Genomic DNA, 118,853 nt, shown 5'->3' on the forward strand with positions numbered 1-118,853 from the left:
TAATTTCTTGCTTTTTATTTTTTGTGTATCCATTGTAAGTTTTTTTGATTCGAGATTACTATGAAACTTGCCAATACTATCTTATAACCCATTATTTTAAACTAATGGAAACTTAACACCAATTGCATAAACAAAGAAACAAATAAACAAAAAGGAAAATAATAAAAACTCTACACTTTAACTTCCTTCATCTCCCTGCTTTTTATCTTTTTTTCCTCTATATTTATGTCTTATTGTATTGTCTATGCCTTTTAAAGTTGTTTTAATTATTATTTTTGACTGGCTCATCATTTAGTCTTTGTACTTAAGAGAAGAGTAGGTTATACACCACAATTACAGTGTTACAATATTCCATGTCTTTCTCTGTGCTTACTATTACCAGTGAGTTTTGTACCTTCGGATTACTGCTTTTCTTTTCCTTTATTATTTTTTTTCAAGACAAGGTCTTCCTCTGTCACCCAGGCTGGAGTGTGGTTTGATCATGGCTCACTGCAGCCATGCCCTTCTGGGCTCAAGTGATCCTCCTGGTTCAGCCTCCCAACTAACTAAAACTATAGGCATGTGCCCATATACCTGCCTAATTTTAAAATTTTTTGTAGAGATGGGGTCTTGCTATGTTGCACAAGCTGTTCTCGAGTTCCTGGGCTCAAACAATTCTCCTGCCTTGGCCTTCCAAAGTGCTGGGATTACAGGTGTGAGCCACTGCACCCAACCCAGATTATTTTTTATTGCTTGTTAATATCCCTTTCTTTCAGATTAAAGAACTCCCTTTAGCATTTCTTGTAGAACAGGTCTAGTGTTGGTGACATCCCTCAGCTTTGGATTGTCTGGGAAAGTCTTTATTTCTCCTTCATGCTTGAAGGATATTTTTGCCGAATATACTATTCTAGAGTAAAAAGGTTTTTCCTTCAGCACTTTAAGTATGTTATGCATCTCTCCTGGCCTGTAAGGTTTCCACTGAAAAGTCTGGTGCCAGATGTATAGAAGCTCCATTGGATGTTATTTGTTTCTTTTCTCTTGCTACTTTTAAAATCCTTTCTTTATCCTTGACATTTGGGAGTTTGATTATCAAATGCCTTGAAGTCGTCATCTTTAGGTTAAATCTGATTGGTGTTCTACAGCCTTCTTGTACTTGAATGTTAATATCTTTCTCTAGGTTTGGGATGTTATCTGTTATTATCCCTTTGAATAAACTTTCTACCCCTATCTCTTTCTCTACCTCCTCTTTAGGGCCAATAACTCTTAGATTTGCCATTTTGAGGGCAAATTTCTATTTTCTAGATCTTGAAGGCATTCTTCATTCTTTTAAATTCTTTTTTCTTTTGTCTCTCTGTGTATTTTCAAATAGCCTGTACTGAAGCTCACTAATTCTTTCTTCTGCTTGATCAATTCTGCTATTAAATACTCTGATGCATTCTTCAATATGTTAATTGCATTTTAAACTCTAGAATGTCTGCTTTATTCTTTTAAATTATTTTAGTGTCTTTGTTAAATGTATGTGATAGAATTCTGAATTCTTTCTCTGTGTTATCTTGAATTTTTTGAGTTTCCTGAATACAGCTATTTTGAATTCTCTTTCTGAGAGGTCACATATCTCTGTTTCTCCAGGATTGGTCCTTGGTGCCGTATTTAGTTGGGCGAGGTCATTTTTTCCTGGATGGTCTTGGTGCTTGTGGTTGTTTGGTGATGTCTGGGAATCATAGAGATAGGTTTTTGCTGTAGTCTTCACAGTCTGGGCTTGTTTGTACCTGTCTTTCTTGGGAAGGCTTTCCAGGTATTTGAAGGGACTTGGGCCCCAAGCCCAATAATGTTGTGGCTTTTGCAGACTTTTACAGGTATTACCTTGGTGAACTTGGATAAGATCTGGAAGAATTCTCTGGATTACTATGCCGAGGCTCTTGTTCTTTTCCCTTACTTTGCCCCAAACAAACAGAGTCTTTCTCTTTGTGCTGATCCACCTAGAGCTGGGGGTGGGGTGATACATGCTCCCCTGTAACCACCACCACTGGGACTGTGCTGGGTCAGACCTGAAGCACTGGGTCTCACTGAAGGCCCATTGTGATCACTACCTGGCTATAGCCTATGTTTACTCAAGGCCTTAGGGATCTACAATCAACAGGTGAAGAGTCCAGCCAAGTTTGTGTCCTTCCCTTCAGGGTGACGAGTTCCCCCAGGCCCCAAGCAGGTCCAGAGATGATGTCTGGGAGCCGGGGATTAGAGTAAAAAACCTTAGGAATTTACCTGGTGTTCTATTCTACTGTGGGTAAGCCTGCCTTCAAACCACAAGACAAAGTCCATACCACTCTTCTCTCCCCTTTCTGCAGCTAAAGGACCCTCTCCCAGTGGCCACCAGCACCACCAGCCCATGGGAAATTCTGCTAGACCACCACCAATGTTCACTTAGAGTTCAAGGACTCTTCATTTAGCTTCTGGTGAATGCTGCCAGGTCTATGATTCACCCTTCAGGGCAGTACGCTCCACTCTGGCCCAGGGCAGGTCCATAAATGCTGTCCCAAGAGCCTAGGCCTGGACTTGGGGACCCTAAGAGCCTGCTTTGTGCTCTATCCCATTGTGGCCGAGTTTGTATCTAAGGTGCAAAGCAAAGTCCTGTTTACATTTCCCTCTGCTTTTCTGAAGCAGAAGGAGTCTTTCATGGTAGCCACCACAGCTTGGAATGTGCTGAATCTCATTTGAGACCGGCACATCTGAGTCTCACCCAAGACCCACAGCATACAACCTGGGTATCACTGTTGGTTATTAAGGGCCCAAGGGCTCTTTAGTCAGCAGGTGATGGATTCTGCCAGGACTGGGCCCTTCCCTTCAAGGCAGCAGTTTCTTTTATGGCCAAGGATATGTCTAGAAATGTCATTTGGGAGCTAGGGCATGAAATAGGTGCCTCATGACTCTGTCCAGTGCCCCATCCTATTGTGACTGAGCTGGTATCCAATGTGGAAGACAACGTCTTCTTTACTTTTCATTCTCTTTTACTCAAACAGAAAAGAAGGAGTCACTTTCGTTGCTGCAAGCTGAGCTACCTGAGGTAGGGGAGGGGTGGTGCAAACACTCCCTTAGCTGCTCCGGCTGGTATCTCCTTAGGGCTTATGTTGCCCTGGTCCACTGGCTGTAAGCCCAGTGCAGCATTAGGACTTGTCTAGAAATTGTAATCCTTGTGTCCTAGACTGCCTTTCAAATTTACCTAGGACCTTAGAGCACTTTAGCCCAAGGTGGTGAGGCTTGCCAAAACTTCAGTTCTGACTGCTAGGATAGATGATTACCCTCTGGCTAGCACTGGTCCAAATGCTACCTCTGTGTGCAGATGCCAGCTGAGCCCTGTACTGCTTTGCTCTCTGCAAACTGCCTCTTCTTTTTTCCTTAAAAATCTTCTTGTCATTCCTGTTAATTGAAGTGTATATTCAGGACAGCAGAGATGATAGATATTCACATCTTGTGCCCTCAACAAAAGGCAATCGTAATGATTTCTCATATATCTACTGAAGTATGGCAGGTTAGGAGAGACACAAAGGCCAACTGCAAGGTAAGAGTACTTGTTCTGTAGAAACCTCTGGGAATCTCACCATTCCTGAGTATCTGCCATGTGCTGCACATGGGGACAGCTGCTTTATGTGGGCTGGCTGGCTAACCTTTATGCCCCCTCACCAGTGTGTGAGGTAGGGATTGTTACCAGGTAAATAGGAATTTGGAGAAGATAATGTCTAGTGTGGACTGGAGTTATTAGAGAAAAATTCAAAGAACAGACTGGGTGTGGTGGCTCACGTCTGTGGTCTGTAATCCCAGCACTTTGGGAAGCCAAGGCCAGCAGATCACTTGAGTCCAGGAATTTGAGATCAGCCTGGGCTACATGGTGAAATTCCATCTCTACAAAAAATACAAAAATTAGCTGGGCATGGTGGCACGTGCTTGTAGTTCCAGCTACTCAAGAGGATGATTGAGCCTGAGAGGTCAAGGCTGCAGTGAACCATGATCATACCACTGCACTCCAGTCTGGGTGACAGAATAACACCCTGTCTCAACAACAACAAAAAAATCAAAGAACAAGTAAATGACCAAATTAGTCTGCTTTATTTTCTGATTTTGCCTTGTCATTCTCCTGTTCTCAAAGGCCCTGGCATTTAGGGCTCTTCAGAATCCAGCCTGAATCACAGATTCTAAGCTTTGTCTTTCAATTTTCCTCTGCTTCAGCTAAAAGAGACCCCCGTCATCATTGTGACTCAAACATACTTTACACCTACTTCTGTGCCCTTGCTGTGCCATTCTCCTAGAATGAGTAATTCTGCTAGGCCTGCTAGCATAAAGGTCTATATCACATAAAGGCTTTGCTCCTTGGGATATTCCAGGAGCATGAAAATAGACCACAATTTCTAAGAACCATTAGTAGCCAGCCCTACGACAGCACAGGCTTTACATCATCATGTTTCTGGAGAAAACCAGCTAGTACAGCTCAGGCTAGTGAAAAAGGGATGCTTGCAGAACATTATGGACCCATTTGTTTGTAGTTTGTGTCTGGTTTCATCACTTGATATGGTACATACAGATCTCCTTCACTTTGAATATCTTTGACCTCTTCTTCTATCCTTCCTTACACATCCTCTTATGCTATAAGTTCCTCAATTTCTTTTCATTTGTTCTTTGGATAAATACATGAGGACTTTTCTTCTGCCAAACTGAGCATAGGTAGAAAAATGTCCTTCCTACTGAAGAAGATCATAGCCAGCCTTGTCCACAAAAGGCTCCTAAGTTGACATGCATTAAAAAATGTCTCCCCTGAAGAAAAAACACAGAGGAGAGACATTCCCAGTCCTGTCACAGAAAGAATGTTAAGACCATAATGACATACAAGATACACAATGAATTGCTGCATTCAATCACCTGCACCATCATCTCTTATATATTCTTTGCATTGCATATTTGCCACTTATTTTTATTTATTTATTTATTTTTGAGACAAAGTCTGTCTCTACTGCCCAGGCTGGAGTGCAGTGGTGTGATTTTGACTCACTGCAACCTCCGCCTCCCTTGCTCAAGCCCTCCTCCCACCTCAGCCTCCTGAGTAGCTGGGACTACAGGCGCACACCACCACGCCCGGCTAATTTTTGTATTTTTAGTAGAGATAGGGTTTCGCCATGTTACCCAGGCTGGTCTCAAACTCGTGTGCTCAAGCGATCCACCTGCCTCGGCCTCCCAAAGTGCTGGGATTACAGGTGTGAGCCACCACACCCAGCCACATATATGCCGCCTTAGTAATAACCAACCTAACACCTGTTTGAACGAAGTCAAATTGTCATTTTTGCACATCCCTGAATTCAGAATGGATTTTGAAAATTTACAAATATATGTTTATAAGTGCTACAAGGATACAATTCTATAAATCTACTGTTGAACTCATTTATAGATGAGAAAACAGAAACAAAGAGAGATGAAATAAACTGCTAAATTCATCTAGCAAGAAAAAAGGCCACAAAAGAGGTTGGCCTTGGAACCCACATCTATGGATTCTCAGCTGTTCTTATTATACTCCATAATGAGCCTGTACAATTTGGGAGGGCCTTGCTCTCAATGTTGCACCTTCTAAAGTTATTCAGAATGTATTTCAAGGTTCGGCCCCTGTTGAAAGCTGCTCCCGGGAAAGTGAGCTCCAGCCACGTTTGCATACAGCCAGGGTGGGCAGCACAGATCTTTTCAGGAAGCAGGAGCTGAAAGTATCAGAAGGCAGGCGGGACAGCCATGCAGGAAAGGGAGAAGGGAGTTAGCACTGGGCAGTTGCTGCCATGACAACAGTATCCAGGGGGTGTGGCCTTTCTCTGGGGGATCTGAGAAAGCCCAGGGTGGGTTTCTCCTCCAGGGATTCCTGTTGCTGGGGAGGCTGCACTTCTGTGGCAGGAACAGAGCCCTTCTTCTTTGCGAGTCCCCTTGGTTTCACTTTACAGGGCCTGTCTGCCTGGACTTGAGGAGTTCTGCCCTCTCCAGCCCAGAGGCTCCCTCTGTGGCTGCTGCCTCTGCATTCTTTCCTAATGGCACTAATGGCAGTACCTGCTCTCAGACTTGCAGCTGTTGACTGCCGCAGGCCCTGTCCAGCCTGTGGCTCTCATGGGCTCCTCCCCTTCCCCAGGGGAAATACCCAAGCAGGAAAAGCAATGACAGAAACCTCCTGTTTTCTGTTTCTGCTTGTGGCCTCATCCTAATTGGGGCCTAAAGACACGCGCATACACACACACACACCCTGTATATGCTCAGAGAAACAAGGAAGGGGCTCTGAGGAAAGGCCAGGTAGCAACTCAGGCTGTTGGAAATGCACAGGGACAGGGAAGGTGGGTCCAGACCTGGGCTGAAGGGAGACAGTACCAGGCTTGGGTCTGGGCAAGACTTATGCTGTCATTCACTCCCTGGAGGCTCTGGAGATGTGGCAGCCTCCTACCCCTCTCCTTGCCTCTATTTGTATCATTTTTTCTCCCTAAATGGTGGGGGCGAGGGCTGTGGTAGAACCATGAATGAGGTCCCTTTCAGCTCTAGGAAGCTATGATTCCATCCTGCCCACCATGCTGAGGAGGGAGGAACACCTTTTGGCCTGAGTGGGGACCACCTGCAGACTCTGGCTGCTGCTGCATTTCCCGGAATCCAGACAAGCTCAGAGCACAGAACTCATTCTATTTTGGCCTTCCATGCTGTGCTCTAACACAGTCATAGCTTACTCCTCACTTCAGGTACTCTTTTTTTTTTTGAGACATTGTCTCGCTCTGTCGCCCAGGCTGGAGTGCAGTGGCTCGATCTCAGCTCACTGCAAGCTCCGCCTCCTGGGTTTACACCATTCTCCTGACTCAGCCTCCCGAGTAGCTGGGACTACAGGCGCCTGCCACCTCGCCCGGCTAGTTTTTTGTATTTTTTAGTAGAGACGGGGTTTCACCGTGTTAGCCAGAATGGTCTCGATCTTCTGACCTCGTGATCCGCCCGTCTCAGCCTCCCAAAGAGCTGGGATTACAGGCTTGAGCCACCACGCCCGGCCAACTTCAGGTACTCTTTAAAGGGCCAAAAACAACCTCAGTCTGAGGTGTGGGTGACAGAGGTTGGAACAGAGGAGATGAGTCAGTCCTGGATATTTGGTTCAACAAGCATATATTGAATGAGTGTTCTGTCCTTTGTCCTGTATATGCTAATGAGTAAGCCACAAATGTCCTTGAGCAGTTCATTAACTTATAAAGGATATATGTGCTTAAACATGGTTTTAGTACATAATAATGAAGTCTAAGTCACCGGATACTTCAGGCAAGAACACCTAACTCATCTGAGCGTAAGTGGTACTTTAGTTGAGTTTTAATGATTTAATAGAATTTTGCTGAACAGAGAATGGAAGGGCAGTCTAGACTGAAGTAGCAGCATCAGCAAAGGCATGGAGGTCTAGCCTCAAAGGCTTTACTAGACCAGACCAGTCAAAGTCTCACAAGAATTCAGATGACAAATGTCCATTACAGAAGCCAGTTTGGCAGTGCCCCCTAAATGCACCTTATGACCCAACAATTCCACTTCTAGTCACCAATCCTAAGAAATGCAGAGATATACAAGGAGGCATGAACAAGAAAGGCCATTGCAGCGTGTTTGTAATAGTAAAGCACTGGAAACATAAATCTCTATAATTAGGGAATACATTGCAGTATGTTCAGAGTCTGCAATGGGTGCAGCAGCTACATATGAACTAGATCTATAGGTAATAATATGGATAGATTTCCAGGATATACTATTGAATGAAAAAAAGAACATTTTGCTGAATGAAACGTAGGATAGGATGCCATTTATGTAATGTCATTTCAAGCCTATGAATATATATGTATTTATATTCATATATGTGTAAGTATATTATATATGTATACATGGCATCTATTAATATGTTTTTTATAACATATAGTACATAGGTGTGTGTGTGTGTATATATATATAGTTTCTTTTTTTTTTTTTGAGACAGAGTCTCGCTCTGTCACCCAGGCTGGAGTGCAGTGGCCGGATCTCAACTCACTGCAAGCTCCGCCTCCCGGGTTCACGCCATTCTCCTGCCTCAGCCTCCTAAGTAGCTGGGACTACAGGCGCTGCCACCTCGCCCAGTTAGTTTTTTTGCATTTTTTTAGTAGAGACGGGGTTTCACCGTGTTAGCCAGGATGGTCTCGATCTCCTGACCTCATGATCCACCCGTCTCAGCCTCCCAAAGTGCTGGGATAACAGGCTTGAGCCACCGCACCCAGCTTATATATATAGTTTCTTATGTGAGTTACTGCTCCATGTACTTTGCCCATTTTCTATTGGGTGAGCAGTTTTTTACTTTTAAAAGATATTATGTCTAAATCTATATGTTTAAATATTTCATTACAGTTTCTCATGTGCCATTTAACATTCTTTGAGATACATTTTTTACTTTAAATATTTTGAAAGAGATAATTCTTTTTTTTTTTTTTTTTTTTTTTTGAGACAGAGTCTCGCTCTGTCACCCAGGCTGGAGTGCAGTGGCGGAATCTCAGCTCACTGCAAGCTCCGCCTCCCAGGTTCACGCTATTCTCCTGCCTCAGCCTCCCGTGTAGCTGGGACTACAGGCACCCGCCACCTCGCCCGGCTAGTTTTTTGTATTTTTTAGTAGAGACGGGGTTTCACCGTGTTAGCCAGGATGGTCTCGATCTTCTGACCTCGTGATCCGCCCGTCTCGGTCTCTCAAGGTGCTGGGATTACAGGCTTGAGCCACCGCGCCCGGCCGAAAGAGATAATTCTTCATTAATTTTTCTGATTGTAGAAGCATGCTTGTAGCATAAAAATTCAAACCCTGTAACAGTGGGGCATGAGAGTAGCAGAGTGTTCTCAAATTTTCTGACATCTAAAAGACGAATGCCACTAGACTCGGCAATGAGAAAGAAAGTGTGAAATTTTAGGAGCAAACAAAGCATAATGGTCTGACTTAAGAGTCAGACAAATTTGAATTCGAATACAGGTCCACTGACTGGCTGTGTGACCCTGTGTAAGCCACCTTAACTTTTCTGGGCTTCAGTTTTCTCATCTATAATAAGCAATAACTTCCTAAAAGTGTTAAAAGGATTAAAGGAAACTCCAAGTATGAAGTGTCTGTCCCAAAGCAGGTGCTTGACCATTTTAAATTTCTTTCCTCAACTCCAAACAAAGCCAGTGATCTTTCCCTCGCCTTATGCTTTTTGGGGAGCCGGTCCGTACATGTGGCCCTCAGACATAGGTCTCTGAGACCAAAGAGCACAATTTTATTTTCATCACTGACATCACCATCAAGGAGTGTGGTTGATGGAATACTCATACAGATGAATGTCATGGCACATATGTAAGTAAAAGTAAGAGAATAAAGAAAATAGGCCAGGCGCGGTGGCTCACGCCTGTAATTCCAGCACTTTGGGAGGCTGAGGTGGGTGGATCACAAGGTCAGGAGATCAAGACCATCCTGGCTAACACAGTGAAACCCCATCTCTACTAAAAATACAAAAAAAAAAAAAAAAAAAAGACGCATGGTGGCACGCGTCTGTAGTCCCAGCTACTCTGGCTGAGGCAGGAGAATCACTTGCACCCAGGAGGTGGAGGTCGCAGTGAGCCGAGATTGTGCCACTGCACTCCAGCCTGGGTGACAGAGTGGAAAAAAAAAAAAGAAAATATATGCTCTGTAAAATATAATTACATGTATAAAAATGAATACATAAAGGCATTTAAATGTATTTTTATATAATATAATACACATATATACTTTATAACAAAGTAAATGGATCGAATACAAAAAAGGAGATATACACACAATGTAAGTACATGCTCCTCAATATTAATAATTCTCTTCTCTGGGTAGAGGAAGTATAGGCATCTTCTTCTTACACTTTTCTGCATTTCCATATATTTTCTAGTAGAAACATATAACTTCTACAATCAGAGAAAAAGTGAAAATAGTATAAGACAATTCAGTTAAAACACACGTACATGCACACGCTTATCTTGACTTGAGACAAGGAAAAACCACCTAACTATATGTTGCTTCTTGGGTCACCTCAATCCCCAAGAAGAGCCTGATACTTGTGTGGGTCCAGTGTGAGTTGGGGTTGAGACATTCCCTTCCCAAATATCAAGCCTCTCCACCAGCTCTCCTATCAGTTTCTCTCCTCCCTGCTCTCCTTTGTTAGCCATGTTCGACCCACAATTCTGACTCTGGTCACCGGGTGGCACTTACTTCTATTTGTAAACATTCTCCTGAAACAGGTATTGTCTTGGTAAAAAGAAAGTTTAAAGAAAAAGTTTATTTTTTTTACGCACAAGATATGAACCAGTGTGTTCAGTAGAATCCCACTTCTGTTTGAAAAATACGTATTCATGGAAAAGGATAGAAGAGCATACAGTTGCATTCTTCATTCATTCATTTAATTCAAAAAATACTCCTGGGCCACTTGCTATGTTCCTGGTATCATAAGCCAAAATTGATATTTCCATTCTAATCTCTTTTCTAAACTTCAAACACATATCTAACTGCCTGCTAGACATTTCTACCTGGAGTGAGATAAAAATGCGAAAACTCACCCAAATCCACAAACCAACAAGAATATCATACTCAGTAAGTCTAAATCAATGATTCCCTCAGCCCTAAAAAGCTACCATCTAAATTGGTGGTCGTGTGGTAGAGTGGGAAGAACACAGAATTTGATGCAAACAAATCTGAGCTAGAAGACAGGATCTGCCTCCTATTTATCTGTAAAATATTATCCCTCATTTGTAAAATAATTATTTGTTTAGATTAGTATTTCCCAATGGGGGAAGGAGTTGTCTCTGGTCCTTTTCTAGGGAACCTGAGCCTGATCCTTTCTATGCTGCTTCACCACTCCAGGGAGTTCCCAGTCATATGCATTGTTTCCTAAGAGCAGGGGGACCCTGGTTAGTAGAGGACTCTCTCTCCATGATCCTGGACCCTCAATGCTTTCTGCTCTGGAGTTGGCCAGGCAAGTTGCTGCTTGGACATGTGATAGAGATACCAGCCCTCTGTGTGGGCAGGAAGGTGGCGAGAGGCTGTCTTAGTCCATTTTCTGCTGTTATAACAGAATACCTGAGACTGGATTTTTTTTTTGTTTTGAGACAGGGTCTCCATTGCTCAGGCTGGAGTGCAGTGGCACCATCATGGCTCACTGCAGCCTTGACTTCCTGGGCTCAAGCAATCCTCCCACTTCAGCCTCCCAAGTGACTGGGACTATAGGCACACACCACCATGCCCAGCTATTTTTTTTTCTGCTTTTTGTAGAGACGGCATCTTACTATGTTGCCTAGGCTGGTATTGAAATCCTGGGCTCAAGCGATCCTCCTGCCTTGGCCTCCTAAAGTGTTGGGATTACAGGCATGAGCAACCGTGACCAGCTCTAGGACAATTGATTAAGAATAGAAACTTATTATCTTACAGTTTTGGAGGCTGGGAAGTCCAAGATCAAGACACTGGCATCTGGGATGGGCCTTCCTGTTGCATTCTTACATGCAGGAAGGCAGAGGGCAAGAAAGAGGAACTCTGTGTTTTCATGTGGCAGAAGAATGGGAGAGAACCCATTCCTGCAAGCCCTTTTTATGATGGCATTAATCCATTCATGAGGGTACAGCCCTCATGACCTAAAAACCTCCCATTAAGCCCCATATCCCACATCCGTGTTTCACTGAGGATTAAATTTCCAGCAAATGAATTGTGGGAAACACATTCAAATCATAGCAGAGGCCTAGGGTCTCTGGATGCTGCTGACCCTCCACCACTAATGCCTTAAAAAGCATCTTCACACCAATTCACAGCTTGACTGTCCTGGCTCCCAAGTCGTGAGCTGGGCCTGCAGTGCATGGAGGTTTTCAGATAGGAGGTGACACCCCTTTTCTCCTGACTTGTAGGACCACGTCTTTGCAAATTCCCTTTATCTGGGGTCTTCAGTACTTCAGGGTCTGTACTGACTCAAACATCAGATGTACTGCACCAGGCAGACACATAGCTAAAGTCTTTGCAGAACCAACCAAACAGGCCAGGACACATCAAGGCCCTTCTGGGAGCCTGAGCAAGGTGGGTGGGAGAGGGATGGGTGAGGTTTTGTGTGCTGTCTAACCCCATTTTTGCCCCAGTCTTTTGGGGCTACTTCACTGGACTCTGAGAGATGGGTCAGCCTCTTCTGCTTCAACCCCAAGTTACCTGGTCAGATCTGTTCAGACATCTGTTTGCTCAAAGACTATCCCAATGAATGTTTCCTGCCAGGATGCTTTGGGGCTTTATCTCCTCCCCTGCAAAATGTTCCCCAAAAGAGAAAGGGAAAGGGAGGGAGAGGCAAAGTGCTCTGACCTGCAATGGGGCAGTCAGTTCTCCTCCCCCAGGTATGCCTGTGCAGGGCAGCTTGGCCATTAGCCTAAGAGGGCCCTGTGCCTGCTGTAGGCTGGAGCAGAGAAACAACAGTCAGACCCACCCCAGAGTGGAATGTGGCCTGAGTGAGCCCTTCCACCTCCTGCCTAAGCACCACCACTCTTAGCGTTAGGGGGATGGATTTATCCTTTCTTATAAAACTAATTCCAGTGAGCCTGGAACCTGATCTCACTCCAGCCAGAATTCCAGTTTGACTATTACCCATCAGGCTGCCATTGGCCTTGAAGAGTGTTCTGGGGACATGAGGAACTCCCCCAATGGCATTGTATGGTAAAAATATAAAAACAAAAGAAAGCCAAGGGTACAGGGCTGGCTCAACCGTTTTTTTTGAGATTATTACTAAAGGAGAACTTTGAATTTACTTCTGATGCATTTTACTCATATTGAAAGTATGGAATGTAAGGCATAATATAACATTAGTCATGAAAATACATTTCTATTAAGTTGTCTCTTAGGTTTTAATTTTGTGTAAGGTCTTGCTTTACTGTAAGAAATCTAAATTTTATGTTATAAAATTGGTAAGACTATCGTTAGTTGCTTACTTAAAAATATGCTTGGATGCGTCTTTTGCCCTTTTAATTCTGACACAATTATTTATATTTTCTTCCATTTACATCATAGTTTATTATCAGTAAAATCAGAAGCATACCATATATGCCAGTGACTATCCAACTTTTAGTGTGCTAATTTATAAAAAAGCAGATTTACTGGGTCTGGTGTAGAAAATAGGTTTCTGCATTTTTTGTAAGAGAAACACTGATATATAAAATATTTAAATAATTTTAATGTTGAATTTCGGTTAACAATCCCTCCTTCACCATGTTCCTTTTGGAATTGCAAATCATAGCTCTAGAGAAGTCAACACAGTAAAGCTTATATAGTCAATCAAAGGGAATCTCAGAGTTCATGACTGGGTCATAATTTTTAATCATTATTAACCACTCTCTGTATTTCTAGCACTAACAGGATCAATAAAACAAAATCTTAGGATTTATAAAGGTAGCTTAATAGAGAAATCATATCTATGTTTATATACATATACATATATAGTACTTTAATGTTGTAGAAAGTAGTTTTGCATGTGTCTTGGTGATATGGAGCAGTGTAGAAGGGGAATGTCCTAGTTTGAGCCTAAGCATTATCTTCATCTTCAATTTATACAACTTGAGCAAGTCAGCTGAATTGGCAAGGCAAGTTTGCCAGAAGCCCCTGAGAGAGAACTCACCCTAAGGCCAGTTAGACAATTAAAATGATAGTTATCCTTGGACGTTTGGGAGGGAAGTTCCAATTCTGAGTACATAGCATGGTGTCTGGCTCATTAATTTTGTCTCCTAGCCCAGGACCTAGTGGAATCATGTTTGAGTCAGGTGGAGAAAAGGTGGACTCATGTTTGAGTCCAATGGAGAAGAGGAAGGTTCTAAATGGAAAAAAAAAAAAAAAAAAAAAGGAAGAACTATTTTACTAAGCATTTTTTAAAGACATTGAGGTCTAAGCAGCATTGGGATGGTAGCCTCCTAGCTAAGTGCAATATCAAAGCTGGAAAAAGGGCATTCATATATCTGCAGGAGATACAATTCAGCTTGGGCCCAACAGGGACTCCAGAGCAATCAGTGAGGCTTTGTACCTTAAGCACTCCAGCATGTCAGCAAGGATGAGAGCCAGTGGAAAGATCAGGACCCAGGAGAAGGAGCAGCGGTGCCTAGCAGATACTGTAAGAATCTGAGAGTACAGCAGGACATGAATAGAATGTGGCACTCACTTGGAATCTCACCGGAATTGTTTGTGAGCACAAGTGAGATCTCCTTTGGGTACCCTGCCTATGTCTGCAGGGAATCTATAGGGGTCGGGGTCCTGTCTGTGCAGGTAGAATAAAGACCCCAAACACAGCTCACATAATCTTTTTCTCATCCGGTCCCACAGCAGCACTGTAAAGCAAGTATTATTCCTATTTAAATGAGAACAAAATGACTATTAAATATAATCAATATCTGGCTTATATGTGTGCCTAAGAGATTCAGAAAAAAACATAGGATTCACTTTTTTTTTAAGTTCTGACAAGTATTTATTAAGTGCCACATTGTCTTTATAAGATGATTGACGGTTTTTTTCAAAATTGGGTGATTTTTTCATTATATATTTTTGCAACACAAGTAAAATGTTTGTCTTGAAAAAATGAGAAATTCAGATAAAGCAAAATTTTAAAAAATCACCTATTATCTTACCACACAACCACTGTTATGCCTTTGAAGTATATACTTTGTTTTTTCTTTGCATATTAATATATAAATATACATTTTTTTACAAAAATGGGATACAATATATACCATTTGAAAATTGCTTTTTTCGTTTCACAATATATAATGTACATCTTTCATGCAAATGTATAGGACTTATGATTGAAAGAGGGAAACTTGTAAATTTTAGGGGGAAACCCCAACTTTAAGCGAGTTACAAGCTAAACATCTAAAATAAATCCTCACAAAAAGTTAAAATTCAGAATATGGGAAAAGGCATTAAGAAAACGCACAGAAAGTCCAGGTGGCAATGGCAATACTATTAGCAGGCAAAACAGAATTAAAGGGCGAACACATTAAATAGGATAAGGACGGCTCCGTTTTGCCTTCCAATGCATTATCATCAGTTTGTTTCTTACTCTTTTCATCTCTTCTAGCTCATCTGCTGCCTGTATCATCTCCTCATTGCTTAAATTTCTGCCATGTATGTCCCCTCTAAATTGCGGGCGAGAACGAGCCAACCTTTCTTTAAAGCTTCCTTCTTCAAGCTTATGTTTTCCTACTCCACAAGGAGGCTGCTCCATGGGAGGGCGCCCCTCAAACAGGTCCTTCCTGGAAAGGCCCTCCTGCGGAGGGCGCTCCTCCGAGAGAAGCATCTCAGGCAGGAGCTCAGGCAGGAGCTCCTCAGGAAAGAACTCCTCCTCCGAGGACTGCTCCTCCGAAGACTGCTCCTCGAGGGACTGCTTTTCGGGAGAGTGCTCCACCGGAGGCCTCTCCTCATCGGTCTTGGGCGCGCTCTGCGGCTCTTCTTCATTTTCTTTGCGTGGTTTGTCCATGTTGGGAATTTTCTTCTTCAAGCACAGTTATTCTTAGGAGACAAGAAAGGCAGAATAGAATCAGAATACTAAGTGACTGGACTAACACCCAAACCGTGGGTTCCAATACCTGCCTTTTCCTGATTCGGGGCCCAGGCCCTCAACCTTGCGTTTTCCCAGAGGCTCTCCGGCTCTCCCGACTCCGCCGCTTTCCGGTCGCCCCCTCCTTCCCGAAAGCCCACCATTTTCCCAGCAGGCTTTGCTACAGGCCTCGCCCGCAGTGACTGGCGGGACAGTGCGGCCTGCAGACTCCATGCCTTTCGGCGTCCACCCTCGCGCCCCAGTCCTGGTCCACTGCGTACCCCTTCCCTGACCTGGACCTTTCCGGGCCGTGTGCTTCTAGTCGTCCTCTCCTCGAGGTGCCCCGCTGTGACCAGCAGACCTGCACACAGACGCAAGACAGGGTAGGGGGCGGGGAGTGGGGAGGAGGGACGGACTGACTGACACCCCCCATCCCCCACTTTCTGGGCACCAGCCACTGCCTGCACGCCCCCCACCCCTCGGGTTCTCCTCTAGTCTCAGATCCTGCTTCAAGTTTCGTCCTCTGTGCCCCCACCTCCCCACCCCGCAAAGCTTGCCATTTCTTTTCAGATGGGAAGTGGAAGCGAAGCATTCTTAGAAACTATTTCCAAGTGTCTGTACCTCCCTCCCGGGGGACGGGGTAAGCACTCGCCTTCCCACCCCGCCCCCAAGACCACCATATTTTGCACAGAAATATGGGCGCGGGAGGCGGGGCTGGAGCGTAGGAAAAGGCCTGGACTCCGCCATCCCGATTCTGTCAACCCCATTCCCCGGGTTACTAGGCAGCGCCGACACTCACACCGATTTAAGAGGGTAGAGGGAACTTACTTCCTTCTGCTTTCCCTCTCGACCAAAGGTAATAGGGAGATGGTGGACAGGCAAAAAAAGACCGGGACGAGAGGGACTTGGGCAGACATAGGCTCCTGGTCACGTGAGGGGCGCGCGTCACTGCCGAACTCAGATCCCCAGTTACCACTTTGACCCGCGGCCTTGCCGCAGCCACCTGCTAGTGCCTGCTAGTGTTCCCTGACCCCAGACACACCAGGCATTGTCACTCACCTCTCTTTGTATTTGCTTTTTCCTGGTTGCCAGAGACGGTCCGCATCTAGTCTCGGGTAGTATTGCCTCTTCCTCTGTGCTGCTTCCCCTGGTACCACCTCTTTCTCCCCTCCTCACTTCCTTAGCCACCAAGGCCCCTTATTTCCCCTGCAGTTCAGATCCTGCACTGACATTTGACTATTCACCTTCATAAATCAGTATTATATCCTTATATCCCAACACTCAGTTTTAATCCACATCCATATCTCCATCATGTCCATTTAGGCTCTTTCAGCATGTTTTCATCTCTTGTCACTTTCAGGGGAGACAATCTTTCACTTTTTCTTGACATCACATTTTGTTTTTTTGAGCCCCCAGACCTAGATTGGTAATCATTCAGTTCTAGACCTCTAGAAAGAGTTAAGTTTGTAAAGTTTGTAGATTTAAAAAGAATGAATACTTTAATTTTTGTAAATCAAATACGCATTTGTCCGTGTGTGTATACACACATATATATGCATGTATACACATTGAATATATTATATATTAAATAATTTATATTTACATGTGTACATATATATATAAAAATCAGTAGTTATTTATAATAGAATAAATAGATTTTACTGGGACTCTCAATCCTTAACCAGCCACCTCTTGGTGCTTCTGGTTGAGGAAGTTTATATTAATTCACTAAATTGACAAATATTTGAGTTCTGGGACTGCTGGACCCCAAAAGATAGATGCAGCAGGGAGGGCATTCCGTATTAAACTATGCAATAATTCTGTTGACCACATACTGAGTAGCAGGACTACAATCATGTTAGCATTTTCAATTGTCATTGCATTATGTATTTTTTTAATCTAATGGTATTTTATGATCTTTAACCTTATGCCTGCCTCTCACCTACTCACATCAGCCTGGATGCTACTTTCTTATGCAGATGCTCTTTCCTTCACAGAGCATACTACTTCCCTTCCCTCTGTGTTTTACTCTTCCAGGGTAGATGGCCATCTGATCTGTGAGGATTCTGGGATTTTGTTTTAAAGCCAGGCTGTTTAGTAAATTTCTGAACAGAAATTCGTGTGACATTTCCCCTTTTAAGAACTGTTGCTTTTCTCCAACATCTAATTAATTTTGTGTTGAGATGGCAGTTAGACAAACATTAGTTTACCTTCATATCTTCTTTATAACTGTTTTAATTTCCAACTTCTTTGTGGCATGCGTCTTTAAAACCAAGTTTCACTATGCCTTCTTATTTTTTCATCAAGGGTTGGTTTCTCATTTGCATAGTTTCTTTCCTAGAGAAGTCCCATTTCATTCATTTCTATCCTCATTCTTCTTACATCCTGTGATGGAGAACTCACTACCTTATAAGATATCTCATTGAAATCTCAGAAAGTTCTAATCATTCAGAGTTTTAAAATTAATTAATTAATTGACTTTTGCTTCTGTTGAGTTAAAATCTGCCTCCCAGTAGTTTACACACATTGGTCCTGGCTCTGCCCTTTGGAGTGGTACAGAACAGGTATAAAATAATAAAAGTACCTTTCATCCTTGATGGCTTAAAATTGCCACAGCTTCTATTCTGGTTCTTTCCCCTTCCATTCTGTGAGACACACTAGGCAATCTACTCAATCTTTCTGTGACTCAGCTTCCTCATATATGACATTGGAGACAATAATAGTACCTATCTCATAGAATTGGTAAGAGGAATAACTGAGTCAATGAGTCAACCTATGTAAAGGACCCGGAATAGAGCCTAGCACATAGAAAGCACTCTATAAGCATTAACTATAATAATAGTAATAATAATAGTATGACATAGTGCTAACAATACTACTGATTAACATCCTTTTAAGATTAATTGTGCACTTTATGCCAGGCATTGCACTAAGTATTTTCAATAAGATATCTCACATAATCCTTAAAGAATTATGTTCTCACCAAGAGTTTTTTTGGGGAGTTTAACCTCCCCAGTTATTTCAGCCATTTCTGATGTGTCATATTTTTTCAAAGTCATTCATTATTCTACACGTTCCTGAATGTGTAAATGTCTCTGAAAACACTGAATATTCTCCCTAGTGCAGAATGGAGTGATCTTATCACCTCCTTCATTTTAGAATAGGTGCTATACATCTATAGATGCATCCTAAAATTATAGTAGATTTTGTGAATGCCATATCACACAATTGAATTCAGTTTAAGTTGCAGTCAACTAGACCCCTCCCTTATTTCATACTTCAAGCTGTTAATCCACTTCTGTAAATCTTTTTAGTTTTAACTGAAGTATAGAAGCTTCTGATTTTTTCTGGGTTAAATTTTGTCTCGTTAGATTCACTCCCTTAATCTTTGAATCCAGATTCTATCATTCTGTATATTAGCTACAAATCATTAATTTAAAACATGCCACTAGTACTAAATAGGATGATAAGGTCAGCAAACTCAGGAAAGATCTATGGGTATCTCAGCAGAGAGTTCTGACTCCAAGTGAAAAAAATTTCTTTTCCTTATTGCATGTGGAAACCAGGAGTATGCCCTGCCAAGCTAGTTCCCTTCCTCTCATCTCTCATGTGGCTTCTCAGATTGCTTGCTTTCTAGTACTGCTAATAGAAGACACTATAGTCCTTGAAAGCTCCTGAACCGGTGTAAATTAAACTTTGATGAGAACTTAGTAACTTTGCAGGGCAGATAAGGAGGTGTGAGGAAATAGAAGCAGGAAAGGAGGAATGAAGACCGAGTCTCCATGTGAGCTCTAAGTCTGCCCAGCAGTAGCTGATCTTGGGTTCCCTTAAGAGAAAGGACTCTCAAGAGGGAATGAGGTAAAGGTGGTTCTGCCACCAAATGACAATCATTTGTTACAAAGAAATGTGGTCTGCTACTTGTTTGTGTAGGGTTGGGGTGGGGCTGTCCTTCTGATGGATTTGATTTGATACCCTTGATTTAGGTCCTACAAGGGTGTATTGCTTGGACCATTATTACTAATGAGGGTTTAAGTGTTTTGAAACCCATTTCAAAAGTGTGATAACTGAGCTCTGGGAGGTGACAAATTGTTTCCATGGAAACACAGATGATAGTAAGTAGCTGAGATGGGATTTAAAACCTAAGGCTAGGTGCAATGGCTCACACCTATAATCCCAACACTTTGGGAGGCCAAGGTGGGAGAATAGCTTCAGCCCAGGAATTCAAGACCAGCCTGGGTAACATAGTGAGACCCTATCTCTAGAAACAATACAAAAATTAGCCAGGCATGGTGGTGCACCCCTGTGGTCCCAGGTGGTCCCAGTTCTTTGGGAGGCTGAGGTTAGAGGCCTGGGAACTCAAGGTTTCAGTGAGCCGTGATTGTGCCACTGTACTCCAGCCTGGCTGATAAGAGATTCCATCTGAAAACAAAACAAAACAAAACAAAACAAAACATAGGCAGTGTGGCATGAGAGATTGTACCTTTAACCACTATGAAAACTGCTCCCGGGCAGTGGGCTACACCCACATTTACACACAGCACTGGGCAGCTGCTGCCATGACAACAGTATCCAGGGGGTGTGGCCTTTCTCTGGGGGATCTGAGAAAGCCCAGGGTGGGTTTCTCCTCCAGGGATTCCTGTTGCTGGGGAGGCTGCACTTCTGTGGCAGGAACAGAGCCCTTCTTCTTTGCGAGTCCCCTTGGTTTCACTTTACAGGGCCTGTCTGCCTGGACTTGAGGAGTTCTGCCCTCTCCAGCCCAGAGGCTCCCTCTGTGGCTGCTGCCTCTGCATTCTTTCCTAATGGCACTAATGGCAGTACCTGCTCTCAGACTTGCAGCTGTTGACTGCCGCAGGCCCTGTCCAGCCTGTGGCTCTCATGGGCTCCTCCCCTTCCCCAGGGGAAATACCCAAGCAGGAAAAGCAATGACAGAAACCTCCTGTTTTCTGTTTCTGCTTGTGGCCTCATCCTAATTGGGGCCTAAAGACACGCGCATACACACACACACACCCTGTATATGCTCAGAGAAACAAGGAAGGGGCTCTGAGGAAAGGCCAGGTAGCAACTCAGGCTGTTGGAAATGCACAGGGACAGGGAAGGTGGGTCCAGACCTGGGCTGAAGGGAGACAGTACCAGGCTTGGGTCTGGGCAAGACTTATGCTGTCATTCACTCCCTGGAGGCTCTGGAGATGTGGCAACCTCCTACCCCTCTCCTTGCCTCTATTTGTATCATTTTTTCTCCCTAAATGGTGGGGGCGAGGGCTGTGGTAGAACCATGAATGAGGTCCCTTCCAGCTCTAGGAAGCTATGATTCCATCCTGCCCACCATGCTGAGGAGGGAGGAACACCTTTTGGCCTGAGTGGGGACCACCTGCAGACTGTGGCTGCTGCTGCATTTCCCGGAATCCAGACAAGCTCAGAGCACAGAACTCACTCTATTTTGGCATTTCCTGCTGGGCTGCAACAGAACCACAGCTTAGCCTTGGCCTTTCAGGGACTTTTACAAGCACCCAGAACAACCTCAGCCTGAGGTCTGGGTAGGAGGTTGGGACAGAGGCAGGGCTGGCTCCATAATTTGCAGGGCCCAGTGTAAAATGACAATGCAAGGCCTTTATTCAAAAAGCAAGAAATAAAAGTACCATTGGAGGTAATAAAATATAAAGCTTTTTTTTTAACATCATTTTTTTTATTTTTTAAATATAATTCTTTTTTTAGAATAGTTTTAGATTTACCAAAAAATCTAGAAAATAATACAGTGTCTATATATTCCAAACCCTGTTTCCTCTATTTTTAACATCTTACATTATTATGGTGCATTTGTTATAATTAACAAACCAATATTGGGACATTATCATTAACTAAAGCCCATACTTTATTCCTATTTTCTTCATTTTTACCTGATACCCTTTTTTTCTGTTCCAGGATGCCATCTAGAATACTATATTACTTTTAGTTGGTATGCTGTCTTAGGCTTTTCTTGGCTGTGATCTTAACTGGAATTACACTGAATAAATGGATCAATCTGGGGAGAATTGCCACTTTCACAATACTGAGTCTTCTGATATGTGAACATGGTATTATACTTCATTTATTTAGGTCTTCCATAATTACTGTCAGTGATGTATTATAACTTTCAATATAAAAGTCATCACATATTTAATAAACTTTATTTCTAATTATTTCATGCTTTTTGATGCCTTTGCAAGTGGTACTTTAAATTTTTTGTCTTCGAATTGTTTATTTTTAGTATATAAAATATATACATGATTTTTGTATATTGATCTTTTATCTTTAGATCATGCTAAATTCACTTAGTAATTCCAATAACTTTTTGTAGATTCTTAAGGCATTCTATGTACATGATCATGATTTTTCTGTGAATAAAGACATTTTTACTTCTTCCTTTCTTATCTACATTTCTTTTCTTTTCTTTTTCTTCTTCTTCTTTTTTTTTTTTTTTTTTTTTGAGATAGAGTTTCGCTCTTGTTGCCCAGGCTAGAGTGCAATGGCACGATCTCAGCTCACTGCAACCTCTGCCTCCTGGGCTCAAGTGATTCTCCTGCCTCAGCCTCCCAAGTAGCTGGGATTACAGGCATGCACCACCACACCCAACTATTTTTTGTATTTTTAGTAGAGATGGAGTTTCACCATGTTGACCAAGCTGGTCTCGAACTCCTGACCTCAGGTGATCCTTCGGTGTTGTCCTCCCAAAGTGTTGGTATTACAGGTGTGAGCCACCGTGCCCGGCCTCTACATACCTTTTCTCCTTGCCTTATTGCACTAACTAGGATTTCCAGTACATAGTTGAATAACAGCGGTGAGAACTGATATCCTTGCATGATCTCCTATCATAAGAGGAAATCGTTCTTTCACTATTAAGTGTGATGTCAGCTGTGATTTTTTTTTAATAGATACCCTATTTCAGGTTAAGGAATTTCCTTTCTAATTGTTTCCTAAGAGATTTTGTTGATTTTTATCAAATGCTGTTTCTGTATCTATTGAGGTGGTCATATTTTTCTCCTTATTATGTTAATATGTTTAATTAAATTGACTTCCAAGTACTTGACCAACTTTGCATTTTTGTGATAAACCTCACTTGGTCATGATAAATATATATATATACTTTTTATTTACTGCTGGCTTCAAATTCCCAAAATTTTGTTAAGAATTTTTGCATCTATAAACGTAATGTCTATAGTTTTCTTGTAATGTTTTTGTATTGGCATCAGGGTAATTCTGGCCTCATTATATAGAGAGGAGGCCTTTTCCTTTATTTTCTGAGAGTTTGCTTAACATTTGTGTTATTTCGGCCTTAAATGTTTGATAGAATTCACTAGTTAAGACATCTGGGCCTGGAGTTTTCTAGGAAAGTTTTTAATAACATTAATTTTATTTTATAGATATAGACAGTGGTATACTGGAACTGGCCTGTACCAGCTATTGAGAGCTGATAGTCACTATCTCTTATCAAATCTACATTCAGTGATGATACATTGATTGATTAAAATTGGCCATAGTTTACACTTTAGAAGTCAGATACTCTATGAATCAGGGTTTTTAATTTCTTCCAGAGACCAGGTGGTTAAACACTACTCTTCTGTTCAGGTTTTCTATTTATTTTTTGAGTGAGCTTGGTAATTTGTATCTTTCAAGAAATTTGGCCATTTTATCTACATTATTGCATTTATTGGCATAAAGTTATTCATAATACTACCATGCTGTCCTTTAAAGGCTTAGAGAATCTGTAATAATAACCCCTTTTCATTCTTTTTTTTTTAAAAAAAGCTTTATTTAGTTGTTCACATGACATAGAGTTCACCCATTGAAAGTGTACAGTTCAGTGGCTTTTAGTATATTAAGAGATATGTGTAACCGTCACTACAATCAATTTTAGAACATTTTCATCACCTCATAAAGAAAGTTTATACCCTTTGGTTAAGACTCTCCACCCTCCATCCTCCCCAACCCTAGCCAACCATTAATCTACTCCTTGTCTCTATGGAATTGCATATTCTCTGTATTTCATATAAATGGAATCATGCAATATATGGTCTTTTGTGATTAGCTTCTTTCACCTAGCATAATGTTTTCAAGGCCCATCCATATTGTAGCATATATCAGAACTTCATTTTTAATGACCAAATAGTTTTCCATCATCTAAATATACCACATTTTGTTTATGCATTCATCAGTTGATATACATTTAGATTCTTTTCACCTTTTGGCTATTATGAATAATGCTGCTATAAACATTCATGTAAGTTTTTGTGTGGACATATATTTGTGGGGTTTTTTTCTCTTGGGTATGTAACTAGGTCTGGAATTGCTGGGTCATATGGTTACTCCATGTTTAACATTTTGAGGAACTGTCAGTTTACATTTCCACCAGCAGCATATGAGGGTTTACATTTCTCTTCATCCTCACCAATACTTGTTATTATTTGGATTGTTCATTTCTGGTAGATTACAAGTCTGATGAAGTGCTCTGTGAGGGCAGAACATTATAAGGGATTAGTACTCTTATAAGGAGGCCTGAGGGAACTTATTTGCCCCTTCTACCATGTGAGTACACAGCTAGAAGGTGCTATCTATGAACCAGAGATTCAGCCCTAATCAGGCACCAAATCTGCTGGCACCATGATCTTGAACTTCCAGCTTCCACAGCTGTGAGAAATAAAATTCTGTTGTTTATAAGCTACCCAGTTTATGGTATTTTGTTATAGCAGCCTGAATGGACTAAGACAGAGGTGGTTTTACTTCTTCCTTTCCAATCTGGATGTCTTTTCTTTCTTTTTTTTGGTCTAACCTCCGTGGCTGGAACCTCTAGTGCAATGTTGAATAGAAGTGGAGAGAACAGACATTCTTGTCTTGTTCCTGATCTTAAGGGGAAAGCATCCAGTCTTTCATCATTAAGTATGTTATTAACTGTGTCTTTTTCATATATACCCTTTGTCAGGTTAAGGAATTTTGCTTGTATTCCTCGTTTGTTATGTGTTTTTATCATGAAATGGTGTTGAATTTTGTTGAACATTTTTTTCTGCATCTTTTGAGATCATCATGTGGTTTTTGTGCTTTATTCTATTCATATGGTGTTTTACATTGATTGATTTTTGAATGTTAAATCAACTTTGCATTCCTGGGATAAACCTCACTTGGTCATATTGTATAATTCTTTCTATATGATGCTGGATTTGTTTGAAATATTTTTTGAGGATTTTTGCATCCTCAAAAAATCTACAGCATAAGAGATATTGGCTTGTAGTTTTCATGTGGTGTCTTTGTATAGTTTTGGTAACAGAGTAACACTGGTCTTATAGAATGAGTGGAGAAATGTTCTCTCTTCTTCTATTTTTTATAAAAGTTTGTGAAATATGAATATTAATTTTTCTTTACATGTTTGGTAGAATTCACCAATGAAGCCATCTTGGCCTGGATGTTTCTTCATTGGTAGTTCATTCTCTTTATTTGTTATAGGTCTATTCAGATTTTCTGTTTATCCGGGAGTCAGTTTTGGTAGCGTGTGTCTTTCTAGGAATCCATTTATTTAATCTAAATTATGTAATTTATTGGCATACAGTTATTCATAGTGTTCCTCCATAATCCTCTTATTTCTGTAAAGTCAATAGTAATGTACCCTCTTTCATTTTTGACTGTAGTTGTTTGAGTCTTCTCTTTTTTTTTTCCAGGCTAATCAACTTAAATGTTTGTTCATTTTGTTGATCCTTACAGAGAACCAGCTTTTGTTTTTATTGACTTTTCCTATTATTTTTCTATTCTTTATTAATTTCCGCTCTAGTTTTTATTATTCCCTTCCTTCTGCTTGCTTTAGGTTTAGTTTGCCCTTCTTTTTCAGTGTCTGAAGGTGGAAGGTTAGGTTATTGATATGAGATCTTTCTTCCTTTTTCTTCTTGAAGATAGAGTCTTGTTATGTTACCCAGGCTGGTCTCAAACTTCTGGGCTCAAGTTATCCTCTCACCTCAGCCTCCCAAGTAGCTGGGACTACTGACACATGTCACTGTGTCCAGCCTTCTTTTTTACTGTAGGCATTTACAGCTATAAATGTCTTTCTAAGCATTGGTTTAGACGCATGTTGTAAGGTTTGGTATTTTGTATCTTCATTTTCATTAGTCTTAACATATTTTCTAATTTTCCTCTTTATTTTATCTTTGATCTGTTGGTGATTTAGGAGTGTGTTGTTTAATTTCCACATATTTGTGAGTTTCCCAAATTTATTTATGTTATTGTTTTCTACTTTCATTCTATGCTATGGGAAATACTTAGAATTATCTCTAATCTTTCAAATTTATTGTGGTTTGTTTTATTGCCTAGCATATGGTCTATTCTGCAATATGTTCCATGTGCATTTGAGAAGAACATATATTTTGTTGGGTGGAATATTCCATATATGTCTGTTTGGTCTAGTTGGTTTATAGTGTTGTTCAAGTCTTCTATTTCCTTGTTGATCTTCTGCCTAGTTCTTCTATCCATTATTAAAAGCTGAAAGTCCTCAACTATCCCAACTGTTATTGTTGAGTGGTCTATTTATCTCTTAATTTCTGTAAGTTGCTTCAGGTATTCTGTTTTTGTTTTTTTTTTTCTTTAGACAGAGTTTTGTTCTTATTGCCCAGGCTGGAGTGTAAAAGCACGATCTCGGCTCACTGCAACCTCTACTTCCCAGGTTCAAGTGATCTTCCTGCTTCAGCCTCCCAAGTAGCATGGATTACAGATGTGTGCCACCACACTCGGCTAATTTTTGTATTCTTAGTAGAGATGGAGTTTCACCATGTTGGCCAGGCTGGTCTCAAACTCCTGACCTCAGGTGATACACCTACCTCGGCCTCCCAAAGTTCTGGAATTACAGGTGTGAGTCACTGCACCCAGCCCTCTGATGCTGTTTTGTTAGGTACATATATGTTTATAATTGTTACATCTGCCCAATGGATTAACCCTTTTATTATTATACAATGTCCTTCTTTATCTCTGCTAACACTTTTTTTTTCTTGAAGTCTGTTTTGTCTAATATTACTGTGGCCACTCCAGAAAGCTGGCTATAGTAATATCAGACAAAATGATGTATCTTTTTTCATCCTTTTACTTTCAGTCCATTTGTATCTTTGAATCTGAAGTTTGTCTGCTGTAGACAGGAAATGGTTTGATCTTGGATTTTTAATTTCCATTTTAACAACTGCCTTTTATTGGATAGTTTAACCCATTCACACTCAATGTTATTATTGATTTAGTTGGATTTATACCTGCCATTTTACTTTTTGTTTTCTGTAGGTCTCCTGTCTTCCTCAAATCTTCCTTTACCACTTTCTTTTGCATTAACTGAATATTCTCTAATATAGCATTTTAATTTTTAAAATGATTTTTAAACTATACTTTTTAGTTATTTCCTTAGTGGTTGCTCTAGACTTACCATATATATATTAGCTTATCAGAATTAGCTTTAGATTTATACTGACTTAATTCCAGTGAGATATAGAAATGTTATTTCTATATCATTCTATTTCCTTCTCCATTTTTGTCATTATTATGTATGTTACAACTATACTACTGACAAACTCAACAATACATTATTATGATTATTGCTTTATATAAACGTGTATTTTAAAGAAGCTGAGAGAAGAGAGGAGAACGAGTATATGTTAATAGCTTTTGACCTTCTTAGATATCATTTTTAGATCTCTTCAGTTGGTTCCTATGGATTTCTTGTTGGGAGTAATTCCTTTGCTAATGTAATATTTAATGGTGTTCCACATTTCTCTGAGGCACTGTACATTTGTATTTAGTCTTTTCTTCTCTTGGTTATTCAGATTGCATAATCTCTATCAATTTACCTTCAAGTTTACTGATTCTTTTGGCAGTTCAAATGTAATACTGAATTTTTCATTTTACTGTACTTTTGAATCCCAGAATTTTGATTTGTTTTAAAAATAATTTATATGTTTTTATTGGTATTTTATATTTGATGCAACATCATCATATCTTTCTTTACTTCTTTAATCATGGTTTCTTGTAGTTCTGTGAACATATTAATAATAGCTACTTTGAAGTCTTTGTTCAAACTGACATATGGCCACTCTTACAAGGACCTCCTAGTGTCTGCCTTTTTCTGGTATATGGGTTATACTTTCTTGTTTCCCTGCAAATCTCATAAATTTTTGTTGGAAACCAAGCATTTTTGGATAATATATTGTAGTACTTCTGGGTACTATTCCCCTCTTCCCCATCTGGAGCTTTTTACTGATATTTGCATATTTATTTGTTTAGTGATTAGCTAGATTATTTTAGTAAAGTCTGTGCTCACACAATGTGAAGCCTCTTATGTTGCTCACCAGAAGACTCAACCTTGGTTGTGCCCACAGTCACCTTTGGCAGGGCTTTCCTTGACTGTTTCTTTCCCTGACCATACCCAGCTATTTAGCTCCACTAATTGCCTGCTGATTGCCCTATTGTTTTCAACAATGCCCTGGGGCATAAATGATTCCACAGACAGATTTGTTCTAATCCCAGTAGGTCTCCTCCCAGCTTTCTCTGTCCCAGGTTGTCTCCAGCAACACTCCAGCTGTAGTGGGCCTACAGCTTAGTCTGCATCTCCAGTGAATCTACCAATGTCCTCTCAATTGCCTTTTACCATGTGTAGTGTTTTCTGGCACCATTTCTGACATCAAATGTGTGGTGTTTTCTAACACATCAATTCTCTGATTCTCTGGCACCAACTGGATGTCCTACAATTCAATTTAATTCTGATATTAATTCCTCAGAGTTAGTGCAGACCCTACAGTTTAAGGGCTCTTAAGTATAAGACTGCCCTCCACTTCAGATGGCAGCTGCAAATGGGGAGACCAACCTACCCACACTTCAGCCTGGGCTACTACAAATTTGAGGGTTCTGTAAACCAAAAAGTGGCTGAGGCAGATCTCAATTGATTAGAGGTTTATTTTACCAAGGTTGAGGACACACCTAGGAAAATGAAACACAAGTGATAGTAGCATTGGTGACCTGTGGTTTTCCCAAAGAGGGCTTTGGGAACTTCAATATTTAAAGGAGAAAGAGCAAGCAAGAGGGGAAGAAAAAAAAGGAGGATGGGTAGGCAATGAGGCAAGTGGTTACATTCTTGTGAGGCTCTGATTAGCACTCAGTGAATCTACATTTTACATGGAAAAAGAAGGGAGTAGAGGAAAAGTCAATTATGCATTTGTTTCATGCTCAGTAAATCTACATTTTACATAAGATAAAGTAAGCATGTGAAATTACAGCTATTTGGGAACAAAAGAAGGCAGTTTTTGGATGACTCAGTTCCCAAGCTTAACTTCCCTTTTGCCATAGTGAGTTTGGGATCCTGAGAGTCTATTTTTTATTCACAGTTCTCATGACTCCCTCCTTGAATTCAGTAATTTACTGGAATGACTCACAGAACTTAGAAAAGTGCTTTGCTTACTATTACCAGTTTATTATAGAGAATACAACTCAGGAAGAGCCTAATGGAAGACATGCATAGGGTAAGATATGGGGTATACTTGGCACAGAACTTCCATGCCCTTTCTAGGTGCTCCATCTGACCAGTACCTCAATGTATTCCCAACCAAGAAGCTCCTGAGCCCCATCATTTAGGGATTTTAATGGAGGTTTTATCGAATAGGAATGATTTATGTAATAATTGGCCACTGGTAATTGAACTCAATTTTTATCCCCTCTCCAATCCCTGGAGGTCAGGAGCAAGGCAGAAAGTTCCCATCCTCTAATCATGTATTTGGTCTTTCTGGTATTCAGTCCCCATCCTGAAGCTATCTAGGGGTCTTACCCTAAGTCACCTCATTAGCATAAATTCAGGAATAGTCAAAAGGGGCTCATTATGAATAACAAAAGACACTCCTATCATTCAGGAAATCCCAAAGGTTTTAGGAGCTCTGTGCCAGGAACTGGGGACATTGGCAAAATATTTACTGTATTATATATTTTTAATATACCATGCACCACAGCCTCCACTGTTTTTGAGAGCTCCCTTGAGCTTGGACTTCTCCATATTCTGTTGCAAATGGATTATTTTTCTTTGGGAAAAAATTTAGAACTCTCCATTTTACATCCTGCTTCCCTCCCTTCCCTCAGGCAAAATCTCTGAGCCGTGGCTCTGGTATTTGTAATATGTATCATAGGTTATCACAGTCTACCTTCAAATAATATTACAGCTATCTCTCAGTATACTCAGGGGATTGGTTCCAGGACCCCCTCTCCCCAGGATACACAAATCTATGTATACTCAAGACCTGGAGTTGGCTCTGCAGAACCCACCTATGTGGAAAGTCAGCCCTCTCTATATGCAGGCTTCACATCCCACAAGTACAGTATTTTCCATCTCAATTTGGTTGGAAAAATCCACATCAAAAAACACAGGTCAAACCTGTGTTGTTCAAGGGTCAACTGTAAATGATTTCATGGATGATGGAAGAACCCTACAACTGTGCATTCCCCCTCCCATCTTTTTTTCTGTTGTTGTACGTATTAGTCAGGGTTCTCTAGAGGGACAGAACTAATAGGATAGATGTATATATAAAGGGGAGTTTATTAAGGAGTATTGACTCACACAATCACCAGGCGAAGTCCCACAATAGGCCGTCTGCAAGTTGAAGAGCAAGGAAGCCAGTCTGAGTCCCAAAACCTCAAAAGTAGAGAAGCCGACAGTGCAGCCTTTAGTCTGTGGTCAAAGGTTCAAGAGTCCAAAAACTGAAGAACTTGGAGTCTGATGTTTGAGGGCAGGAAGCATCCAGCAAGGGAGAAAAATGTAGGCCGGAAGACTTAAGCCATTCTAGTCTTTCCACGTTCCTCTGCCTACTTTTATCTGAGTCACGCTAGCAGCTGATTAGATGGTGCCTACCCAGATTGAGGGTGGGTCTGCGTCTCCCAGTTCAGTGACTCATGTGTTAATCTCCTTTGGCAATACCCTGACAGACACACCCAGGAACAATATTTTGCATCCTTCAATCCAATCAAGTTGACACTCAATATTAACCACCACATTGTACATTTTACTTCTACATATGTTACAAGCCATGTAACACGTTCTTATTTTTATTGTAGATAATTATTTTTCTTTAACAGCTTTATCGAGAGATAATTCATATGCCTTATAATTCACCCATGTAAAGTGCACAATTCAATGGTTTTTAGAATATTTATGGAGGTGGGCAACCATCACCATTATCCAGTTTTACATTTTCATCAACCCTAAATAAAACCTTCCTATTACCAATCATTTTTCATTCCTGCCCTTCTGCAAGCCCTATGCAACCACGAATCTACTTTCTCTATAGATTTGTTGATATGGCCATTTATTATAAATTGAATAATAAAATATGTGGTATTTTGTGACTGCCTACTTTCACTTAGCATAATGTTTTCAAAGTTCATCCATGCTATACCATGTATCAGTACTACTTCCTTTTTATTGCCAAATATATTGTATAATATACCATATTTGTTTATTCACCAGTTCATGGATTTTTTTTTCTATATTTTGGCTATTATGAACAATACTGCTATAAACATTTGTGTATACATTTTACATGACTGTATGTTTTCATTTCTCTTGGGTATATACCTAGGAATGGAATTGCTAGGTCATATGACACATTATGTTTAACATTTTAAAGAATTGCCGATTTGTTATGCCAAGCAAGTGCATTCCCATCAGCAATGTGTGAGGACTCGTTTCTCTCCATCCTCACCAAAACTTATTTTCTATCTCTTTCATTTTAGCCATCCTACTGTGTGTGAAGTGGTATCACTTTGTGGTTCTGGTTTACATTCCCTAGTGACTAATAATGTTGAGCTTCTTTTCATATGCCTATTGGACATTTGTATATCTTCTTGGGAGAAATATCTATTCAAATCATTTGCCCATTTTAAAATTGGGTTCTCTTTTTTTTAAGGTTGAGTTGTAAGAGTTCTTTATATATTCTGGAAATTAGCTCCTTATCAGATGTATTATTTGCAGTTATTTCCTCCCATCTGGTAGATCATCTTTTCATTTTCTCGATGTTATCATTTGAAGCACAAAACATTTCCATTTTCATGAAGTGGAATGTATCTATTGTCATATATGATTTTGTTGTCATATCTAAGTAAAATTGCCTAACTCAAGGTCATGAATATTTATGCATATGTTTTCTTCTAAGAGCTGTATAGTTTTAGCTCTTTCATTTATATTTATGATCTGTGTTGAGTTCACTTTGATACAGGGTGTGACATAATGTTCTAAATTCATTCTTTGGCATGTGGATATCAAATTGTTTCATCACAATTAGTTTAAAAACTATTATCTTCCCTTTGAATTGTCTTGGTAGACTTGTTGAAAATCCATTGAGCATAAAAGTGAGAGTTTACTTCTGGATTCTCAGTTCTATTCCATTGATTTATATATCTATCCTTATGGTAGGACCACCCTGTCTTGATTACTATTGCTTTGTGGTAAGTTTTGAAGTTAGAAAGTGTAAGAACTCCATTTGTTACTGTTTTTCAAGATTATTTTGTCTGTTTTCAGTCATTACAATTTAGGATCACTTTGTCATTTTCTGCAAAGAAGCCAGGTGAGATTTTGATAGCGATTACCTTAAGTCTGTAGATCAATGAGGGAATATTGCCATCTGAACAATGTTAAGTCTTTCAGTCAATGAACATTGAATTTATTTCCATTTATTTACGTTGTCTTTAATTTCTTTTGACAACATTTTGTACTTTTCCATATACAAGTCTGGCGTTTGTTTTGTTAAATTTATTCCCAAGATTGTTTTTCTTTTTGATACCATTGTAAATGGAATCATTTTAAGTTCATTTCAGATTGTTAATTTCTACTATAAAGAAATGCAATTGATTTTGTATATTGATATTGTATCTTGCTACATTGTACTTGTGTATTATTTCTCATAGTTTAAATAATTATTGTTAATTGACAATTTATAATTGTATATATTTATAGGGCACAAAGTAATATAATCAACCTTCCCTCTGGAAATGATACCATATTAGGGTCTCAGCAATGGCCTCTGCTGTTGGCAGGTTTCATACTCAGCTATGAGAATAGTCAGATCAGGTTGGTATGGGAAGTCAGTATTGTTGAGCTCTCGCATAGTTTTGTACAAGGGCCCATTGAGCAAACATTGGGATAGCAGTGGCAGGGAGGCTGAATGATATCTACAGAGATGGTCATTTTTTCCTCCCAATTATCGATAGTTTCCTCTGCAGTGGATGCCCCCAGTGGGTACACTCACTACCTGAATAAACAGATACGGGCTATTTAGAAGGGAATGTGACCTGGTAGTCTTTAGATTTCAAGACCTTCCCAAAGGGTAAAAACAGGCAGAACCTTGGTTAGGGCATCTACCTTGAGGGAGTCCTGTGCCACTGTTTCTTTGCAGCCATTCCAATCCATGAACAATGTATCTTTCCATTTATTTAAATCTTCATTTCTCTCATAAATGTTTTGTTGTTGTCAATGTACAAATCTAGCACATAGTTTGATTTTTTAAAAGATGTTGGTACATATATGCTTTGTGCCTACTGAATTCAGATAAACATTTCCTTATACTTCCTCCTACTTTTTTATGGTTTATATTTAATTAATTGAGATCATGCAAAGTGTTAAACTTTAGTGTACATCAGAATTACCTGGGCAGTTTGTGGAAATTGCAGGTTCTAGAACCATTTTCCTAGAAATTCTGGGTTTGTGCCAGGGACCAGGACATTCTAACAACAATTACATTCTAAACAAGCTTACATTCTAAACAAGCTTCCCAGGGAGTTGTTTAACATATTTTGAAAAAAATCATTTTTATACACTGTTAAAATGGTTTATGAGCTGAATTTAGAATTATCACTTCTCCTGTATTATTTAGTTTTGAATTTCAAGTTGTATTTTCGACAAGTGAAATTACTTGCCCAAGGATAAACTGGGCCAAAACCTCAGGGCTCCTGACTCAGTCATAGTCAAGTAATTGTTAAATATATGTGTCAAGTACAGTGTAAGGGATATCAGGATGAATTTTTTAAAAGTCTGTTTTGATAAGAGAATATACTGGTGGGCTAAATAAAAATGCCTGAGAGTTTTTAATATTTTTAAGAGCACTGTTCCTTTTTCAGTTGCAAGTGGTTTAGTATGGGAAGGGATGTTTCACACAGGGTTATCTCTGTGATTATGTATGGATAAGTCCCTTGATTTTGTATAGTAGGCCAGCCAACAAGGCTTTTTAGAAAAAACTCACACTTAGAAAGGTACAAAAATTTAGATAGGGTTCACCTGTGGTACTGGAGTAGGATGTTTGGTTCAAACACAGTTCATTATCTAGTCAATAGGTTAGACTCAGGACATAGTCCCAAGTAGACCCAAAATGTCTCAAGTCCTAAGAAGAGAAATGAAGCTGTAAGCAAATATAAAATGAACTAAAAATGTTAATGGCTACTTTGCTAAGAACTGTGTAATACAGTGGGCCCCAGGAAGCCCTAGAGTAGAACCGCCTGCAGTTGGAACTGTGGCCCTTTGGGGACTGTAGGGAATCAGAAGGGCTTTGTCACCATGAGTACTCCATTATATCAGCGGCTGTCAGCAGACAGTACATATACAGGGCATAGCAGAAGAGAAGTGCCCAGCAGATATGATAGTATCCAGAGAAGGATGGCATCCTCTACTCAGCTGCTTGGACTTGTTCCTGGGGACAGGTGAAACCTACCTTCAGCTCTTCTTTTAAGTGTCTGACAGGGTGCTGGGTTCTGCTACTGTAAGGACAGCTCACGTGTTCAATACCTCATCTGATCCACTGTGCAGTCCTGTGAGATAAGTATTATTCCCATTTCACAGATGGCAAGACTGACCCTTACAGCAATGGATTTGTTATAACTGCCAGGTTGATACCTTTAGCTATTAGTCTCAGAGGTAATATAAATTTTACTTATCATTTTATGTTCTGGCAACAGAAATTTTAAGTGTCTTTATTACCCTCATAGGCTCACTGAACAGTTCAATTGCTTATGCATTGTTTTCTCATTTTGTTTTTCAAATTATTATTATGACAAAAGGACATATCCTTTAAGAAAAGGTGGAGATGACAGCAAAGAAAAGAAAAAGAATCACATCCTATGGCGGAGCCATAGGACACAGGAGAAAGGGTAGCAGTGCCCACTCACCTAGTTACACCTAGGGAAGACATGAGGATGGGCACAACAACAGCAGAATGGCATGGAGGTACCTACCCAGCAGATGATTGAACTCATTTTTGGCTACCATTCAGGAATAACCATTGGCTGCTTTTTAGTGTACATGCTTTCAGAGTTTTCTTTGTGCACAAATGCATTATGCAAACATTTACATTTTTATAAAAACGGGCTGATACTGTGTATGCGGTTCTGCAAACTTTTTTTTATTTTTATTTTTTATTTTTTTACAATGTACCATGAACATCTTTTCCATGCACATGGGTGAAAATCCTCTACTAAAATATAGAGCACTGTAGTTGGGTCAAAAGGCTGCTGGTAACGAGATTGACATCTAAAGCAAAGTATCAGCTTAAGGTTAAAGCATTGGGCCTGGCAAATACCTACCAGGGAAAGCAGGGCCAGCAATATTCTCATCAGAGAAGTCAGAATGGAAGGCCAAAGGCATTAAAGGTATGGGATATCGTGTAAGCCCCTCTGGCCCCTACCTCCACCCCTCACTCCCCTGACACCCCGTTGTCCCCTTGGGGCAAATGGATCCTGTACATCTCTTTGCATCCAATGAAAACCGCCCATTTTCTGTTTTTTCCTTAGCTCCTCCTGAGCCCTTGACACATCTCCACATTCTCTCATCATCTCCTCACTGCTCAGATGCCTTTCCTGTAAGTCCTCCTGAGAGTCCTTGGGGGAATCGTCTGTCCCCCTGTCCGTTTTTCTTTTTGCTTTCCGGGGCACATAATCTTCAGCCGGGCGCTTTTCGGCGGCCCGCGGCTGGCTCTCTGGCTTTGCCTGGGAGGCTGGCTTGTCCTCGCCTTGTGGCTTGCCCTCACCTTCGGACTTGCCCTGCTTTTCCTGGCTCCCCTCATCTTCCAGTTGTCCCTCATCACCTGGCTCTCCCTCATCCTCTCTCTTTCCCTCGCATTCTGTCTTCCCCTCCATGTCTGGCTTTTCTTCCTCGTCTGACTTTCCTTCATCATCAGGCTCTACTTCATCTTCTGGCTTTCCCTCGTTTTCCAGGTTTCCTTCATTTTTATTGTAGGGTTTTTCCATGTCGAGATTTCCCCTCCTTTTCCTGTCCTGGAGGATGGGAATGGAGGGAAGAGGAGACAATTAAGAGACATGGGAGACTGAGTGCGTGGGGTGGAATGCAGGTCTGGATAGTACTTGCATCTTACCCCTGGTGAGGGTTCCCCTAAGCTGGCCGGGCCTGCAAGAGGGCCTTCTGCCCACCACGTAGCCTGCCACTCCTCCCACACACGTGAGCTAGCCATTCCCTGGCAGGCCCTGCCACCTTCTCTGTCCTGGTTCAGCCTGGTAAGGTGTGTGTTCATGTGACTGGGGGATGGGCAGGGGCCCCAATTCGGCCTTGGCCGGGCCCTCCACACTCTCAACCCTTATAGGGCCTTGTCCATGGAGCCCCCCTCCAACCACCTTCACGGACCTGCGGGGATTCTGGACAGGTTGCTGCTCCTTTTCAGGCCTCGCAGAGCCCTGGGAACAGACGCGCAGACCTGTGGACAGACAGGAGACAGGGGTAGGGGCTGCGCACTCAGCAGTCTCACAGGGACTCGTTTCCCTTTCCTGAGTCCAGGCCCTGCTCATCCAACGTTTTCCTCCCCTACATCCCCCGCACCCCAGCCGCCATTTCTCTCCAGGCCTCAGGCACCAAACCAGGATGCTTTCCAAACTGCGTTTGTCTCTGTGTCCCCTTCCCCTGGAGGCAACCTGTCCCAGCGCCACCCCGTTTTTGCGGAGGTCAGATGTTTCCATGGGAGCAGATTGTGAGAGGGGGTTATTTCCAGAATACGTCTACGTTTCACTGTTGCACTACAGGGTTGCTCCCCCATACCCCATTTCCAGCACTAAAATGGATGGAGGGCTCAGTGCAGGGGGTCGTCAAGAAGGCGGGCCAGGCTCCCCCGCCCTCACCCCCGCCCGCTCCGCATCCCCCTCCTCACCAATCTCCCGGATCCTTTCTCCACCCTCTCCCTACTCCTACTGCCAGCCACCTCCTCCCCTTCCCAGGTCCGCCAGCAGCGCCCACCTTCACACTGACCTGCCGGGACCCGGGACAGGCCTGTGCCTCCTCCGGCTCGCAGAAGCCCGCTCGCTGCTCCCCCGCCGCCCGGACAGCTCAGACAGCTGGTTCTGCGCGGGCGCCGGGACCGGACCGCAGGGCGGGCGGGCAGGCGCGGGGGCTGGTGCCCACGTAGGCGCCCGGCGGGTCACGTGAGCGCCGCGTCACCCGAGCTCGGCCCCCCTTCCCTGACCCACCTCACCATCCATCCCCGAGGGACCGGGAGGCTGGGGACGGTCGGGGTCGGGGTGTGTTTGTGTAGCAAAGGGCAGTCACGGAGAAGAAGAGGAGAGGGTGGCTTTCTGACCCCAGGTGCTTTACCTGGCGCATCTCACAGCATCCTTGCAGGGTATCTCTCTGTGATGCCCATTATCACCAGGTGTGACAGCTGATCAAAGAGGGTACCCGACTTTGCCGAGAGCGCTCAGCCCCAGAACTCCAGAGCCCGCTTTCAAGACCGTCTCTGCCTGACTCCAGAGCCCAGGGTGGTGGTGCCTGCCAGGAAGCTGAGCTGCCACCTTGAGTGGCGGTGTTCCTAGGGTTCTGTCCTGGGCCTCCTCTCTCTTCAGTCCTCAAGTTCTGTCTCCCTGTTCGATCTCATTCATTTCCTGTAAAGACCGATGACTTCCAGAGCTACATCTCCAGGCTATTCCCTCCCCAGAATCTCAGACCTATTTTTGCATTCCCACCAGTAGTATAGTGTTTTGTTTCCCAACACCTTTCCCAACATAACCTATGACATTCTTTTAAATGTTCACTGATATAATAGTTGAGAAGTAGTATCAATGGCATTTTATATTGCCTTATCTCTGTTTAAGGACAATTTAAATATCTTTCTTTGTGAATTGTCTGTTCATGTCTTTTCCACATTTTTCTAGTGGGTTGTTGGTCTTTCTCACCTCAATTTTCAAGTTTTCTTAATACATTAACTGTTACATATGTTGCAATTTTGTCCCCAGTTTGTCAGTTGCTTTTTGGCTTTGTTTATGGTGTTTTTCTGCCATGCGTTAAAAAAAGTAGTCAAATTTATTAAACTTTTATTGCCTCTAAATTTCGATTCATAGTTAAGAAATCTTTTCCTACATAAGGTCCAAGAAGCATTCACCCATGTTTTCTTCTAGTATTCATATGGTTTTCTTTACATTTAGAGTTTATATTTGTGTATGGCATAAAGTATTCACGGATCTTTTGTTTTCTTTTTCCAATTGGTTTCTCAGTTGTTCTGGCATCAGAAAGTCCATCTTTGCTTTAGGGATTTGAGATGCCACCTTTATTACATATCAAATTTCCATATGTACTTGGAAAACTTTCTGGGCTTTCTATTCTATTTCATTGGTCTGTTTGCTATCCATATACCAGTTGAATTATAGAGCATATATAATTTCATATATCTGGTAGAGCTAGGCCCCCTCAGTAGATTCCCTTTTTTCCTAAACATTCTTGTATGTTTTTTTTTCTACATGAACTTCAGTATAAATTTGATTCAGATCCATTTTAATTAACGATTAGATATATCCACCTGAATGTCCCTGAAGGACCTCAAATGCAATATGTCCCAAGTGATTTTACCATCCTTCCTTGATCTTTTCCACACACAAAACTCCCCCCTCTTCGTTTCTCTTATCTTAATAGATGGCTCTAGAACCCACACTGTTGCCCAAGCAAGAAATCTGGGAATCATCCCTCATTCTCTCTTCCTCCCTGCCACCAAGTAATCTTGACCTTCTCTTCTAAATATCTCTGGATCTTTCCACTTTTCTTACATTTCCACTCTTGCTACTTTTTTTTAGGCAAACAACTCCCCACTCCTGGTCTATGGTGGAAGATCCCTTTCTGGTTTTGCTACCTTAAGTCTTGCTCTCCTTTACTAAGTTCCAAAATATTATATATCATATTGTCCCATTGCCTTTTTCTGTTTCATCTTCATTGCAGTACTTGAAGTAGGTAGGTCACTAATTACCTCTTATACAGAAACCACTTCACAAGCCAGGTTAAAAAGGGCCTTGGTCTTTAGCCTGATTATTTTCAGATCAACTTTTAGCAGTTATTGAAGATCTAAAGTAAATTCTAAATTTTGAAATAATTGAAAAGAAATGTGCCTGTTGGATAATTAGACAATTAGGATACCAGATTCCTGGATGGGATGATGATTCAGTCTTGTAAAGCTGTGAATTTTATCACTCCTGCCCCCCACCCTGCCGGCATTTGGAAGCTTGGTAGATTTTCCTTCAAAAGTCTCTTTAAAAAAATCAAATGGAAAAGGATAGGCAAGAAATTAATAAAAGTCATGATAAAGGGGTTCTAGTTGTTTAACATATGAGAGCTCGTAATAATCCAAACAGTATGGCACAGGTCCAAAAATAGAAATTTAGTGAAGAAAAGGCAAGAATGCTCTTCTACACACTTAGGTTTTAATGAGCTTTTAATATACAGATTAGGTGGCATTTCAACCTAGTGCGAAAGCTGGGCTAGGCTTTGTTGAGTACAATACATTGAGTTTTTGCTCTAACTAAATTTGTATGAACACCACAACCCAGATGTCCAAACCCAAGAGAGATTATTTCATGTTTATTATCATCCTCATCAATAGGTGTTGAATTCCTTTATGTGGATGACATCACATGGTCACCATATAACATATACTATAGCAACCAGTCTATTTACTGTGGAGATCAACAGCTAAAATACCAGCTTTGCCACTTACTAGTTGTGTCAACCTAGAAAAGTTACTAAAATTCTGTGAGCTTTAGTTTTCTCTTCTAGAAAATGGGAGTAAGATTTTCTGTATCAGGATTATTGTGAATTATAAATAAAAATGGCTATATAAAGTGTTTAGCATATAGTAGACCTTCAACAAATAGTTCCTTCAACCTCCCATAAAATACATGATTTTGCAATAAAAATTTGCATAGCTGGCCAGGCGCGGTGGCTCACGCCTGTAATCCCAGCACTTTGGGAGGCCAAGGCGGGCGGATCATGAGGTCAGGAGATCGAGACCATCCTGGCTAATATGGTGAAACCCTGTCTCTACTAAAAATACAAAAAATTAGCCGAGCATGGTGGCAGGCGCCTGTAGTCCCAGCTTCTCGGGAGGCTGAGGCAGGAGAATGGCGTGAACTCAGGAGGTGGAGCTTGCAGTGAACCGAGATAGCGCCACTGCACTCCAGCCTGGGTGACAGAGTGAGACTCCATCTCAAAAAATAAAAAATTAAAAATTAAAAAATTTAAAAAATTGCATAGCTATCAGAGGCATCATTTGGAAACATAGTAAGAGGAACCATATATACTATATGAGCTTCAGCATTATCAGATCAATAGATTATGAGATGGAAAAAAATACTGCACCATCAGTTGTTCTTCTGCCCCATTATTTTAACTTCTAGATAAACATCTGGGAAGCACAGGTATATGAGACACAGAAACACAAGGCACTGTGGATGCCTCTTCTGTCTGGGCAGAAAACTGGAGTCAGGAGACCTCTCTGAGTCCCCAGAGACAGAATCATCACTACTGTGTGTCCTTGGGTAAGTCACTCCTAATGTGCTGACATCACCTCTGTAACACACCAAAATCTTCACATCTTGGGCACTCAATAAAAGGCAATCATAACTATTTCTTATATATCTACTGAGGTATGTCAGGATGAGGGAGACAAAGGCCAACCACAAGGAAACAATACTTTCCTCTAGAGACCTTTGGGAACCTCACTATTAACTGAGTGCCTGCCATGTGCCCTACACGGGGATAGCTGCTTTATGTAGGACAGTGGGGTATCCCAACTACCCTCTCAACAGCCTGTGAGTAAAGAGTCTTTGCCCCATTAGATGAATGAGAAACCCAAGGCTCAGAGAGATTTAAGTAAACTGTTCAAGGTTACACAAGCTGGTTACTGCCAGGCTTGAGAACCAACCTAGGTCTTAGAATGAGGACTACTATCTCAATATGTCCCCATGTTATCTCCCATTTTCTCTACTCAACTTCCTTCCCTGTGATCACTGATGAATCAATAATTATTTCTCAGGGACCTACTGATATCTAGCACTTTACCGTGTTCTTTAAGTGAAAAGGGCTAGGTATCAGAGGAGGAAGATCTTTCACCTTGGTGAATGATATGCTCTCTGGGTAGGCAGAAAGCCTCTTCATATAAGGCCACTTGGAGAAAAAGCTAAAGGAAAAGTCACTAGGCCAGTGACTTTGGGCCACTGTCAGTGGGCCAATAGGAGCTCAGAGAAGGCAATGGCCAGGGTTGCTGGAAATAAACAGAGAAAGCTTCAAGGAGGAAAAGGACCTTGACTTGGGCCTCAGATGATGGGCGGGACCTAGAAGGAGGTAGGGAGGGAAAACTCAGCTGTTTGACTATAGTTCCTGGTCTTACATTAATTATACCGGCCTATCTTTATTAAATGGTCAGGTTGCCCCAACTTGAAATCAAGGTCTCAGACATCTGATTTCTCCCTCTCCCACAGACAAAGCCCTACTTCCTGCTTCACTGTATCTCCTGAATCTGTCACTACCTTAGAGCTTCACCATTTCTCATTTGAACTCTTAAAATAATCTCTTCTCTAGTTTTCCTGCTTCCAGCCCTGCCCCTTCCTTCAGATAAATCTTGCATATTACCATCAAATTAAACTTTACTCTTCCCTGCTTTTAACTGCCATTCTCCTGCTTGAAGGCGCTGACAGTATACCTACCATCCACAGAGTAAATCCTACACTCTTCATCCTGACATTCAGCATCCATCAGAATTGAGCCCCAGGACACACATTCCCAACCTAGTCATGCACTTCTCTGCCCTCATTCACTGTGCCCCAAGTATGCCTTATTCTTCCCTCTCATTGTCCTTATGTGTCATTTACTTCCTGCCAACTGCCTTCTTACTCCCTTTAGAGGTCCTGGTCCTGCTCATTCTTACAGGCCCAACCCTCATCACTCAGCCTCTGAAGCCACCCTAGCTGGAAGTGATCTTTCCCTCCCCTGTTGCAGCTACACATAGGGTCTCTACCCTTCATGTTGCCCTTAACAGAGGTTTTTGTACCATATACCGTTGTACTTTTCCATGTCTGTGTGTGTGTGTGTGTGTGTGTGCGTGCACACGTGTGCACTGGGAAAGAGAAGTGGTAGCTCATCAGGGAGATGGTCAGATGTGGGAGATCAGATGTGATCTTGTCCTGCTTCTGTGGTCCCTATGCTGATACATGGTGATTTGCTCAGAAAATCTCAGTCTCAGAAGCTGTTTTCCAATTGACTCATAGCTGAACCTGCTTTCTGGGTTCACAAAGGTTGGAGTAGAGGCTTATTAACTCCTCTTCTGTTTAATGGACTTTTGATATAAAAAGAAATCAATCATATTCTGAAAGAAGAGCCATCCCTGAACCCTCAAGTCTAGATCCCTTATCTGTTATTTTAGCACCGTTATTTCCCCATTGTTAACACTCATTAGGTTTTGTAATTGGCTCTTTCCATTTCGTATCCCCCTATAAGCCCCCTAAAGATGGAGACTGTGCCATATTCATCTTTACATCCTCTTGCATGATTATTCAAATACCCATTGATGAAAACAGGTATATATGTGTGTGTGTGTGTGTGTGTATGTGTATGTGTGTGTGTATATATATATATATGTCTGCTTCTGGTAATGGCGGACTAGATGATTTAGAGCAACCCACCCATTGAAAAAAACTACAAAAAGTCAGATCTCTAAAAGGCTACAAAGTTAATACAATCATGAGGAATTACTATGTTATACTATAAGAGAACAGAAGCATCCAGAGAGGTAAGCCTAGGACTTAGAGCTATATTTTTATTGAAGGCATCTGTGGTTAAGTAATAAGCCTGTGCTAAACTGCTTGGAACTTATGGCACATTCAAGGCGCTATAGTAACAGAAATCAGAGCCCAAGGCCCATCAAAAGGGGTGGAGGGTTTCCTGACAAACCATCACCCATAGTATGCTGGGAACCTCAAATGTTTATACCTTCAGGGAAATTGTAATCCAAAAATATACTGGCCCTTACAAAGTCTTGTAACTTGACTCTGCATCATCTGGGTGGACTACTGAACTGTAAGCTCTGACAGATATTATGGTGGTAACAGACAGGAAGTACTTTTTTTTTTTGAGACAGTCTCGCCTGTCACCCAGGCTGGAGTGCAATGGTGAAATCTCAGCTCACTGCAACCTCCACCTCCCGGGTTCAAGTGATTCTCATGCTTCAGCCTCCTGAGTAGCTGGGATTACAGGTGTGCGCCACCACGCCCAGCTAATTTTTTTGTGTTTTTAGTAGAGACGGGGTTTCACCATGTTGATCAGGCTGGTCTCAAACTCCTGACCTTGTGATCCACCCACCTCGGCCTCCCAAAGTGCTGGGATTACAGGTGTGAGCCACCGCGCCCGGCCAGGAAGCACTCCTATGGGCCTAACCAATGCAAATAAAATCTTCTCTAGAGTAAGATTTTTATCATCTTAGGCCTTAAATTATTACAACAATTGCTCAAATACAATATCCACACACAAAGATAACCAGGCGCATGAAAAAAAATACGTTATGAGTAAGAAATAGAAATAACAGGCAACAGAAATAGATCAATATGATTTGAATTATTTGATTTATCAGGTACGGGTTATTAAACCGCAATACTTACTGTATTCAGATAAATAAAATCTCATTTGAAGATTTCAATATAAATAAATAAGAAGGAAATAAATAAAATTCGTATTTAAAATCTTCCAAAATGTTTCTGACCAAGAAGATTTTAGACCCAGATAACTTCACTAGTGAAGAAAATAATATCCATCCAACACAGTCTTCCAGAGAATTAAAAAAGAGAGAATACTCTGCAAGTCATTTTAAGATTTGGTATAACCTTAATATCAAAACCCGACAAGGTCATTATGGGAAAAGAAAAATATAGGTCAATGTAACTCATTGACATAGCTGAAAAAAATTTAAAGAAGAAAGAATTTGACCATATATGAGAATAATAATATACTACATACAAGTTAAGGTATTCCAGAAATGAAAGATTGGTATATTTGAAAGTCAATTAATGTAATTTACCACATTAAAAGAATAAAGTCTAACAATCATGATTATTTTAATAGGTGAAGAAAAAAAGTATTTATAATAGAAGCCCTTATTAAATGGGAAGAGACAGAAGGGGACTTCCTTGATTTGTTAGAATATGTTTATAAAACACATAGAGCAAACATAAAATATAATGGTGAGTATGGAAAGCTTTCTGTTTGAAATTGAAACTGAGATAAGGAAGCCCCAGATCTTTTTAAAATTTGACTGTAGGTCCTAGGCCAGCGGGGGGAAAAAAAAAAAAAAAAAAGATGAAGGCAGGAAGGCAAAAGGAAGGAAGGGAAGAAGAAAGAAATGGTAGAGAATTGGAAAGGAAGAAATCAAACTGTCATGCACAGAAAACATGACTGTAATTTAGGAAATCTAAAAGAGTCCATGTATAAAAATTTTGGAATGAATAAATGAGTTCATCAAGTGGTCTGGATATGACAATATACAAAATTCAGTTGCATTTCTTAGCAAAAAAACAGTTACAAAATGGAAGTTTTAAATCCAATACATGATGAATGTTACTGAGATCTTCAAATAAATAAATGGAATATATACCATGGTCATGGGTCGGAAGACTCAGTGTTAGGAAGATGTCAGTTCTCTCCTAACTGACCTATAATTACAATGCAATCCTAAACAAAACTCCTTCATTCTCTCCTTCCCTTCTTCCTTTCATGGAACTTGACAAACTGATTCTAAAGATTATATACGAACACAAAAAATCAAGAATAACTTACACATTACTGAAAAAATACCAATCTGGAGGACTTTGCTCTGTCTACTAAACACCAAAACTTATTATAAAATCTAAATATTGACACATGTTATAAAGTCATAGTAATTTATTGTGATACTAATCCAAGGATAGCCAAAGAGACCAATGGAATCAAAGAGAGATCCCAGAAACAGACCCATGCATTACGGATTGCTGATTTACAATAAACGTGCATTGTTAAGCATTGGAGGAAAGGATAACTTTTATCAAATGACACTGAATGTACTGCAATATATAATATGGAAAATGTAAATCTTGACCCCTACCTCACATTAAACATGTGATGGTTAATTTTATGTGTTAACTTGACTGGGCCACAGAATGCCCAGACATTTGTTCAAATGTTATCCTGGGGTATTTCTGGATGACATTAACATTTTAATTGGTAGACAGAATAAAACAAATTGCCCTTCCTAACATGGATGGGCCTCATCCAACCAACTGAAGACCTGAATAGAATACAAAGGCTGATAAGAGGGAACTTCTGTCTGACTGTTTGAACTGGGACATTGGTCTTTTCTTGACTTCATACTTGAACAGAAAAATCAACTGTCCTTGGGTCTTGAGCCTGTCTCGAACTTACTGACTACAGATCTTGGGATTTCTCAGCCTTCATAATCACATGAGCCAATTCCTTGTAATCTCTCTCTCTCTCTCTCTCTCTCTCTGTGTGTGTGTGTGTGTGTGTGTGTAATATATATGCTATATATATTTGCTATAGATTGGTTCTGTTTCTCTGAAAAACCCTAATGCAATACACAAAAACTAATTTGTGGTCAATTATACATCTGTCTTCTAGAAAATAATATAGAATATCTTTATAACTATGATGTAGGCACAGACTTTTTAAACTGGACACAAGAGTACTCATCATAAAGGAAAAAACTGATAACTATCATTCCATTGAAATTAAGACATTCCATTAGTCAAATGACACCACAAAGAGAGTAAAAAGGCATGCCACAGAGTTGGTGAGCTATTTGCAATACATGTCACTGACAAAGAGCTTAGATGCAGAATATATTTTTAAAGTCCTACAAATTAGTATGAAAAAGACACATAAGCCAATAGTAGAATGGGAATAATACAACCACTTTGTAAAACAGGATATCCAAATTGTCCAAAAAATTGAAAGTGTGCTCAGCTTCATTAGTTATCAGTGAAATGAAAAAGGCAGATAATAAGCAATGGTGGTGATATAGAGCGCCAAGAACTCTTATCACTACTGATGGAAGTGTAAACTGATACAACCAAATTTGGAAGTTTGGCATCATATATTACAATTAAACATGCAATTCTCCTCATAGATAACTACCCAAGAGAAAGTTGTGTACATGTACACTGAAAGTTATATATAAGAATTTTCATAGCTGCATTATATATAATATTGAAAAGCTGGAAATAAGCTAAATTTATATGAAGAACAAAACAATAGCATAAGCTGTGATATGTTCAATAACAGTGTACTATACATCAATGCAAATAAATTAATTAAATCTAAACATAAAAACATGGATTCATATCATAAACATAATGTTTTAGCTCAGACTGCCATAACAAAATACTATGACTTATAAAAAAAAAACAAATTTATTTCTCATAGTTCTGGAGGCTGGGAAGTACAGGATCAAGGTGATAGATTCAGTGTCTGATGGGGGCCCTCTTCCTCACAGATGGCTGTTTTTCACTGTAACCTCACATGATAGAAGAGTGAGGGAGCTCTCTGGGATCTCTTTAATAAGGGCACTAATCCCTTCCAGTGGCCCCAACTCCTAATATCATCACCCTGGAAGTTTGGATTTCAACATGTAATTTTTTGGGGGAAGGACATGAACATTTAGTTTCATTGTATATAGTATTGAATAAAATATGCCAGCCGTAAAAAATACATGCTGTATAGTTCCATTTATATGGAGTTCACAAAACAGGCAATATCCTAAACTATACTGCTTAGGATGTAAAATATAAAGAAAAACAAGGAAATGGTTACCATAAATTTCAGGATTATTATTAGCTGTAGTGGGAAGGAAGGGGGATGACTGGAGGGGACATCAATGGCATTTCTGGACTGCTAACAGTATTCTATTTCTTGACATGAGTGGTGATTACCCAGTTTTTCATTTTGTAATAAATAATTTAGCTCTACATCTTGTGTATGCGTGTGACTCTATATGTGTGCTGTCTTTCATGATCAAATGTTAAAATGGCAGAACCACAGGAGAAACAAATTCACAACCATAAGAGAAACTTAATATGTTAAGTTTCAATTGTTAGGTTATCAATAACTGATAGAGCAAGCAGATAAAAATTCAGAAATGATAAAGATGCTTGGAACAATTTGACAAACTTTTCTAAAGGACATACACAGAACTCTGAACCCCGTAAATGTAGGCATGAAACATTTTTACAAAAATTGACTATTAGGTCATAAGGATGTCTCAATAAATACAAAAGGATTGCAGTTATACACATGTTCTCTGACCCTCAAAACACTTATACTATGAGATCAATAATCAATAGCAAAAAGAAAACTAGAAAATTTCCATATTTGGGAATATTTTGCCCTTTTCTCACATCATTCCTCCTGGCATTTTGTACTAAGAGAATTTGATTTCGTGTTAGAGAACTCAGGCTCTATGACGGGCATACTTTTTGGCCCAATATAACTAGTGGGGATTACAAGTGAAAGGAGAGTCATCAAATCTACTGTAGATATGGGATAATTGAGATTTGGAATGGTCAAAAAATGGTTCCAAGATCAAAGAGCTGATAGTAAGTGGTAGGGATGGGACTGGAACTCATGACCCCAATAGTCCATGATCTTAAGATACTCTGCCAGACTACATCTCTCATATCCTGTGAGTTGTATGTATGGTGATGGGCAGGAGTCAGCTACTTTGTGCTCCATTCTGAAGACAAAAAGATAGCTGGTCCTGGAACCTAAGTCTGTGGACTCACAGGTATTCTCAGTAAACTCAATGACTGGCCTGTGTAATTTAGGAGGGCCCTGCTCTCTACATCTCAGAGCTTTTTTCATAACAAATATCTACTCTCTAGGGGTAAAGATTTTACCAGAGCTCTGTCTCAGAGCTGTGGGGTAACAGTGATTACCTAACTCCATCACCCTCTATGCTGCTTGTGTCATCTAAGGGGAGGATCGACGCTATACAAAAAGAAACACTTGCGGAGGTCACAGGCCAGAGACATAGGTCCACTAAAAGATGGAGATTTAATTGGAAGATTATACAATACTCCCTATCCCCAATGTCTTATCACTACACCATCAGGGCTCTAGTATAACAGTAAATTACAATGGAAAGAGCTGCAAAAACTAGAGTCTCTCTGTTTGGGAAGCCCAAAGTCAAGAGGGGAGACAAAAACAACACTGAGAAATTTGATGCCTCTAGCACCTACAGCAATAGCAAACATTAATCAAAGCACAACTCCTAGCCAGATTAACATAGCTCCTTACACTGGAAGCTTATTTACCTTATTTACCTCAGTTCCTATATACGTGATATAGTATGTCTGGTTTTTAACAAAAAATTACAAGACAGCAAAAGGCAAGGGGAAAAAACATTCTGAAGAAACAAAGCAAGCTTTAGAACCAGACTCAGATATGATACAGTTTTTGAAATTGTAAGACAAAGAATTTAAAATAACTATGATCAGAACGGGTGTGGTGGCTCATGCCTGTAATTCTAGCACTTTAGAAGGCCAAGGTGGGAGGATCACTTGAGGCCAGGAGTTCAAGACCAGTCTGGGCAACAGAGCAAGATTTCGTCTCTTAAATTAGCTGGGCATGGTGGTGCCTGCCTGTAGTCCTAGCTACTTGGGATGCTGAGGCAGAAGGATTGCTTGAGCCCAGGAGTTTGAGGCTACAGTGAGCTGTGATCATGCCACCACGTGCCAGCCTGGGCAGCAGAGCAATATCTTATCTCTAAAGAAATAAAAATAATAAAGTAACTATGATCAATACATTAAGGGCACTAATGGAAAATGTAGACAACATGCCAGAATAGATGGGTAATGAAGCTAGAGAGAAGGAAATGCCAAGAAAGACTCAAAAGAAAATACTAGAAATTAAAAAGTAAACTAACAGAAACAAGGAATGCCTTTGATAGGTTCATCAATGGACTAGACATAGCTGAGGAAAAAGATAAATGAGCTAAAGATATGTCAGTAGAAACCTCTCAAACTGAAATGCAAATAGAAAAAAAGTAAAAAATAGAACATAATATCCAAGAACTATGGGACAATTTCAAGACAAGTAACATATGCTAAATTGGAATACCAGAAGAAGGAATAGAGAATGAAGCAGAAGAAATATTTGAAGTAATAATGGCAGATAACTTTCCAAAATTAATAGACACCAAACAATACATCCAAGATGTTCAGTGGACAACGGGCAGAATAAATACCAAAAGAAAACACCAGTACACCTAGGCATATAATATTCAAACTGCATAAAACCAAAAACAAAGAGGAAATTGCCGAGACCAGCTTGGTCATGGAGACCCTAGCCCAGCGGCGCTAGAGGAATTAAAGACACATACACAGAAATATGGCATGTGGAGTGGGAAATCAGGGGTCTCACAGCCTTCAGAGCTGAGAGCTCCAAACAGAGATTTACCCACATATTTATTGACAGCAAGCCAGTGATAAGCATTGTTCTATAGATTATAGATAATAGATTTACTAAAAGTATTCCTTACGGGAAACAAAGGGATGACCGAAAGAAAGGGATGGGCTCTTGCTAGTTATCTTATCTGCAGCAGGAACATGTCCTTAAGGCACAGATCGCTCATGCTATTATTTGTGGCTTAGGAATGCCTTTAAGCGGTTTTCTGCCCTGGGTGGGCCAGGTGTTCCTTGCCCTCATTCCGGTAAACCCACAACCTTCAGCGTGGGCGTTATGGCCATCATGAACATGTCACAGTACTGCAGAGATTTTGTTTATGGCCAGTTTTGGGGCCAGTTTATGGCCAGATTTGGGGGCCTATCCCCAGCAGGAAATAATGAAAGAAACTAGAGGGGAAAAAAACACCTTACCTGTGGAAGAACAAGGATAAGAACTGCAGTGGAATTGTCACCAGAAACCATGCAAGCAAGAAGAGAGTAAAGTGAAATATTTAAACTGTTGAAAGAAAAAACAACCAACCTAAATTTATTTATTTATTTATTTATTTTTTGAGACAGAGTCTTACCCTGGCTCGGGCTAGAGTGCAGTGGTGCAATCATGGCCCTCTGCAGCCTCGACTTCCTGGGCTCAAGCAATCCTCCCACCTCAGCCTCCTGAGTCTCAGCTGGGACTACAGGCACATGTTACCATGCCAGGCTAATTTTTGTATATTTTTGTAAAGACAGAGTTTCCACATTTTGCCCAGGCTGGTCTCAAACTGCTGAGCTAAATGATCCACTCGCCTTGGCCTCCCACAGTGCTGGGATTACAGTTGTGCACCACTGTATCCAGCGTAAAATTCTATATCCAGCAAAATTATCCTTCAAAAGTGAAGGAGAAATAAAATAAATACTTTCTCACACAAACAAAAACTGATGGAATTCAGCACCAGCAAGCCTGCCCTTTAAGAAATGTTAAAAGATTTTCTTTAGGCAACTTAGATCTACATAAAGAATGAAAGAGGATTAGAAATGAAATAAATGAAAGTAAAGAAAAATATTTATTTTTCTTATTCTTAATTGATCTAAAAGATAACTGAAGAAATAATAGCAACAATATACTGCGTGATTCTAGTGTATGAGTAATTGAAATGAATGACAAATGCTCTGCATTAAGGTATGTGCACTACATACGAGTTAAGCAGAAGAGTGTTATTTGAAAGTGGACTTGGTCGGGCGCGGTGGCTCACGCCTGTAATCCCAGCACTTTGGGGAGCTGAGGCAGGTGGATCACGAGGTCAGGAGATCGAGACCATCCTGGCTAACACAGCGAAACCTTCTAGTGAAAATACAAAAATTAGCTGGGCAAGGTGGCACACACCTATAGTCCCAGCTACTCGGGAGGCTGAAGCAGGAGAATCACTTGAACCCGGGAGGCAGAGGTTGCAGTGAGCTGAGATTGCACCATTGCCCTCCAGCCTGGGCGACAGAGCGAGACTCTTCTCAAAAAAAAAAAAAAAAAAAAAGTGGACTTAGATTGGTTAATATATAATAAACTCAAGAGAAATCACTAAAAGTTGTTTAAAAAAGTATAACTGATACACTAAGAGAGGAGTCAAAATGAAATCGTGTAAAACAATTAAAACCAGAGAAGGCAAAAAAAAAAAAACCTTGGACAACAAATAGAAAACTGTTACAAACATGGTTGATATTAATCCAAATATATTAAGAAACACTCTAAATGTGAGGGGTCAAAATACACCAGTTGAAGACAGAATTTGTCAGAGTGAATTTAAAAAAAAACCCAACTAGGCCAAGCGCAGTGGCTCACGTCCGTAATCCTAGCACTTTGGAAGGCCAAGGTGAGCAGATCACTTGAGCCCAGAAGTTTGAGACCAGGCTAGGAAACATGGCGAAACCCCATCTCTACAAAAAATACAAAAATGTGCCAGGTATGGTGGCATGTGTCTATGGCCGCAGCTACTCAGGAGCCTGGGGTAGGAGGCTCGATCGAGCCCAGGAGGCCAAGGCTACAGTGAGCCATGATCATGCAACTGCACTCCAGCCTAGGTGACAGAATAAGACCCTATCTCAAAAAAAAAGAAAAAAAACCCAACTACATGTTGTCTACAAGAAGCCCACTTTAAACATAAGACTGAGAGGTTAAACATAAAGCAATGGAGAAAGATATGTCATACTACACTAATGAAAAGAAAGCTGAAGTAGCTATATAATTTTAGACAGCTGACTTCAGAACAAAGACAATTATCAGAGATAAACAGGGGCATTACATAATAATAAAGGGAACAATTCTCCAACACATAATAATTATAATTAGTTATATACCTAACAATAGAGTGTCAACATATGTGAGGCAAACACTAAGAAATGAAAGGAGAAATAGACAAAAATCCATTATTAGAGTTGCAGATGTCAATAACTCCTGCCAGTCAGTAATTGATAGATTAAGCAGGCAGAAAATCAATATGGATATAGTTGATCCGAAAGGCATACTAATCAACTTTTAGCTAAATGACACTTCATCTAATTTACAGAACACCCCAACAGCAGAACACCATTTTTTTTCAAGTTCACATAGAAAATTCACCAAGAGAGAACGTATTCTGTTTCATAAAAGATACCATGACAAACTAAAAATAAGAGAAATCATAAGTATGCTCTCAATAAAATTAAACTAAAAATCAGTAACAGAAAGATAGATGGAAAACAAATATCTGGAAATCAAACATACTTCTAAATAACACAGCTCAAAGAAGAGCTCTCAAGAGAAATGAACCAACCCAAATGCCCATCAATGATAGACTGGATTAAGAAAATGTGACACATACACACCATGGAATACTATGCACCCATAAAAAAGGATGAGTTCATGTCATTTGCAGGGACATGGATGACGCCTGAAACCATCATTCTCAGCAAACTAACACAAGAACAGAAAACCAAATACTACATGTTCTCACTCATAAGTGGGAGTTGATCAATGAGAACACATGGACACAGGGAGGGGAGCATCACACACCGGGGCCTGTCACGGGGCAAGGGGGTAAGGGAGGGATAGCATTAGGAGAAATACCTAATATAGATGACGGGTTGATGGGTGCAGCAAACCACCATAGAATGTGTATACCTATGTAACAAACCTGCACGTTCTGCACATGTACCCCAGAACTTAAAATAGTAAAAAAAAAAAAAAAACAGCAAGAGGCTCACAGTCCGCAACTTGAAAGAGGATCCTCACAAGAACCCAACCATGCTGGTACCTGATATTGGACTTCCAGACTTCCAGAACTGTGAGGAAAAAAAACATTGCTGTTGTTTATATGCCATCCGGGCTATGATATTTTATTATAGCAACTTGAACAGACTGATATGGTTAATGTAAGGATTTTTGCCAATTTTTTTACCTTACCCTCCACCATTAAAGAGACTTGTTACTTTGCTACTTTATTTTCTTCCCCTTACCCATTCTTCAACGATGGTCCTTTCTGGGCAGATTTGTTCTTTTGGGCTAATAAAAAATTGATGGTTATGGGTGGAAAACAGGACCAGATGGGTAACAGAGAAAGGGGGTGACTTAGCAAAATAATTTGCCAATCTGTTTATTAATACTGAGGAGAAAAACATAGAACGAGTTAAAACCATGAGAGCAGGAGATTAGGGAAGGAAGTTTTCGAGAATTTAGAATTGGAGAAGTGAAAAAGCACCTACAATGTGCAAAAAAGGTGTAAAGGAGAGAAATGGAGAATTTGCTGTAGTGTATAAATGTTCTTTTTGTAGAATCATAAAAGAAATCCACAGGGAAGCTATGATTCAGTATAGATTCATCTGTACCTAGTTGTTATTAACAAACATTTAATTACTTTGAAAAAATATTTTGAACTAAATGAAAATATAACATATCAAATTTGTGGGAAAATATGATATAGCAAATGATAGAAATCACAAGTATGCTCTCAATAAAATTAAACTAGAAATCAATAACAGAAAGGTAGATGGAAAACTCAAATATCTGGAAATTAAACATACTTCTAAATAACACAATTCAAAGAAGAATCCTCAAGAGAAATGTAAAAATATTTTGAAATAAATGAAATACAACGTATCAAATTTGTGGGATTCCCCAAAGAAGTGCTTAGGGGAAAATTTCTAGCTTAAACACATATATGAGAAAGGAAAAATCTATAATCCATAATCTAATCTTTCACATTAGGAAACTAGAGAAAGAGGAGTAACTTAAGCCTAGAGCAAACAAAAGATATAATAAAAATTAGAGAAGAAATAAACTGAAAACAGAAAAACAACAGAGGAAATCAATTAAACCAAAGCTGGTTCTTTAAAAAGGGTAAATAAAATTGACAGATTACTTGCCAAGCTAACCAAGAACAAAGAAAGAAGACAAATTAACAATATCAGAAATGAGACCAGGTGTTGTGGCTCACACCTCTAATCTCAGCACTTTGGGAGGCTGAGGCTGGAGGATCACTTTGGCTCAGGTGTTTGAGACCAGCCTGGGCAACATAGCTCTACAAAAAAATGTTAAAAAAGAAATGAAGGTGGAGTTATCATTATTGATCCCATGGACATTAAGAAGTTAATATGAACAACTCCACGCCTACAAATTTGTTAATATAGATGAAATGTACCAATTCTACAAAATAAAAATTTTTAAGGGCAATAAAACATACACAGATTGGAAAGGAAGAAATAAACTGTCTTTATCTGCAGTTGACATGGCTGCCAAATAACTGACAAATGCCTGGTGCAAAGTCCCAGCATACAAGATTAATATACAAAAGTCAGTTGCTTTCCTATATACTAGCAATGAACAATTAGCACTCGAAATGTAAAAGTGCCATTTATAATAGCAGTCACCAAATGCAGAATGTGACAGAAGAATTTTAATGTATCACAAATGTGTGAAACAACCTCACTGAAAGGGATGGGGGAATAAGGTAGTGACATAGGTAAATTTGGAAATGAGTGGAGTCTGTAAGACTAAAGGCAAAAGGAACCGTACATGGCACTCTACTCCAGTTGATAAAGTTGTTTTCCACAGGGTTACAGGTTTACAGTTTTGAAACCACTATATATTTATATAATTAATAAACAATAAAATGGATGGCAGATGGTAGGAGACAGGTTTCTCACAGTTGGAGTAGAAGGTTACAAATAAGCAAGGGGAGGCTAGAATGATCCATGCAGTAATAGACTGTAGTTGGAGACACTAGTATAAATTCATGTTTAGCCTTATATAAATACAGATGGTTATATACAGAAATATTTATATTTCCATAAATACTTTATATATGTATGGGTATTATATACACATATATCTTTTTGCTATGTCAACTGAGAGGGCCTAGAAGCAATTTTATTTCAGCAGCAATGAGTGTGTCTAGCACCCAGGTCTTGTTTTTCTAACACCATTCTCCAACATAAGATACCAGGGCTACTTGGAGAAATGACTGATTCTAGGACTTGGGCAATATGAAAGATAAAGCTATAGCATCTTGTAGTGCCAGAATGTAAGTAAATACTAAAAAAAAAACCCTCCACAACATAACAATGGAAGCATGTCAAATGAATACAGGAGCCAACTGAAAGCTCCCAATGACCAAAGCTGGAACAATTTGAGCAAAAACATGTAAAGTAGTATTGCGTTAATCCAAAGTAAAATAGTCATGAGCCTACATTGTTACAATAAACTGAATATATAAATAGGTGGGGAAGAAGAGTCAAATATCCTCTGCAGAGGGACTCCAAATAATTTTTGTCAATACTCTGCCTTCAAGGAGGTAATAATGCCCTACTCCTTAAGTGTGGGCTGCCAATAGTGACTTTATTCCAAAGAATACAGTATGGAAAGTGAAAAATAAAACTTAACCTTGGAGAAACCTGACAAACACTACTTCAGTCAGGTTACCAAGGATAAGAACAGTGGTAAATGTATTGATGCTATGTCCCCTTTATATGATGAGAATGGCATTTTTACCTCTGTAGTCTTCTTCCCAAAACACATAATGCCTGTGTAATCACAAGACAAGCAAACCCAAGTTTTGGGACATTATACAAAATACCTGACCAATACTTCTCAAAAGTGTCAAGGTCATCAAAAAACAGGCAAAGTTTGAAAAGCTCTCACAGCTAAGTGGAGCCTATGGAGACATGACGACTAAATGTAACCTGAATGGGATCCTGGAACAGAAAAAGGACATTAGGGGAAATCTGAATAAAGTACATACTTTACTTAATAATATATCTATCAATATTGGTTAACTGTGACAAATCCACCCTGCTAATGTAAGATGTTAATAATAGGGGACAGTGCATATGGGACACTCTGTACTCTTTGTAATAATTCTGTAGATCTAAAACCATCCTAAAAGTTTATTTAAAAAAAATACTGTAAGGAAATAAAAAGCTACTCAAGAGCCAGGGGGAAAAAATCACATAGGTAGATGGGTCTGTTGAAATAGTAAAGCAGAGCTTAACAGAAATTTCCTGGAAGACAATTCGTAAGAAAAAAGGGTCAGCAGACTAGAGATTAACAAATGAGAACAGCACAGCATCTCGTCACTCAGCTTTTTCTCCTGGCTCAATCTCCACTATCTAAATCCGGTGGAAAACGGCTATATGCAAAAATACACACAAGTCAACAAAAAACATGGAAAGCAGTGTTTTGTAAAAACTTTATAAAATATCAAGGCCCAAGTGACAATTGGGTACTAACAACCTGAATTAGGATAACTCTATTGTAGGTAGAGACGGAATTCTCCACTTTTCTGTTAGGACATAGTGTTGCTTAGTCCATCATGGTCTCCAGCCCAGCAGCAGCAGCTACTGCCTTAGGAGGGTGCAGGATCCATGAGAAAGGGGCATACTACCTTTCAAGTATGGCATTACCCAGAAAGAGTGCACCCATCTCTCAGCTGTCTGGACTTATTTCTGGGCACAGGTGAGACCTCCTTCAGCCCTCCCCAAGCGTCTGACTGGGTACTGGTTCTGCTAGTGCAAGGGGAGAGAGTAGGAGCCAGCCTAACACAGCTCACACACTCAATACCTCATTTGATCTTCTCCACATGTCTAGGCTAATTTTATCCCCGTTTCACAGATGTCAAGACTGTCCCTTACAGCAATGGAGCTGTAATAACCATCAAGTTGACTCCTCCAGCTTCCAGTCCCAGAGGTGATGCAACTTTTACCCATAATTTTATGTCCTGACAACAAGAATTTTAAGTATATCCACTGTCTTTATAAGTTCACTGGGCAGTTCATTTGAATGCTTATTCAAATGAATGAAATTCAAATATTCACTGTTTTCCAATATTTTAACTTTTATTATTTTTATGATTAAGAAATCTGTTTTTAGGAGAAAAATGGACAGATGAACAAAAAAGTACAGAAAAAATCACCCACAGATAACCACTGTTAATCTTTTAGTTGACACAGCTTTCAGAATTGTTTTCTATACATAAATTACTAGGTATCTTTGTAGTTTTACAAAAATGTACTGATGCCGTATGTTTGGTTCTACAAGTTGTGTTTTTTAATTTTACAATGCACCATCAACATTCTTTCCATGTAACGGATGAAAATTTGCTACTAAGAACACCACGTTGCAGTTGGGTCAAAAGGCTGCTAGTAACAGGAGGGATGCCTAAAGTAAAGTACTACCGTAAGGGTAAAGCACATGGCCTGGTAAATGCCTGCCAGGGACACTACACATAAGGAATGTCTTCAATGTCCCTTCGTGGGGCCCTGCAGCCACCCCTGAATTCCCTTGGGCCTCTAGGGTAGAAGGGGTCCTGTAAATTTCTTTGCATCCACAAAAACGCCCCCAATTTCTGTTTGCTTTTTCTCTTCTCATCCTGCACCTTAGCCATATTGTCAAATTCTCTTATCATGTCCTCATTGCTGAAATTCATATCGTGTATGGCCTCTTTATACTCCTTGAGGTAATGAACCAGCCCCTTATTAGTTTTTCTTTTGGCTTTCCTGGGTACATCATCCTCAGCTGGGCGCTTTCCTGCAGCCCTTGTTTCACTCCCTGGCTCTCCTTGACTCTCTGGCTTTCCCTCTATCTCTGGTTTTCCCTCTCTCTCTGATCCTCCCTCTCTCTCTGATCCTCCCTCCATCTCTGACTCTCCCTCCCTCTCTGACTTTCCTTCTTCTTTTGCCTTTCCCTCACTCTCTGGCTTTCCTTTATCCTTTAACATTTCCTCATCTCCTGTTTTGCCCTTGTTTTCTGTCTTTCCCTCGTTTTCCAACTTCTTGTCTTCCAGAGTACAAGCTACTTCTGGCTTTCTCTCGTCCTGTGGCTGTTCTTCATTTTTCATCTTTCCTTGGTTTGAAGCCATTCCTTCATTTTCATTGTAGAGTTTTTCCATGTCGAGATTTCCCCTCCTTTTCGTGCCCTGGGGGATGGGAATGGAGGGAAGAGGAGACAAAGAGGAGACATGGGAGACTGAGTGCGTGGGATGGAATGCAGCAGGTCTGGATAGTACTTGCATCTCACCCCTGATGAGGGTTCCCCTGAGCTGGCGGGGCCTCCAAGAGGGCCTTCTGCCCACCACGTAGCCTGCCACTCCTCCCACACACGTGAGCCAGCCATTGCCTGGCAGGCCCTGTCACTTTCTCTGCAGTGGTTCAGCCTGGTAAGGTGTGTGTTCATGTGGGTGGGGGGATGGGCGGGGGCCCCAATTCGGCTCTAGCCGGGCCCTCCACACTCTCAACCCTTGTGGGCCCCTGTCCATGCAGCCCCCTACTTTCACGGACCTGCGGGGATTCTGGACAGGTTGCTCCTCTTTTTCAGGCTTCGCAGAGCGCTGGGAACAACAGACGCGCAGACCTGCGGACAGACAGGAGACAGGGGTAGGGGCTGCGCGCTCAGCGGGCTCATAGGGACTCGGTTCCCTTTCCTGAGTCCAGGCCCTTCTCATCCAGCGTTTTCCTCCCCTACCTCCCCCGCACCCCAGCCGCCATTTCTTTCCAGGCCTCGGGCACCAAACCAGGATGCTTTCCAAACTAATTTTGGGTCTCTGTGTCCTTCTTCCTCAGAGGCAACTCTCCTCCCCAGCCTCGCGGTCAACGTTTTTCTCTACGCACGGGAACGGCAGAGGGGGTTTACTTCCACTGTCTCACTACTGGGGCGTCCCCAGCCCACCATCTCCGGCTCCAAAATGGACGGAGGGCAGAAAAGAGGATGTGCCTGGAAAGCGAGCATGGATACTTGGGGGTGCTCGCCTTCCTCACCCTCTGCCCACTGCCTACGTGCTCCCCCTCAGCCACCTTTAGCCGTTTTCCCACCGCCATCTCTGTCCACACTCGGGCCAGCTTCCCTCGACTCAACCCGACCCCACCCCTAGCCTTTCGCGGTACTGTACCCGTTCCCCTTCCGCCATTCCAGTATTCCGCTGGCAGCGTGGAAGGCCCGCACACTGACCTGGAGGAAGCTGGACCAAGAATTAGGAGCCCAGGAACTGGAGCAGACGGGACCCAGCCGCGGGGACAGAGGGCGGGCACTCGGACCGGTGCCCACATCTGCGCCCGGGCAGATCACGTGAATGCCGCAGCACAGACGTTCCACCGCCCCACGCCCCACGCCCCGCCTCCTAGCCAGCCGCTTCCAGCTACCCACCACCTCTCTCCAGCAGGTACCCTCTCACCTCCCTGGACCCTTTTGTCCTTTTCTTCTTGTTAAGAAATTAATCAAAGAAGGAATTTTAATGAAAATCACAGAGTTGTTTTTTTTTTTTTTAATGAGTTGGGCGGTCCAGAGGAGGAGTCTTGATAATGTTGCTCTTAAATTCCACAGAAATAACGTAGACCCACCCGATAAAATCGTATAAATGAACCCTAGTACTGTATAAAGAATAGAATATTGACTTTAGAAAAAACTTAAGAAAAATTTTCCAAAATAAATGAAATTGTCCCTTTTTCCTGACATGTACAAACATAAATTTTCAAATGAATAAAAAAAGTTATATTTGAAGCAAAATAAAAGAACGATTAATTTATCTTAAGTGAGAAACTGAATATACAGAGACAATGACCAGACCACATACGAAAATAGAACTGAGACCCACAACCGTTGCTGCAAGCAGCTCAAGAAGCCAAAGTATAGCATCTGCAGAAATGTTCAGGACTTTAATCAATTTGCTAGCCTTTCTGGCCTTTTTAATTTTTTTGACCTGATGACAAACAAGAAAAACCCAAATATGAACCCATACTCAATCACATAGGATGCTTGCCTCTAGTTGGCCTGTCTCTAGCTTCCTCACGTCAACAACATCCAATCAGAGCATACTTGATGTCTTTGTGTTTTTGTTTTCCGCTATAAAGCTTTCCCACTCCCCTGCCTGCCTTTGAATCTCTGCCAGATTCAAATGATGGTGACTTGACTTCCTTGCTATAAAAAAGCTGTGAATAAGTAGCACTTGTTTGTTCTCTTATGGGTAGTCTCCGTTTATCTCCACATAAGCTTTTGGTGTGGAAGGCCTTTAAATATAGTCACGTGCCACTTAATAACGGGGATATGTTCTGAGAAATGCATCAGGCAATTTCGTGGTGGTGCGAACATCATAGAGTGTGGTTATACAAACCTATATGGTATAGCCTACTACACTCCTAGGCTGTGTACTATAGCCTGTCGTATTCTATGCTGTCTATTGTCGTTGGCCAATCGATATGCAGTGTGACTATATAACAAAGAGATAAATGCTGATAGATTAGATTACATGAAAATTTTTAACAGATTTGTTGAAGGACTGGGGACACATGCACCCTCCCCTGCTCTTATTGAATATATTGGTGAAATTTTTCTGAAGATCAACTTTGTAAATTATTTAAAAATAAAAATATTGGCCAGGCACGGTGGCTCACACCTGTAATCCCAGTGCTTTAGGAGGCTGAGGCGGGTGGATCACCTGAGGTCAGGAGTTCAAAACCAGCCTGACCAGGATGGTGAAACCCCCTCTCTACTAAAAATACCAAAACTAGCTGGGCGTGGTGGCGGGTGCCTATAATCCCAGCTATTTCATAGGCTGAGGCAGGAGAATTGCTTGAACCCGGGAGGCAGAGGTTGCAGTGAGTCGAGATCATGCCATTGCACTCCAGCCTGGGGGACAGAGTGAGATTTTGTCTCAAAAAAAAAATTAATATTTGATCTTTTGTGTCAGTAATTTCACTTCTAATAGTTACCCACAATGATAATTTTCTTTCTTCAACTTTTATTTTAAGCTCAGGGGCACATGTGCAGGATGTGAAGGTTTGTTACATAGATAAACATGTGCCATGGTGGTTTGCTGTATAGATCATCCCATCACCTAGGTATTAAGCCTGGCAGCCACTAGCTATTCTTCCTTATGCTCTTCCTCCCTGCCCCTAACAGGCCCCTGTGTGTGTTGTTCCCTGACATGTGTCCATGTGTTCTCATCATTCAGCTCCCAGTGAGAACACAAGGTGTTTGGTTTTCTGTTCCTGCGTTAGTTTGCTGAGAATAGTGGCTTCTAGCTCCATCCATGTGCCTGAAAAGGACATGATCTTGTTCCTTTTTATGGCTGCATAGTATTCCATGGTGTATATGTACCACATTTTCTTAATCTAGTCTATCATTGATGGGCATTTCAGTTGATTCCGTATCTTTGCTATTGTGAATAGTGCTGCAATGAACATACGCGTGCATGTATCCTTGTAACAGAATGATTTATATTCCTTTGGGTATATAGCCAGTAATGAGATTGCTCAGTCAAATGGTATTTCTGGTTCTAGGTCTTTGAGGAATCGTCACAGTCTTCCACAGTGGTTGCTGATTTACACTCCCATCAACAGTGTAAAAGCATTTCTTTTTCTCTGCAACCTTGCCAGCATCTGTTGTTTTTTGACTTTTTAATAATAGCCATTCTGACTGGCTTGAGATGGTATCTCATTGTGGTTGTGATTTGCATTTCTCTAACTATCAGTGATGTTGAGCTTTTTTCATATGTTTTTTGGCCTCATGTATGTCTTCTTTTGGGAAGTGTCTGTTCATGTCCTTTGCTTACTTTTTAATGGGGTTGTTTTTTCTCGTAAATTTGTTTAAGCTTCTTGGAGGCTCTGGATATTAGACCTTTGTCAGATGGATAAATTGCAAAAATTTTATCCCATTCTGTAGGTTGTCTGTTCACTCTGATGAGTTTTGTTTGCTACATAGAAGCTCGTTAGTTTAATTAGATCTCATTTGTCAATTTTTGCTTTTGTTGCAATTGTCTGTGCCTATGTCCTGTATGGTATTGCCTAGATTTTCTTCTAAGGTTTTTGTAGTTTTGGGTTTTACATTTAAGTCTTTAATCCATCTCGAGTTAATATTTGTATATGGTATAAGGAAGGGGTCTAGTTTCAATTCTCTGCATATGGCTAGCCATTTCTCCCAGCACTATTTATTAAATAGGGAATCCTTTCCCCATTGCTAGTTTTTGTCAGATTTATTGAAGATCAGATGGTTGTAGGTGTGTGGTCTTATTTATGAGTTCTCTATTATGTTCCATTAGTCTATGTGTCCGTTCTTGTACCAGTACCATGCTGTTTAATTTACTGTAACCTTGTAGTATAGTTAGAAATCAGGTAGTGTGATGCCTCCAACTTTGTTTTATTTGCTTAGGATTGTCTTGGCTATTTGGGCCCTTTTTTGGTTCCATATGAGTTTTAAAATAGTTTTTTTCAGTTCTGTGAAGAATGTCAATGGTAGTTTAATGGAAATAGCATTGAATCTATAAATTACCTTGGGCAGTATGACCATTTTCATGATATTGATTCTTCCTATCCACGAGAATGAAATGTTTTCCATTTGTTTGGGTCCTCACTGAAATCCTCTCTGATTTCTTTTAGTAGTGGTTTTTAGTTCTCCTTGAAGAGGTCCTTCACTTCCCTTGTTAGCTGTATTCCTAGGAATTTTATTCTTTTTGTAGCAATTGTGAATGGAAGTTCATTCATGATTTGACTCTCAGCTTGCATGTTGTTGGTATATAGGAATGCTAGTGATATTTGCACATTGATTTTATATCCTGAGCCTTTGCTGAAGTTGCTTATCAGCTTAAGAAGCTTTTGGGCTGAGATAATGGTGTTTTCTAGATATAGAAGAATTTCATCTGCAAACAAAGATAATTTGACTACCTTTCTTCCTATTTGAATACTCTTTATTTCTTTCTTTTGCCTGATTGTCCTGGTCAGAACTTCCAATACTATGTTGAATAGGAGTGGTGAGAGAGAGCATCCTTGTCTTGTGCTGGTTTTCAAGGGAAATGCCTCCAGCTTTTGCCCATTCTGTATGATATTGACTGTGGGTTTGTCGTATGTGGGTGTTATTATTTTGAGGTATGTTCCTTCAATATGTAGTTTATTGAGAATTTTTAACATGAAGGGATATTGAATTTTATCAAAGGGTTTTTCTACATCTATTGAGATAATCATGTGGTTTTTGTCTTTAGTGCTGTTTATATGATTAATCACATTTATTGATTTGTGTATGTTTAACCAACCTTTCATCTCGGGGATGAAGCCAACTTGATCGTGATGGATAAGTTTTTGATGTGCTGCTGGATTTGATTTGCCAGTATTTTGTAGAGGATTTTTGCATCAATGTTCATCAAGGATATTTATCTGAAGTTTTCTTTTTTTGTTGTATCTCTGCCAGATTTTGGTATCAGGATGATGCTGGCCTCTTAATATGAATTAGGGAGGAGTCTTTCCTTTTCAATTTTTTGGGAATAGTTTCAATAGAAACTATTCCAGCTGTTCTTTGTACCTCTGGTAAAATTCAGCTGTGAATCTGTCTGGTCCTGGGCTTTTTTGTTGTTGTTAGTAGGCTATTCATTACTGCCTCAATTTCAGAACTTGTTATTGGCCTATTCAGGAATTCAGTTTCTTCCTGTTTCAGTCTTGGGAGGCTGTATGTGTCCAGGAATTTATCCATTTCTTTTAGGTTTTCCAGTTTACGTGCATAAAGGTGTTTATAGTATTCTCTGATGGTTTTTATATTTCTGTGGGGTCAGTGGTGATATCCCCCTATCATTTCTGATTGTGTTTATTTGATTTTTTCTCTTTTCTTCATTAGTCTGGCTAGCAGTCTATCTATTTTATTAATTTTTTCCAAAAACCAGCTCCTGGATTCATTGATTTTTTTGAAGGGTTTTTCATATCTCTATCTCCTTTAGTTCAGCTATCATTTTGGCTATTTCTTGTCTTCTGCTAGCTTTAGGGTTTGTTTGCTCTTGGTTCTCTAGCTCTTTTAGTTGTGATGTTAGGTTGTTAACTTGATATCTTTCTAGCTTTTTGATGTACCCACAGAGATAATTAAGACAGTGCTAAAATAGTCTTATATTTAAAATTTTCACTTTGGGAAGCCAAGGTGGGTAGATTGCTTGAGCCCAGGAGTTTCAGACCAGCCTGGGCAACATGGCAAAACCCTGTTTCTGCAAAAATTACAACATTTAGCCCAGTGTGGTGGCACACACCAGTAGTCCCAGCTACTTGGGAGGCTGAGGTGGGAGAATTGATTGATTGCTCTTGGGAGATAGAGGCTGCAGTGAGCTGTGACTGTGCCACTGCATTCCAGCCTCAGTGAAAGAGCCAGACCCTGTCTCAAAAATTTATGTTAAAAGATTCCCATAGCAATTACTTATTGAACACTTATTATTTGTTTGTATTGTAACTACAGTAGTGATTCCATTGGCTTAGTTTTTAATTTTAAAAAAATGGAACAGCACAAATGTACATCATTACAGATTTAGTTACATAATCTTCTTAGTATACCTGCTTAATCTGGTTATCTTTGGGTGTTTGGTTTATAAAAATAATTAATCCTTATATATTGGGCACTTAATACACAGTAAAAATAATTCTTTATTAAGTGTTCATCCCAATTGATAGTGACACTACTTTGTGTGGTGGGACACAAAGGACAGCCACAAGTATGTGATGTTGCCCTCTAGAGATGCGACTTACGTTAGCAGCACTGTGCTAGCTACCTTGTCTTATCTGGCGTGCTATTTCATTTATCTCTGGTGGGGCAATTCACACTTCAAGGAAGAAGAATGACTTATAAGGCTACAATTTTAACCAATATAGTACTGAAATAAGCACAGTAAGAGAAATAAAACAAGAAAGCCCACTAACACACCCAAGTATACAAGTTTTTAGTGTGTGATAGGGAAACATTTCTGATCAGTAGTAAAAAATAGGCTATTATAGAAACCATATTTGTGTTATTAGTTAAATATTTGAGGGAAAATTAAGAGCTTTATTTTCTGACATACATTCAGATATCTTCAGGGTAGGCAAGAGACATGAAATAAAAGGCATCCAGGTTGAAAGGAAAGAAGTAAAACTATTTGCAGGTGATGTGATCTTGTATATAGAACATCCCAAAGAATCCACTAAAGAACTGTGAGAACTAACAAATGAGTTCAGTGATGTAGCTGAATATATGATTGATATACAAAAGTTAATTGTATTTTATATGCTAGCAATGAACTATTCAAAGAGGAAAGTAAGAAAACAATTCCACTTAAAATAGCATAAAGATAATAAAACACTTAGAAATAAATTCAATAAAAGATCTAAGACTTGTACACCACAAACTAAAAAAAATTGTTGAAAGAAATAAAAGAATACCTAAATAAATGGAAAAACATTCTATATTCATAGATCGGAAGACTTAATCTTTCCAAAATTGATCCATAGAATCAATCTAATCTCTATCAAAATCTTATCTGGCTTCTTTGCAGAAATTGGTAAGCTGGTCCCAAAATCGACATGAAAATTCAGGAAACCCAGAATATACAAAACAATATTTAAAAAGAAGGAAAACATTGGAGGTCTCACACTTCCAGATTTCTATCAAGGCAGTGTGGTACTGGCATAAGGACATATAGATCAATGGAATATAATTAAGAGTCCAGAAATAAACCCTCATACCTACAGTCGTGCCAAGAAAATTCAGCTATGAAAGAATAGTTTTTTTAACAAATGGTGCTGAGACAAATGGATATCTACCTTCAAAAAAAATGAATTTGGGCCTCTTTCTCACACCATCTACAAAACTTACTTCAAAATAGATTCGAGTCCTAATTGTAAGAGCTAAAACTATCAAATTCTTAGAAGAAAACTTAGGTGTAATTCTTTATGACCTTGGATTAGGCAATGGTTCTTCAGATATGACAACAAAAGCTCAAGAAACAAAAGAACTACAGATAAATGGGACTTCATCAAAATGCAGAATTTTTATGATTCAAAGGACATCATCAGGAAAGTGAGAAGACAACTAACAGACTAGGAAAAATTTTGGCGAGTAATGTATCTGATAAGAGACTTGTATCTATAATATATAGAGAATACTTACAACTAAATAATTTTAAAAACCCAATTTTAAAATGGGCAAAGGATCTGAATAGGTGTTTCTCCAAAGAAAATATACGAATGGCCAATAAATACATGAAAATGTGCCCAACATCATTAGCCATCAGGAAAATGCAAATCAAAGCCATAATGAGATACTACTTTATACCCACTAGGATGGATATAATAAACAAGAAATATAATGACAGGTATTTGCAAAAAATGTAGAAAAATTTGAACCATCACATACTATAGGTAGGAACATCAAATGGCACACTACTGTGGAAAACAGTTGGGCAGTTCCTCAAAATGTTAAACATGGCATTACCATATGACTCAACAATTCCACTCCTAAGTATATCCCCAAGGCAAATGGAACAATATGCTGACACAAAACTTGAATATGTATGTTCCTGGCAGCATTATTCATTACAGTTAGAAAGTAGAAATATTCTTAAATACCTATCACTCAATGAATAGATATATAAAATACGGTATATCTGTACAATGGAATATTATTTGGCAAAAGAAATGGAAAAAGAAATGGAACAAAGTGCTGATACATGCTAAAACGTGAATGAACCTTGAAAACTTTGTGCCAAGTGAAATAATCCAGTCACAAATTATTACATATTGTATGAGTCCATTAATATGCAACATTTAGAATTGGTATATCCATAGAGACAGAAGGTAAATTAGTGGTAGCCTAGGGCTGGGGGTGGGAAATTGAAGGGAAGATGGTAGTGACTGCTAATGGGCATGAGATTTCTTTGTGATGATGATTGCACAACTCTGTGAGTATACTAAAAAACCATTTGATTATGTACCCTAAATAGGCGAATTATATGGCACGAGAATTATATCTCAATAAAGCTGTGATTAAAATCTGTCATAATATTGATTATTTCAAAGTATTATATATGCAGATTTTCACTATAATGGATTGAATTAAAGTCACATAATATTTCTCTATTATGCATGTTTTAATATTTATATGTTAGTACATTTCCTTGATTATTTTATTTGGATTTATTCTAAAAACTTGAATTAATGGATCAAAAGTTATGAGAATTTTAAGATTTCTTGATATATGTAGCTAAATGTTTACTAGGTTGTTAATTATAAAAAATACAGAAAATCAAACATATATAATGCAGAGGGTGGGGTTGTATGCTATATTTTATTAAATTTTTCTATGCATATTTCATATACAATTTGTATATTTAATGAAATTGTACTGTATATACTGTTCTGCTACTTGATTCTTCCACTTAAAACTATATCTTCAGAACATTCCCATGTCAGTCTACATTTTAGTGGTTGCATAATATTCTACTCTTTACAGTTACCAAAATTTATTTAATCAATTCCCCATTGATTAGCATTAGAAATGTTCCATATTTTTACTGTTAACAACATTGATCTATTGAATATCTATATGCATATTGCATCCATTTATTTACCTGACGAAGAGATTTAATTTCCAAAGTTGTTATGTCCCACTCCACATATGATGTGTGACCTTTCCATTCTTCCCATTGACAGATGTGGACTTTGTCTCTTCCTTTTGAATTTGGGAGGCCTTGTGACTACTTTGATCTGTATATTACAGTGTAAATCACTTTGTGTGACTTTTAAGGTTAGGTCAAAAAGCCCCACAAGGTTATCTGCCTGGCATTTTTGGAACATTCACTCTTGGAGAAGCAGCTGCCATGTAACAATTCTTCCTACCCTGAAACCACTATGCTGAAAAGGCCATATATATGCTCTTTAGTTGACAGCTCCAACTGTGTTGTAATCCAAAAGCTAGCAATAACTGCCATCCCTGTTAGTGAGCCCTCTTGGATTTCCATCCCAGTCCAGCTTTAAGATGATTGCTGTCCTAGCTGACATATTTTATTGATTGATTGATTGAATGAGACAGAGTCTCACTCTGTCACCCAGACTGGAGTGCAGTGGTGCAATATCAGCTCACTGCAACCTCCGCCTCCAGGTTCAAATGATTCTCCTGCCTCAGCCTCCTGAGTAGCTGGGATTACAGGTGCACGCCACCACACCAGGCTAATTTTTGTATTTTTAGTAGAGACGGGGTTTCGCTATGTTGGTCAGGCTGGTCTCAAACTCCTGACCTCAGGTGATCTACTCACCCTGGCCTCCCAAAACGCTGGGATTACAGGCATGAGCCACGGTGCCTAGCCTCCAGCTGACATCTTGACTTCAACATCATGAGAGTCCCAAAATAAGAACCTAGCAGCTGAACACTTCTTGAATATAAATGGTTAAATTTTGGAGTAATTTGTTATACAGCAATACTAACCTTAATAATCTGTATAAAATATGAAATAATACTAGGAGTAAAATAAATCATAAATAGCCCACAAAGCCTAAAATATTTACTATCTGGCCCTTTATGGAAAAAGTTCGTCAGCCCATGTCTTAGACCAAAGGAAACAATTTAACCTCAACCACCACAACAATTGTCATCATTGAGATGTGATGTTGAGTGACTACTAACATAGATGCATATCAGAGTACAGGTATCATTCTATTCATTTGTGGGGGTAACTCAAAATGCATGTAATTTTTTATGTTTTATTTTTGAGACAGAGTCTCACTGTTGCCCAGGCTGGAGTGCGGTGGCACCATCTCGGCTCACTGCAACCTCTGCCTCCTGGGTTCAAGCAATTCTTGTGCCTCAGCCTCCTGAGTAGCTGGGATCACAGGCGTGTGCCACCACACCTGGCTAATTTTTGTATTTTAGTACAGATGGGGTTTCACTATGTTGGACAGGCTGGTCTTGAACACCCGACTTCAAGTGATCCACCTGCCTCGACCTTCCAAAATGCTGGGATTACAGGTATGAGCCACCGCACCCGGCCAAAATACATATAATTTTAAAGTTACAAAAGTATTATCCTGTGTAATTTTGGAACAACCACTACTTGAGTACTGGAAACTCATATCTAAAAGTTGATAACCTGGCACAGTGGAAAGAATATAGAATTCAGACTTAGTATTTACTTTAGAAAAGTAACCTCTTCTAGGCCCAGGGATTAGCCCATCTGTGAAATGGGAGTATAATAGTTGAAAGACAAATAATGTGGAGAGTTGGTAAGGATACAGAGTAACTAGAACCCACATATACATTCTGGCTGGAACTATGAATTGAAAAAGCGCTTTGAAAAACTGTCAGTATTTACTAAGGTTAAACATTCATGTATGCTCTGACTCAGCAGTTGCACTCCTGGTATATATGCAACAGAAATGAGTTTTTATGTCCACCAAAAGATGTGAACAAGATTGATCATTAAATACAAAACATAAAGCAATGCAAATGTTCATCAACATAAGAATAGTGTTATAGTCCTATAATGCATTACAACACAGAAATGAAAATGAACAAATTACAGCTTCAAGCAACATGGGATAAAAACACATATATAGCACTGATACTTCCATTGTAATCCCTCTATCACCCTTCTGTCTACAAAGCCACATACCTATGGAGTTGAAAATGGGTTCAGGTTTGAGGCCACAAGAAGAAATTCAAAGACAGTGAAAAGCAGAAGCAGCCCCTGGAATTCAGCATGATTGCTGATATCCCCAGTTGTTGGAGTTTGTTAAGAGAAAAATGTGCTTACACATTTTAATTTGAATTAATTACCCAAGTGAATATTGAGGGAGATCAAGCAAATCAACATAGCATTTAGATTTTATTTTAACGTATTTCTTGTCAAGCAGGTTAATGTAGAGGGGCACAGTTTCTATGAGTCTCTGATAGGCTCAAACACTAAGTCTAATGCCATGTCTGATAGAGCAGACGCTGGAGTGAAATTCAGGAGATCGTCCTGGGTTCTGGTGTCAGACCTAACCCAAAACCTACCCGGCCATGGGTAAGGTCCTTCAGCTCTGTGGGAAGATCCCATCTGGGAAAGGACTCTCAGTTACTAGAAGGGACAGAATTCACTGTTCACAATTATTTTAACAAGTGCAATGACTATGCATATTATTTATTCTTAAAACAAGATTGCTGATAGTGCATGACAAAATATCTGGTCAAGTATCAGGTCCACCCAAAGCCATATGGTCCCTGCCTAGTTTCAACCTCCAAAGGCTGATGTTGTTCACACTTACCTCTGTGTAGGAAGATCTTGGAAGCAGAGGTAGTTAAATTATGGATGGGTTTTGGTATTACTTAGTAATGGTAGAAGCCGTGAGGGGCAGGGCTGGCCTATCACATCTCTCAGATGGACCACAGGTCAGCATGCAAGGACTGGACTGATGACCCACTAAAGAGAAGTCTGGGTGCTCTCATGTTTCCCTAATGTCCTCCTCAGGGACTGGGCAAAACCTGCCTATGACCCTAGATTTGTTTTTAAAGTCCCTCAAAATAAAGGGAAAGAGTGGCTACTTTTTCAAACTTTCTCCTCCTCACACCATCCTTATTCTCCTCTTGTCCAGTAGTAACAGGCCAGGATCAAAGAGAAGGTGGGCAATAAGGGGCCAGGAATAAGGACCAAACCCATTGTATTGGTGGCTGCACTGGGAGCTGGGATTTCATCCTTCTGAGTTGACGTGGTGGGTTTTATTTTCAGGCATATGTGCTTGGAAGTGAAAAAAATAAGATAACATTCATTTAGCTTGTGTGTGTGTGTGACATTATTTTTCTTAATCAGTTGCCATATGCTATGGTTTGAATGTTTGCGTCTACTCCAAAATTCATGTCGAAACTTAATATCCAATGTAATGGTATTAAGAGGTGGAGGCCCTAGCAGGTGATTAGGCTATGAGGGCACTGCCCTCATGAACAGGATAAGCGACTTTATAAAAGGGCTGGAGAGAACTGCCTAGGCCCCTTTCGTCCCTACACTTTCCTCCAAATGAGGATGCAGCAACAAGATGCTTTCTTGGAAGCAGAACCTGATCCCTCAACTAGATACCAAACTTGCTGGTGCCCCCTGAATTGTGAGAAATAACTTTCTGTTCCTTATAAATTACCCAATATCAGGTATTTAGCAGCATAAATGGACTAACATGATGTAGGAGGCAAGAATTATGTCCACGACTACTAGCCCTGAATTTATATCCTTAAATCTCCATGAATGGAAGCAAAAGATTAGACAATAAAGCAACCAAACCTAAGCAAAGAGCCACACCAGTTTCCTCTTCAACATTCAAGACTGAACATCCCAGGAAGGCTCTTATTGGTTCAGCAGGGTCACCTCCCCATACTCTGGGCCAATAGCTCAGGGGCTGCGGATCCTACATTGGCTGACCCAGCAGAGAGTGGGGTATGAGCTGCACTCACTGAATGCTCACATCATTCCAAATCTTGCATAATTGCAGCTCATTAAGATTTGTGATTTTTAAAAAGACTTTTGACTGGGAAAGAACAGAATTGAATAAACCTCAATGAAATAGAATAAAAATTTCAGAGTCCAGAGAGCTTGGCAAGGGGATTGGATTGTTTCTTGAAGTTTTTGATATATATTTCTGTGCTTTTTGTTTGTTTTCATTATGTATTAACGTGGATTCAAAAAAAGCTTGTGATATTTTTATTCCAGTAACACTGTTTCCCCAGGAGTCCTGCTTATAGTACATTATTTACAGCAGTTAAAGCTGTTTCCTGTAGTCTTTTTTTTTTTTTTTTTTTTAAACAAAGAATTAGAGCACTCTTGTTCACTTAATCTCCTTGTTCGTCATGCACCCATCAGGTTAATAATCAGATGTACTCATTGTCCCATCTAGCCTTTCAGCATCAAGCCCTGTTTTTTTCTCTACTTACCAGATTCATCTGTCTCAATCACCCCTGCACTCTCAGCCAAATTATAACGCATTTTTAATGTTCTTTCACTAATGTTTCTATTTACTTTCTGAATTTACAAGAGGAAAATGGCAAAAACACTATAACTGTCTTCATGGATATGATATATTAAAAATGCCTTTTTGCATAATACAATGTATATGAGACCAATGTGCTAGAATAATTTTGGTAAAACATTTGTATGGCATGCTGACAGACACTGGCATTTTGAAGCAGCATGATATAAATTAAGTGACTTAATGAAATGTTTTTTTTACAAATATGTCCACAGCTCTTTCTCTGAAAGAGAAAGCCTTTCTTTTCAAGCCACACATGGCTCTGAAAAGAGCCTTGGTTTCCCAAAATGTCGTTCCAAATGTGTAAGTCAATCATGTGGTGCCTCTTTGGGCAGTTTACTTGCAGATGATTTTATTGTAGTTTTTCCAGGTCTCCTCTGCAGTAAAATCCTTTTTTAAGTCCTTTTATAAGATTTTTTCTAATACACCAAATCATGATAAATAACAGTCTTGATGAGAGGGCTCAATTTTTCTGAATCCTGACTCTAATGATGGTAATGCTAGTATTTGCCATGAAACAAACATTGTATAACTCATTATATTAGCAAAGGAAGTTAAATCATGTACTGAGATTAACTGAAGATTACCCTTTTTTCCTTTAACATCATAAGGTGAATCATACTTGTATTTTACTGGAACGTCTTTATATTTTTGGATGAACCCGCTTTGTCCCTTTGTGTTCATCATTCACTATGATGCCAGATATAATTGCTAATATTTTATGTAGGATTTTATATTCTTGTTTATAAATGTCACTGGTCAGAACTCCTTTTAGCATATTTTCTTTACATCAAAATGATATTTTTTCCCTTCATAATCTGACACTATTCCATTAAGAGAAAAAAACACCTGTTCCTTAGTGGTTTGACATGAAATGCTTTTGGAAGCCTGGCGTTTTGGGATGGTAGCTCATTGGTGACCTCGATTTCTTCCATTCTTCTTAGTCCTTAAATCTCTTTTGTGGGGAGGAGAGTGGGTTTAGTTTCTGTAATTTATATTTTCCACAAATTTATACATTCAATCAATATTTTCAGTTGTATTATCATAGATATTTGAAAGAGATATTATTTCCATTGAATAATATTTCCTACATTATTTCTCTCTTTTCCCTAAGGAGGTTAGTTAGATGTTTAGTGACTTTTTTCAGCCAAGAACACTGATATTTATCCACAAATTATACAGTTTAAAGTATGTTTCTAGGACTTAAGTATTGTCAAGAAAGTGATTTTTAACTTGTTTAATGCTTATGAATATTTTACATGTTAATAAATATTCCTGTTTTTTTTTTTTGTGTTGTTTGGAGACCATAGTTTTGTCATCTTTCCTTGAGTCACTGAGGTTTTTGCTCAGAATTAGAGGCAGTGGTTTGTTAGCCAGATCTCTTGTTTTCCACAAGCTCCTCTCCCATGTGGGAGGATTCTTGCTCAAGCCACAGTGGCTTAGCCTAAGGTGACATTAGATTCTGGGTTAGTGGACAAATAGCCCAAACATGGCCAGCATCATTCCTCTGGCATCACGGATCTGGGTTATGGAGATCAGAATCACTCAACAAGTTGAAGCTGAAATTGTTACAGTTTAGCTGCTGTAGATGGTATCTTCCAAGTGCTCTTGGTGGAGCCTACAGGAAGCTTTCAGTGAGACTGACCATTTCATGCCTTCTCATTGGACTGTACCACATAGAACTATTGAATCATATTTGCCATTGTGTGGTTTATTGGCAGGGTTTCCTCGAATTACATTTCATCTAATTAGAAATTGTGTGTGTACCCAGTACTTCATTTGAATACAGGGCCTATATATGGGCACCACCCTGTCACCAACCAGTATCTCTTTCATTCCAAGGTACTGAAAACAATGTCTGTCATGGCTGAGCATCCTTCTAAATCTTACTTTAACATAAAGGGCTTTAAGAAAGTCATTTCCAAAACACAGAAGGGGAAGATGTGAAAAGAGATGCTGTGGAGACAGTTGAGTAACTGTCTATATTTACATCTATGTTTACAGGGTTCTGAAGCAATTTCATCCTGATATCAGTGCTACATTAAATTCCTTGGGCATCATGAATGATTTTCTTATCGACATCTTTGAGCACATCACCACCAAGGCTGGCTGCCTGGTTGCTACACTGAGTGCTCCACTATCACCTCCAGAGACATCCAGATCACCTGAGCCCGATGCTGTCTGGGGATATCCACAAGCACACTGTATTCAAAACCAAAGGTAAGAACCATGTTCCAGTAACGTTGAATCTACTTTAGTTCTTGAAGTGTGATGTCCTGCTAATTTTAAAACATCTTCTTTTTTTGTTACAACAAACTAAATATTATCAATTTTAGTTTAATGTATCTATGGTCCAATTTGTTTAAAAAATAAAATAGTGGGTTATACTTAATAATGTTGCATTATACCACTTTACTAATGAGTCAGTTCTTTTAGTTATTTTTGTAGGTCAGCCATTCATGGGACCTGTAAGATGTTATCTACATTTTTCATTCTCATTCCCTCACAAATATATGCTGAAATTTTCCAGAGATACCTTATATATTATATCCAACAGATTAATTGCAGGAACATATATAAGAATTCAGCAGACTTTCATTAGAATAAATATTAAAGAGATTTTCAAATAAAAAAGTCCATCTCCTTATGACTTGTTTTAGAAAACACATTTTTCATATAAATTTACAATGTAAGTTTACAGGATGTAATGGATATTTTATTGTAAGTTTAAAATGAATTAATATAAATATATTAAAAATTTCTGTTTTACTATTTAATATAATAAATATTAACAGATATGACTACATGAAATTGTAAAGCTTCATTATTTTTAAACTGAAAATAGCCTCTTTCTCGGGGTTTTGCCACAAGAGAGGAAGGCCATTCTTTTCCATACTTTCACCATACAAAATTCATTTGCATATTATAGACTGGAATTATTTCCATTTCTTTAAGTAACTAAAAGCGTACAGACCTATAAAATTGCTCCTATAGAATCAGAATCAAACAACCCAGAAGGGTGTACTATAGATAACACACAATTTTCCTTTGAAGAACATTTTTTCCTATAGCTTTTCTATTTTTGATAAACTTTAATTTCAAAGTATGGTTATTCTTGACCACAAAATAAGGCTGAACTCATTAGATTTGGCTTGTTTATTTACACAGATACAGCAGAAATCCTAATTTACTATATAGTCCTTCTTTAGTATTCATTGCTAAGAGTTTTCATAATGATGATCACATTGGACTTTTTTACTGTATTAAAAATATATATAACATAAAATTTACCATATAAATAATTTTTGGTGTACAGTTTAGTGACATTAAATATATTCACATTGTTGTGCAACCGTTATCACCATCTGTCTCCAGACTTTTTCATCTTCCCAAACTGAAGCTGTACCCATTAAACGACAACCTCCCATTCCCCCCACAACCCCAGTCCCTGGTAACCACCATTCTACTTTCTGTCTCTATGAATTTGACTATTCTAGGTACCCCATATAAATGGAATCATACAATATTTGTTTTTTGTGTCTGACTTATATCACTTAGCATAATGTCTTCAAGGTTCATCGATGTTATAGCATGTATCAGAATTCTATTCCTTTCTAAGGTTAAATAATATTCCACTGTATGTCTATATCACATTTTATTTATTTATTCATCCCTTGGTGGACACTTGGGTTGTTTCCATCTCTTGGCTATTGTGAATAATGCTGTTATTGACCATTGGCATACAATATCTATTCATGCTCCTGTTTTCAATTCTTTTGGGTATGTACTCAAAGTGGAATTAATGGATCATATATTAATTATATGTTTAATTTTTTGAGGAATTGCCGTGCTATTTTCCACAGTGGCTGTACCATTCTACATTTCCATCAGCAATGCACAAGGGTTCCAGTTTCTCTGCATCCTTGCCAATACTTGTTATTTTCTGTTTTTATTTTTGTTTTTTCTCATATAGTAGCCATCCTAATGGATGTGAAGTGGTATCTCATTGTGTGGTTTGGTTTGCATTTCCTTACTAATTAGTGGTGTTGAGCATCTTTTCGTGTACTTATTGGCAATCTGTATATCTCCTTTGGAGTAATAGTCATTCAGGTCCTTTGCCGGGTTTTTAATTGGATTATTTTTTTATTGTTGAGTTGTAGGAGTTCTTTATATATTCTAAATATTAGTCCCTTATGAGATATATGATTTGCAAATATTTTCTCCCATTGCATGGATTGCATTTTCACCATGTTGATAGTATCCTTTGATGCACAGAAGGTTTTTATTTTGATAAAATCCAATTTATCTATTTTTTGTTGCCTGTGCTTTTGTTATTCAAGAAATCATTGCCAAATCTAATGGCATGAAGGTTCCCCCCTATGTTTTCTTCTAAAAGTTTGATAGTTTTAGATTTACACTTAGGGCTTTGATCTATTTTGAGTTTATTTTTGTATATGGTGTAAGGGAAGTATCTAACTTCATTCTTTGACATGTGGATATTCAGTTTTCCTCACATATTCATTGAAAAGACTGTCCTTTCCCTCATGGAATGGTCTTGGCAACCTTGTCAAAAATCAATTATCATATATGTGAGAGTTTATTTCTAGGCTCTATTCTATCTCATTAGTTTATTTGTCTGTCCTTAATGCCAGCACCATACTATTTTGATTACTGTAGAGTTTTGGTAAGTTTTAAAATCTGGTAGTGTGAGACCTCCAACTTTGTTCTTCTTTCTCAAGGTTGTTTTAGTTATTCAGTATCCCTTGAGATTCCATATGAATTTTAGGATGCATTTTTCTATTCCTGCAAAAAATATCATTGCATCATTGGGATTTTGATAGTGATTGAATCTATAGATCACTTTGATTAATACTGACATCTTAACAATATTAAGTCTTTCAATCCATGAACACAGAATGCATTTCCATTTATTTCTGTCTTTTAAATTTTCTTTCATCGACATTTTGTAGTTCTGAGTGCAGATGTCTTTTGCCTCCTTAGTTAAGTTTATTCCTAATTATTATATTCTTTTTGATGCTATTGCAAATAGAATTATTTTCTTAATTTCCTTTTTGGGTTGTTCATTGTTAGTGTATAAAAATGCTACTGATTTTTATGTGTTGGTTTTGTATCCTACAACATTGCTGAATTTATTAGTTCGAACAGTTCTTTTGTGGAATCCTTAAATTTTTCTACAAACTAGGTAATGTCACCTGTGAACAGAAATAATTTTACTTTCTTTATAACTTGAATGATTCTTTTTATTCATGTAATTGCTTCATCTAGAACTTCCAATATTAGTTTGAATGCAGGTGTCTTGTTCCTGATCTTAAAGGAAAAACTTCCAGGCTTTCACCATTGAATTTTATGTTAGCTGTGGATTTTTCACACTGGATTTTTAAAATCCTCTTATTATTTGCTCATCCTGAGGCTATAAAGGAAACTCAAGAAACTTTTCTCACTGGATTTCACCTGCACTATATAAAATTTGGGCCAATTCTTTCTTCTAGAGATTATCAAACTATCTCAAAGGTCCTGGCCTTCGTTTCTCACCTGTAAAGCTGGGACCCTGAAAGCCAGGTACTAAGTCGGTTTTCCTCAGTGGGCTCTCTAGTTTAAACCTTATTTCTCTAACTGTAGCTGGTTTATACTTGATTAAGTGAGCATCATTCTCAAATATGATATTTCAGACAAGGCCTTATTTGCATAACAAAATTTGCCAATTATTAATATATCCTGTTTAAAAGGAGGACAAGTTCTTATTGAACCTGTATAGATCACTATATTACCATGAAAAATAGAGTATCTAATTCAAATTTGTGAATTCTACAGAGGGTGGGGGTATCAGAGAGAAAAAGATAATTTGCAAATGTTTTGTTTCAGTTTATGAATGCCAAGTCTACTCAATTGTTATGGGTTAGAGATATGTAAGAAAGACAAGGCTGCGTTATATGTCCAGAATATAGAACAACATCAACAATGTTAAAAAAACGACAAGAATCCCTCATCAGATAATTCAATCATATATGATTAACTCTTGTTCTGATGGATTTTGGGTTAGCGGTCTCATGAATCCATCTGCTTCTCAATTTAAAAAATTCTGGAAATCCTCAGTCTATTGGTATGGTTTTAAAGTTGTTGAAGCAGTGACTTCAGAAGTTAGCCAGGCGCAGTGGCTCATGCCTGTGATCCCAGCAGTTAGGGAGGCTCAGGTGAGAGGATTGCTTGAGGCCAGGAATCAGAGACCAGCCTGGCCAAAATAGACCTCCATCTCTGCGAAAAACAACCAACCAACCAACAACAACAACAACAACAACAACAAAAACACCTCAGCCTGGCATTTGGTGCACACCTGCAGTTCCAGCTACTTGGGATCCTAAGGCAGGAGGATTGCTTGAGCCCAGGAATTAGAGGCTTCAGTGAGCTGTGATCACAACACTGCATTCCAACCTGGGTGACAGAGTGAGACCCCCATCTCAAAAAAAAAAAAAAAAAAAAAAGAGAAGCAGCAGCAGCAGCTAGTACCTTTCATGTGTCAAAAGACTAAAATACATAGCATAGTTTTGGGGGGAGGGATACAGCTCCTTTCTAGCACCCTAACATCTTTGCATGTATTCACATAGGCCATGAAGGCAAAGGTTGAACCCCTGCTCATCTAAATCTTGAAATAATACCTTTTTGGTCTTGCTTGAGCATGAGAGCATGGCAAGTCTCTGAGCAGCTGTTAACCACACCATTTCTCACTCGCCTCCGTATCTAACAGGAGACTATCATTAGAGTTTCTTATTGCCTCTTGGATTCTGATGAGGTGTGAGTCGTTCTGCCCTACTCCTTTGGGTTACAGCTGCAGGCTGTAAAACTTTTTAGCTGCATTTATCATTTTTGTGTGGTGGCAACATTCACAGCCTATTCTGTTAGTTATCTTGAACTATACAATACATTGTTATTTGCTATAAGTCACCCTACTGTGTAATAGAACACCAAACTTATTCTTCCTGCCTAACTGTAACTGACTACCCCAGTTTGATCATTATACTATGTATACATGCATCGAAACATCACATTGTAGCCCATAAATATATACAATTATCATGTGTCAATTATAAATACAAATTAAAATACTGTGGCTGTAGTACAGCACTGACTTCTTAGGAACAGGATGTCCTCTCACACATGTTGAAGTCATTTGGCCCCTTTTGTTTTGCCCAATGCAAGGGACAATTTGCTGCTCATTAAAAAAATATGTATGTAAGTAATAAAGTCTCTGAATCTGATAAGAGCTAATTGTTTCTTTACTGACCAAATCTATCACCCTGCTTAGTGTTGACATCCATTTCCTCAGGGCTCTGAGACAGTCCTCCTTTCTTGAAGAGACAAACTCCAGCCTGTGACTGATTGCAGAGTCTTCTGGCAAGCATCAGAATAAAACAAAAACTACTTGTGGATGACAGAGGCTTAAAATGGGGCTGTGGTTAATTTATTGATGGTAATTTTCTGAAGTGAAAGAACTGATGTGTCTATAACAAGAATAATGCAATCGACAGAAAATTTGGTTATTTCTGTGACACAAAGGATATAAAGTTAATCCACAAAGTTTTAAACACAATGTATGTAAAGATAGTCATTATACAGATTTTCAATGAAGACAGTGAATATTACAAAAAAAACAGATGAACATAATTTTTATAAAGGAAAAATATTTGGATTTAATAATTCAGGAAAACACAATGTACATAATATACCATGAGTATATTAAGAATTCAGTAGTAATATATACCAATAGAATATCAAGTTGAGATTAAGTCCAGAGTAGATCTTAAACATCTATAATTTAATAAAGCCTCATAGGAAATATTTTACAGGTATATGTACACAGGTTTGTTTTTTTTTTTTTTTTTTGAGACGGAGTCTTGCTCTGTTGCCCGGGCTGGAGTGCAATGGCCGGATCTCAGCTCACTGCAACCTCTGCCTCCCGGGTTTACGCCATTCTCCTGCCTCAGCCTCCTAAGTGACTGGGACTACAGGCGCCCGCCACCACGCCCGGCTAATTTTTTGTATTTTTTTTTTAGTAGAGACAGGGTTTCACCGTGTTAGCCAGGTTGGTCTCGATCTCCTGACCTCGTGATCCGCCCATCTCGGCCTCCCAAAGTGCTGGGATTACAGGCTTGAGCCACCGCGCCCGGCCTGTACACAGGTTTAACTAGGTATCATTCTGTAACTTGCAATTTTCACCAAATATTGTTTCTGAAATTTATCTGCATTCTAATTGCTGTAGCTTTAGTCCATTCATTTTTACTGGTATATTGTATTCCATTGTATGATTGTAGTATGATTTATCCAGAATAATCTGTGGATGGACATTTCAATTGTTTTCAGATTTGTGCTGTTAAAAAGAATGGTGCAGAAATATTAATTTTACCTGTTTTTAAACATACCAGTGGGATTATGCAGTATTCCCTTTTTTGTGCTTGGCTTCTTTTGTGTGTGTGTGTGTGTGTGTGTGTGTGTGTGTGTGTGTGTGTGTGTTTTTACACTTTGAAGACATTTTATTTTACTAATAATTTTTTTTTATTACACTTTAAGTTCTAGGGTACCTGTGCACAACGTGCAGGTTTGTTACATATGTATACTTGTGCCATGTTGGTGTGGTGCACCCATCAACTTGTCAGCACCCATCAACTCTTCATTTACTTCAGGTATAACTCCCAGTGCAATTCCTCCCTCCTCCCCCTCCCCATAATAGGCCCCGGTATGTGATGTTCCCCTTCCCTAGTCCAAGCGATCTCATTGTTCAGTTCCCACCTATGAGTGAGAACATGCGGTGTTTGGTTTTCTGTTCTTGTGATAGTTTGCTGAGAATGATGGTTTCTAGCTACATCCATGTCCCTACAAAGGACACAAACTCATCCTTTTTTATGGCTGCATAGTATTCCATAGTGTATATCTGCCACATTTTCTTAATCCAGTCTGTCACTGGTGGACATTTGGGTTGATTCCAAGTCTTTGCTATTGTGAATAGTGCTGCAATGAACATATGTGTGCATGTGTCTTTATAGCAGCATGATTTATAATCCTTTGGGTATATACCCAGTAATGGGATGGCTGGGTCATATGTACATCTAGTTCTAGATCCTTGAGGAATCGCCATACTGTTTTCCATAATGGTTGAACTAGTTTACAATCCCACCAACAGTGTAAAAGTGTTCCTATTTCTCCACATCCTCTCCAGCACCTGTTGTTTCCTGACTTTTTAATGATTGCCATTCCAACTCGTGTGAGATGGTATCTCATTGTGGTTTTGATTTGCATTTCTCTGATGGCCAGTGATGATGAGCGTTTTTTCATGTGTCTGTTGGCTGTATGAATGTCTTCTTTTGAGAAATGTCTATTCATATCCTTTGCCCACTTTTTGATGGGGTTGTTTGTTTTTTTCTTGTAAATTTGTTTGAGTTCTTTGTAGGTTTTTTTTTTTTTTTTTTGAGACGGAGTCTCGCTTTGTCGCCCAGGCTGGAGTGCAGTGGCGCGATCTCGGCTCGCTGCAAGCTCCGCCTCCCGGGTTCACGCCATTCTCCTGCCTCAACCTCCTGAGTAGCTGGGACTACAGGTGCCCACCACCGCGCCCAGCTAATTTTTTTTGTATTTTTAGTAGAGACAGGGTTTCACTGTGTTAGCCAGGATGGTCTCAATCTCCTGACCTCGTGATCCACCCGCCTCGGCCTCCCAAAGTGCTGGGATTACTAGTAGGTGTATATATTTATGGGGTACATGAGATGTTTTGATACAGTTATACAATGTGAAATAATCACATCACAGAACATGAAGTATCCATTTCCTCAAGCATTTATCCCTTGTGTTACAAACAATCCAATTATACTCTTTTAGTTATTTTAAAATGTATAATAAAATTACTATTGACTATAATCTTCCTGTTGTGCTACCAAATACTAGGTCTCATTCATTCTGACTACTTTTTGTGCCCATTAACCATCCCTCCTTCCCCTTCATCCTTCCACTACCTTCTCCAGCCTCTGATAACCATCCTTGTACTCTCTATTTCCATGAGTTCAACTTTCTTTTGCTCAACATAATGTCTGTAACACTTAAGAAACATATCAACCAAGTGCAATATGGGGACCTTGTTTGGATCATAATTGGAACAAACCAACTGTACAAAAAGCGTTTTTGCAACAATTGATATTGATATTTGATATTAATGAGTTAGTATCAAAATTTTTTCAAGGTGTGACAATGGTATTGTGCTTATGTTAAAAAGAGCTCTCATCTTTTAGAAATTCATACTGAAATACTTATGGCTGAAAATATGTTATTTGCTTCAAAATGGTGGAGGTGGGAAAATGTGGAGTATACAACTATGAATTGATAATTCTTGGAACTAGGTGATGAGAAATGGGTGTTTAATAGACTATTTTCTCTACCTTTGTATATATTTGAAATTTTCCATAGTAAAAAGGTTTTTAAAGAAGAGTGGTGCAGAGGTCATTTTGTACAAATCTCCTTGTATACATCTGCTATCTATCTATCTATCTATCTATCTATCTATCTATCTATGGGTCCGTTTGAGGTGTTATCAAATAGGCACAGTCTGCTAGATATGACCAAAATGTTCTGCAAAGTCTATATGTATGCCAGATCACAATCCAACCAATTGTGTATGGAAGGTCTCATTGGTCTACCTTGTTCATCTAAAGAGGAGGTTGAGTGCATAGTTACAAACACGGGCCATTTAGTCAAGCACATGGGGATTGAGATAGCAGCTCTTTCTCTTAGAAGCTGTGTGACCCTGGAACCCATACTTAACCTCTCTGAAACTCAGTCTTATAATCTGTAAAAGGAAACCCTGATACCAAATAGAATATCTAGAACATATAGAAAGACAACATTTGTCTGTTTCTTTCCCATTCTATCTTTTTTAAAGAGAGATTTTATTTTTAACCTCAAGGTCATTGCTATGTCTTAGCATTCGGGGAATGTTAAAAGGAGAAGAAAAAGTAAACATGCTCGTGTACTTATGTAACAGATTCAAGGCCATTTCTGTGAGAAAGAATGCTATAGAATGAGTTGTCTGATAAAAATGGGTGGGAAAAAAGTGCACACTTTCCTATTGAATGGTTGTACCTTTCCTGTGGTCTTTGTGGCTTTGTGGGTCCAATAGTTTCAATTTAGGTTTCCCATGATTTAAGAGTCTGAGATCTTCTTGGAGCTCCAGAAACACTAGGCATTTGGTGACTGTGGGTTTGCAGGGAGGGACACTGGAACAAGAATCAGGAGCTCTGCCTGAATTTCAGTGCCCGAGCCTTCACTGTTGACAGGACGTCAGGTGAGTCATTTCCTCTCTCCTCTCCTCAGCTACCAAAGAGGATAACATCAGGGAGCCAAGTCAGTGGGAGTCTGGTACCTACATTGAGGATTTACTATGTTCCAAGCACTGTACCATTTGCATTATTTGCATTTCTCTCTTTTAGTCAAGTACTTTTACTCAAGTGACCTTCATGAAGCAAAGTCCATTATCCCAGAGAACAACATTGGGAATCTAATTTAGATGAGAGGGGGGGCACAGAAATCCCTTGTGAGAAATTACCTTTAAATGGCAGCCTGAAGTGTGAATAGGAGAAAGCTAGGGTGGGAGAGACTCCCAGGCAGTGGGAGCAGCATGTACAAAGGCCCTGAGGTGGGAAGTAGCTTGACCCATTTGGGCTTGGGGGAGGCCAGTGTAGCAGAGTGAGTGTGAGAGGGGAGTGGCCTTAGATGAGGGTAGTAAGGAACACTGGGCAGAGTGAACAGGTCTCTGCAGGCTATATAGTACAGAGTCCGCATTTTACCTGCTGAGTTCTGGCAAGGCACTGGAGAGTTGTAAACACATATGATCCCATTTGCTTTTGGCAGCCTGAAAGGTGTTGGACGCTGAGGGTAAAAATACTGCTCTCAGAGTCGAACGAAGTAGAGCAGCCATGAGGAGTAACCCTGTGGATGGAGCCTCTGCTGCTGAAGTGACAGAAGTCTGTCCTATTTACTGTGGAAACTTAACATTGGGCTGGTGACAGTGGTAATGAGGACATGTGACAGGACGTGGAGCTGGCCGGTGGGACTCTCCTAATTCCTCTACTCCAGTGAACGCATTGCCCGAGGTGAAGAGGGTTGGAGGACAGATGGTCCCTCACAGAATTTAGGTCTGGCTCTAGACCATGTTAAGAGAGGACAAAGGTCACTGAGACACAGGGTTCCACTTCCTTCATATAGGTCTTTTAAAATGTATATATGTATATATTTTGAAACAGGGTCTCACTCTGTCCCCCAGGCTGGAGTGCAGTGATGATCATAGCTCCAGCTCCTAGACTTGAGCAATCCTCCCACCTCAGCCTCCAGTGTAGCTGGGACCACAAGTGCATGCCACCATGCCCAGCTAATTTCTTTTTTATTTTTTGTAGAGACAAGGTCTCACTATGTTGCCCTGGCTTGTCTTGAACTTCTGGGCTAAAGTGATTCTTCCGCCCCAGCCTCCCCAGGTGCTGGGATTACAGGCTTGAAACCACCACACCTGGCCCCTTGTATAGAATTTTTAAAAGCAGAGACACCTAGAAATTCTTCTTTTTGTGACAAAAGGCCCATATTCTTCCATTACATTTTCCCTATTATAATCATATCCAGCTACAATTCTTGATCCTTCTGATATTGTTTAAAAGATATTATTATTCACCAGAGCATAACCATTTCCCTTAATGAATTATAATTCAGAAGGAGCATAGATCACATTTATTTAAACTTTTAGCTGTATCCTACTGAACATAATTTATTTTTGTGGTTTTATGTCATAAATCATATGGAACTACTTATCATTCCTAAATTAATTTTAATGGAACAATGAGACAAGTGTGTTTTAAGTGTATATTGAAAATCACTTTTATTCTCCTCTGTACCCTTACTGCTTATCAGAATATCTTCCATAGATACTGATTTGTAATAGATTATAAATATTTTACATGTCATTTAAAATGTCCCCACAGCTAGACAAAGTGAAATTCTGTTTCCTGACCAACATTCCCCCATCTTACTCTCTAAAGGTAACCACTGCTACACTGATTTATTTATTTTAAGATACCAAATTGCAATCACAAAATAACACTGATGTGCTAGTTGTGTTCTTCACATAACAAGGAGCACACTTTTAAAAATCATTTTCATTAAGCTATTATTTAAAGTAAAATTCACTGTCTTTAATGTACAGTTCTTCAAGTCTTGAAAAGTGCATACAGTTGTGCAAGTATTACCACAATCAAGCTGTACAACAGTTGCATCACTCCAAAAAGGGGCATCTTGTGCCCCTTTGCAGTCAGCCTGTTCTCCACACCCCAACCCTGGCAATGAACTATTTGTTTTCTAACCCTCCAATTTTGATAGCTGTAGGTTTTCATTTTGCATTTTCATTTTAATTCTGTTCTATGTATTTTTTATTTCCCTTGAGGCTTCCTCTTTGACTCATGAATTAACTAGGTATGCGTTTAATTTCCAAGTTCTTGGCAACTTTTCTGTTGTCTTTTGTTATTAATTTCTAGTTTTATTCACTATCGTGAGATAACACATTCTATTCAGTTTCAATTTGTTAAAGTTGGTTTTACGATCTAAGATGTAGTCTGTCTTGCTTAGTGTTTCATGTGCTCTTGGAAAGAGTGTGTGTTCTGCTGTTTTGGGGTGGAGTGTTCAGTAAATGTTAATTAGATGCAGTTGGTTGATGGTGTTGTTCAGTTCATCTATAACTTTACTGATTTTTGGTTTACCAATTCTATCTATTACTGAGAGAAGAGTGTTGAAGACCCCCCATTATAATTTATCTATTTCTCTTTCAGTTCCATCAGTTTTTGCTTCATGTATTTTGAGGCTCTGTGTGTGTGTGTGTGTGTGTGTGTGTGTGTGTATGCATATCTATATATATGCACTTAGAATTGTTATATATTCTTGCTTAATTGGCCTTTTTTATCCCTAGTAATTTTGTTTATTTTCAAGTCTACTTTGTTTGATAATATAGATGCACCAGCTTCTTTTTGATCAATGTTTGCATGGTATTTCTTCAATCATTCTATTACTTTTAAACTATCGATATCATTTATATTTGAAGTGAGTTTCTTGTAGACAATGTATAGTTGGACTGTTTTTATTTTTGTTGTTTTTAAAAAATCCATTCTGATAACCTCATCTAATATGTGTTTATACCATTAACATTTAATTTAATTATTGATATGTTTCCATTTAGGTCTACTACTTTATATCCCCTCTGATTTTCATTACCTTGTTTCCTCTTTCTTGGATTTGATTGTTTTATTTGAACACTTTTTAGTACCCCATTTCAATTTTTCTATGGTGATTTTGAATATAGCTCTTTGCATAACATTTTTGTGGTCACTCTATAAATTACAATCTACCTACTTAACTTTTTACAGCCTATTTAGAATTATTTCCACTTCAATTAATATATAGAAACCTCACCTTAAAAGGTCCCCTTACCATCCCTGCTTTATGCTATAGTTTCCTTATATATTATATCTATGTTGAAACATACATAAATATCTATTATATATAAATTATTTAGAACCCCACCAGTCAATATTATATTTTGCTGTGGTTTTTCCAACATTTTTCATGCTTTTGGAAACCTATTCAGCTATATATTCATATTTACTTCCTCCTTAGAATTCCTTAGAGTCCCAGACTGGGGCAGGAATTAGCAAGAATGAGAAATTTGCCATTCAGTGTTTAAAAATTGTCAATAATATTATAATTTAAAAGCAATATAAGTCATTAATAGAAATTTAAGCAGTATCCTGGGCAGCATCAAATGCCAGTGCCCACAAAGATTAGATAGAGTATTCAGAGCCCTGGCAATTTCAGGACACAATGGGAAAAGCTTTAGAATAATTCAAGGTTCCACTACTGAGCAGGCATTTAAAGCAGTTTCCCTGAAGTACTTAACCTGCCCTTTCTATACCCTGATCTGAATTATATAATTAAATAGGTAACTTGAATAAGTGTTAAGATTAAATAATATATATACATTTTATAATTTATAAAATTTAGAGTACCACTTATTTACATTACTTTTGTAAACATTAATTTTCTACTATCAAGATCATTTTTCTTAGAGAAAATATCAGTTTTTCTGACTGAGCACTTTCTGTCTACCGCCTTAAAAACCAGTCAATTCAAAAAATCACCATATCCTGGTCTCTTAGCTCCAAGGGCAGGATTTCATTTATATTATCATCATCATCACCACCACCACCACCATCAACCCCCAAAAGAGGTTGCTGAATGTGTATCCATGAGGAAGTATAAAATAATCAGTCCCTAAGTTCCTGTAGCCAATGATCTACATAAAAGGGTGTTACGTATGTGAAGTGTTTGTCAATGTTCTTTCATTATTACTTCCCCCTAACTCCAGGAGACTTTTCAAACATTTTTTTCCTAATCACCCCCTCTCAACTTCAGAAGGTGAGATTTTTAATACCACAGATGTAGTGTATATCTGTTTATGTACTGTAGTCCTTTGGAGGGTCAAAGATTATTGTAATATCTATGAAAACCCTACCCCCAAAATCTAATTTTTGGCCCCTTGGGCATAATGCCACATATATTGAGAATGCATGGTATATTGCGATTAGGACAAAATTTGGGACCCTATTCCTCCTCCATCCACCTCTTGGTCCATACTAGAAAATATATCATGACCAGATGCTCAGCCACAATAGACCATCCACAGAGCTACCTCAAGTGTTGATATGGAGCAGTGCTCAGGTCCCTACTCCTGGAGGAGACTGTAGACCTCTAACCTCATCCCTGTCTGGAAGAAGTTTCCCTTCCTTACTCTCACTGTGTCTTCAGAGGTCCTCTCTTCCCTACCAGGTAAAAAACAGCCCAATCATTTCTATAAATTTAAGTTTTCATAAAGGATGGAAGAAACACGGATTTCAAATAGCTTCTGCTTCCATCTCTGCCATAACTTCCCTTGAGGCAAGGGGAAGGGGCACTCCCTGATGCAAGGAGGATAAACACAGGGAGAATAGAGATTAACCACCTCAACAGTATGTGTCCTGATATATTTGCTAAAGCTATGCAATTAGCCAGTAAAGGGACTCAGGCTGCCAGGTTCTATCTCTGGCTCTGGCAGAGGCCTGATGAGAAACCTCTTTGCCATCTAGCTCTGTGGTTAGGAGCATATGCTTTGGAGTCACAGACATCCATGAAGAGAGGATACTGACACCTCACTAGCAAGGCTGTCATGAGATTAAATCCAGACACTAACGTGAAGAACCTGAAGCTGGATCCTCTAAACACTCTGCTCCATAAATATCTGTCTTTCCTCCCTGCAACAGGGAACTCATGTGGCTCCTGAACTGCCCCCTCAGCCAGGACTCCTTAACTAGATTGCAGGTCAGAATCCCAGTGGCATCCTTTTCTAAACCCTCAGTTGAATGTCACTTGTTGGTGGCAACAGGACTTCTGTATCAAAAGACATTCAAGTTATTAATCCATAATAATATGGGCCTCAGAAAATTGATATGCCCATTTTATACCAACACTGTATGTGATTGTTTCCCCTTCATACCATCAGCACCAGGTATTTTCTTTATTGCCAGTGTAATCTGCTCATTTTTTCCAGATCTGCCCCATTGCATGAGTCATCCCAGAGGGTCGTTAAGCTTATAGATTAACAATCTCCTCCCCTAGAGCCGCCAGATTTAACAAATAAGCATACATCCAGGACACCCAATTATATTTGAATTTCAGACAAACAAAACAATATTGCATCAGACTAAAAATTATTTGTTGTTTATCCGAAATTCAAATTTAACTGCCTTATAATAAATTCAATCTGGCAACCATACACATGGAGGACTCTGTGAAGTAGAACCAAAAGGCTCCAGTCAACAGCCCCCACTGAGCTCCCAGCACACACCTGCGCCAGTTGTCATTCATATGAGTTAGCACTCTCAGATATCCCAGCCAAGTGTAGCCTCCATGACCACAGCCCAGGTGACAGACACCACATGGAGCAAAAAACAACCAGCAGAGCTCAGTCAACACACAGAATCCTGAGAGATAAAAAGCAGCTATTGTTTTGGGATGTTTTGTTAAGCAGAAATGGATATTCAAAACATGTCATTTGAGTGTACTCTTTCTATCATTGGATAATATAGGTATTCCCTTATTCTAGAAGCCTTAGTAGGACTTTGTTATAATTTTTAGATATAGTCTGTCTGTGGGTTAATATGTGAGTATAAACTTCTGAACATTCCACCAATTCCTTCTTGAAGGGATTTCCAAGATAAATTTTTCTGATGTATGATTTTCATTCTACTCTTGGAATTTAGAAATTAATTCCAATCCTTTTCCATAAGGTGAGCTTCCACTATAATCATGCTTGTTAAGGGAGTAAGAAAGTGTTGTTATGAATGGCTCTACAGGCCACATGGAAAACCACATCCTCAGAAGTTTGCTTGGTGAGTATACAATCAGAACAGAGAGGTATTTATTCACCTTGAGAAGTGTTCCTCAAAGAAGGTGTCCTGGAATATTTTCTCCTGCTATAGAGATAACCTTTAGCAAGGAAGTCACTTTCTTTGAGCACACAAAGACAGGACTCCTTCAGCAGATAGCAGATGGAATGTGCATTTTAGTTCTTGACGTTTGTGGCTGTCTCAGCGTAGCCCTGCTGGGTGGATAAGTCTGTCCAATTCTGTAGTTCATTAATAGGAAGCCCACATGCCAGCACATCTAAGACACATTCTCCAATCTCACCTTTATAGGGAATAAAGTTGATGTACGATTCTCCTTATGCTTTTGCCATAACTCTTAGTTGGTTTAGAGCTCAAACTTGGAGTGGGAGTTACTTTGGAGGCCACTTAAAGACCCAAGCGTTTTGGAGCAAGATCATAGAAACAGTTGGGAAGCCAGTGAGACCCAGAAAATGGAAGAAGAGCTTTGAGCCTATTGGAATACCCACTGCTGAGGACAGAGCAGAACACATTTTCAAAAAGTTAGTACATAATATTGTACATGTTTATGAGGTACATGTGATATTTTGTTACATGCATAGAATGTGTAATTATCAAGTCAGGATATTTAGGGTATCCATCACCTCGAGTATTTATCATTTCTATATGTTGGGAACATTTCAAGTCCTTTCTTCTAGCTATGTTGAAATATATAATACATTATTGTTAACTATAGTCACGCTTCTCTGCTATAGAACATTAGAACTTATTACTTTCATACCAAGAGTTTTAAAGGGAAAGGGCCTTGGCTGTGCAACCGATGGTTCTCCTTCTCAACTTGCTAATCAGGTAACTGATTCCTGTGACAGAGAAGGAGTGAGTGTGCAGAGAGGATGGAATTGCTTTTGTCATGGATGGCCCACCACATGGATGAAAATATCGGAAATGGAGGGTAAGAATCCCCCAGGATAACTCAATACCGATGGTCCCTAACTTATGATGGTTCAACTTACGATTTTTCCACTTTATAATAGGTTTAGTGATGTATTAAATGCATTTTTGAATTATGATATTTTCAACCTAAAGATAGGATTGTCAGGACATAGCCCCATCCTACGTTGAAGAGCATCTGTATATGATTCCATTGAATAAGTTTCTGCTTACTAAGTAAGTATAAGATTCTTGTTCTGATTCCTTGAAATAACTCTGAGATTCCTTAAATGACATATTTTGGTGTCTCTAGGTCATTCAGTTGCATGATTATAGGCAGTCTCTTAGTTTTCTGCCACAGATGACTGCTTAGCATGATATGTGAGTTGTACATGTTCCCCCTCAGAGGGCTGTCTCATCACCAAGAGCTTTAGGATAGCTCCCTGGGTCTCTGTGTACTGATGATACTCCTCTACTGTCACTTTTAAGCAAATAAAATTCCTGACAACAGAGTCATGCTTTGTTTCCACAACCTGCAAAATTCTTCCAATTGCCTGGGTCCCAGCCTAGTTCCTCTAATTATTACTATTAAGTTTTCTCAGGTGGTGGCCTGAAGAGTGAAGGTGTTTCACTTCCAGGGAAAGGTGAAGGCTTGAAGGGTAGGGTCGTGCAGAAGCATTTTCGGTGTGGAGGACAAGCCTGCGCATCGCGGTTACCATAGTAACCTGATGTCATTTTGGCGACTGTGACAACCATGACGACTTTTTAATGGAGACTGACTTGGCCTGGTGAGGAGAGCAGGGTTTCGTCTTCAGGTGTTTAGACTCAACTGTGGCTGTGGGTACTCTGCGATGTGGAGAGAGGAAGAGATCCCATATCCAAGTTTCCTTGTTCCCGCTTTAGGACAAGTTGCCCTCGCTGTCTGATGAGGCAGGGAGAAGTAGGACTCTCTTGGCCCCAATGAATGTGGTGTCCTGCTCCAGGGGTGTCCCGGAGCTACTTTCCAAGTAAAGGCAAGGTGCCAAAAAATGAGACAGGTAAATACTCTTTCTGAGCCTAGGGTCTTCCTCTGTGAAATGGGGATAAAAATGCTCACCCACGGGATTGCTGGAACCTTCAGTGATACAGGTGCAAGCCGGTAGGTAGCCCTGTGGTTACTGCAGGATGGTGAATGTCTGTATGAATTCAGGCCTCTTATTCCTTTTCAAATTTGTTGTTGGGAGATAGATGGGAAAAGGAGAAGAAAAAGGCCCTGGTGAGAAACCCATTGTATCTCTGGTTGTTATGATCACTACCCAATTGTATCATTGTCATTGGTCACTGACTCAGTGCCTAGCTTAATGCCTGGCACATAGTTACTCTAAGAAAGTACAGTGATTGCTGGATTCTCTCTGTCCCTGTGCAGCTCTTCATCAGGTGACTGAGCTCATATCAAGTGTCTGAAGAAGGTGGGTTTTGAGGATCTGGGTCATGATGATTGCTGAAGCTTCTATTCCAGATTTGAAGGGCAGCAGTACTAAGGAGACCCCCAACACTTCCTTCCCTGGTGGGATATGACACCTGGCTCAAGTGAGCTCATAAATCTGGGCAGAAGCATGTTGTGGAATAGCCCTGTGAGGTGTATAAAATAGCCTACAAGCAGAGAAACTCCTTTCATCTCGTCATTGGAGAAGAGGTTTAGCAGGTGGAATTTCCTTCCATCAGCAGTTATGTGCTTTGTGGTAGCTTTTGAGGCCCATGTTAAAGATGCCTTTCATTGTCACAAAGCAATGAATAGTTCATTTGGGGAAGCAACTTGATGTTTAACATGTATTTGCAATAAATTTACATATATTTTTCTGTCTATATAAATAATCATCAGTGATTCCTATGTATCTCTCAAATGGATATGAAAATATGCAGTCGTTAGGTCTTTCTAGCATTTTGAGATTGTAATATAAATTATATAAATTATTTCCTGGTGACCATGGTATTTTTCCATCCTATAATAATTTTTTAAGCCAGAGATTTTGCAAGTGTTAGTTAAAATGTCAGTTGCTATACCTTAATAGTTTCAGAAATAAGAATTACCCCAGAATTCGCTCTATTATAATGATACTAAGACATGTTCCCTAAAATAAACAGTTACTCTTAAGTATCATCATCATTATTTTCTTAGAATGTAATATTTTTATTTTTGTACTTCAAAAAGAAATGAACATCCACTTTTCCAAAAATATTTAAACATTGCAAGTGATTATTATGGTTATATGTAGTGCAGAACGATTGGATCAGACATAGTAAGGATCCATTAATATAATAAGAGTGTAGTAGTGGGAATCTTTTGGCTCATTAATTTAATTGCATCAAAAACTTATTATTATACAAATGTATTTCAAATACTTTCTTTGAGCCACATTGACATACAATATACTGTACATGTTTAAAATATATAGTTTAATAAGTTTTAACATATGTATGCTCTGGTGAATCCAATATTATAGTCAAGATAATGAACATATTCATCACCTCAAAAAGCTTCCTTATGCCCCTTTGTAATCCTCTCCATCTATCTGTCTCTAGCTTCCCTCTCCATGCCAACCTGTCCCATTCCCGGACAATCACTGGTCTCCTCTTACCATAGATTAGTTTTTGTTTCTTGCCCTTTTAAGTAAATGGAATCATAGGATGCTTATTCTCTTTTTTCTGACCTAATTCATTTGTTAACCCCCCAAAAAAGTGACTGAGGCAAGTGTCTCAATCACTAGAGGTTTATTGAGCCAAAGTTTGAGGACGTGCCTGGGAAAATTGCAAGTCACAGGAGCATCCCTGACTTGTACTTTACAAAGAGGGTTTTGGGAACTCAGTATTTAAGGGCAGAGAGCAAGAGGGAAAAAGGGAGGGAGGGTAGGCAGTGAGGCAAATGGTTACATTCTTCTGAGGTGCTAATTAGCACTCAGTAAATCTGAGTTTTACATAATATAAGATTTGAAAAGAGAGAGGAAAGAGTCGATTATATATTCATTTCAGAGTAGGTAGAAGAGTGATTGATCTTGTCTTTGTTCTGGGAAGGTAAGCTTGTAATTGACACTGTCAGTGTAAGATTTAACAGAACTCAGTTTTAGGAGTTAAACTTTGGTTGCAGACCTAAGGTTACGATTGGCATGTGTTGGTTTTATAGGGGGATATGTATCCTGAAAGATTTAGGGGCTAGCAAGAAATTTCCTTGTGAGCAACATTTGAGGAAGGTCATCTGGGAAGGTATAATGCTTTTTACTGTTGTGGGAATCTGGTTTATGTATTATGCTATGACACAGGGTTGTGAAATTGCAGCTATCTGGGGACAAAGGTTGGTAATGTTGCACAATTCATTTCCCAGGCTTAACTTTTCCCTTGGCGTGATGAATTTGGGGATCCTGAAGTTTCATGTTATTTTACATATTTGACCTAATTATTTTTAGATTTATCCATATTGTTGTATGTATGAATAGTTCCAAATTTGTTCATTTATGCTTTGGATGTTGCTATTTGTGTCATATCTAAAAAATCTTCACTAAAGCTAAGATCGCAACAATTTTCTGTTATGTTTTTTTCTTGAAAATTTATAGTTCTGGCTTTTACATTTAAATCTTCTTTTAAGATCCACTTTGAGTTTTTTAATGATGTGATATATAGATAAAAGTTTATTTTTGTTATCTACCTGTTCCAGCACAAGTTGTTGAAAGGTTGATCTTTTCTGCACTGAATTGTCTGCATTGTTGTCAAAAATCAGTTGTCCTTATATTTGTGGGTCTATTTCTGGACTCTATACTTTGTTCCTTTGATATACATTTCTTCCTTGAAGGCAATAATGCACTGTTTTGGTTAATGTAAGTTTTTAATGAAACATAAATTAGGTAGTGTTTGTCCTCTAACTTTGTTATTTTACAAAGTTGTTTTTCATAGTTTAGGGTCATTTGCATTTCCACATGATTTCTGGAATAAGTTTATTGATTTCTTCTTAAAAATATATGCTAACATTTCTATTGGAGTTGCATAGAATCTAAACATCAGTTTGAGGAGAGTAGATATCTTGACAATACTGAGGGTTCTGACTCATGATGATGGCATTTCTCTTCATTTATTTAGGTCTTCTTTAACTTCTCTCAGCAATGTTTTGTGGTGTTCAATGTACAGGCCTTGCACACATGTGGACAGATTATCCTCATGTATTTCATACATTTTGATGCTATTATAAATGGCAGTATTTCTTTTTTTAGGCTAGAGTGCAGTGGTATGATCACAACTCACTATAGCTTCGGGCTTCTGGGCTCAAGTGATCCACCCGTCTCAGCCTGCCGAGCAGGTGGGACCACAAGTACGTGCCACTATGCCTGACTAATTAAAAAATTTAAAAAATTTTTTTAATAGAGATAGGGTCTTGCTTTGTTGCCCAGGCTGGTCCCAAACTCCTGGTCCCAAACTATCCTCCCACCTTGGCCTCCCAAAGTGCTGAGATTACAGGCATGAGCCACCATGCCTGGCCTAATGGCAGTATTTTCAATTGCAATTTCAATGTATTATATTTTTACTGAATAGTCAGAAGCTGAGTGTTTAACAGTAGCTGCTGGGGAACCTTTTTGATTGAAAGCACAGGCTACTCTAGGGTAGAAAAGATGCTTAATACTTAATGTCTGTATTAGTCAAGGTTCTACAGAGAAACAGAACCAATAAGATATCTATATATCCATATATCTTTAGATATATATAAAGATATTTATTTTAAGGAACCAGCGTCTGTGATTCTGGACGCTAGGTGAGTCCAAAATTTGATGGGGGAGGCCAGCAGGCTTCAGACTCAGGAAAGAGTTGAAGTTAAAGTCCAAAGGCAGTGTACTGATAAACTAGGAAGAGCCAATATTACAGATGAAATCTGAAGAGTGAGCTGGCAGAATTCCCTCTTCTTTGGAGGATATCAGCTTTTTATTCTATTTAGGACTCCGGCTGACTGGATGAGACCCACCCACACTGGGGAGGGCAATCTGCTTTACTTAGTCTGCCAATTTAAATGTAAATTTCATCCAAAAACACCCTCACGGAAACATCCAAAATAACGTTTGACCAAATATCTGGGCACTGTGACCCAGCCAAGTTGACACATCAAATTAGTCATCACAACATACATTTGCCAGTATTTCCACTATCAGCTTTTATAAGTCATTGGTAATGTACTGAAACCAGGGAGAAAAATGTCACTAAGACATTTTTCTAAAGGTCATCTCCAGAGAAATGAATTACTAAAATAAAATAGTTTTGTAGCTCTTGACTTTCTGTGTGTGGGTAGATTTTAATTGTGGAGTTTTCTTTTTATACTTCCAAACAAATCTACCTTGATGAATTCTTGGATTCTTGGGCGATGAGAAAAAGAGGGAGAGAGCATGTATGTATGTGGGTATCTAGGTATGTATGAAGGTGTATTTTGCTGAAGCTGCAGGAATGTTTATTGTGAGAAAAAATTGAGGTTAATTACTGTGCATCATGTCAGTCCTTCAGTTCTTAGCACATGTTAGGAATAAGATCGAGGAGGTGGTTGGTTTTTTGTTTTGTTTTGTTTTTTCCTCCCAGCTTCCCTTCGCTAGCATGGTTACCATGGTGACTCAGTGATTGCTATGGGTTTTGGTGCAGAATGAAAATCTATTTATGATTCTTGCTTGAATCATTTACTACTGTGATAGTTGTCAGGGTTGCTTTTATAATTCTGTCACTTGGTTTAGATTTATTAATTGACATTTGACTGTTGGATAGAGCTATGTGTATGTGTGTGTGTGTGTGTGTGTGTGTGTGTGTGTATATATATATATATTTTTTTTTGAGACAGAGTTTCGCTCTTGTCGCCCAGGCTGGAGTGCAATGGCGCGATATTGGCTCACTGCAACCTCCGCCTCCTGGGTTCAAATTATTCTCCTGCCTCAGCCTCCTGAGTAGCTGGGATTACAGGCACCCACCACCATGCCCAGCGAATTTTTGTATGTTTAGTAGAGATGGGGTTTTCCCATGTTGACCAGGCTGGTCTCGAACTCCTGTCCGCAGGTGATCCACCTGTCTCGGCTTCCCAAAGTGCTGGGATTACAGGTGTGAACCACTGTACCCAGCTATTTATTTATATTACTGTGATTCATAGATTCCTGGTTTGCTCAAAGATATAGCATTTGTTATTATCAATATTTATTTGATGCTCAAATTATTCCAGAATTGGCCAGTGGAAACCCCTCAAGTTGACCTCAGTCCATTTGATGCCTTCCTAGAATTCCTGGAGCATGCATTTTGCTCTCTGAGCCTATCTCCCCGTAGGTAAAAAGGACGTAAGCTTATCTCCCCATAGGTAAAAAGGATCCCAACCTCAGAGCATTGCTCTGATGATTTGAAGAGTGAAAGTCTAAAAATTACAGCCTACCACATGTGTAGCATCTAGTAGGCCTTAAACAAATTTTGGCTGTCCATTCCCACTTGCCTTCATTCTGTCATTGTAATGCTACTGACATTAACATAGTAGCACAGTGGCTTGTGCCTGTAATCCCAGCACTTTGGGAGGCTGAGGTGGGCGGATCACTTGAGGTCACGAGTTCGAGACCAGCCTGGCCAACATGATGAAACTCCATCTCTACTAAAAATACAACAACAACAACAACAACAAAACCCAATTAACCAGACATGGTGGTGCACTCCTGTAATCCAAGCTACTGGGAAGGCTGAGGTGAGAAGATTGCTTGAACCTGGGAGGCAGGGGTTACAGTGAGCCAGTAGCATGCCACTACACTCCAGCCTAGTTGACAGAGTGAGACTCTGTCTCAAAAACAAAAACAAAAACATAATAGCATGATTACCAGAGAGAATATTTGGAAATGTAACACCAAGCAGTGATAATATTATTAAACTTTATTTTTTAAAAAATATTTCATTAACAAAGATTCTATATATTTAAGTTGTACAGTGTGATGATTTGACACACCTATACATTATGTAATGATTATCACAATCAAATTATAACACATCTATCACCACTCATGCTTTATTCTAGATTCCCAGAACTTGTTCATCTTAAAACTGAAAATTTATGCCCTTTGGTTAACACCTTCCCATTTCCCTGACTTTCTAGCCTCTGCAACCACTGCTCTATTCAGCTTCTATGAGTTTGACCTTTTAAGATTTTACATATAAGTGAGATCATGCAATATTTTTCTTTCTGTGTCTGACTTATTTCACTGCTAATGTCTTCTAGGTTCATTCATGTTGTTACAAATGGCAGTATTTCCTTCTTGTTTATGGCCGAATAATAGATATATATTATTATATTATATATTATATATTTTATATATATATATACACACACACCACATTTTTTATATTCATTCATTCACCGATAAACAGTCAGGTTTATTCCATATTTTGGCTATTTTGAGTAATGCTGTAATGAACATGGGAATGCAGATATTCCTTCAAGATACTGATTTCATTTCCTTTGAATATATACCTTGAAATGGGATTGCTGTATTGTATGGTAGTTCAATTTTTAATTTTTTGAAGAATCTCCATACTGTTTTCCATAATGGCTGTACCAAGTTACTTTCCCAGCAACGGTGTACAAAAGTTCCCTTTTCTTTACATACTTGGTAACACTTGTTACCTCTTGTCTTTTTGATAATAGCCATCCTTACAGCTGTGAGGTGATATCTCATTGTGATTTTGATTTGTATTTCTTTATGATTAGTGATATTGTGCACCTTTTCATACACTATACCTGTTGGCCATTTTTATATCTTCTTTAGAAAATACCAATTCAGGTCCTTTGCTATTTTTTATTGAGTTGTTTGGGTTTTTTCCTATTGCATGGTGTGAGTTCCTTTCATGTTTTGGGTATTAACTCTTTATCAGTTATGTGGTTTGCAGATATTCTCTCTCATCCCATAGGTTGTCTTTTCATTTTGTTGTCTCCTTTGCCATGCAGAAATTTTTTAGTTTGATGTAATTCTACTTGTTTATTTTTGCTTTAGTTGCCTATGCTTTTGGAGTCATATAAAAAAAAATTGCCAAGACCCATGTCAAGGACCCATGTCTCTGTTTTCCCTATGTCATCTTCTGGGAGGTTCACAGATTCAGAGTTTATGTTTAAGTCTTTAATGCATTTGAATTAATTTTTGAATATGGTGTAAAACAATGGTCCAATTTCATTTTTTTTTTTTTGCATGTGGATATTCAATTTTCCCAATGCTATTTATTGAAGACACATTCCTTTTGTCATTGTGTATTCTTGGTGCCCTTGTCAAAGATCAGTTGACCCTGTATGTGTGAACTTATTTCTCGGCTCTACTCTGTTCTTTTAGTCTATGTGACTGTTTGTATTATGCCAGTACCATGCTGTTTTGATTACTATATCTTTGTAATATAGTTTGCAGTCAGGGGAATGTGATGCTTCCTGCTTTGTTCTTCTTTCGCAAGGTTGCTTTGGCTATTCAGGGTCTTTTGTAGTTTCTTATAAATTTTAGGATTATATTTTCTTTTCCTATGAAAAATGTCATGGGATTTTTGATAGGGATTGCATCACCTCCTTGGTTAAATTTATCCAGTGTGAAATAGATCTTTCACCTCCTTGGTTAAATTTAATCCTAAGTATTTTATTCTTTCTGATTCTATTGTAAATGGGATTGACTTCTTTTTCACATAGTTTGTTGTTAGAGTGTAGAAACACAACTGATTTTTGTATGTTCATTTTGTAACCACAGTTTTACTAAATTCGTTCATCAATTCCAACAGTTTTTGGTGGAGTCTTTAGGGTTTTATTTGTAGAAGATCATGTCATGTGCAAACAGATACTTTAACTTGTTCCTTCCTTTCTGATTTAGATGCTTTTCATTTCATTCTCTTGCCTAACTTCTGGCTAGGACGTCCAGTGTTAAGTTGAATAGAAGTGGTGAGAGTGGGCATCCTTACCTTGTTACTGATCTTAGAGGAAGCTTTCAGCTTTTCACCATTGAATATAATGTTAGCTGTGGTCTTGTCATATGTGGGTTTTGTGTGTGTATGTTGAGGCTCATTTCTTATATACCTAATTTGTTGAGAGTTTTTATCCTGAAAGGATGTTGAATTTTGCTGAATGCCTTTTATTCATCTATTGGGATGAACATATGGTTTTTGTTGTTCATTCCATTAATGTCATTTATAGATTTGGATATATTGAGCCACCCTTGCATCCCAGGTATGAATCCCTAGTGATCGTGTTGAATGATCTTTTTAATGTGCTATTTAATTTGGTTTGCCAGTATTTTGTTGAGGATATTTGCATCTATGTTCATCAAGAATATTGGCCTGCAATTTTCTTTTCTTGTAGTGTCCTTGTCTGGCTTTGTTACTAGGGTAGTACTGGCCTTGTAAAATGAATTTGGAAGTGTTCTCTCCTCTTTAATTTTTGGGAAGAGTTTGAGAAGAATTGGTATTAGTTCTTTAAAAGTTTGGTAAAAATTAGCAGTGAACCATCAGGTCCTGGGCTGTTCTTTGATGGGATACTTTTATTACTGATTCAATCCCCTTGTTGGTCAGTTCATATTTTCATATTTCCTACTTTTTCATAGTTTAGTCTTGGTAGGATGTATGCATCTAGGAATTTATCCACTTCTTCTAGGTTACCCAATTTGTTGCCATATAGCTGTTCACTTCTCTTCACACTGTTCTTTTGAGGTAGTCTCTTATCAACCTTTGTATTTCTGTGATGTCATTGTAATATCTCCTCTTTCATTTCTGATATATATATATATATATATATGGTTTTTTTTTTTTTTTTGAGACAGAGTCTTGCTCTGTACCCAGGCTGGAGTGCAATGGCGTGATCTCGGCTCACTGCAATCTCCACCTCTCGGGTTCAAGTGATTCTCATGCCTCAGCCTCTCAAGTAGCCTCTGAAGGGATTACAGGCATGCACCATCACGCCCAGCTAATTTTTATATATTTTGTGGAGACGGGGTTTCGCCATGTTGACCAGGCTGATCTTGAACTCGTGGCCTCAAGCTATATGCCCGCCTCAGCCTCCGTAAGTTCTGGGATTACAGGCATGAGCCACCACACCGGGCCTACTTCTGATTTTATTTATCTGAGTCATCTGTCTTTTTTACTTTGTTAGTCTTGTTAAAGTTTTGTTGAATTTTTAAAAATCTTTTCATAAAATCCACTCTACTGTGGATTTTTCTATCGTTTTTCTCATCTCTATTTCAGTTATTTCTGATCTGGTCTTTATTATTTCATTCCCTCTACTAACTTTGGGCTTAGTTTGTTTTTATTTTTCTAGTTCCTTGATGTATAACATTAGGTGGTTTATTTGGAATCTTCTTCTCTTTTGATGTAGACATTAATTACTCTAAACTTCTCCCTTAAAACTGATTTTGCCACAACTCATGAGTTTTGGTATGTTTCCATTTTGGTGTATTTCCATTTCTATTTGTCTCAAGGTATTTTTAAATTTCCCTTTTAATTTCTTTACTGACTCATTGGTTGTTTAGGACAATGTTGTTTAATTTCCATATTTTTATAAAATTTCTGAAATTCCTTCTACTATTGATTTCTAGTTTTATACTATTGTGGTAAAAAAAATACACTTGATATTATTTTAATGTTGAATTTGTTAGGACTTCTTTTGTTGACTAACATATGATCTATCCTCCAGAATATGTGCTTGAGAAGAATGTATATTCTGCTGAGGCACAAAGCACAGATATGCATGGAAGGACTATGACTCTGGTATCTGGTGCAGTAATGTACCTGATATCTGGGGTGCTGGCACCCCTGATGTTGTGTTATGGCAATATGTAAGGTGAAAATGCTCGTAAAGTAGCTAGAGAGCCAAGAATGGGAGCACAGATGCACACCAAGTTAGAGAGACTGTGTCGTTAGGGGAAGGTCTAGTTCTCTGTGGCATCTGAGCTGGCACCTTGAGTTGGGTCATGCATAGTGAGGACTTGGTTCTCGAGCCTGGAGTGTGGACTAGCTCATTATGGCAATGGCTCTGGTGTCTGAGTCATCAGTGGGCCCAGTGTAGCCACAGAGCCTGGGTCTGGAGTGTGATCACTCGCAAAGAGGTTATGGCTCTACATTAAGGAATGCTCAGGGTTGGAAGAGGTGGTGGCTCCTTTCCTGAAGCAGCTCAACGGGGTGGCTACTTCTTGTGGAGAAGGAGAGGTATGCAGCTGTGTCTCCCTCTCTGGATTTCCCTGGTAGGAATGGCTGCGGGTTACCTCAGTGGCAAGGGATACTGGTGTCCTCTGTGGAACACTCCTCTGGGCACCATGATGGTTCCCTGTGCATGACTGACATACCACCTTTCTTCTTTGCTCATAGCTGTCTCCTGGTGTCTCAGGTATGCTGTTCTCACCAGAAATCCTTTCTCTGTGGGTAGTCTCCTTTTTTTTCTCCATTGTGCTGCTGCAGAATTTTTATTGGACCCTTGAGCCCTTTCTGGTCTATTTTGGTTTGTGAATAGATGTTTGTATTTGTTTTTGTTGGAGGATGAAGGCTGATACCTCCTACTCCACCATCTTGGTCAGTTTTTTTTTTTTTTTTTTATTTTTGAGACTTTATTCTTTAGAGTTCCTCCTAAAGTAAAATACGATATTCTTTTGTTGCATGATTTTATCTACAGATGCCTACTTCATGGAAAAGAAGGAAAAAATAATTATGAGAACAAATACATGTTCACATCTCATCAGTGGGACCTGCCATATATGCCTACTTGTTATGTGTATCTTCTTTCAGACTTGCTCAAACAGACACACTGTGTTCTGCGGTGGACAGGTCTATGCAAACCTACCCGCAAAGTCCAAGGAAGCTGAGAGGCCAAAGAAAGAGGCTGATAAATCCAGTTTCTTAGAAAGAAACATTTAATAGGGACTAACAAACAGAAGCTATTGGAAAATCCAAATCCAGGGCTTACTTACCATAAGGAAAGGGTATACATGATTCAGAAGAAATCTGTAGGAAAATTGAAGTACAATAACATCAAGATTGTCTTGACCTAAGGGCAAGAATTACGGTAAGTATGTGCTCTTACACAAGGAACAATAGATAAACTGGAAATTTTTTGAGGCTTTCCTGGAACTGAGGTTAATCAGAAGTAAATATGGCAGATTAGCATCCAAGATAGAGTAACTTTAGCCTCCACATACTTATTTTCTCAGTTTATATGCTGTAGGGAGCACTAACAGAACCTTCAGATAATATTTGCTGTCACTTTTTAAATCTAAGGTGTCCAACGTCTTAGAGTTTCCCAGGTGCCATCTAGCCCCAAGTAATGAACATGAAACAGCTTTCCATTTGTCCATACTTAATTTTCCATGTTTCATTTACACTATTACTCATTACATTGTTATACTTGTACATCTGGAACCTAATCTGGAAAATCTTGGTGCGAAAAGGCAGTGATTTCTGGAATTTAGTTTTCATGTGTCCACACTACTACACAAATCCCTTGGTTGGTTTAGAGATGCATCCCATTTAGAACCTGACCTGATTTTGTGTTATAAGTGCTGGGCATGTGTATCTTTTCCATTCCTTTTATTATTTTTAATTGCACAAGGAAGGTACTTTAAGAGTGTTTTAATGTGCACATATTGATTGTTCCTGGGCCCTGGGTTGGGTGAGACTCTGACTCAACTTATACCCCGAACCCACTGTGTCAGGATTCTTCCCCTCCAGAGACTGTGGTGCTGAGCCCTGGGTGGTTTCATGCAGTCTCTCCCCCTTTCCATCCCTTGCGGAAGTCACTGCTTGGCTAACTAGGTAGCTAAACAGAGGAGCCTACTTTCAATTTAAGGGGATGCATTTGGGAGAATACAGAGAGAGACATTGTGTTCATGCATTTTGCATTGCTATAAAGGAATAATACCTAAGGTGAGGTAATTCATAATGAAAAGAGGTTTATTTGGCTCACAGTTCTGCAGACTGTACAAGAAACATGGTGCCAGCATCTGTTTCTGGAAGCTTTTACTCATGGTAGAAGGCAAGGGGAGGTGGCATGTCACACGGCAAGAGAGGAAACAATAGAGAAAAGAGGAGGTGCCAGGCTCTTTTTAACAATCAGATCTTATGGTAACGAATGGAGCCAAAACTTACTCATTACCACAAGGATAGCACCAAGCCATTCATGAGGGATCTGCCACATGACCTAAACACCTCCCACCAGGCCCCACCCTGAACATTGGAGATCACATTTCAACTTGAGATTTAGAGGAGACAGATATTCAAACTGTATCACGCATGTTATGAAACTACTTTCATTTCATTTCATTTTCATTTCATGACCTTCACTGAAATCCTAGGAAGAAGAGACATTGCCTGACAGCAGAATGTAAGGTTCATTTGAGAGGCATGCTTGTCCTTTCCCTGGGCATCTGTAATTTCCCTGAAGCCACTCAGTTGGAGCTGTAATTTCCCTGATGCTGCTCAGCTTTTCCTGAAGCTATCATGTGGATAGATTAATATATTAGTTTTGTGACAACCATATTACCTAGTTCCTTTGGCTCAGGGATGTTCACCATTCTGATGCTAAGCCATTTTCCTGTGGGAAGGACTGGAGATTTTGGGTTTTTTTGGATTATTTTTCTCACTTCCAAACCCAACATGCTTTTGTTGGAAAATGCACAAAAGGAAAAATATCATTAGAAACCCTAAAAATTCTATTACTCATGAATAAGAACTGTTAACTTTTGAATATTGCTATGGTTTGAATGTCCCTTCCAAAACTCATATTAAAATTTTATTGACATTATAACAGTATTGAGAGGTGGGGCCTTTAAGAGGTGATTAGGTTATGATAGCTCTGCCCTCATGAATGATTTAATGCCATTATTGTGATAGTAAGCTTCTATAAAAGAATGACTTCAGCCCTATTTTCTCTGTCTTCCGCACTCATTTCTGCTTCCCACACTTCCGTCATGGGATGACCCTTGCCAGATGCCAGCACTATGCTGTTGGACTTGCCAGTCTTCAGAACAGTGAGAAATAAATTTCTTTTCTTTATAAATTATCCAGTCTCTGGTATTCTGTTATAGCATCAGAAAATGGACTAAGAGAAATAAACATTTTTCCAGAAGTTTTACTATGCAAATGTAACTATACTTAGAAATCAGATAATATCCTACTTACAGCTTTATAAACTGCCTTTTTATGAAAAACATCATATTTCAAAGGTCAATCTATATCAATCAATATAAATCCACATAATAACAAAAATGGCCATAGAAGCAGTAATGGTCTATTCAGGTATAATAATAATAATAATAATAGCTAATGTTTATTGTGATTTCCTCAATGCCTGATACTGTTGCAAGTGCTAAACATATACTTAATCATTTAATCCTCACCATATTATATGATGAGGCACTGTTGTTGTCTGACTTTAAACATAAGGGAACTGAGGCATAGTGAGGATAGGGCTAGCAAGTGCTGAGACTTCAATTTGAACACAGGCTGTGTGGCTCCCAAGCCCTTACATCTAATCAGTATATGCCACTGCCTCTCATATGAGAACACCAACTGTATTATTTATCAGAATAAAGCAAAATATATGAAATTAAGATACTACATTTTTCCCCATTTGACTAAGCAGAGATTTAAAATATTGAAAAAAATGAATGTGATTTGGAATTTGGGGAAATGTGTCCTGGAATACTGTGGAAGGGGCTGACCAGCAACTTGTCTCCCTTCCTGTTTCTCAAAGACGTTCCTATTCTGAAGCGAGGGGCTTTGCTGTAGGTGGAGCAGAGAATGGTTATGTTTCCCAGTGATTTTATTCTTTTGCATATTTATAAGACCAATAGGTGTTTATTACAGTTAAAAAAGTGAAAACATAGGACGTAAAATAAAATAACCATTCCTCAAACATAACACCTAAAGATAAGACCTGCTAATGTTTTCATCCGCATTATTTTCTTAGAAGTTTTCTCATGTAGGAATTTATACACTTATGCATGAATGGATGCATTTATATATTTATATGAAAAAGACAAGATCTCATTTTAGTTTTTTAACCTGCCTATATCAATATAGTGGGTTGGATAATATCCTCCAATAATATATGTCCAAGCCTTAGCCCTTAGTACCTGGAAATAGAGTCACTGCAAATATAATTTAGGATCTCAAGATGAGATGATTCTGGATTTAGTGTGGGCCCTAAATCTAATGACTGGTGTCCTTGTAACAGAGAGGGTGGGGAGATTTGACATACACAGGAAAGAAGGTCATGTGAAGAAGGAGGCAGAGATTGGAGTTATGCTGCCATAAGCCAGGGAAAGCTATGAGTCACCAGAAGCTGGAAGAGGCAAGAAAAAAATTGTCTTCCCAAGCCTTCATGGGGAGTGTGACCCTGTCAAAACCTTGATATCAGGCTTCTGGTCTCCAAAACTGTAAGAAAATAAATTTCTGCTGTTTAAAGACACAATTTTGTGGTAATTTGTTGTGGTAACCCTAGGAAACTAGTATACTCACTAACAACATATCTAAAATGTCATTAATTGTAAATAAACACCAGTCTATGTCTTATATTGATGTGGCTGTAGGGATAGTAATATCAGTGACACGTTAAAGAAATTTTAAATTGACTAAAATTTCTTGTAACAAGTGATTTTTATATGTATTGAGTCATTCACTGCTCATAGCTCCCTTACGAGATAGATGTTGTGGCTAATCTCTGTTTTATAGACGAAAAACTGAGGGACAGAGAGAGTGACTTTGCCCAAGACTACACAGTTAGGGAGTGGGTCAGCTTGGATTTGTGCCCAGTACATGTTGCTCCAGAGCCTGGAAGCTGTCACAAATTTGTCAAGTGAAAGCAGTCTGCACAAGTGAGCGTATTTTAGGAGGTCATTAAAAGTAATACTAAATATTTTAATACAGTTACACATTTATGCAAACATTGGACCTAGTGACAAAAGGTGGTTTGTGATCTTAGAGACCCTGTTCATTGCAATCAAGGGACAGAAGCCATAGTAGGGGGATAAGGAGTCAACAAAGTGAACAACGTTAACAGAGACTGTAGAGAACTGTTTTTGGTACTTTGATTTTGAAGGAGGTAGGGAGAGACAGAGAGAGAATGAATTAAATATCCTATTGCTGAATGGGTAATAAGGGGTTAAGGAGGGATATTTTAAAATCTTCAATTCCTTTAAACTTAAGTACATTCAAAAGTTAATGTAAAGGAGCTCTCTAATCTCAGATGTAACCTTGAAGTTGTCCACATATTTATTTCCCTACTACCATCTCATTTCTATTATGGAGTTAATGAGACACCTCCATTGGAATACTATGGGCTTTGAGTAAAATACAGATTTAGTTATTAGTGATTAAAAGTGGGAAAACTGTGTGAAAGAAATGCTCATAACTCTTGGACTTTTACCTCTCAGGGAGGCAGCAGGCGGCTGAAATTCTGGCATGCTGTGGCTGGATAACGCATGATCTGAGGACCCCTATACTGATGACTGTGGATGGGGCCACATTTTTTTCTACAAATATATTCATATACTGAGCAGTCAGGAGCAGCCCTTAGGCAAATACCACACCTTGCTTCTCTGGTGTAATTGATATCTGAGCTCACCAGGTGAGTTCAAAAACATGCCCATGTTCCCAGCATTGGGAACTGGGTCTGCTGAAAGGCCTGATGTTGGCCAGGTTTTATAAGGTTATGAAGCACCCAAGAATGTAGAGAACGTTCTGTTTCTAAAACTTTGAACTCAAGGCATATCAGAGAGAGATTTGCCTTCCTTATATGGATGTCTGTGTTCTCATTAGGAGAGAAACAATGAAAAATAACTTTTCACAATGCCTGCCTTAGCCTTGAGGCTCAACCAGCCCCCATTTCTGTGTCTCAGCATTTAAAGGGCTATTGAAGTCCCAGCCATGCTATGTATTCTCCACAGGTTTTCTCATTAACCCCTCAGGACAGCTCTGTAAGGATGGTATGGTCAGTCCCATTTCACAGATAATCAGGCTCAGACTCACAGAGTCTAAATCACCTAAAGTGGCAGGATTGGAATGAGGTTCCATCTCTCACCCTCCCTAGAGGACCCTGAGCAGCCTCCCTTTTAGAAGATGGGCTTCCGGGACTTGAGAAATGGTCAGAATCCATTGCCCTGCTATTATGGCCCCATGCATCCTCACTCCACAGCCCCTCTGGGTGATGAAGAAGACAGAGAGATGATATCCTGCCCCTTGTGCCGAGAGACCTGGTTGTTGGGCCGCATGAATTGGCTGATTCCTGAAGTGGTGAGTGGGCTCAGTCAGAAGCTCAGGTGTTGGCTTTGGGACAGGTGAGCTGGACGGAAGGAAAGTAACATGCCCTGAACTACTGAAAGCAAATGCACTTTATATTTCATCTCCTTTAATCTTTTTGTTTTTGTCTGTTTCAGTAAGACAGTGTCTCGCTATGTTGCCCAGGCTTGCCTTGAATTCCTGACCTCAAGTGATCCTCCCACGTCAGCCTTCCAAAGTGCTGGGATTACAGTCATGTACCACCTCACCTGGCCTCCTTTAATCTTAATTGCTATCCAAGGTACCCAGTATTCAGATGAGGGTGCTGCCTTTAGGGGAGTTTTTTCGAGGAGAAAACTTTATCTCCTGACCAGCCGCTAACTCTGGAATACTCTAAAGTTTTATCATTTTCTCTTGACGCCTCCAGGTCTCTGAATGCTCTAATCTCCCTCCTGGCTGACAGTATGGGCTCCTCAGGTATTTTCCAAAGTTTTTTCTTTTTAAATTATGACATGTATGATTTTTGAGTCTCATTATGGAAATTTAAAATGCTTTCTAAATGAAAAATAAAAACCCACTAACAACTGTATGAAAACGAGGAAGGAAACACTTTTAAAACTACATCTCAGATATTGGGTTGGTGTCTGTGATTTGTGAAACATAGTTGTTAACAAACTGGCAACAATTTCAACAGATAATTCAAATAAGTATATACGTGAACAATAAATATTAAAAAACACAGAAACCACAAGAACTAATGAGATGCAAATATTTTAAAATCCTGAGAATTTATAATAAGTGGAAACAACAAGATACAAAAGATGAGGACTGTGATTGCACATTTGGAACAGACAATGTGTGTGTGGGGGGTGGGGAGGGGTGAACGTGTTCATGTGCACCTCACAGGGACACATCTGGAGAGTATGCAGAATCCTAGGGACAGCAGACCCCTTGGAATCAAGTGGTGGGAGTTGGACCAGTGAGAGTGCAGATTAATTTCAGTTTATGAATGTATTCATATATTGTTTGAAATTCAGTATTTGGGAATAAAATATTTTGATAAAGATTTGAACGCACAAGAAACTTTTGAACTGATTGTCAAAGGCAATATACACATATTTTCATTAATTTGAAAAAGAATTCATTGTGTTATATGATGAAAGAAATAAAACATCTAATTGACTGTGTGTGTCCTCTAGCTCTATCACCCCATATACACACTCACAGATGTAGCATTATCTTTCATTCGGATGGGCGCTGTAACCAATCTGAGTTTTATATATCCTAAAACGTGATGAATACAAGGAGACTGCTATCATTAGGTCAATAATTCAAAAAAACCTCTGGCTGATATAGTGAAGCTAACTTCCAACCTCAATCCCTTTCTCTCCCCTGCTGAGCCTCTGGTCTGACTCTCAATGCTGCGATCCTGTCTTTGGCTACCAGGAGGCATCACAGCTATCTCCATGTCTTTTGTTCTTTTATTAATGAAAAGGAGTACATTTTGCTAAGAGTAACAAATGTTATGAAGTGATTTGTTTACTATGACACCAGTTCTATTTGGAAAATTCACATATTAAAGCAGGTCCATTTGCTGTTGACTCCAAATCTACATCATGTTCATTCATTTATCTCTTCTCTCCACGATATAGGTTGAGGTGTCCATAAGGTGGATAGGTTCCTCCCAGAGAGCAGGGCGTTCACTCTTCATTACTGCACCCCTGTACAGGCTTCCCAGGCCTTCTCCCAACCCCTCTCAGTCATCCTCTCTCCTGGACACTATGAACACAGCTGCCCAGGTCCTATATCAGTGACCTATCCACTCTCAGCCACCTCCTGCCTGCCCTACACTGACCAATGACGACTGGTGACTGCCAAGATGCACTAGAGCTACCTGGTGTTTCATGGCATGGATTTCCTGGAGCATATGTTTTTATGGTCTTCTTTTTTACCCCTATCATTTTTTTTTTCTTCCCAGTATGGGGAAGTGGATTTGGGTCTGCTCAGAGGCATGACGTTGAACAGCTTTTATGAGATTAGAAAACACCCAAGAATGTAGAGAACATTCTGTCTCTAAAACTTTGAACTCGAGGCATATCAGAGAGAGATTTGCTTTCCTTATATGGATGTCTGTGTTCTCATTAGGAGAGAAACAATGAAAAATGACTTTTCACAATGCCTGCCTTAGCCCTGAGGCTCAGCCGGCCCCGACTTCTGTGTCTCAGCATTTAAAGGGCCATTGAAGTCCCACGCCATGCTATATAGTCTCCACAGGTTTTCTCATTAACCCCTCAGGACAGCTCTGTAAGGATGGTATGGTCAGTCCCATTTCACAGAGGCTCACAGAGTCTAAGTCACCTCCCCAGGTAAGTGGCAGGATTGGAATGAGGTTCCATCCTTCACCCTCCCTAGAGGACCCTGGGCAGCTTCCCTTCTAGAAGATGGGCTTCCAGGACTTGACAAATGGCCAAATTCCACTCCCCTGCTATTGTGGCTCCACGGGTCCTCCACTCCACAGCCCCTCTGGGTGATGAAGATGTCAGAGGAGGTGAAATCTTGTCCTTTGTACCAAGAGACCTGGGTGTAGGGTCACACGAGTTGGCTGAGGTGGAGAGTGGGCTCAGGCAGAAGCTCAGTTGTTGGCCTTGGGACAGGAGAGCTGGAGGGAAGGAAAGTAATATGCACTAAACTACTGTAAGCCAATACACTTTATATTTTATCTCCTTTAATCTTTTTTCTTTCTTCTTTTTTTGGTAGAGACAAGGTCCTGCTATGTTGCCCAGGCTTGTCTTGAATTCCTGGCCTCAAGAGATCCTCCCTCCATGGCATCCCAAAGCACTGGGATTACAGGCATGAACCACCTCACCTGGCCTCCGTTAATCTTAACTGCTATCTGAGGTACCCATTATTATGACCATTATTCAGATCAGGGTGCTGCCTTTAGGGGAGTTTTTGTGAATCCAGGAGAAAACTTTGTTATCTCCTGACCAGCAGCTAACTCTGGAATACTCTAAAGATTTATCATTTTCTCTTGATGCCTCCAGGTCTCTGAATGCTCTAATCTCCCTCCAGGCTGACAGTACGTGCTCCCCAAGTGTTTTGCAATGTTTTTTCTTTTCCAGTTATGACATGTATAATTATTAAGTCCCATTATGGAAATTTAAAACATTTTCCAAATGAAAGATAAAAACCCAGTAACAATTGAATTAAAACAGGGGGGAAAACATTTTCAAACTACATCTCAGATGTTGGGTTGGTGTCTGTGATTTGTGAAATGTACTCATTAACAAAACAATTGGCAATGATTTCAGCAGAAAATTCAAATAAGTATATACATGGACAATAAACATATTAAATATGCAAAAACCACAAGAACTAATAAGATGCAAATATTTTAAAATCCTGATAAATGATAATAAGTGGAAATGACAAGATGAGGACTGTGATTGCACTTTTGGAGAAGACAATGTGTGTGTGTATGGGGGGGTGAACGTGTTTATGTGCATCTCACAGGGACATGTCTGAAGAATATGTGCCATCCTAGGGACAGCAGACCCTTTGGGGTCAGGGGGCAGGAGTCAGGTCTGTGAGAGATGCAGGATAAAATTCTTATTTTTGAGTGTAATTTTGCATATTTTTAAAAACTTTATATTAAAGAGAAGAGTATTTTGATAAAAACTTGAACACAAAAAATCTTTATGAAGAGATCAACAAAAGAATTGTATATATGTATTCACTAATTTGTGAAAACAATGTATTTGATTTTATGGTGAAACAAAATAGATAAAAATTGAATTGACTGTATTTCTACGTGTGTGTGTGTGTTTGTGTCTGTTTCTCCTCCAGCTAAATTACTCCAAATACACGCTCACAGGTACAGTTTTACCTTCAATTTAGAGGTTGGGGGTCTAGCACTAATCTTGCTTTTAGATATACAGGAAAATGAAAGACACAGAGAGATTGCCACCATTAGGTGAATAATTCCAGAAAACTTTGGGTGATACTGAAGTCAAACTCCCAACCTCCATCTGTCCTTCCCAGTTGATGAACCCCCTAGTCTGAAACTCTCAGAGCTGCAATCCTGACTCTGGCCTGAAGTGATACCTAACTCCATTATTATTTTCCTTTTTCTAATGAAAAAGAGTACATTTTTCAAAGAGTGTCAAATGTCTTGGGATGGTTTGTTTACTGTAAGTTTTCTTTGGAAAATTCACATGTATATTAAAAGCAGGTCCATTTGCTGTTGACCCTAAATCCACATGTCATTCATTGATTTATTTCTTCCTTTGTTAGTGCAGGTTGAGGCGTCCATACTGTAGAGGGGTCCCTCCCAGGGTGTAGGGTGTTCACTCTCCATTACCCCACACCTGTACAGGCTTCCCAGACCTCCTCTCAGGCATCCCCTCTCCGGGACGCTATGGACACAGCCGTCCAGACCCCATTCCAGTGCCCCCATTCTCTTCCACTCACCTCCCGCTGCCCTGGTTTGCGCTACACCAGCCTGCTAAGGACTGCCAAGGCTCGCTTGTCATACATGGTGTTTCATTGTATAGATGCCATGGAGTATATGTTTTTGCAGTGTTCTTTTACACCTATCAATTTTTTTCTGGAAGAATCAGAATCATTCTGTCCATAGGTTCGTAGACTGGGTTTTAGTGGAGGGTATTTTATTTTTTTGCTCATTGCGTAAACGTCTTTGTAGAGGTTTGACGATGAAGGTACGTTGGTGCCCCCTCGTGACAGGAGCCTGAACTGCAGCTTTTACATCTGAGCAGGAAGGTGGGAAGGAGCGGTTTAGCTCAAGCCCACTCTATGGAGTTTTCTGGAAGTCTGGATGGAAAATGGAGCAATTCCAGGCTAAAGGAATATTGATGGCCTCCAAACAAAGTGCAGCCTCTCACTATGCTGAAGAGAAGGCTTTATGTGGGAGCAAGGAAAAGATTATTTTTATTTGTATGCTTTGAGTCCTCTGAAAAAATAGCTGTAGATGGATATGAGCAAAAATGGATCCTGGCTACTGATGATCTTTGTAACCTGCCTTTGACTTTATTATGACAATTTTCCCATGAAAATACATGTCTACCATAACATTTTAAATTACTTTACAACATAATTTTAGTTTTGATTTTTGCCATCAACTGGATGTTTCATCATATGGATGGTACCACATTTGTTTCACTTTGAGATAAAAATGTAGTTCCTTTACCATGTTTTATTATAAACAGTAGCAAACATAACATCCTTGCTCACATATATGCAAATATATTTGTAAGAGTTTCTTTATGAGATTCTCAAAATACTCTTTCATTATGAAATCTATAAAGTTATTATATTAACACAATACATGATAACATTATTACTCATATGTATTCCTACTAATACGGTATGTGAGTGTCTGCTCACACACTGGAAATAATGTTGATTATTGCTAACTGGTTAGGCAAGAAATCATCTCTCATCATTGTTTTCATTATAACTTATTTTTACTGCCTCCTAGAATTCCATCCTATGGATGTGACATAATCAATTTTCACAACCCTGTGTTATTCAGAGTGTCCTGATATTTCCTTTTATCTACACTGGCATGTTTTCAAGGTCTGTGCTCTGCTGAAGGGCACAGTTCCTGTGGCTGTTTGCACTGAGCTGAATACGTCCTCTTGGAACACAGCAAGCTGTCTTAGAAAAATTCTAGTATTGTGATAATAGAACCTGATTAGCACATGAGTGTGGGGGAGTGTGTGTGAATGTGTGCAAGTGTGTGTGTGCTGACAACCACACTTGCCTCTGCTTCCTTCTGCCTCTTTATGGCTTTGCATCCTGTTTGGTCTCCCTTTCTAAATTGAGGTCTAGCAGTGAAGAGAGGGTATTGTTAGGATGGCAGTCCTTATAACCAGACCTTTATCAACATCCTTCACTATATCCTGAAGTTAAACTTCTAAAAAGGAAATTGTTGGTGCTTAGTGTATGCACCTATGTAACCCTTTGATAAGTATTGTCATGCTGACACCCAGAATGTTAGTGCCGTTTAGGCTCCCCAAAGTGCAACAACATGAAAAAGTTTGGAGAGGGGTGAGGAAAGTAATAATGCTGGCATCCTGTCACAGAGGGAAGGCCCGGGACCCTGTTGTGGTCCCACTCTCAAGCCATCACAACATTTGGAAGACATGAAAATGATCAGACCTGAATTAGACTTCAGGTAGCATGTAGGGTGGGGAAAAGGTCATTGGAGGAACACAGGACATAGAGTCAGGGCTGGGATACAGCTACAACTTTATGTACATTCGTGTTTATGTAAGACATGTGCATCAAGGCCTTTTTATGAAAAATTTTGGTCATTCCTGTGGTACAATAGAAGCCTTGGCCAATATTTGTTAAACAAATTTCTTGCAATATTATTTATAGACAATAGAATCCATTCATTTTAAGGTTGGCAATTTTTATTAAATGTATAGAGTTGTACAACCATCACCATAATTGAGTTTTAGAAATTGCAATTGCCCCCAAAACTCCCATTGTGCTTCAATGCAGTTAAACCTGCACCTATCCTCAGCTCTTGGAACCACAGTTATGCTTTGTGTGTCTGTGGATTTGTTCATCCTGGACATTCATATAAATGGAATCATGCAATATTTGGTATTTTGCATCTTTCACTTAGCATGATGTTTTTAGGGTTCATGCATATTGTAGCATGTAGCAGAATTCATTCATTTTTTTAAAGGCTGAATAATATTCTATTCTAAGGATATACCACATTTTGTTTATCCATCTGTCTATTGATGGTCATTTAGATGATTTCTGCTTTTTGCCTGTTATGAGTGATGATGTTATATACATTTATGTACAAGTTTTTATGTAGACATAGGTTTTCATTTTTCTTGGCTATGTACCCAGGAGTAGGATTTCTGGGTCATATGGTAACTCTCTGTTTATTCATCTGAGGAACTGCCAGACGACTTTCATAACCCTGACAGTCTTGAGAAGTACAGGCTCGGTCTGTTGCTTCTCTTGTGATTTGACTGTGGTTACAGATTTTTAGAAGGAATACCACTAGTTCCGGTGCCCTTCTTGTCACATCGTATCCGGGAGTATACAATGCCTGCATGATGTCACTGGTGATGTTAATCTTCATCATTTGGTTAATGATGGTGTTTGTCATGTTTCTCCAGTGTACAGTAACTATTTTTCATGTACCTAGAGAGCATATGGAGAGAAGAAGGAAAACACACATTTCTAATTTCACTGTGAGTCATTTCATTTCTATGTGGTGGAATGAGCACCCTGATGGGCCTGGGGGGAAGGGAAGAAAGTGGTTTTACCATCTCCATCCAACTGAGTCATGGACCCCATGAATGGAGTTTGGGGTACAGGGATGAAGTCATCACTCACCCCATTTCTTACTGTTTCATAGTTTTTCCTACCTCCTGTTTCCCCCTACCCTGTTGTGTATGACAGAAATGTGTTTCCTTTGCACTCCAGAGGGGCTTAATGAAAACCTCATACTATGTCTGCTGGACAGGACACTGGAGCAAGGATACTGGAGAGCTCTCTGCATCCTGGCACAAAATCCAAACCAGTAACTCTGGGACGTTCTTGACTCAGGGGTAAGTCACTTCTCCTGCTTGCCTCTCTTGGAGAGTGCATATTTCTGTTATGTGGGAGCTTCATTGCTGTGTGGTAGAGTGATGCTGAGGCACACAGAAGCAGGTGGAGATGGAGCACCTGGTGGGTGAGCCAACACCCAGGGCACAGGCTCCAGGACTTGTGCTGCTTGATCCACCCTTCTCATGGTCTGGGTCTTCCCATCTTTCGGTCCTCTCTCCGAGTAGCTTGGATTCCTGTTACATCCCATACTGTCACAAAGAGCAGGGGACAAATGGGGTGGGGAAGGGAGCAAATACAGAGAGAGGTAGAAGTGATCCCTGGAGGGCCTGCTGTTTTCTGTTCTCTTCCCTGTTCTTTCTTGTTTCACATGTTTCTTTATTTCACCCCACAGTTAACCTCAGAAACCTGGTAATCCATATGACCCCACAGCTATGCCTCATGGCCCAGAGGGCCAGATTTCATCTCCACAGTCGTCTTCCTCAATGTGAAGGGCTATTGAGTGAGTACCCTTAGGGCACAATACTAGGGAAGTGTAAAATTATCATCTTCCAAATGGGAAGCTGCTGGTTCCATTGTTGGGGGTGAGGGGCAAGAGATGGAACCTCATTGCCATTCTGCCACTTATCTGGAGAGGGTCTTAGTCTCTGTGAGCCAGAGCTTGATCATCTGTGAGATGGGACTCACCATACTTTCTTCACACCACTCTCCTGATGGGTAAATGGAATAAACTATATATTTTTATTCCACTATCTTAGTCTGTTTAGTATTGTTATAAAGGAATATCTGAGGCTGCATACCTTATAAAGAAAAAAACAAAACAAAACATAATAAAATCGTTATGTGGCTAACAATTTTGATGGTTGGAAAGTTCAAGATTGGGCATCTGCTTCTGATGAGGGCCTCAGGAAGCTTCCACTCACAATGGAAGGCCAAGGGGAGCTGGCTTATGCAGAGATCATATGACGGGAGAGGGAAAAGAGATGAGAGGTGCTGGGCTCTTTTCAACAACCAGCTCTTGTGGGAACTAATAGAGCAAGCACTCACTCATCACAGCAAGGATTTACCTTTCATGAAGGATCTACCCCCATGACCCAAACACTTCCTGTTAGGCTCCACCTCCAACATTGGGGATCAAATTTCAACATGAGGTTTGGAGGAGACAAACATCCAAACCGTAGCAAACACTTACTGAATTTTTTTCTTCTAAAAATGTTGTTTCTGAGATGTCTCTAATAAGGTGACTTTGGGGCTGTTTTGATATTTTGGCCATGCTGCCATGACCATTCTTGCACACATGCCAGAGACTCTGCAGTGCAGACTTGAGAGGACAGCAGTTGATGGGGCCATGCTTGCTTCTTTCATACATGTTGCCGAGTGTATCTGCAAAGATACTCTGTACCGTTTTGTCCTCCTGCAGCAGTGTATAGGATTTTTATGACTCCACAATTTCAATTTAAACAGGACACAGCATAGATACAAACTCACTTATCAGGTTTTCTTATCAAATTCTAGAATTATTCCAGGACATATTCTGAGGCATAAAGTAGGACTGTTATGTTTGTGTTTAGAAATGCACATGTGAAATATGGCATTTATGTGGATATTGATGGAAAAAAATGAAAAGTATTTTAACATTATAGTGATAGGATATAAAAGTAGCAAATATTAATAAAGTTGGGAAATCCGTTATTGCACAAATCTAGAGAAACAGGTGCTCTCATCTTGTAGTTGGTTGGGATATTCATTAGTAAAGAGATTTTAACTTTCAACTAGACAGTATATACTAAAAATAGTCATGCTCTTTGACAAAAAAATAATCATTTGTGGAAACATATTCTCCAGATACAGCCTCCCAGGCTCATGTGTCCCTATTGCTGAGGGCTGAGCTGACCATTTCCCTAGCTGATTTGTTACCTTCAGCCCCAGCCCCATTCCCAACCCTGAGCCATCTATCCTTCCAACTAAACAGGAGAATCTGTCTCATGGCTGAATGCCCAGCCTTGATGAACCATATACAGAGCTTCTCCAAATTGACATGGAGCAATGCTCAGGTCCCTACTCCCGTCGGGACCTGTAGACCTCTGACCTCATCCCTGTGTTGGAGAAATCTCTCTTCTTCTCCCTTCTCTGTGTCCTCAGGACCCTTCCCCTCCCTGCCAGGTACAAGCAGTCCAATCCTTTCCTTAAGTTTAAGTTTTCACACAGGATGAAGCAAACACTGGCTTCAGACAGCTTCTGCTTCCAGCCCTGCTATAAACCTTCCTTGAGACAGGGGGAAACAGGCCCAAGCCTTTTTTTTTTTTTCTGGAAATGCAGGGAGGGTGATATGGTTTGGCTTTGTGTCCCCATCCAAGTCTCATCTTGAATTGTAATCCCCAGGTGTTGAGGGAGGAATGTGTTGGGAGGTGATTGGATCATGGGGGTGGTTCCCCCCATGCTGTTCTGATGATAGTGAGTGAGTTCTCACGTGATCTGATGGTTTTATAAGTGTTTGGCACTTTCCTCTTCACACACTCTCTTTTCTTGCCGCCTTGTGAAGAAGGTACTTGCTTCTCCTTAACATATCTCCATGATTGTAAGTTTCCTATGGCCCCCTCACATCCGCCCAGCCCATGTGTAACTGTGAGTTAATTAAACCTTTTTCCTTTAAATTACCTAGTCTTAGGGAAGTTCTTCACAGCAGTGTGAAAACGGACTAATACAGAGGGTAAACACAAGGAGAACAGATATTAAACTCCTTAACAATATATGTCCTGATGCTAAAGATCTGCCACCAGCAACTCAAGGTGCCTAGACTGGCACGTTCTGGCAGTGGGCGTGCTGAGCAACCTCTTTTCCATCCAGCTCTGTGGTTAGGAGCATGTGCTTTGTAGTCACAGACATCTGTGAAGAAGAAAGGATACTAGTACCTCACTAGCAGGGCTGTCATGAGATCGAATCCAGACACTAACATAAAGAACCTGGAGCTGGGCCCCTCTAAACACTCTGCTCCATAAGTAGAAGTTATCTTTCCTCTTTGGAACAGAAATTCATATGTCAATTTCACCTGCCCCTGCGACAGCATGGGCCCCTTAACCAGCATGCACATCAGAGTCGCCTTGATGAGCCTTTTCTAAACCCTCAGTTGAAACCCCCTTGTTGGTAGAAATAGGACTTCTGTACAAAGTCATTCGGCTGTAATAATATGGGCCTCAGAAAATGGATACCTCGATGTGGCACCAATAGTGTATATGAAAGTCTGTTTCTCCTTTATTTCACCAACGTAGGTATTACCAGCTTTTGTCTTTTTAAAAAAAAATCTGATCTGCTCATTGTCGCACGACCTGCCCTGACTTATTGGGAAGGTCATCTCAGATGGTCATTAAACTTACATATTCAGAGGCTCTTCTCCTAAGGTTTCCAGATTTAGCAAATAAAAATACAAAATGCCCAGTTGTATTCAAATAAAAATTGCATGTCACATTCACAGAAACAGAACCAATGTAATGTGTGTATACACACATACACACACACATACACACACACACACACGTATATGGTGAGAGAGAGAGACTAATTTTCAAGAATTGGCTCACATGACTATGGAGGATGAAAGTCCAAAATCTGCAGAGCCGGTTGGCAGACTGGAGACTAGAGAATATCCAATGTTGCAGTTCAAGTCTGAAGGCTATCTGCTAGTAGAATTTTTTCTTGCTTAGAAGAGGTAAGATTTTTGCTGTATTCAGGCCTCCATCTGATGGGATGAGGCCCACCCACATCATAGAGGGCAATCTGCTTTTCTCAAAGTCCGCCAGTTTAAATGTTGATCCCATCCAAAAACACCCTTGCAGGAACATGCAGAATAATGTTGAGATACTTGAACAATGTGGCCCAGCCAAGTTGACACATAAAGTCACCATCACATTTACACTAAAAAATTATTCATTGTTTATCTGGAATTCAAATTTGACTGAGTATATTCTGTTTTTTCTGACAGTCCTACTCACGGAGGACTCTGTGTTGAACCAAG

General features: G+C 39.5%; 3 protein-coding genes across 9 annotated transcripts; 1 reads left to right on the forward strand and 2 right to left on the reverse strand.

Annotated features, from left to right (window-relative positions):
- Positions 1 to 14,455: 14,455 nt before the first annotated feature.
- TCEAL1 (transcription elongation factor A like 1) lies at positions 14,456 to 16,686 on the reverse strand. 6 transcript variants are annotated; one of them, XM_007992408.3, is made up of 3 exons: positions 16,608 to 16,686; positions 15,842 to 15,909; positions 14,456 to 15,520 (listed from the first exon to the last, which is right to left on the reverse strand). In XM_007992408.3, exon 3 carries the CDS (start codon positions 15,486 to 15,488, stop codon positions 15,009 to 15,011), a length of 480 nt encoding a protein of 159 aa, XP_007990599.1. In that variant the 5' UTR covers positions 15,489 to 15,520; positions 15,842 to 15,909; positions 16,608 to 16,686; the 3' UTR covers positions 14,456 to 15,008. The 6 variants fall into 6 exon arrangements, with proteins under 6 accessions (XP_007990599.1, XP_007990598.1, XP_007990603.1 ...); XM_007992407.3 differs by lacking the exon at positions 16,608 to 16,686 and adding an exon at positions 16,377 to 16,482; XM_007992412.3 differs by lacking the exons at positions 15,842 to 15,909; positions 16,608 to 16,686 and adding an exon at positions 16,377 to 16,452.
- On the forward strand, positions 15,832 to 60,082 carry LOC119620852 (uncharacterized). Its single transcript, XM_037988757.2, has 3 exons — positions 15,832 to 15,931; positions 40,212 to 40,352; positions 58,374 to 60,082. The coding sequence occupies exons 2-3, from the start codon at positions 40,237 to 40,239 to the stop codon at positions 59,014 to 59,016; spliced, it is 759 nt and encodes a 252-aa protein (XP_037844685.1). The 5' UTR covers positions 15,832 to 15,931; positions 40,212 to 40,236; the 3' UTR covers positions 59,017 to 60,082.
- TCEAL4 (transcription elongation factor A like 4) lies at positions 56,631 to 58,867 on the reverse strand. Of its 2 annotated transcripts, none has more exons than XM_007992414.3 (3): positions 58,759 to 58,867; positions 58,092 to 58,164; positions 56,631 to 57,730 (listed from the first exon to the last, which is right to left on the reverse strand). In XM_007992414.3, the coding sequence occupies exon 3, from the start codon at positions 57,701 to 57,703 to the stop codon at positions 57,035 to 57,037; it is 669 nt and encodes a 222-aa protein (XP_007990605.2). In that variant the 5' UTR covers positions 57,704 to 57,730; positions 58,092 to 58,164; positions 58,759 to 58,867; the 3' UTR covers positions 56,631 to 57,034. The 2 variants fall into 2 exon arrangements, with proteins under 2 accessions (XP_007990605.2, XP_007990606.2); XM_007992415.3 differs by having other exon boundaries at positions 58,700 to 58,809.
- Positions 60,083 to 118,853: the final 58,771 nt, after the last annotated feature.

The sequence above is a fragment of the Chlorocebus sabaeus genome, chromosome X (genome assembly GCF_047675955.1).
Source record: "Chlorocebus sabaeus isolate Y175 chromosome X, mChlSab1.0.hap1, whole genome shotgun sequence".
Lineage (NCBI taxonomy): Eukaryota > Metazoa > Chordata > Mammalia > Primates > Cercopithecidae > Chlorocebus > Chlorocebus sabaeus.

Bases quoted from the DNA above. Each gene is read 5' to 3' on its own strand.
- TCEAL1 (XM_007992408.3), bottom strand. From the start codon at position 15,488: ATGGACAAACCACGCAAAGAAAATGAAGAAGAGCCGCAGAGCGCGCCC.
- LOC119620852 (XM_037988757.2), top strand. From the start codon at position 40,237: ATGAGACACAGAAACACAAGGCACTGTGGATGCCTCTTCTGTCTGGGC. The intron at 40,353-58,373 runs GTAAGTCACTCC...CTTCTTCCTCAG, and splicing joins TCACTACTGTGTGTCCTTGG to AGGCAACTCTCCTCCCCAGC.
- TCEAL4 (XM_007992414.3), bottom strand. From the start codon at position 57,703: ATGGAAAAACTCTACAATGAAAATGAAGGAATGGCTTCAAACCAAGGA.